The sequence below is a fragment of the Fundulus heteroclitus genome, unplaced genomic scaffold (assembly GCF_011125445.2).
Source record: "Fundulus heteroclitus isolate FHET01 unplaced genomic scaffold, MU-UCD_Fhet_4.1 scaffold_153, whole genome shotgun sequence".
Classification (NCBI taxonomy): domain Eukaryota; kingdom Metazoa; phylum Chordata; class Actinopteri; order Cyprinodontiformes; family Fundulidae; genus Fundulus; species Fundulus heteroclitus.
The window spans coordinates 177,882-322,060 of NW_023396565.1; the positions used below are offsets into that span (position 1 = coordinate 177,882).

At 41.3% G+C, this 144,179-nt stretch overlaps 4 protein-coding genes across 8 annotated transcripts in view; all 4 read right to left on the minus strand.

Annotated features, from left to right (window-relative positions):
• LOC118558732 (type-2 ice-structuring protein-like) overlaps positions 1-1,362 on the minus strand; it is a 1,820-nt gene extending 458 nt beyond the window's left edge. The window contains exons 1-6 of one of the 2 annotated variants that reach the window (XM_036129283.1): positions 1,277-1,362; positions 1,096-1,188; positions 983-1,012; positions 477-580; positions 235-369; positions 39-150 (exon numbers count right to left, since the gene is read on the minus strand). In XM_036129283.1, the coding sequence (XP_035985176.1) occupies positions 39-150; positions 235-369; positions 477-580; positions 983-1,012; positions 1,096-1,156 (442 nt within the window). In that variant the 5' untranslated portion in view covers positions 1,157-1,188; positions 1,277-1,362. Of the gene's footprint in view, positions 1-38; positions 151-234; positions 370-476; positions 584-982; positions 1,013-1,095; positions 1,189-1,276 lie in introns of both variants that reach the window. The other variant, XM_036129282.1, reaches the window with a different exon arrangement.
• Positions 1,363-11,829: 10,467 nt separating this feature from the next.
• LOC118558733 (type-2 ice-structuring protein-like) lies at positions 11,830-95,330 on the minus strand. Its single transcript, XM_036129288.1, has 8 exons — positions 95,306-95,330; positions 95,199-95,216; positions 71,561-71,627; positions 41,526-41,555; positions 40,892-40,998; positions 12,326-12,460; positions 12,130-12,241; positions 11,830-11,910 (listed from the first exon to the last, which is right to left on the minus strand). Exons 3-8 carry the CDS (start codon positions 71,619-71,621, stop codon positions 11,843-11,845), a joined length of 513 nt encoding a protein of 170 aa, XP_035985181.1. The 5' UTR covers positions 71,622-71,627; positions 95,199-95,216; positions 95,306-95,330; the 3' UTR covers positions 11,830-11,842.
• Positions 82,824-115,655, minus strand: LOC118558731 (ladderlectin-like). Of its 4 annotated transcripts, none has more exons than XM_036129280.1 (8): positions 86,171-86,254; positions 86,002-86,087; positions 85,760-85,789; positions 85,623-85,664; positions 83,868-83,974; positions 83,620-83,754; positions 83,424-83,535; positions 82,824-83,162 (listed from the first exon to the last, which is right to left on the minus strand). In XM_036129280.1, the coding sequence occupies exons 3-8, from the start codon at positions 85,773-85,775 to the stop codon at positions 83,095-83,097; spliced, it is 480 nt and encodes a 159-aa protein (XP_035985173.1). In that variant the 5' UTR covers positions 85,776-85,789; positions 86,002-86,087; positions 86,171-86,254; the 3' UTR covers positions 82,824-83,094. The 4 variants fall into 4 exon arrangements, with proteins under 4 accessions (XP_035985173.1, XP_035985172.1, XP_035985171.1 ...); XM_036129279.1 differs by having other exon boundaries at positions 83,868-83,977; XM_036129278.1 differs by lacking the exons at positions 86,002-86,087; positions 86,171-86,254 and adding an exon at positions 115,574-115,655.
• Positions 115,656-134,916: 19,261 nt separating this feature from the next.
• On the minus strand, positions 134,917-136,362 carry LOC105925157 (ladderlectin-like). The gene is made up of 5 exons (XM_036129300.1): positions 136,323-136,362; positions 135,805-135,911; positions 135,569-135,703; positions 135,373-135,484; positions 134,917-135,142 (listed from the first exon to the last, which is right to left on the minus strand). Exons 1-5 carry the CDS (start codon positions 136,360-136,362, stop codon positions 135,075-135,077), a joined length of 462 nt encoding a protein of 153 aa, XP_035985193.1. The 3' UTR covers positions 134,917-135,074.
• Positions 136,363-144,179: the final 7,817 nt, after the last annotated feature.

Below are 144,179 nucleotides of genomic sequence, written 5' to 3' on the forward strand. Positions count from 1 at the left end.
CAATAAAAAAAACACAGTCATGTGTGATGTTTTTTTACCTGAATAGTTCATCTCCATACAGCGCTGACTGTTTCTCCAATTATCAGGCTGGTTATGACACCAGTTTGTGTAGTGCAGAGGGCTTCCATCGCTCCAAAACCAAATGCTCGTCTGAAAGAAAGAATTCAGTAGATGACATGTTTCATCTAATGTTTCACAAAATACTTGATATATAAACTTTACTGGTTAAAATACCTCCTGTGCGTTAGTGCCTCCAATCCATGTTGTTCCAGACCCGTAAGTTGCCGTTCTTATCACAGACTGAACCTGATGGTACTCGCTCGTGTCATGAACTGATGCCAGGTTTGCTCCCATGGACAGACAGTGTCTCTACAGACAAACACACCATGATGAGGTGAATTAGTAGCTGAGTGTTGTTAATAAAGAACTTTGAAAAAAGGGAGAGTGAAAGAAAAGAAAATGTTGATAGAAATCACCTCAGCTCTAGCCCAGGTCATGGGTTTGGCAACATAGCGAAAGCAGCGATTCTTGATTGGAGACCAGCCGGGAGGACAAGAAGATCTCTGGACCAAGTCAACTTCTTCTGATGATAAAAAGATGGAGAGTCTTGGTTAAAAACAATTTATGTTCCATTAGACTTGTATTGACTTTATTTTGTGACAGGTTATGACCTCCTGTCACAAAAGAAAAATCTAATGTATTAAAAAAGATTACATAGTAATAATAATAATAAAGTTGAATTCCTAGTTAGTCACAAACAATAATAAGACAACCTGATTTATTTTGTTTAAAATGGTCTCTTAATTAAAGCAAAGATCCGCTGATGGTGATATGCTGGACTGCTAACTAGAAACTTATAATAGGGGTAAAAGGTTTGCTCACATAATCACAAAAAATAACCCAGAGACACAGTAGTTTGCACGTCGTCTGCAAGCATCAGAGAATACAGGAAATAAAACAATGACAAAACAGACCCACTGACCTGGATCGGTGGAGCCATCTTCTGGTTCAGCTGTGGACATTTTAAACAGGAGTTAGTGAGATTATTTGTGTCTTAGTCTCGCCACATAAATTGAATACTTAAGAAATGCTCACGGTCAGCTCTGGTCTGAGCCATCACAGAGAAAACCAGGACACACACAGCCAGCAGCTTCATGATGAGGTGATGAGATGATGCAGATCTGAAAACTGAAATCAAGTCAAAATAAAGCAAACATGTTAAGAACATTCAATCTCATAATGTTAAAAAAGATCAGCAGAAATGTTATCAGTCAACCTGATGCAGAAGGATCTGTTTCCTGAATCAGCCAGCAACAGCTTGCCTTCACTATGGAATCACAGGCTACTTATAGAGCTTCTAAACATGCCATCATCCACAAAATGAGGAAATGACACAACGTAATTCTACAGAATTTCCCTCCTTTATCAGATCTGGTTCTGAACTTGTTTCATAATTCAACATAGACCAAAATACACACCTTAGATTTTGTGCCATTCATGGCTGTGGAGGTTGTTGCAAGAAGGGTTTTAGCAATGCTGTTACAAGAAGAGGAACTAAATGTGTGGGAAAGAAGAGTGATCTTCACCAGTAAAAGGTCAGCTGGCACTGAAGACGATTGTTTCAGAGCTGTGCATGGGAACAGATGTTCAGGAACAATGTAAACACCATAAGGGAGAAACAAGAATGTTGCAGATTATTTGTTTTACCCTTTTCAAACTATTTAAATCCTTAAGGAAGGACAAACCTGGTGAACAGATACTATTACATGTGCACCACTGTTTTTCTTTTTGCTTTGTATTCCTTTTGTGTTTTTCTCCAAAACCTTTCCTTAAGTTCTTACCAGGCTTTTCAGCATCCCTCCAATTAGTCTTGCCTAGTTAGCAAGTCACTCAGCTGTTTAGATTTTTGAGTACTTTTGGGAAGCAGAAAAAAGGATGTGTTGCACAGAAGACTGCAGAGACACACTCCTAGCCCGCTCCTTGCATCCTGCAAAGGCTTTTGGTGGTTGAGCCAAATCTGGCTGAGCTGTCAGTGGCTGAGCCAGAGTCCATGTACAACTTCTGCTCTGGTGGGTCTAACCAGTGTCCTCTCCTCCAGCTCATTCACTGTGGTAATGGGACAGCCTGGTAAAGTTTCCATTCAATTATGATCCCTACACACGTTATGTTCTAGTGACCATTTTAAACACCTCTTTTGGTTACTTACTAATAGAATTGTTTATATCCCAAAATTGGTCTGCATGTGGATTTCCAAAAAGAACAAAAACTTTTGAGTGCTTACATTTATTATTGGCTGCTTTTAATTTGTTATTTTATTGCAGTTTGCTGATATGCCTTCCCCTGTGGGCTTCACATGAGAAACTGTTCTTTTTCATTGGAGTTTTCCCCATCTTTACTCTGAGCCTGAGCAGTCCAAAGCCCCCCCTGATTAGTGTATCATATTTCTTCTGGTTGGTATATGAGTAGAAAAGAAACACAATATTATTGTTGCTGATAAGATTGATGGAAAAAAACAGGCCTTTAATAAAAAATGAAACCTCTTCAGTGGAATGTTCATTTTGAATAGTGTTCTGTCAGAAACAGAATAATTTGGCATACTTCCCCATTTGGGTTTTGGATTCTGGAAATGTCGACTGAAAAATACAAGGTAACTTGTTAAATTATGTTAGGAAATAACAGAGGTTAAGCAAATATTAATTCAGAACTGTCATTTATGTTTGTTTCCCTGACAGTTTTCCAAATTGCTAAATCATCCTTACTAATCTCTACGTGCGGTATCAAAGTATACACATATAATACATTTATCAAGGTCTTAAAATTTCATTAAGTTTTGCAAATATTCATAAAAGTTTGATCTGCAAAACAAAACAACCATTATGAAGCTAATTATATTTCTAACTGCTAACTGTTGTGGTACCAACTCTCAGTTTTGGTCTGAGGGGCAGACACCCTGTCTACTTTTAAGACTAGACTTAAAACTTTCCTTTTCTTACAAAGCTTATAGTTCAAGTGGCTTAGATAACTCTGAGCTATCTTTGTTCATTTTGAAAAGTGTCCTGTCAGAAACAGAATAATTTGGAACAATTTCCCTTTGGGTTTTGCATTCTGGGATGCAGACTGAAAAATACTAGGTAACCTTTTGTTAAATTCTCTATATGTTTATCTACAGTTGGTTCCTTCCTGTTTTGGTGTAAGGTTGAGAAAATATTTATTCAAAACTGTCATTTTGTGTTTGTTCATCTGATGGTTTTCCAAATCGCTAAATCATCCTTACTAAGGTCTACATGGTGTGGCATATGAGTGTGCATATTTAATACATTTATCATGCTCTTGCAAAAACTTCATATTTAAAGTTTCAGTAATTTTTTGCAAGCATTCAAAAAATGTTAACCTGCAAAATTAAACAGCCAGTTTGAAGCTAACTTTATATCATTACTAATTAAAAGATTGGTTCATTTGTATAATTCTGTTTTAGGGTTACTTAATTTAAGCCTTTAATTTAAAAAACTCCTCTTGAATAAGACCCACACCCATTACAGATCTATGGATAATTGGTGTATTAAGAAAATGCTGGAAAAAAGTTAGTATTAGCAGTATTAGCATTGACCTGTTTGAAGAGTTGAAGTCAGTTTCAGAGTTCATCTGTCCAACCAACTCCCAGTTTTGGTCCGTGGGGCAGACACCCTGTATCCTTTTAAGACAAGACCTAAAACTTTCCCTTTTGACAAAGCTTTTAGTCAGAGTGGCTCAGGTTACCCTGAGCTACCTCTATAGTTATGCTGCTATAGGCTTAGGCTACTGGAGGACATCAGGGTCTATTTTTCTCACTCTGCTGAGTTCTCCTGCTGTTCTCCGATTTACATTGTTTGTTGTTACTTCAACCTTTAAATTTATGTTGTGTCTGTTTTTTTCCTCCTTGTAGTAGGTACACCTGGTCTGGCATTCTGTTAGCTGTGACATCATCCGGGGGAAGCAGGTCCTCTGCCATCACTATACAACCTAGTGCACAGCAAAAATTAAAGAGTACAGGGTTGATGTCATGGTGCCGCTTTGCCTGCTCCACCATGGACATGTCATGGCACTCTCCACCTCCCATACAGTGCCAGTTCCACACCTGAGTAATCAATTACACCTGTTAGCCTTAATCAAGCCAGGACTCTATTCACCTGCCATCCTCCCTATTTAAGCTGCCTTCATTCAGCTCTTCTCCGTTGGATCGTCTGCTCATTACTGTCTACTACTGCTCATGAGCACCCTCTCCTTGTACTGCTGGAGTTCCCATTAGCTACGCCTAGTGATGGTGAGATGAAGCCTCATGAGGCATTGAACCACTTGAGCCAACTGGTTCGAGAAAGGGTTCATTTCTTGGAGCTTCATGTGCACACGAAACCCCCTACTGGCCAGATGTATAATCACAGCCAGCTGTATCTTAATATGTGTGATGCATTGATTTTTTTGTCTATTATAGCTCTTGGGAATGACTTCACAAAATGTGTAAGACGAAATCATTAGTCTACACAAATTTTGTATACACTTGTGGAACTAGAGAGGGGGTAGTGAATAGGCTAATGCTTGTGTCACTTGGCTGATTTCATGCATTTTTATTAAGAAACAACTATTTCTCCGCAGTTTTTGTTTTCAAACAATTTCTCTTTTTTGACACTACTTCTCCAGCCTTTAAAAAGACACGCTCACATGGCACAGATGATGCCGGGGTGCATAAATAAATAAGTGCAAGTTAGTACAGATTGGGGTACAGTGACCGATGATTAGCCCAGGTTCTCCAGCCTGCTTGTGTTTGCCTCTGACAGGTTGTGTTAGTAAGTGTTTTAATAGGAATAAGTAATCTGAAAATGTAATATAAAAGATTACCTCCACTGAATTCTTGAGAGGTGGAAGCCTGGGGAATCTTGTGAGTGTTCTCTTCTAGGTTCCGTCGGATGACAGTGGCACACTCTGAAGTCAAGCGCTTCACTGCTTCAGCAGCTTTTGTGTTGCTGAAAAATGCTATAAGTTTAAATTGTGGGTCCAGAAGTGTAGCCAGTGTATATATATATATATATATATATATATATATATATATTAGGGCTGGGCAGCGATTAAAATATTTAATCGCGATTAATCGCATAATTTGCCTGATTAATCGCGATTAATCGCATTGTATTTACAAAGTCCAAGAATGAATTCAAAAGTAGTGTAAAGAGCACTTTTATTTTAATGTTCTGCTGCCATATGAACAAAAGTGTTGTAACATTTGTAGCACTTATCAGTAACACATATTTAGTGTAAAGCTCAACTTAAACATGTAAAACAAAAAATAGCAATAATAATAAATTAAAGCTTATTGCCACTGACAGGGAATTCTCTTTATGAGGAAAAACTCTACCAAAAACAGGCAATTTCTGAGGTAACCGCAGGGAGCAGCATTACCATTTTATGTTCAATACCAAAGTTTAACTTGGCAGTGGTTACAACAAACTTGTTTCTGTCATATTCGTTGCTGGAAGAACTTTAAACTGAAATGCTTGCTAACTCGATATGCTTGCGTTGCTTGCGTTTATTTGACGTTAACACGCGGTTTTTTGTTGTTGCTTTCTCGCGTGCATATAGTGAATGGCAGGGAAAAACAGGCAAAAACACATGGATGCTTTGAAACGAGAAGCGACTTCACCGACGGCGTCGATGCAGACCCCGCTCCGCTCCGCACAAAACTTGTTCCGTTCGCCAACTCACCCCCTCGCCTAAGCAAATTCCTGCGGGAAACACCGCCTTCCCCATGTCAGCTTTGTTTTTTTACGGCCAGCACCTTTGTTCCTCTTTGAATCCGAGGCTGGGCTGACAGCGAGGTTATTGGCGCATTATCGCCACCTACTGTTCTGATTCAAATCCCTACACCGCAGCAACAGACCTTCACAAAATAAAAGCATGTGAGCAACATGCGTTAATGCGCGTTAAAGAAAATATCGCCGTTAATAGTCGAATGAGTTAACGCAAAATTAACGCCCAGCCCTAATATATATATATATATATATATATATATATATATATATATATATATATATATATATAAAACGTTTTTGACACTGGAACTGATCTAATTACTACTCAGCACACCTATTCAGTCTTCACCCCACTGCAATTAACTCTCAATGGTTTCACCTGTTCTCATATCCATTTAAACTCTGTTCTGATCAGTCTCCAGTGCCAGAATGTCTCTACTCGCAAGCTCGTGGTAAGAGCATTCCAGCCTCAGTTTTTTCGTTAAATTACCTGTCTGTTGCCTGACCTGATCTGACCTGTTTTTGAGTCTGCCCAGCTTTTGTTTTTACCTGAATGTTTGCTCTGTACCTCTGTGGATCTGTGCATCAGCTCCGTGTCAGGCTTATATTGGGTTCAATCTAAGCAAAGCATCACATATATATATATATATGCACATCTATGTCTAAATACAATAGTCTGTACTGTATGCAAGCTAAAAACCTTGAAAAAGGTGCAGCCTTAGTTTATAGAAGGTAGATACAAGTAGTGAAATCAGCCCGGATACATTTCCATGCAGCACAGGAATGAGGCGTCTTCTCTGATCCTCGTTCACTACAACAGAACTTAACTTTTTCTGTCACATACGATATGGCGGTGAAGTTGACATGCGAACCTGAGCCCAATGACGAGTCTACATATATAATGTCTATGTCTATCCCAATCAAGTATTTAGCAGCTACTTCCTACAGGCTTGAGCTCAGCCAAGAGACAACAAGCTGAAGCGGTGACGCTGTTCCAAACACCGCCCCCTCTGTTTTTATATCTACAGCTGCACAGTCGTGCATGTAGGATGGAGTATAAAAAGACAAAGTGGGAAAAGTCCAAGAGGAAAAAGAGGGGACAGTAATAAAAGGGCTGGAAGAAATCTATTGGGGAAGAAAATGACCCAGGGATATATTGGATGTGCAAATATGTCAGTGTGTTAATTTTAAAAGGACAATAAAATTTATTTTAGATATATTTGGTTTCAAAAAAAAATAAACAGAGTGGAGGAAAAGTAACATGTAGCAAATATACTAAGAGTGAATAACGACTCAAGAAAGACTGATGACTGAAAATAAGTGGTTTAAATTAAAAAGGGGAGGGGGAAAATACACTTCTCATAATTACAGTAGAAGAAAATAAATTGTTGACAAAAAATTAATGATTGAAAATGGGTTGGTTATTTAAAAAGGTGTAAAGAAAAAAATTACTTGTTATAAATGCACAAAGTGTTCAAGAAAAACAGATGAATAAAAACGAGTGGCTTAAATAAACGACATGTACTAAAGTTAAAAAGACAAAATAGGGCGGTAAATATTGAAATAGAAATGTTAATTGGTAACTTATTAATTGATCAACTATTGAATAAATGTGTTCTATTTATGATTTTTTTTTTATTGAGTCATTTTCTTTATTTGTGTATGTTTTCTGAATTATGGCAGGATTGGTCCTCCATATCGCACCTCATCTGGAAACAACCTTGGACAACCTCCTTGCTTTCCCTGACCAGGGGCCCGTTCTTCGTACGTCGCTTAAAACATCCGGGATCAAATGACACATCCAAGATGACTTCATCCGGCTAATCATGATCCGGCTAATTGGGTTCTTCCAACACACCTGTTGTTTATGATTAGTATGGCTGGATTGAGTTATATGAGATAACTTTGCGTTCATGCGTCACTTTAAAAGGGGAAATGTATCGATAGTAGAAACAATGATCAGCAACGCTGCTGTTGGCTGTTCAGCATGGCCAAAGAATTCAATTCAATTCAATTCAATTTTATTTATATAGCGCCAAATCATGAAACATGTCATCTCAAGGCACTTTACAAAGTCAAGTTCAATCATATTATACAGATTGGGTCAGATTATACAGATTAATCAAAAATGTCCTATATAAGGAAACCAGTTGATTGCATCAAAGTCCCGACAAGCAGCATTCACTCCTGGGGAAGCGTAGAGCCACAGGAAGAGTCATCTGCAATGTACATGGCTTTGCTGCAATCCCTCATACTGAGCACGCATGAAGCGACAGTGGGAAGAAAAACCACCCATTAACGGGAAGGAAAAACCTCCGGCAGAACCGGGCTCAGTATGAACGGTCATCTGCCTCGACCGACTGGGGTTACAGAAGACAGAACAGAGACACAACAAGAGAAACAAAAAAGCACAGAAGCACACATTGATCTAGTAATCTGTTCTACATTAGATGGTAGTAGCGGGTGAGCCGTCTTCTCTGGATGATGTCACAGTTAATAGAACGCCAGACCAGGTGTACCTACTATGAAGAAAAAGAGAGAGAGCAAAAAGTTAAAAGCTGAAATGACGACAGTCATTTCAATGTAATACAACGCAAAACTGGAGAACAGTAGACTGAAGAACAGTAGAAATCAGTAGAGTGAGAAAATTAGACCCTGATGTCCTCCAGAGGCCTAGGCCTATCACAGCACAACAATAGAGATAGCTCAGAGTATGAGCCACTCTAACTATAAGCTTTGTCAAAAAGGAAACATTTTAACATTAGTCTTAAAAATAGATAGGGTGTCTGCCTCACGGACCAAAACTGGGAGTTGGTTCCACAGGAGAGGAGCCTGATAGCTAAAGGATCTGCCTCCCATTCTACTTTTAGAGACTCTAGGAACCACCAGCAGACCTGCAGTCTGAGAGCGAAGTGCTCTGTTAGGAACATACGGGGTAATCAGAGCTCTGATATATGATGGAGCTTGATTATTAAGGGCTTTATACGTTAGAAGGAGAATTTTAAATTCTATTCTTGATTTAACAGGAAGCCAATGAAGGGAAGCTAAAATTGGAGACATATGATCCCTCTTGTTGATTTTCATCAGAACTCTTGCCGCAGCATTTTGAATCAGCTGAAGACTTCGAACTGCATTTTGTGGACTTCCTGATAGTAAAGAATTACAATAGTCCAGCCTTGAAGTAACAAATGCATGGACTAGTTTTTCAGCATCACTCCTGGACAGAATGTTTCTAATTTTGGCGATATTCCGGAGGTGAAAAAAGGAAACTCTGGAAACCTGTTTAATATGGGATTTAAATGACATTTCTTGGTCGAAAACAACACCAAGATTTTTAACTTTATTACCAGAGGCCAAGTTAATGCCATCCAGGTTAAGTGATTGATTAAGAACTTTATTTTTTGAAGACTCTGGCCCAAAGATTACAACTTCTGTCTTGTCAGAATTTAAATGCAGGAAATTTAAAGTCATCCAGCTTTTGATGTCATCAAGACATGACTGCAGTCGAAGTAACTGATTGGATTCATCAGGATTTATGGATAAATATAGCTGAGTGTCATCAGCATAACAGTGGAAATTAATCCCATGCTGTCTGATAATTTTGCCAATCGGAAGCATATATATAGTAAATAGAATTGGTCCAAGGACTGAACCCTGTGGTACTCCACAAGTGGCCCTAGAGTTTGAGGAAGATTTATTATTAACATGAACAAACTGGAATCTGTCCGACAGATAAGATTTAAACCAGCCTAATGCTTTTCCCTTAATCCCTACAGTATGCTCAAGTCTTTGTAGGAGAATATTGTGGTCAACTGTATCAAATGCAGCACTGAGATCTAACAGGACAAGTATAGACACAAGTCCATTATCTGAGGCCATGAGAATATCATTGGTGACCTTCACCAGAGCTGTTTCAGTGCTATGATGAGCTCTGAAGCCTGGCTGAAACTCCTCAAGTAGGTAATTACTTTGTAAATGTTCGCATAGTTGATTAGCAACTACTTTCTCAAGAATTTTAGATAAGCGGGTGTGTCGCTGAGTGGGGAAAATTTGTTTGAAACGCAGACGGGTTGGTGGTGAACTGGGGGCTGAAATCTAGAGCTATGCTTCCTACGAACTGTCACCCAGCCGGCCTGCTTACCCGGCTGCTCGGGTGCTTCTGGAGGACCACTAAGTGAACTAACGCTATGTCTATGTGGCTCCGCGCTGACACCCTCGCCTCCAAAGCTACAAAAACACTACATTTATTACAAGTACCATTATTACTAAAGGAGGCAGAGGAATAGCTAAACATCTGACACAGAGAGCAGGAGATAAGGGGAGACTTAGTCAGAGACGGAGAAGCTGAAGTAATAGTAGGAGAGGAAGCCATTGTGGAGCTAAAGCTAGGCTAGGCTAAAGCTAGGCTAGCGCCCTTCTACCACGCCAAGAGAGCAAATAGTCAAAAATTTTTCTCCCTAGCAGAACAAGAGCTTTTAATGGAAGGTTATGCCGAATTTGAGTCATTAATTAAAATGACAGGTAACACCTCAAAGTCTGCTAAAGCCAGGAGAGAGGGTTGGCAAAAAGTAGCAGACAAATTAATGCATAAATACTGTCTATGATATATGTTTCTATCACTTTCTACAGTATGAATTTTAGCATTTTAATAATTTCATATTTACTTTGTTCTTTTATATCAGAGCCTCCACAAAAAGGCACTTGTTATGTCAAGAGATCAAGATTTCAGTGTCATTCTTTAGACGTGGGAAGTAAAGGACACGTGCAAACTGGGAATTTTACCAAAAAAATTCTTTATCTATAAAAAATGAAGTTCTTCCTTTTCCAAGTCATACACAGTTTACGCGGTAAAACTGTATTGCTCCGTGTCTAGATAATCCGTCCATAGTTTTTTTCTAATACAATATACGGCTGGACAGGAAGCAAGCCTTTCAAAGTAAAACTAAACTTCACAATAAAATAGCCTGAACAAATCTTCTTACTGAATACGATAAAAATAAAAAGCAAACCATCATACAAATAACAAATATTTTAGATTTATGGCTCCAACACAACTTTTTCCTCTTTAAAAGCCACTGTTAAATTATGTGTTTGTCTGTTTATAACAGCCACCAAGAAAAAATCTCTCTGTCACAAAATCACACTGTCGCGCTGCGCTAAAGGATCCTGTCTATTGCGCAATACTCGATTAATTCATAAAGCTCTGAAATTATTCTTGCACCTTCCGCAACAGGTTGCTGTCGTAAAAATGGACAAGACATGGCTACGGCAGACTTGCCTATCTCCTCCGCTTATAAAGTAGGGATCTAATCCTGTTTACATGAAATAAGCCTGCTCTCGAGCAGGCTTAAACTGGCGCACATGTTGCTATGACAACAAGTGCAGGATGTCTTTCGAAGAACCAAACGATCCAAGATCATGCCAAATCGTCAACAATGAAATCCAGCTAACTGAGTTAGCGACGTACGAAGAATGGACCCCTGGCCCCTGTATTACACGTGAGAACAGTGAACCCTTCAATTAATCCAATATTGTAAAACAGGCTTTTGAAACTAGTAGATATTTTCTAATAGTTTAAACTAAAAGGAGATATTGTGATTTTTTTCTTTTCTTTTTTGGTTACTGAAAGGGATAAAAAAAAGGTTAAGTCAGTGGCGTTTACCCACACAGGTGCAAAATATTTGTGTAAATGTTTTGTTTGTGTGCAAAGGTGAAATAATAATATAGGTAAAAAAATCATAAATCAAAGGGGGAAATAAACCACACACAATCATTTTCATGCTTCAAAGGTTTATTTTTGCAAGGCCAAAGAAAACAAGAAAGTTTGTTTTAAGTGATAATTTTTATACCCAGTCTGCTCTAATTAGAAAGAAGAAAACCACCTGCTGTTTATTTGTGGCTGTATTCACTGGGTAACATTAATGAGAAATTATATTAAGTCAAAGAAGCAGAAAGAGCTTTTAGGATAGCAATGAAGCTGTAAAAAGGCAGGTTAACAGAAACATGTAACAATGATCTTCGACCGGATTCTGTTTTAAGCATCTTTTTTAACATCAGACTGATCAGACTTCCTTAGCGCAGACAGAAGGAAGACGGGTGGAACAGCCCAGGTCATCCCAGCACTTTTCACCTTTCATCAAGAGAACAAATCAGTCAACATCACAGAAAAAAAACCCTGAAGGGTTCTACAGACTATCATAATTATGGGAAAGGTTGATATTTTGATCTTTTTATGTCCCCCCAAAAAGCCCTGAATTGAGTCTAGTAAATTTATGTGTATAGTATGTAAAAAGTTTACTTAAAAACTAAACCAATAAAAAAAACACAGTCATGTGTGATGTTTTTTTACCTGAATAGTTCATCTCCATACAGCGCTGACTGTTTCTCCAATTATCAGGCTGGTTATGACACCAGTTTGTGTAGTGCAGAGGGCTTCCATCGCTCCAAAACCAAATGCTCGTCTGAAAGAAAGAATTCAGTAGATGACATGTTTCATCTAATGTTTCACAAAATACTTAATATATAAACTTTACTGGTTAAAATACCTCCTGTGCGTTAGTGCCTCCAATCCATGCTCTTCCAGACCCGTAAGTTGCCATTTTTATCACAGACTGAACCTGATGGTACTCGCTCGTGTCATGAACTGATGCCAGGTTTGCTCCCATGGACACACAGTGTCTCTACAGACAAACACAGAATGATGTGGTGAATTAGTAGCTGAGTGTTGTTAGTAAAGAACTTTGAAAAAAGGGAGAGTAAAAGAAAAGAAAATGTTGATAGAAATCACCTCAGCTCTAGCCCAGGTCATGGGTTTGGAAACATAGCGAAAGCAGCGATTCTTGATTGGAGACCAGCCGTGAGGACAAGAAGATCTCTGGACCAAGTCAACTTCTTCTGATGATAAAAAGATGGAGAGTCTTGGTTAAAAACTATTTATGTTCCATTAGACTTGTATTGACTTTATTTTGTGACAGGTTATGACCTCCTGTCACAAAAGAAAAATCTAATGTATTAAAAAAGATTACATAGTAATAATAATAATAAAGTTAAATTCCTAGTTAGTCATAAACAATAATAAGACAACCTGATTTATTTTGTTTAAAATGGTCTCTTAATTAAAGCAAAGAGCCGCTGATGGTGATATGCTGGACTGCTAACTAGAAACTTATAATAGGGGTAAAAGGTTTGCTCACATAATCACAAAAAATAACCCAGAGACACAGTAGTTTGCACGTCGTCTGCAAGCATCAGAGAATACAGGAAATAAAACAATGACAAAACAGACCCACTGACCTGGATCGGTGGAGCCATCTTCTGGTTCAGCTGTGGACATTATAAACAGGAGTTAGTGAGATTCTTTGTGTCTTAGTCTCGCTACATGTGATGAATACTTAAGAAATGCTCACGGTCAGCTCTGGTCTGAGCCATCACAGAGAAAACCAGGACACACACAGCCAGCAGCTTCATGACGAGGTGATGAGATGATGCAGATCTGAAAACTGAAATCAAGTCAAAATAAAGAAAACATGTTAAGAACATTCAATCTCATAATGTTAAAAAAGATCAGCAGAAATGTTATCAGCCAACCTGATGCAGAAGGATCTGTTTCCTGAATCAGCCAGCACCAGCTTGCCTTCACTATGGAATCACAGGCTACTTATAGAGCTTCTAAACATAACATCATCCACAAAATGGGGAAATGACACAACGTAATTCTATAGAATTTCCCTCGTTGATCAGATCTGGTTCTGAACTTGTTTCGCAATTCAGCATAGACCAAAATCCATACCATATATTTTGTGCCATTCATGGCTGTGGAGGTTGCCACAAGAAGGGTTTCAGCAATGCTGTTACAAGAAGAGGAACTAAATGTGTGGGAAAGAAGAGTGATCTTCACCAGTAAAAGGTCAGCTGCCACGGAAGACGATTGTTTCAGAGCTGTGGATGGTAACAGATGTTCAGGAACAATGTAAACACCATAAGGGAGAAACAAGAATGTTGCAGATTATCTGTTTTACCCTTTTCAAACTATTTAAATCCTTAAGGAAGGACAAACCTGGTGAACAGATACTATTACATGTGCACCACTGTTTTTCTTTTTGCTTTGTATTCCTTTTGTGTTTTTCTCCAAAACCTTTCCTTAAGTTCTTACCAGGCTTTTCAGCATCCCTCCAATTAGTCTTGCCTAGTTAGCAAGTCACTCAGCTGTTTAGATTTTTGAGTACTTTTGGGAAGCAGAAAAAAGGATGTGTTGCACAGAAGACTGCAGAGACACACTCCTAGCCCGCTCCTTGCATCCTGCAAAGGCTTTTGGTGGTTGAGCCAAATCTGGCTGAGCTGTCAGTGGCTGAGCCAGAGTCCATGTACAACTTCTGCTCTGGTGGGTCTAACCAGTGTCCTCTCCTCCAGCTCATTCACTGTGGTAATGGGACAGCCTGGTAAAGTTTCCATTCAATCATGGACCCTACACACGTTATGTTCTAGTGACCATTTTAAACACCTCTTTTGGTTACTTACTAATAGAATTGTTTATATCCCAAAATTGGTCTGCATGTGGATTTCCAAAAAGAACAAATACTTTTGAGTGCTTACATTTATTATTGGCTGCTTTTAATTTGTTATTTTATTGCAATTTGCTGATATGCCTTCCCCTGTGGGCTTCACATGAGAAACTGTTCTTTTTCATTGGAGTTTTCCCCATCTTTACTCTGAGCCTGAGCAGTCCAAAGCCCCCCTGATTAGTGTATCATATTTCTTCTGGTTGGTATATGAGTAGAAAAGAAACACAATATTATTGTTGCTGATAAGATTGACGGAAAAAAACAGGCCTTTAATAAAAAATTAAACCTCTTCAGTGGAATGTTCATTTTGAATAGTGTTCTGTCAGAAACAGAATAATTTGGCATACTTCCCCATTTGGGTTTTGGATTCTGGAAATGTCGACTGAAAAATACAAGGTAACTTGTTAAATTATGTTAGGAAATAACAGAGGTTAAGCAAATGTTAATTCAGAACTGTCATTTAGTGTTTGTTAACCTGATGGTTTTCCAAATCGCTAAATCATCCTTACTAAGGTCTACATGGTGTGGCATCTGAGTGTGCATATTTAATACATGTATCATTCTCTTGCAAAAACCTCATATTTGAAGTTTCAGTAATGTTTTGCAAGCATTCAAAAAATGTTAACCTGCAAAATGAAACAACCTGTTTGAAGCTAACTTTATATCATTACTTATTTAACGATTGGTTCATTTGAATAATGCTGTTTTAGGGTTACTTAATTTAGTAATAGTAATAGTAATATCATCTTTATTGTCATTGAAACATACATTACAACAAAATGTGTTCTCTGCTTTTAACCCATCACCCTCGGGGAGCAGTGGGCTGCCATGTGCGGCTTCCGGGGAGCAATGTGGGGTTGAGGGTCTTCCTCAGGGACCCAGAGTGCCGGCGCAGGGGATCAAACCGGGTACTTGCATCCTTCTCTGAGTGAAAGCGCGCTGCTCTAATCACTAGGCCAGCACTCCCCCAGCCCCTCCCATTTAAGCCTTTACTTAAAAAAACTCCTCTTTAACAAAAAACACACCCATTACAGATCTATGGATAATCGGTGTATTTGAAAAATGCTGGAAAAATGTAGTATTAGCAGTTACAGAACATTGACCTGTTTGAAGAGTTGAAGTCAGTTTCAGAGTTCATCTGTCCAACCAACTCCCAGTTTTGGTCCGTGGGGCAGACACCCCGTCTACTTTTAAGACAAGACTTAAAACTTTCCTTTTTGACGAAGCTTCTAGTCAGAGTGGCTCAGGTTACCCTGAGCTACCTCTATAGTTATGCTGCTATAGGCTTAGGCTACTGGAGGACATCAGGGTCTATTTTTCTCACTCTGCTGAGTTCTCCTGCTGTTCTCCGATTTGCATTGTTTGTTGTTATTTCAACCTTTAAATTTATGATCTGTCTGTTTTTTTTTTCCTCCTTGTAGTAGGTACACCTGGTCTGGCATTCTGTTAGCTGTGACATCATCCAGGAGAAGCAGGTCCTCTGCCATTACCATACAACCTAGTGCACAGGAAAAATTGAAGAGAACTTTGTTCAGAGTTGATGTCATGGTGCAGCTTTGCCTGCTCCACCATGGACATTTCATGGCACTCTCCGCCTCCCATACAGTGCCAGTTCCACACCTCAGTATCACTTACACCTGTTAGCCTTAATCAAGCCAGGACTCTATTCACCTGCCATCCTCCCTATTTAGGCTCCCTTCATTCAGCTCTTCTCCGTTGGATCATCTGCTCATTACTGTGTACCACTGCTCTTCTCTGCTAACGAGCACTCTCTCCTTGTCCTGCCAGAGATCCCTTCATTTACGCCTGCCTTCCCGCCTGCAAGTATTCTCTCTGCCTTGCTGCTGGTTCTCCTGCTACCCCAGTGCTCCAGCTATTCTCTCTCCAGTCCTCCAGCTCTTGCCCGTCCACCTGGTCTTTCTATCTTGCCAGTTCCTACCATCACCATCCTCCTGCTCCAGCCCGGTAGAGATTGTTGATTTTTCATCCTCCACTATCTACTACCTTCGATAAACTCTCTAAACTAAGCTCTGTGTGTGGTTATGTTCGGGTTCATCTGCAAAACATGACAGTTACAATTTCAATTCAGTTTTATTTATATAGCTTCAATTCATGAAACATGTCATCTCCTGGGTGGGGAGTGGTGGCCTAGTGGTTGGAGCACAGAGCTTCGGTCCCAGAGGCTCTGAGTTCAACTCCCACAAGCTGCCATTCTAGGTCCCCGAGCAAGACCCTTGACCCCCAATTGCTCCCCAGGCACCGCACAGTGGCAGCCCACTGCTCCCCAAGGGGATGGGTTAAGATGCAGAAGTGAATTTCTCCATTGTGAGATCAATAAAGTTTAATTATTATTATGTCAAGGCACTTTCCAAAGTCAAAATCAATCAAACAGATTTGGTCAGATTATACAGATTGGTCAAAAAATGTCCTATATAAGGGAAACCAGTTGATTTTATCAAAGTCCTGACAAGCAGCATTCACTCCTCCTGAAGAAGTGTAGAGCCACTGGGAGAGTTGTCTGCATTGTCCATGGCTTTGCAGCAATCCCTCATACCGAGCATGCATCATGAAGTGACAATGGAAAGAATAACTCCCTGTTAACGGGAAGGAAAACCTCCAACAGAACCGGGCTCAGTATGAACGGTCATCTGCCTCGACTGACTGGGGGTTAGAGAAGACAGAGCAGAGACACAACAAGACAGACAAAAAAGCACAGAAGCACACATTGATCCAGTAATCTGTTCTACATTATATGGTAATAGCCGGTGATCTGTCTTCCCTGGATGATGTCACAGCTAACATAACTCCAGACCAGGTGTACCTACTATGAAGAAAAAAAAGATATAGAACAAAAAGTTTAAAGCTAAAATGACGACAAGCAATGCAAATTGGAGAACAGAAGAACTAAGTAGGGTGAGGAAAATAGACTCTGATGTCCTCCAGTAGCCTAAGCCTACAGCAGCATAACTACAGAGATAGCTCAGGGTAACACAAGCCACTCTAACTATAAGTTTTGTCAAACAGGAAAGTTTTAATCTTAGTCTTATCACTACTCTGTATAGAGTAAAATACAACTCAATTAATAGTAGAATTGGACCTCTATTTTGAGGCAGTTACTACTCTGCAGAGTAAAATACAAATCTGTATTGAGTGAAATGGTGTTGGAGTTGTTCTCACTTTATGCTAAATTGAGTACATTTTAATCTTTTGGAGTAAAACATTAACCCTAAAGAGAGTGGAAATAACTGAAAATGTAACTCTATGATGGGAGTAACTTTCTCTCTTTTTGGAGTGGACCAAATACTAGCTTTTTGGGAGTAAAATTTTACTCAAATTGTGTAAATTTTACTCTTCAAAATGTTCTGTGTGGGGGATTCCTGGATCAATGTGTGCTTCTGGGCTTTTTTGAGTCTCTGCTCCTTTTAACAATGTAAACGTATAGTATAGTAGTGGACTAGAAAGTGCAGTATTTGCCTCTGAGATACAACGGAGCAGACAAAATTGAAGTTACATGAAATCCTAAAATTTCTACATTAGCAATTGAGTAAATATCCCTACATGTCCCATATGGGTCAGAGCCTTGCTTTGTATTTTCTGTGTATCTGTTATCGGAATGAGACAGGGATGGGATATGATAATGAAAGGTCCAAAATTATCCAGCCAGGCTTTGATGATGATGATGAGGATGATGATGATGATGATGATGATGATGATGATGATGATGATGATGATGATGATGATGGTATTTCCTTGAGCTAATTCAACTCCTGGGTCATTTTCACCCAAGAGCTAAGTGACAATTACTTAAGCAAACACATTCAAAATAAACTCGTCTACCTTGTGGTAAAGTGCACAATGGATACAACTGTGGAGAAAGTAAAGAAAGCTAGATATTATGCTGTTATCATGGACAGCACCACAGACCTCAGTCACAATGAGCAGTTTTAGTGGTGCTACAGATTTTGAATTGTGAAAACTGAAAAGCATCTCCATTCATGAGCACTTTGCTGCTTTTGTATTTCAGTTTGACCTTCTCTGTTTATGGTGGTCTTTAAAATTAAAGTTGCATGGGGGGTGGGGTTTGGGGTGACTCGTGCGGGCTGGCTGGCCAGGGTCCCCCCTCTTATTTATTTATTTGTTTTTCTTATTTATTTATTTACTTATTTATTTATTTCTATTTTTTTGGCGGACCCCGGGCCTCTCCCTGGCCCCCGGGCTATGGTGGTGCCGCCGGCAGGGCCCCTTTCTCCGGGTGGGGCTTTCGGGGAGCGGGGGTGCTTATTGGAGTCAGTAGGGGAGCTGGATCCCTGCGTTGGCTCCCCAGTCCTTTGCTCCCCATCCCCGGACTCCTCCCTCTGCCTGCTCATCATGCCACCACACATGTAGGTCCTTGGGGAGGGGGGCGTTACTTTTGGTTGCCACTTTCTGGTGACATCCCTCTCCCCAATTTTATCATGCATTCACAACGCACATTCATGTAGGCCACGGTATGTGGGTGGGGGGGGGGGGGGGGGGGTGGCGGCTTATTTTGTGTGAGCCTCGCCTCGGACGGCTCCCTTCACCCCCTCTTGCATTTAGACATCTGGGCAGTTGCTTGGAGGGGGGGCGCTGGCACCAGCTTCCTTCGGGAGGGGGGGTGGGCTGTGCCGTGCACCCTCTTCAGCGCTCCCAGTTTTAAACACACTTGAGATAAACATGCAACAACACAACATCTGAGCGGGCGTAGGGAGGATCGGGGTCTTTTGCACACCCCCGATCTCCGATCGCGGCAAGGAGTCTGGGGCCTGGAGGAAGTGCGGGCAAGGGGCTGCTGTGGGTAGCCAGCGGCTTGCTGGGTCTGGGGCTGACACCTCTGCTCTCCCTAGAAAGGGGTGTGGGGCAGGGGTGGCTATGGTAAGGTGGGCTAGTGAGGGGGTTTATTAGGTATTTAGGGGGTGAGGGGGGTTCTGGTTGGGTGGCACGTACGGGTCGTGTTGGCCCCCCCTCTTTGGGGGGCCTGGTCCGGGGGTGTCTGGTCCGGGGGTCGGGCACAGGCAGTCGTATAGTTGAATTGTGGTGACCCCCCCCCCCCCCACTTGGGATTTTTGGATGTGAGTTTTATGTGGTAATGTGTGTACAGCGTCCTTTTTTTTGTAAGTCTCTGTGTGGTGAGTGGGGCACTAGGGAGGGATGGTGTGAATGATTTTTTTTTTCCAGGTATGGGTCCGGTCCGCTCCCTCTCCCAAGAACATCTCAAGTCTCCGCTAGGTGCGGAGCCCATACCTCCATGTCCTGCCCTCCTCCGCTGCGCTGGCAGGCGCCTTGGCCCTCAGGCGCATTGGGTTTGGGGTGGGTTCCCGGGTGGGCGCTGGCCCATTCCCGGTGGTGGCCCCCCGGTGGTCTGCCGGGGCCCATGCCGCGGGGGTTTTTAGGAAAAGTAACTGGTATTGCACTTTAAGAATACTTTTGCACTGTAAACTTGCACCTTAATTAGCACTTTGTTTTGCACAGCACTTTAAGCATGACTTTGCACAGAAATAACCATTTGCACACAAGAAGTTTTAAATATTTATTGAATATTTATTGGATATTTTAATAATTAGCATGTAGTAGTGATGTTACGTGATGTGCCGAGGCTTCGAGGCGTGTGTCGAGTAATGGAGGGGGCGTTTCCGTGAAGCGCGTATCGAGGCTTGCTTCATTTAGGGGAGGAGCCGAAAACGATGACGTCCGAAGCCTCACTGGCCGGCTGTACCACGTGACTGCTTCGGGAAGTGGTTCAGATGTTGGCGCGGCTTCGACAGCTTTAGAATCCCCACAGGCTTCATTCAAAATGTGGGTTGTTGTAGGCGAGTTGCGGTCAGTTGAGAGAGTGGATAGAGTTTTGATAGTTTGGATAGCAGAGTTTGGATAGTGGTTATTTAGTTTGAGACAGTTAGTTTGGTGTTTGGAGAGTTTAGGAGAGAGATAGATAGATAGGAGATCAGTGCTCTCAACTATCACGCATTGACCGTCACTGACTTCACACAGTCACACGCAAACATGGCATTTTTCACGCATAAAAATCCCAACGCCCATCTGGGCAGCGGACGATAAAAACTCCGCCTTCTGCTTAGATGTTTCAGCTTCTTTCACAGCTTGTGGCCCTCATTCCTGCTGCAGTTCATGTTAACAGAGCAGCAGGAGGAGCGATCAGAGTTATGAATAATTTTAGTCTTAACAGTGGTGAAAGTAAGCCGGTAAGGTCCTGTACTACGTACGCAGGAGGGGAGGGGGCGGGGGAAGAGAGCTGCTGCCAGATATTGCCTTCATTCAGAACCAGTGATGGCTGCACTCTGGATCATAAAACAGTTCTGCTCACCAGATGCAGTTTAAAAACGCTACGTCTGGTTATAAGTTGTTTTTATCAATTCTGCATTTTTTTAACTACATGCACCGTATTTCTGTGCCTCAGCGCTTCGGTGTGCTGCTGCCGTGCGCTTTTTTCAGGTGCGCAAAATTACGTTACTTGTAATTTGGGTGCGCGCTTTCATTTTAAAGAACTTGTAACATCAGGAGGCTGATCTCAGACCGGTCAGCTCCTATGATCACTGTATAGGAGCCATTTACAGTTTTTATTTATGCATTTCCCCCCTGTTTATCCCTTGCACGCAGCGCACCATCGGGTAAAATCCTCCCACCTCACCGCCCAGAGCGCACTGAGGAGAGCAATAGAGATTTGTCTGGTCGACTGAGATGAGAAACCTGTTGCTGTGAAAGGTGATATAGGTTATAAACTGTTACTGTCTAGAATTGCATTGAGCTGAAAAGAGAGGAGACATCAGCAGCTGGATCGTGCGTAAAGACGCAGCGGGAACCTCTGTGTGCTTCAGTGTTGCTGCTGAGGGGAAACTGTGGGACCGTATAGTACTGGGCTAATCATCGGTCACAGTACCCCAATCTGTACATACTTGCACTTATTTATTTATGCACCCCGGCATCATCTGTGCCATGTGAGCGTGTCTTTTCAAAGGTTGGAGAAGTAGTATCAAAAAAGAGAAATCATTTGAAACCAAAAACTGTGGAGAAATTGTTGTTTCTTAATAAAAATGCATGAAATCATCCAAGTTACACAAGCATTAGCCTATTCACTACCCCCTGTCTAGTTCCACAAGCACTTTGATTGTCCTCTGCCTGATTAAGCCCATGCCATTTTTTTAGAGTCACAGAAAAACATTATTACACAACATGCCATATCATGTCACTACTATTTTGGGAATAATTACACACAGACAATACATTGAAACAATGTTTTATTATACACAAATGTGTTTACAAAATTTATGTAGAGAAATGATTTCGTCCTACACCTTTTGTGAAGTCATTCCCAAGAGTCATAATAGACAAAAATTAAATGCATCACACGTGTTAAGATACAGCTGGCTGTGATTATACAACTTGCCAGTAGGTGGTGCTGTGTGCACATGAACCGTCAAGAAATGAACCTTTTCTCGAACCAGTTGGCTGAGTGGTTCAATGCCTCATGAGGCTTCATCTCGCCATCACTAGCATGTAGCCTTTTGTTCAGGCTCTGCACAGCTGCTCCTCATTGGGAAATGGTGTGGGCTCTGTGATAAGAAGAATTGTTTACTGGAGCTAAGGTCTACTGTCTGGAAACTTAAGCAAATGGTATAGAATCTGTGAGAAGTGAGATGAGACAGAGTGTTAGCATGTGGTGACTTACCTGTTTTCTATGTCCTCTCCAGGGTGTTTGGACAAATGCTTCCCCGGGGGTCCAGACACCATTTATAGGTTCCGGGAGAGACCATGGGAAAAGCAGGGGGGAACTTTTGCACGTTTGTTTTAAGGGTTTTTTAGGTGTGGGTTTAAAAGATAAAATATTTATAAAAAATAGGTGGGAATGTGTATATGTGTAGTTGTATTATGTAAATATTTTATAGGTAAAGTTAGTAGTAAATTGTTTAGTGCAGAATGGTTTAACCCTTAATCAGCAGAGGGTATTTAAGGCAGTGATTGTGTCTGTAAACCAAGTTGGTTGTTGGTTGGTTGGTTATTGGTTGGTTGTTAGAGTGAATGCTGCTACCAACAAATAAATGTATTACTACTTCCACATGCTGCGGCTTCATCATCATTCCTGCTGAAACTCCAGCCTCAAAAGGCCACGAACCGACAATCATTCTCTCCCTTTTATCTTTTTCTTTCACCTCTTCTCTTTCTTTTTTTTCTCTTCTTGTTCTTCCTTTACTCTCCTACTTTATTATTGTAGTGTCCATATAATTTGAAATTCTCCCTGCAGGAATTACAATAAAGCTATTTACATGCATAAATCAAGCCGAGCACGATGGCGAAAGCTGTTTGCTCTACTTGTGAAAGCAAAATCTGTTGAGCTCTAATTGGCATTAAGATATCAATTCATATTGCCACATTGCTAGACAGGACACTGGGGGGAAAAAAATAAAAAATAAAAATAAAAATATTAAAGTCGTCACCGTTGAGCTTTTCTTGACTTTCTCAGAGAAAACCTAACTTCTCCTTGCCCCTGGGCCAATCACTAAAAAGAGGGGCGTTCACTCCCCTGATTCAGCACAGAGAGATCCTGGTCTTCTGCAGAGCCACAGGAACAGGACTGGCTCTGAAAAAAGTGCTCTTGAAACACTCATAAGTGAGCGGAGCCATCCGCTGCACGGCCATTACGAGCCAGTGAAAGTGGGCCTAGAGACAAAAGGGAGAGAAATTCAAAGAAAAAGTAAAAGGCAGGAAGAGAACATGTAGAAAGGAAAAAAAGAAGACAATGAGTAAAATGGACAGAGGTAAAAGGGAGAGAGTCAACATGATCAAGGGACAAACAAAACACAACCAAACTTCCATATCAACATAGACCATCAGAGAGATTTTAAATTTCTTGTGAATTCAGCACCAGTGACCCACTCAGTGATAGGATGGAAGGAAAACTTCCCCCTCTTTGCTGTGTTGTCATATACAACGACAGAGAGCATGTGGGGAAAAGTCACCGCTGCAAATGTACCCTCATACCTTATCTATGAACTTTAATCATAAAATTCCATATGAAATTTGTATAAGAAACTAAGCTCTATTGGCTATCAGGGCAGAAATCATTCTTGGATGATATCATTAATTTGCTACATACCTATTTACAAAGTGTTATGCCATAATAACACCATGATGAATAATTGATCTCAGATAGGATTCTGAACAGTAGGGAAGAGGTGACAAAAATAATTCTATCCTGCTGCAAACATAAGGAGACACAGCCGCAAAGGAGAGGGAGTCAGCTGGGACTGCCCTTCTCTCAGCAGGAGGCCAGCTGTGACCACTCCCCACAGATAAAGTGACAGCACACTTCTGAGACTCTTTAACTTCTGCAGCTTCAGACCTTCTCAGAGCCCCTCTCTCACTTCTGCAGATCTCTTCAGCTCTTCTCTTCTGCGACCCGCGACCCTCTCCAAGCTGCTCAGACTATGGGCCCTGCACAGGCCCATGAACTGTACACAAGCCATGCTTGACCCAGAGTCTGCTGAACTCATCGGCTGTTTCAATGGAATGATCAAGGGGAAGCAGAGGACCTGACTCAATCTGGATAAATAACACACTGTAACAGAGCTAAGTTTCACTCTGACCGCTGAGCAAACCAGCCACAAAGTACAGATTGCCGAAACAGCCTTGTTTTATTTTGTCAGCTGTTGCAGGAGAGCAGACGCGAGATGGTGGATGCCTCCCCTCACCAGACTAGCTGAGCGATCAGACTATTGAATGGACATCGGTTCCGACCACACATGCGTGTTTCTGCTAGACCGCAGAAACTCCAAGCATTCCCTCCACACGCTGTTGGTTAGCTCAGAGCTGGAGAGCTAAGCGCTCGCCTGCAAAGAAGAAACCAACAATTCTCCCTGCTTTAACGTCCTTCCTGGAACGGCCAAAGTGGACAAAACTCACACATGAGGCATCAACAGGTTGGGCAGCGAGCTGAGGGTGAAGTTAAAAGGTTTATTGGGAATTGTCTTGTAAACCCTTGTACACATGGTGCTTTAGAACAAAGCACCATGTGTACAAGGGTTTAGAACTTTAGAACAAAGTTAGCGTGAGCTAACAGGTAGCTCACGCTAGCCTTAATGCTATTAGTCTCGCTAACGTCCGGTCCCGGACATTACAAAAGGAGTCGTTTTAAAGCACAAAGCTTAATCGTTGGGCTCCGCCATCCTTCGATGGTGCTATGAGCCTTATCATTAATATTGAATATTAATGTTGGTATAAAGGCAGTTTTCATAACTTTATGCTGTAACCTTGTAGCCACTGATTTGTTACAGCGACCCCAGACGCCCGGAGGGAGAATCGCATTAAAAAACTCGGTCATAAGGGTTTAAATGATTTTACTGGCTAAATCAGTAACCAGAATGTTATTTTCTCAAAATAATGTTCTGGTTAACTTGTGCTTTGCATTGTAAATTGGGTTGAAACATGTCAAATGTTGTTCTGAATTAGTTAAGCTAATTTAACCACGATTCACATTCTTTAAGGTGAACTTTGGTTCTTTAACGGTGTGACGGAGGAGCCGTCACGAGCCATCACGTAGTTATAAGTCCACATCAGCATGCGAGCATGTCTGCACACACATACACAGGCACATACACCATCTCTAACTTACTTTTTGTTGCAGCTAAACTGATGTGGTTCATTGTGGGTGCACAATGGGTGCACAATTTTTTTTTGTTGTTGTTGTTTGCTTGTTTGAACTTCCTGTGGGCGGAGCCTGTGGCTTTAAAAGCAGGGCTCTGCTCCACATGGAGGCAGTCTGTGGTTAGACTCTGGAGATGTCACACTGAGGGTGAATGCCTGTAACATGGAAGGTACTGTTTTTTTTTTGTCTCTTTTTTAACCTACCTGGACATCCTTGTATATATTCTGCACCTGCCATCTTTGGCTCACCTGAAAGAAAAACTGAATAAATTCCACTAAAGCGATCTCTGGCCTTGGCCAGTCATTTATGTTTGACCAAGCATAGAAGAACCCCGTCACATATGGTGTCAGGAGTGGGACTATGGCGAGCCGGAGAAGAGGATCGCATCGGTTGAAGCAAAGAACTGGCCTTCGATCACAATCAAAGATGGAGGAACAGGTGGATGACACAGCATGGGAGAGCATGCCAACGACGGATGGATCAGATGAGGAAGGTGAACCAAAGCCTGTCCCCAGTGGATCAAGTGCATCTGGCAGTGAGTTTCTCACTTTGATGAAGGACTTTATGGCAGGTCAGCAAAAGCGAGAGAAAGGGCTGCTGAAGGAATTACGAAATCTTAGGATGTCTCTGCAGCAACCACAGCAGGTACCACGCCCTCACCTTCAGTCAGGAGTTTGTGCAGAGCAAAGTGGCGACAATGATGGTGGTGATGATGATGACAGTGATCCAAGCCATCAACTTCAGTCAGTAAGTTACACCACTGATCCAAAGATTCCACCTTATCAATTAGGAGAAGACCTGTAAAACTATCTGCTGCGGTTTGAGCGCATTGCCAAGACCTGGAGGTGGCCAGAGAGTGAATGGGCGTGCCGTCTCATTCCACTCCTTTCTGGGAAAGCGCTGGAGGCCTATGCTGCCATGGATTACTCAACTTGTTCTTTGGCCTGTGATTACCCGTTCTCAGGCCAAATAACAAGTTGAGTCCCTACCTGAATTTGATGAGAGTTTGTTTGAGGTTTCAACAAGATCTAGAAAATCCAGAAGGCAAAGAAAATTTGAGAAAAAGTTAATGCTGAGTGGAAATGTGTCAGCAGATTTAATAGTGGAAGACATGTGGAAAATACCTGAAAATATTGCTACTCTACAGAAACAGGATGTGTCTTTACAACCTCTGTTTGACCGAGTGGAAGTGGAGAGGAAGAGAAACCTTTGTGTTAAAAGATGGAGTGTTGTATGCTTGTAATGAAAAACAAAGGTTGGTAGTTCCAACTAGCTGTAGGGCACTTGTCATGCATTTGGCACACACCATTCCATGGGCAGGGCACTTGAGGCGTCACAAAACATTTATGCGCGTCAGCTCACGTTTTTTCTGGCTATCAATGTATAATGACATTAATGCATTATGTGCTTCTTGTCCCATATGCCAGAAGACTCCTCCTACTCGGAAATCAGATCGGGCGCCCCTCCAGCCACTACCTGTTGTCTCCACTCCTTTTCGTAAGGTTGCAATGGACATTGTTGGACCCCTAGTGAAGAGTGGGCGTGGTCATCAGTACATCCTGGTAGTATGTGACTATGCCACCAGATTTCCAGAGGCTTTTCCACTACATACCATTACTGCTCCTGTGGTAGTTCAAGCTCTGGTCCAGCTGTTTTCAAGAGTTGGAATCCCAGATCAGATTTTGACAGACCAGGAAACAAATTTCACCTCTAATCTCCTAAAACTCTTTCATAAACAGCTTGAGATCTCAGCCATCAGGACGACTCCTTACCATCCGCAAACTGATGGATTGGTTGAAAGGTTCAACAAGACGCTGAAGAGGATGCTGCAGAAGTTTGTGAATGACACTGGAATGGGACCGCTGGTTACCATTCCTTCTCTTCGCCTATCGTGAGGTGCTGCAAGCATCAGCTGGGTTGTCCCCATTTGAACTTCTGTATGGATGGGATGTTCAAGGGCCACTTGACCTGCTGAGGAAAAGCTGGGTTGCATCAGAGACCTCATCCATTGCCAAAGGTGTGGTCCAGTATGTGCTGCAGATGAGAGGTCGGCTTGCTGACTACCAGAAGGAAGCTGAAAACAACCTGCTGCAGGCCCAGCAGAAGCAAAAGAGGTGGTATGACCAGCAGGCACGTCAAAGGGTCTTAAGCCCTGGACAGAAAGTGTTGCTTCTCCTGCCTTCATCCACCAGCAAGCTTTTGGCAAAATGGCAAGGGCCCTATACCATCAGCCGACAGCTAGGACCCACCACATGAACTCTACCATCCTGACAAAAAGAAAGCTACACAGGCTTATCATGTGAACTTGTGAACCCCGTCACAAACTTAAACAAAATATTATTTCATCAAATAATGTTTTGTTTAACTTGGGCTTTGCATTGTGAATGGATTGAAACACATGCCAAATGTTTTTAAATTCACTCCATGTTTTTCTTTTATCAGATCTGCAGTGAACAAGGATTCACCGGATTATTCTGATTATGACCAACCACTTTTGTTTTGTCTTTGGTTTGTTTTTGCATGTAAATAGTTCCTTAGCTTAACTTCTTTTTATCATCACCAGACAATACCTAACAGACACAGGGTTATTTAATAAACATTAAGTAACTTTAAACAGTGTATAATTGAACAACAAAGGGTTTAAGCTGATAATTAAAATAATGTTTTGTCTGATTAGATGTGAAGAATAGTCTGTCTCTAACCCTATGCTTTTATTTTGAAAGCTACTCGAAGCCTCCGTGATAATCCGTGCTCCTGTAGACTCAAGCTTTCTCTCAGTTAGTCAACCTGATGCTGTAAAATATTCTGACCAACTGTACTATCTGCTGCTAACTGTGCTACTCTACTGCCAAATCCAACACTTCTAAATTCATTAACAATCGTGAGAGATGTTACCCACTACAGCTAGCTCCTTTGTACCCCAACCAGGCACTCAGCAGCTACTTCCTACAGGCTTGAGCTCAGCCAATAGGCAACAAGCTGAAGCGGTGACACTTTTCCAAACACCACCCCATCTGTTTTTACATCTACAACTGCACAGTCATACCACGTGGAAAAAAGACGAAGTATAAAAAGACCATTGGGAAAAGTCCAAGTGGAAAAAGAGGGGACATAAATAAAAGGGCTGGAAGAAATCTATTGACCCAGGGATATATTAGAGGTGCAAATATGTCAGTGTTTAAGAATTAAAAGGATAATAAAATTTATTTTAAATATATATGGTTTTAAATAAATATGAAAAAAATAAAAGGAGTGGAGGAAAAATCACATGTAATAAATATACAAAGAGTAAATAACGACTGAAAATGAGTGTTAAATAAAAAGGTGAGGGAAAAATCACGTGCAATAAATGCAAAAGGAGAAAATAAAATGGCAAAATGTGTGATTGAAAATAAGTGGTTTGAATTAAAAAGGGGTGGGGGAAAATACACTTCTCATAATTACACAAGGAGAAAATAAATTGTTTACAAAAAATTCTTGAAAATGGGTTGTTTATTTAAAAAGGGGTAAGGAGAAAAAAATCACTTGTAATAAATGGACAAAGATTAAATAAAGAGTTCAAGAAAAACAGATGACTGAAAATGAGTGGCTTAAATATACGACATGTACTAAAGTTAAAAAGATAAAATACGGCAGTAAATATTGAAATAGAGATATTCATTTGTAACTTATTAATTAGATCAACTATTGAATAAATGTCTTCCATTTATACATTTTTGCCTTTAATTGCACACAATTTTATATTTTAGCTACTTGTTGGCATTGTATTTATTTTTATTGAGTCATTTTCTTTATTTCTGTATGTGTTCTGAATTATGGCAGGATTGGTCCTCCATATCGCACCTCATCTGGAAACAACCTTGGTCCTCCTTTTTCCTTTTCCTGGCCAGTATTACAACTGGAACAGTGAACCCTTCAATTCATCCAATATTGTATATCCACCTTCAACCGCAGCTCTGCTCCTCACCTCTCCTCTCTCTTTCACAGACACATCCTTGAGCAAATGAGATACCAAGGGTGATATACCTTATGTCAGAACTTCAGTTTCAAGCCTTTCCTCCTGTTACTGTTTCACCGTGCCGTGACTACGGTGAAGCACCCTCGGTGGACCCAGTTCGTTTTACCCAGTCAGGCGACTCCCACTTACTTTTTACCTTGAATGTAGGACGCATAAAACAGACAAGTATGCTTTTAGTTATATTTTATCTAAGTAAAGACAGAGAAATAGTTACAGTCACACCAGCGCTGATGGGCCCCTGATCGGCAGGAGGCCTCGAGTGCTCATCACGCAAACATTATAAAGGGATCTCGGGACACACCCATACAAGGGCGGTACACATCCAAACTGTGACATCAGCAGGGAAGCTGCGTCACCTCCAGGGTGGTATCTGATAGATATGTGCCAATCTTTTGGGTCAGTGCCATCTAAGTGTGCCATGCAGTTCTGGGATAAACAGCTCGTTCCACTTGACCTTGTTGATATCCTAACAGACCCCCTGATGATGTGTCATTATGGCACATCACCAAAGATGATCAACCAGTGGAACGACAACTCTCAGTCTGTCCCTCTCCCAGAACAGTCGGTCATTCCGTCCAGTCCAAGCAATCCACGCACGTCAGCTTCCGGCTTCCAGAGTCCATCCATCTGTGATCTCCATGGCAGTCGATAGTGCGGTTCAGTCTCTGGGGTCACACAATCTCTGCTGGTGTGACTGAAAAGCACTTTGTAAAAACAGTCCAGTTGTCCGTTAGCCCCCCCTGTTGGTGTGCCCCAAAGGCACATCACAACGAAAACAGTTCCAAGAAAAGGGCCGGACAAACCACAATGGAAACATCTTAGCATCAATCAGCATGAATACTTCATAATTCAGCCTTTTTTACTCAAGCCCACAGTTCAAGCATTTTATCTACAATTTAGGGTTCAACTATTCAAGCTAGGCCTGTTTTAGGTTCCTATGCGCACATTATTTTAAGTTTACTTTAGACTATATAAGCTAAAGGTGTACCTTAATCAAGGCCAAATTCGTCTACTCTACCCCCACCCCAAGAAACCTCCTACTTGGTCCTCCCCTCTCCATTCCTATGGACAATCATCCAACACCTTCAGTCCTCACAAATCCAAGAGTACCAGTAGGGGGCATCAGAGGGCAGGCTGAGTCTTCATCACAAAAAACCATCTCTAAGAAATGGCAAAAAAGTGATGGAGCCCAGTCTAGGGGAATCCCACTCTGGGCCAATCTGAGCGAGAAGACACCCTGTATTGAATCTAAAAATTAGCCTTACCGAGTAATTTATGGATCTGTGATAGCCATCAGATCCTGGTTCTCTATATAACAAAGCAAAAAGATTGCAAGAACTGTAGGTCTTGGTGTGTGTGTCTGTAACAGAGAGTTTTCATTTTTAGTCATAAAGCCATAATGATCAACATATTGCAACATCACAGTATAAACATCATAACACATAAAATCAAACATGGTGATGGAAGTCAGTGGAGAAGAGAAAGTAAAAAATCAGGTTTGTGATATAAAAAGAGTCTGTACGTCAATAACGCAAAGTTAATGAAGCCTTCAGGCCATTCAGGCACAAGGCAGAAAATAATCTAATCGCGCTTAGGGTCTCTTCAGGCAACTCCTCCCGTTGAAGAATAAGGAATCAGAGTTCACTGGCTTCTTCATCCCCAGTCCTCTTCTTGGTTCCTCCGCATGGACAAAAACGATTTAGTTGGATGGTAATGAGTGTCCTGTCCTTTTTCAGGCAATAAGCATTTTATCCCCAGGAAAATGCTCTGTTGAGATGGTTGGCAGACACCAAGCCTTGTTTACTGTTGGATAACAGAAACAAGGTGTAATTAGTGTTCTTATCAAGACTCCCAATCCTTTTTCATTTACCTTCTTCAAACACTTTCACATCCAGATATTTCCGTTCACAATTATTATGCTCTTAGCTTAACCTCCTTTACTGTAATCATTAGATCTTGCATTACCCTTATATAAAAGAAAAATCTGAAAGTTCAACATTATCTGCAGCAGCATTTCTCTATAATCCTTTCCCATGTGTGTCTCACCTTACAATTGTCCAACAGTTGAAAAGATCTCTGCAATAGAAATTTATCATCATATGTTTCATGGCTACTGTGACACGGTTCATCTCAATTTATCTAGCACACAAGGAATTGTATTAAAACCTTTCAGAAACTTCTTACTGAACCAGCTGCAAAATACTTCACATTTTTCTAAAAAGTCCAACAGAAAAACCCTTAAGTTTGTAAAAGAAAGTTCCACTATATATATTTGCAGAATAATGTTGTGATATTAATAAGAAGCAGCCCTATGTACTTCTTGTCTTATTTTGAAAAGCTCAGCTAAGAGAAAGGAAGTGTGTGCATGCCCCTCGCCCACACGGAGTTGTGATTGGTTGCTATTCAGGAAGTGGGTGTAGCCCAGGGCGGAGACAGGAAGTAGTTCTGTGAATCACTTTCAGCTTGACGTGCATCAACCCAAAAGACTTGTAATTGAATGCGCCCTCCACCTAGAGCGAAGAGCAATTCTACCCCCATTAATTCTTGATTTTTTAATCACTTCTGCTTGTTTTAACAGACAGCTTTTGTAAGCGACCCTGGTTTTATCTTATGTCCCCCTGTATGAATCTTGTTTGAAACAAACCTTTAAACTGTAGTATGCTGTCAGCAGTAAGTCATTGTTGCTTATTAGACACATCGCCCCCTGACCATGTAAGAAGCTCCATACTGCTCTAGGTCTTTAAACCTTTTTCAGTCATTCAACATTAGTTTAATTGATAATACATCCAAGCATAATTATATCCCCAAGTAAATCAACCCTTTAACAAGTATCTAGTTCTTGTTCTCATGTGTTTAGTTTATCCTTGAAAAACTTTAAGCAGACATTACTCCGAGTGATTTTCTTACATTCTCATACATTTATTATTATTACCTTTGTGATCTTATATCACCCAGTGATCTATAAATCCTTATTTTATATTTACACCGTCTTGTCCCAGCAGATTAAAAATTCCCATTCTAGAATTTGCTTTTTTGTTTCATCAACCACTGTCTGTTGTAATTATTGAAGAAATTGTGCAGTTCCTTTAAACCCTCTTAAATATTGACCACCCGTTGGTAAATGATCAGCTTTAAGTTCTGCCCTTCTTCTAATTCTTTGTTTAGCCTTAGTATCTGCACCTTAAATTGACGAATAGTGGAATTCTTTGTATAAACACTTCTCTATGTCCGTATTTGTTTTGGCCTCTATAATTTTGTTCTTTGCATTTTAAGTGTGAACCTGGTCAGGATAGAGAAAGTCATCTCCGATGCTCCTTTTGGCAACCCCAGCAAACCCAAAAACAAAAATGTTCACTGTCAGTGTTAGGTTATAGGTAATCCCTGTGGGAACACGACGTCGTCTCCTTTGTTCCAAGCGCCTGGGTCATCGAAACACTCCACCACCTGCGACAAATTTCTGACATTTTCAAACCACAGCAGCAATTCCTGGGTGTCCACACCCCCTGTCTGAAATGTCTCTCGTCGTAAGCCCAGGCTTTCAGTTTCTCTCCTGTTAAGTGTCCCCCTTTAGAGCCCATTTACCCCAAAGAGTCCAAAAGTGTGTTCTAGGTACGTTTCCTGAACGCCAACCTCTCCATGTCATGTTCGTGAAACCTTGTAGTTGAATTCCATCACCTGTGAAGCAAAGCAGTCATGCATAGTCTTGTTAGCACAGCAGGAGCTTCACTGTCCGGTGCCATTGCAGCTCTGATGTTCCTCAGAGCCAACCTTCATGCATCGATATCATGTTGAAGCTGTTATCCTTCCTCATCATCTTGTGTCCAGGAGTCGCTTCTGCTGTCCTGACCAGATTCCAAATGTCCAACTAATCTAATTGACCTCATTACTTTTCTGCATGTACAAGAGGACGATCGTTAGATTATCCTGGTCTAAAAGACCACTAGGTTAATAGATGACTAAACTATATTTATGTGGGTTTATTTCTTCTGGATGTTTTAACATTTAGTTAAAGAACAATTATTGTGCTATTTTGTGTTCAAACAGATAGTTGTTAAGTCTCCTCACACCTTTTAGGTAACTGCGTACAATTCCAAACTATTTACACTGGTGCTTTAATCCTAATTTACCCAAGGTATTTACTAGAATAAGGCATTATTCTAAACTTGCAGTTTTACCCATTCAAGTCCTTAACCTTTGTGTTGCTTTACATCCTAATAATTAATTTCTTAGTTGCGCCTCTGCTTACTTTAAGATACCCAGTAAATGTTGTGCTCACAATTTCCCCTTCGCTTGAACAAGGTTAAAAGGTTTAGAGTTCATTCTGCTCATATTGAAAAATTAGCTTGCTCACTCGTTCGTTCATTCGTTTATGCTATTAACTGTTGCTGTAATGCCTACTTTAACTTTTTCGCCCACTAGTTTTTTCATGATCCTAATTATCGCCCATTGATGTTATAGCATACATTGTTCTTATCCACTTTCCTTTTACGTTTGGACGGCCCCTCTATGTAATTCCCTTACTGTAATCCCCAATATAAGTTGTCAAACCTTTTAGGTTTAGCATAATTACTTAAGCTGCTCTATGCTCTCATCCCGTAACTTAATATTTTGGTGCAAAATGGATGTCTTTTAGTGGTTCCCCCTATTTCTTCTCATGCATGATGTATTTTATGAAGCTTATTGTATCTTAAAGGTGCCTCTTTGAATCTACTTCAAAACCCCTTGTGGGGTTAATAAAATTCCAAAACATATCTATGTGTGTTTAAATGATTTAAATAAAAACTTTGTTAGAAAAGTAAAAGAAAATCCTTCTTATCAGCGGCCCAAAATCTCTACCAGCTTTGTTTCCAGACCAGTACCACTTGTCCGAATGCGTTTGACCCTCTTATCGCTCGCTAATAACAGCTCTCACTTAAAACAATTAACATCCTAGGGGTTTAATAATAATCTTGATTGCTTTTAATCTGAAAGTTTTTTCCTAATCGCATCCGCCAATGTGTATGTTTCTAATGTGTGTTTTGTGTTTTAATTATGTGCAGGAAAATCTGATGTGAAATGCAGAAGGGGTGTCTGCCAACTCATCTTTGTTTCGTGTTGCGGTCCACTGAAGGTTATCCGATGCGTCTGTCTTTTCCCCCGCAATTAGTTGTCCATTTTCAGTCCTCATGTCTCAGTTCAACAGCACAACATCGTTCCAGGACAAGCGCTGTCCATGAATATTCTTTCTTCAATCGTTGTGTCTGAAACCACAAGGAATTCTGCCAGCATTTTGCCAATATGGATTTTGTCCAAAATCAAATTTTCCAATACAAGAATTGTCTATCTTCATCCGTAGTGTAGTGTAAATAAGTTGAAAAGAAAAAATCAAAACAAAAATTACAAGAAAACTGTCTCAAAACAAAATCAACCACATCGTTCCCTCTGAAACAAAATTATTCTTGAAGTTTTTCACCTTTACCCCAGATCTTGATCCCTTAAGAATTTATCCAAGCAAAATATTTTACAGACAGTTCAACCTCTTTGTATAAGTTCATTAATAAAAGACATTTCTCTTAACTTTGTAGCATCACATTCCCCATTAAACCTCTATGCAGCTTCTGCAAAAATTACTGATTTTTTTTTTTTTTTTTTTTTTTTTTTTTTTGATTAAAAACTGGATTAGGCAGGAGTCAAGTACATCACCTTTTTCTCCTTGTCCCAAGGATCAGCCCCCATGGCACTGCGGCACTGTTTCTGTATTCTCTCGCATCTGAGAATGTCTAAAATGAGACTAAATCTCTATGTTAGCACATCCCTATCATATTGACCAGGTTTCTTTGCAAAGAAAAAGAAGCAGAAAGATAGAGCTGTTAATAGCAGAAAGCAACAAACAATTTTAAGACACCACCTTTCCTGCCGGAAGATCTCCTCAGTCAAAACTAAGTATAATTTAGTGTCCAAATCTGATTATAACTCCTTACCGCACTGTCTCCTCAGAGCCCCCCGTTGGCAGAAAGGTGGCGTCTCCTTTATTCTGAAAGCAATAACTCAGAGAAAAACAAGAGTGTTAATAGCATGTAGTTAAAACCCTGGTCCCCTTAGTGTCACTTTAACGTGATGTTGTTCTGCTGATCCTGGGAAATTAGATCTATTCCTCACCTTTCCCCTGAACTCCGTTCAGAACCCCTCCAACAGAAAGAAAACAAAAAACAAAAGAAATTAACAAACAAAAACAAACAAAATTGTCTTCCAAGGAGCACAATTATGTCTATTACAATATGACATAGGTTTTTTACGTACTTTTTGATATCCTTCTGGTCCTTTGACCATGTGTATTTGCTGTTAGTAATACTTTTATTCATATATAACTTTTCAATCTTAATTGGTCAAGGGTGAAACTTTAAAGCAATGATTTTTTCCTTTTAGTTTTTTTTTTTTTTTTTTTTTTTTTTTTTTTTTTTTTTCTGAGCTTCTAGTGTTTTTCTGTAAATAAGTGTTTTCTCGTAAGCATATTGAGAAGGCTACCCAAAAACAAAGAGATTAGAAGTAGAATCCCTTCAAAAGCTGGCTTTATTTTATTTTTTCCCTCTGACATAGTTTTCGTGCCCCCAGGCTAGAACACACAGACCCAGCCTTGCCATAACATTCAGATGTTTACATCATGGTCAGATTTGTTTATCATATCTTTTGTCCTGCTTCAGGTTAAACTGACCCTCTGAGGCTTGCCTCAGCTCAGCATAACTAATAACATCAGATGCTTTTGTAACCGATGACATGCTTAATGTGGCCTTGTGATACTTCTCAAAATTTCTCATTAGCTGCATTCAAATCCCCAGTAAAAAGAAATAAAATAAATTAATACAGAACCCTTAGAAAAACAACCATATTTAGTCCCATACAGTCTGTTTAAAGCAGTTTGTCTCATCTATTTAAATCAAAAATCATGTATATCTTAGTGCTCTTAAATTCTTCTTTTTAGGCAGCTGTAAAATCCTTTTCTCCCAAACATTCTCCCATATGCTCCCCATATGCTGTTTGCCATTTTATTAATGTTCTAAAATTACAATATAAAAGCTTTTACTCTGTTATTATTTCAGCTGTCATGAATTCATTGACAAACACAAGCCAAACGCAATCTAATAGCATAACTGAATACAGCCCTAACGCCTCTGGTTGCTGTACTGCATATTTAAGCTCCAAACAACAAAAACTTTTATCCCCAGTCCCAAGTATTTCTTACAGCCCTGGGATATTTTCTGTTTAAGACACGTTAGCATATCTCAGTGTAACAATTTAATTTGCCCAGATATTTAATGTTAAAAAAACAAACTTTGTTATTTAAATCTCTCTTACTTTTACCTTTTTGTTAACCTAGTCCATGCTCAAAATGTCATTTGAATTACGGAGCTGCAGTTCTCCCAAAACAAATGATCATTTTGAAACCATGAACAATAATTTTTAACCGAATTAATTAATTCACACAGAAGAACGTTTAGTTACAAACGACACATACATACGTACAGTTACATACAGTTACATACATACAGATACATAGAAACTGACGACATTCAGACAAACAAACACACGCAGGCCTTTACTTCTGACAGGGAGGAAGGGCTGGTCAGATCCTAACGACGGTTAGGGCAGCTTCTTTCAAAATGCCCTGGGTAACCACACGTCCAGCACAAGGGCACATCATAACCTTTGGTTGGTCCCTTTCTATGATTTCTGTACTGCTGTGTATCTCTGCTGGGAATTTGTCCCCATGGAGGACTCTGATACATCTGAAATGGTACTTCTGGAGGGAGGGATCCCACAAACTGGTCTGAACCAAACACAGGTGTCGGGGCCATAACCATCTGAGCTTTTGCAACATTCTTCTTCCTCCTCCTCCTTTTACTTTGATTGTCTCTCAGCTGTTGTAGCTGTTCAGCTACGAGTTGTTGTTTTAGGTTCTGTATATCACTGCTAAGTTGCTCCATGTTTTTATCATCTATATCCAGCTGATGAACCAAAGCTGCCATCCATTGATCTAAAGGCATATCATAACTCGCAACCATTCTATACATGTTCTGCTTAACATCCTGTACCTGGCCCTTTAACATTGCTTGTTTAAAGAGTTGCTGCAGCGTGACTGATAACGGGCAAGAGCCTGTGTGGTTTTCCCAAATTTTCAACATTCTGTTCACATATGCTGAAGCCGACTCCCCTGCACAACGTGTAGTGTCATTTAAAAGGGCAGAATCCGTACTTACCGGATAAAACGCCCTCAGTGTGCTCCAAAGTTGCTGTGCCACCGGGGCCAGAGGGGCAGCTGTTCCTAGTACGTCCGTTCCAGCAGAGACTTCAACCGCATGTACCTCTTGTGGTTCCAGGTATGCTGATAAGCCAGTCCTCACATCACCAATAGCCAATACATACCCGCTTAAAGTCTCCACGAATGCTTTGATCCAAAGGTGCGCCCCTTTTCTGGGATCAGGGAACATGTGCCTCAGATGAACGTTGTCAGCACATGAAAGAGGGCTGTAAACAGCTGCATTCACCTGTCCTGTAGCACTATGAGTCTGAAACAATGGCAGTTGCACACTTTGTTTTGTTGCAGGTAAAGAAAGATCAGTTTCGCTAGAATGCAGGTTACATCTGGGTCTTACGTCACAGCTTATCTGTCCCCCACATAACACCATACCAGGCACCTGCACCGAAGGGTCTGATGAAGTCACCACACTCCTGGCCTTGGATAACAGTTCTCCCTTATCACCATGCAGATTGTTTTGCATAGTTGTGTACTTACCTTCTTGTTTGAAAGAAGATGATTCCCTTACCCCCTGCAGATTTTCACTCTCTTGTTGTTTGTCGAGGCCTGAGAAGCACATGCTGAAATACAGTTCAGTTAGTTTTATCAAGCCTGCTATTTTGATTTCCTCTTTTTGGTATTTTTCTCGAGCAAACTCACCTGCATCACCCGTTTCTACTTGTGCTAGGGCTAATCTATTTTTTAACATCTGTAAATAGTAAGTGCACATTTTGGCCTCTGGTGGTGACCCTTCTGTATCCCCAAAAACCCCGTCTCTCCTCATTTTTTCACACCACTCCTCAAATTGTTTTAAATGGTTTTCAGCATCTTTGTGTGGGAAGTTTGCCATTATGCTCCTTTTTCCTGTCTCCAGCAGTGTTCCTAAAGAACCCCCCTGGAGCTCATTTTCTGCCTGATTCTCAGCCATTCCAGCACTCGCACGTCTTGGCCAACCTGCTGGGACAGCGTCCTGACCCCGGTCCAATGAGAGCTTATTTTTTATCTCTCAGACACCAAAACTTATTATGTTCCTATATGCCTTATTATTGTGTTTTTACACGGCAGTTTCAATGAGCCAGTGTACTCAGGATGAGAAGGCCCTTACCCTTCACTTCACTTCCACGGCTCAATGACAATAACGTGTCTCACACACACACACACACACACACACACACACACACACACATACACACTCACACTCTCTCTGGCCAATCTTTAGTTAACTCTGTAGGTACCTCCGGTCTCAATCTCATACGCGCTCGTTTTTCGAAAAAGGCTGCTTTTATATTACCGCAAAAACGAAGATTTTTATATTCGTCCTCGCGGAAAATAAGGGAGCTCTAAACCCACAATTTCTAGGCTACACGATGTTTTAGAAGCCACGCGTGTTCTCAGTCTCATACGCGCTCGTTTTTCGAAAAAGGCTGCTTTTATATTACCGCAAAGACGAAGATTTTTATGTTCGTCCTCGCGGAAAATAAGGGAGCTCTAAACCCACATTTTCTAGGCTACACGATGTTTAAGAAGCCACGCGTACAGGCGTGTCTGTCAGAATGGCCGCTTTTATGCTACGCACAGAGGAACACGTATTTTCCTCTGTGCCTAACAAGGGGACCTTTTAAACCCTAAATTCTCAAGGTGCACAGTATTTTCGGAACCCTGGCCAAGGATTCCCGGACTCTCACCTCTGTGACCGCACGCAAATCCCAAATTCTTATCGACACGTTTGCAAACAATTATCCTCAAACCTTTCTCTGCCTTTAGAAATACAAAAGTCGGCCCTCCAGGAAGAAAAAGACACTAGGAGATGAATGAAATCTCCTTACCTTTTTTGTGCGGCCGCACGTTGTGTTTTTCTTCCGGAATGGCGTCCTGACCGAAAAAACGGAAGTTGGTACGTCGTCCTTTGGGTCCGGGTGGAAACACCAATTTGTTACTGTTTCACCGTGCCGTGACTACGGTGAAGCACCCTCGGTGGACCCAGTTCGTTTTACCCAGTCAGGCGACTCCCACTTACTTTTTACCTTGAATGTAGGACGCATAAAACAGACAAGTATGCTTTTAGTTATATTTTATCTAAGTAAAGACAGAGAAATAGTTACAGTCACACCAGCGCTGATGGGCCCCTGATCGGCAGGAGGCCTCGAGTGCTCATCACGCAAACATTATAAAGGGATCTCGGGACACACCCATACAAGGGCGGTACACATCCAAACTGTGACATCAGCAGGGAAGCTGCGTCACCTCCAGGGTGGTATCTGATAGATATGTGCCAATCTTTTGGGTCAGTGCCATCTAAGTGTGCCATGCAGTTCTGGGATAAACAGCTCGTTCCACTTGACCTTGTTGATATCCTAACACTCCTATTTCCACAGAGTTTAACTACAGAAAAAGGGTTTTGAAACTACTAGATGGTTTCTAATAGTTTAAAAGATGAACTAAGAAGAAATATTGTGATTTTTGTTTTTCTTTTCTTTTCTTTTTTGGTTACTGAAAGGGATAAAAAAAAAGGTTAAGTCAGTGGCGTTTACCCATGCAGGTGCAAAATATTACTGTAAATGTTTTGTTTGTGTGCAAAGGTGAAATAAAACAATAGTTAAAAATTCATAAATCAAAGGTGGAAAATAAACCACACACAATCTTTTTTATGCTTAAAATGTTTATTTTGGCAAGGCCAAAGAAAACAAGAAAGTTTGTCTTAAATGAAAATTTTTATACCCAGTCTGCTCTAATTAGAAAGAAGAAAACCACCTGCTGTTTATTTGTGGCTTTATTCACTGGGTACCATCAATGAGAAATTATATCAAGCAAAGAAGAAAGAGCTTTTAGGATAGCCACCAGGCTGTAAAAAGGCAGGTTAACAGAAACACGTAACAAGGATCTTCGACTGGATTCTGTTTTAAGCATCTTTGTGAACCTCAGACTGATCAGACTTCCTTGGCGCAGACAGAAGGACGACGGACAGAACAGCTCTGGTCATCCCAGCACTTTTCACCTTTGATTAAGATAACAAATCAGTCAACATCACAGAAACAAAACCCTGAAGGGTTCTACACATTATCATAATTATGGGAAAGGTTGATATTCTGAAACTTTTTATGTCCCCCCAAAAATCAACACTCATGTGAGATGTTTTTTACCTGAATCGTTCATCACCAAACAGTGCTGCATGTTTCTCCCATTATTAGGCTCTCCGTGACACCAGTTTGTATAGCGGAGAGGGCTTCCATCGCTCCAAAACCAAATTCTCGTCTGAAAGAAAGAATTCAATAGATGACATGTTTCATCCAATGTTTCACAAGATACTTAATAAATAAACTTTACTGGTTAAAATACCTCCTGTGCATTGGTGCCTCCAATCCATGTCAGTTCGGACTTGTAAGTTGCCATTTTTATCACAGACTGAACCTGATGGTACCCGTTCGTGTCATGAACTGATGCCAGGTTTGCTCCCATGGACAGACAGTGTCTCTACAGACAAACACAGCATAATGTGGAGAATTAGTAGCTGGGTGTTGTTGATAAAGAACTTTGAAACAGGAGAGAGTGAAATAAAAAGGAAAGCACAATGTTGATAGAAATCACCTCAGCTCTAGCCCAGGTCATGGGTTTGGCAACATAGCGAAAGCAGCGATTCTTGATTGGAGACCAGCCAGGAGGACAAGAAGATCTCTGGACCAAGTCAACTTCTTCTGATGACAAAAAGATGGAGAGTCTCGGTTAAAAACAATTTATGTTCCAGTAGTCTTGTATTGACTTTATTTTGTGACAGGTTATGACATTCTGTCACAAAATAAAATCTAATGTATTAAAAGAGATAACATAGTAATAATAACAAAGTTAAATTCCTAGTTAGTGACAATCAATAATAAGACAACTTGATTCGATTTGTTTAAAATGGTCTCTCAATTAAAGCAAAGAGCCGTTGATGGTGATATGCTGAACTGCTAACTAGAAGCTTATAATAGGGGTAAATGGTTTAACTGTTTTTGTGATCACATAATCACAAAAACATAACCCAGAAATACATAGCAGTTTGCATGTCGTTTGCAAGAATCAGAGAATACATTTTAATATGTCAACTGCATAATCTGAAGAAAAAGTATTTTTTATTTTTGATACTACAAAGAGATATAAATATTTTATTTATTATGGATTAGTTAGGGCTCCTAAACCTGACGCTGAGGAAATAAAACAATGAGAAAAAAGACCCACTGACCTGGATCAGTGGAGCCATCATCTGGTTCAGCTGTGGACATTATAAACAGGAGTTAGTGAGACTGTTGATGTCTTAGTCTCGCCACATAAATTGAATACTTAAGAAATGCTCACGGTCAGCTCTGGTCCGAGCCATCACAGAGAAAACCAGGACACACACAGCCAGCAGCTTCATGATGAGGTGATGAGATGATGCAGATCTGAAAACTGAAATCAAGTCAAAATAAAGCAAACATTCAATCTCATAATGTTGAAAAAGATCAGCAGAAATGTTATCAGCCAACCTGATGCAGAAGGATCTGTTTCCTGAATCAGCCAGCAACAGTTTGCCTTCACCACGGAATCACAGGCTACTTATAGAGCTTCTAAACATGCCATCATCCACAAAATGAGGAAATGACACAAAGCAATTCTGTAGTATTACACTCCTTGATCAGATCTGGTTCTGAACTTGTGTCATAATCCAACATAGACCAAAATCCAAACCTTATATTTTGTGCCTGTCATGGCTGTGAAGGTTGTTGCAAGAAAGGGTTGGCAATGATGTTACAAGAACAGGAACTTAATGTGTGGAAAAGAACATTTATCTTCACCAGTAAAAGGTCAGCTGGCAATGAAGACGATTGTTTCAGAGCTGTGGATGGTAAGAGATGTTCAGGAAACTGTAAACACCATAAGGAAAAAACAAGAATGTTGCAGATTATTTGTTTTACCCGTTTCAATTTATTTAAAACCTTAAGACATATATGTTGTATAAACGTTTTTGTAAAATTCTTCCTCTAAAGATACATTGAAGGAAAATTTAAATCCTTAAGTAACAACAACTTTATTTTGCACACTAGATACTACTACGTGTCCACCAGGGTTTTTTATCCTTGGTTTGTATTCCTTTTGTGTTTTTCTCCAAAACCTTCCATGTTCCTCTGTGTTTATGCATTGTCATCGCTCTGTTCTTTCCTTAAGTTCTTCCTAGGCTGATCTGCATCCCTCCAATTAGTCTTGCTAGCTACCAAGTCACTGACCCGTTTGTTTAGATGTTTATGTACTTTTGGGAAGTAGAAACAAGGATGTATTGCACTGAGAACTGCAGAGACTCACTCAGAGTTTAGCTCCTTAGCTCTTTTGGGCTCCTGCATGTTGAGCCAAATCTTGTGGCTGAGCTGTCAGTGGCTGAACCACAGTCCTTGTTCAACTTCTGCTCTGGGGGGTCTGGTCAGTGTCCCCCCTCCAGCTCCTTAAACTTGGAAATGTGGGTAAATTCCACGATGTATCTTCTGTGTCCTGTGACTTTCACTCACAGTTGTAACGGTAAAGTTTCCATTCAATCATTATTCCTACACAGGTTATGTTCTAGTGACTATTCTAAACATCACTGCCCATGCATTACTAATAAAAAGGTTTATTTCTCAAACATTAATCTACATGTAAATTTTTTGACCAATCTGTATAATCTGATTGAATTTGACTTTGGAAAGTGCCTTGAAATGTCATGTATCATGAATTGCCGCTATATAAATAAAATTGAATTGAAAGTGGATTTCCAAAAAAGACAATTCCATTTGGGTACCTAAATTTATTCTTCACTTTTTTTTATTAATTATGTTATATGCCTTCAACTGTGGGCTTCACTTGAGAAACTGGCATGTTTCATTGAATATTTCCCCATCTTTATTCTGACCCTAAACAGTCCAAAGCCCCTCTGATTTATGTATCATATTCCTTCTGGTTGTTACACGAGCAAATTAGAAACTTTGCATAAAACCAATAAGTATTTCATTCAAATCATACCATATAGACAGTAACACATGGTGCTGGTAGTGGGGAGGGTTTGGGGAAGTTTTGCTTCTTCAGGACCAGGTTGACTCACCATAACTGACCACCTAGACTTAGACTTAGACAACTTTATTGTCATTTTGTATGCACAGAGTGCATACAGAACAAAATTCGTTGCATACAGTTTACGACAGAGTAATGAGAATGCAGGTGGAATAAGGCAACATTACAATATAAAGTGCAGCTGTGATCAGAATGTAACAGTGAAGGAGAAAAACAGTGTGCAAAAACAGTGTGCAGAGAATGTTCAACCATTGTTCTATCAAAAATAATTGTGCAAAAAGGCATTGGTATGGAAAAGTATGGTGCAGTGCAAAATATGTGCAAAAATGCAGTAAACGTTGAGTTGTGTGCTATTCAAATGGATAATAAGTTTGAGAATGTTGGTAGTGCCAAAATAATGATGCAAATGTGGTGCAGAGTCCAGTATAGAGTTCAACAGTCTGATGGCAACAGGGAAACAGGGAACAACACTTTTCATTTTGAAAAGTGTGAAAGCTGATCGAAACTTTAGCTCAGTCCACCATTTTTTCACACTTTAGACATACGATAAACCTTAAAATTCCCAAATAGACTCTGTTTTGTATTGGTGTCACTTTTTAAAGTTATACTACAGATTTTTGCTCTGCACAGATATTTCTTCACATAAACATTTTGGATCTGTTTGAGTACAAACAGTGCTGTGTTTGTTTGCTAAGTGTGCATAGCAAAATGGCAGTGTTGAACTGGAATTCTTTAGGACATGTATTGTTACACCCTTAGATAAGGGCTCCACAAGTCTGAAGTGAAAAAAGGGAGTGTCGAAAAGCAGAACAAAGGTGGCGAAAGACTGGACTCCAGGTTCACTATTACACTTATAAAGAATGAAATCACGAGTATGGCTTGGCTTTATTTACTGAATAATCTAATATAATATGCGCCGTGTCTGAATTCACCAGATAATTCAAAGAGGTTTTGAGTTTGGTGAGTTTGACCATCTACTGCAGGAGCTGCATGCTGGTGAGGATAATTTTCACCACTGACCTGAGCCTAATTTTACAACCTGCTGGACGGCATCGGAGCCCGCATCTCCTGCCAAGACACCAACTACAGGCGCCCCATTTCAGCTGAAGAGCATCTGTCCATATGTCTCAGGTTAGTGGGCATCATTCAGGAGGCCCGATGTTAACGTGTATCAGAAAACCGAAGTAAAAATAGTTTTCCGGTTTGAAAGTCCTCCACTATGTCACATCTATCTGATTGGTTGACGATTCACGTCTAACTACAAAGTAAGTTTGTAAGTTGTAGTTTTGAAAACAACAGTGAGAGTGGAGGTGAAATAGGCTTCACATGAGAAAACAACTTCCCAATCAAGGAAACAGGCATGATCGCTGTTACCATCAGAAAATATTAGGTAGAATATTTAAATTCAGTATTTACTGTTCTTCACTATTTTCATCAAGCTCTCCCACATTGTCTATACCTTTGTATCTATGCAGAGTCTTGGAGACTGGTATCCATCTCCAATAGCCATTGGAAGGAACACCCTAGAAAGGTTGCAAGTCAATCATAGAGCAACAAAGAGATCACCAGGACAAACAATCAGGCAAACAAATACTCACATCTAGGGACAATAATTAATAATATTGCTGTTAGTGGTCAGAGGGCCCAATGCTGCGATGTATGACAGCCTCTCGTCTGTCAGTCTGCCCTAGTGCAGCTGTGGCTACTAACGAAGCTCACCAACATCAGGTTGTGTATCTGTGTGCGAATGGGTGAGTGACTGATTCTAGTGTAAAGCGGTTTGGGGTCGTCAAACTTGATAAAGCGCTATATAAGTTCAAGCCATTTACCATTTACTAATAATTATTATGTCAGAGTGACCAATTAATATTTTGAACCGTGGGAGAAAGCCAGAGTCCCGAGAAAGAATGCATGGATACATGCAGAAAACATGACCACTCCATGCACGAAGGGCCTTCCTGTTGCAACACAACAGTGCCCACAACTACTGTCTTAAGTAGTCTGAAGTTGAAAAACTATAATAGTATTGTTCCTAATGAGACGGACTAAAAAAACAAGCATTTCATAAAACCTTTAAAACTTTTGATATTCGAATGGTGTCTTGTCTGAAACAGAATAATTTGGAAAAATAGCACTTTGGTTTTTGTAATCTCAGATGCTGACTGAAAAATACCAGGTAACTTTTGGTTTAATTCTCTATATGTTCACCTTAAGTTACCTCCTTCCCGTTTTGGTGGAACGTTAAGAAAATATTCTGAACCGTCATGTGTTTGTTCCTCCTGTGATGGTTTTCAAAATTGCTAAGTCATTCTTACTAAGGTCTACATTATGTGGTATCTAACTATACATATTCAATACTTTTATCAAGCTCTTGCAAAAGCTTAAACTTTTACATTTCAGTAATTTTTTCGCAAGCATACAAAACATGTTAACCTCCAAAATGAAATAGCCAGTATGAAGCTAACTGTATTTGCTGCTCAATTAAAGTTTGATTCATTTCATCAACACACTTTTAGGGTTGCTTTATTTTAGCCTTTACTTCAAAAAAGCTCGTATTGAACAAGACCCAAACTGATCACACATCTATTGCTAATCTTCCCCTCCTGTTTGAAAAATGTTTAAGCTTAAGCAGTTACACAGGACTGATCTGTTCAAAGAGTTTCAGCTCTGTGTCCCAATGTTTAGGCACCGTACAGCCGTGGGGAAACTGCTGTGTGTAGTTTTGGCTCAGCTTTCCTGCAACAGCTGAGAAATGTTAAAAGCAGACCGTTTCTAGGGCAGTTGGCTGTTGAAGTTACGAAGTTGGTTTTACAAAAAACAGACATTACATAGCATTGCCAGCACTGCAAATGTCCGCGGGCATCCAAGCTCCATTCGGACCCAGGTGGCTGTCCCTCAAATGTTGCTGTTGAAGATCAACATGCCAAAGAGAGTGTTTGTCCATTGCCAGGGGTTTTTATACAATGGCTTAATCAAGTCAAAGTGGACATCTGGCAAAAAAAAATTTATTTACATTTTTTAAATTTTAACTTATTTTATTCTATTTTATTTTCATTCTGTTTTATTGCTTTGTTTTTATGTTTTCTTTTTAGCTTTTTACCTTATTTCCTGCAACTGTGACATCTGTACAGCACTTTGGTCAACCCCGGTTGTTTTAAATGTGCTTTATAAATAAAGTTTGAGTTGAGTTGAGTTGAGTGGCACCCCCTGCTGTGAGAACAAGCCCCTGATGCCTATAAAAGTATCATGTTTCATGTCGCTCTGAACTTACAGTCTGATTTATCCCCCATGGCTGATTGCACAACAGGGTGGAGAACTCAGTGAAATTGAACTCAAAGGTTATTAAAAATGTTCAAGCTTGAATGAGCCAAGTTTGACATATTTCTAACCTGCCTGTTTCCTACCTTGTCCAGTTCCTCTGCCTGCCTAAACCTGCTTCCTCTGTCTGACCCTGATTACAAGGATTGCCCTGACCACTGACTGAACTTGCAGATCTGACCACTGCCTGTCTGACCAAGAGAACCATAAAATCAATTCAACTTAATCTTGCCAACTGATCAGTCTCTGCGTCCATCCACTCCTGAAGCATGTCAGGACAATCTCACCAGAGCAGTATGGACCCAGCTGAGCAGGGGCCTGCTCCCACCTCAGATGTCCAATCCCTGGGGGACCGCATCAAGAAAGAGCATTGGGGCAAAGTGAACACAGGCTCACTGGGCTGGAGACGGCCAGCCAGACCACTCACATCGAACGTGCACAGCTGACGGCACAGGTAGCTCACTTCACATCTTTGCTTCCCTCTGTTGCAGTGTCACAATCTGCTCAAGTTCCCCAGGCTCACGCTTCTGAAGCCCGACTCCCGCAGCCAGCTCCATCTTCTGCTACCCCTCAACCCGCAGCTCCACCGGTGGTCCCACATGGTGCATATGTTCCATATCCACCCCCAATCTCTAGTGAGCTCTCTAAATGGCGAGGTTTTCTGTTAGAATGTCAGATGGTGTTTAGCCAGCAACCCTCGGCTTTTGCTTCAAGAATAAATAAATTATGTCATGGGTTTGCTGCAGGACCAAGCTCTAGCATGGGCACTAGCATTCAACTATGCCAACCTTCTGAACTCCCTCACCTTTGCACAGTTCTCCTCCAAAATAAGCAGTGTTTGATCATCTGGACTATGCTGGAGGTGCTTCCAAACGTCTGCTAAAACTTCGCCAAGGCTCCTGTAGTGCTGCAGAGTTTTAAATGGAGTTCTGCACTGTGGCCACCAAATCCGGATGGAACGAGTCTCTCAGAGGAGTGTATTACAATGCCTTAAATGATGTTTTGAAAGATGAACTCTGTCATAGATAAAGCTAATGATTTAAACACTTTGATCACTTTGTGTATCCGTCTTGACAACAGGCTGTGTGAGCGATGCTGGGAGTGGGGCAGCCAACCTCCTGTTTCCCGGTCACTCCTGCCTGTCAAACACAGTGCAAACGCATTAAGTAACCTTCTAAATAACCCGTTTAACTTTCCCTGTTTAATTCTCTGCCAAACCTGTCAGTGCCTCTGTGTGAGTTCCGTTCACATTGGGCATCCAAGTGGAAGCAGTACTCCAAGGAAACGTTGGTTATTTCAGCAGCGGGCAGCATGCGGCTCTGAGCTAGCCGAAACGCGGTCGGAGCAGGCCGGGGGTCGTAGTCGAGTCCCCGCACGCAGCAGGTGATTTCAGCCCAGATTTTGCTCTCCGCTTGAGAAAATGGGACCTCTGCTGGCTGCTCCGGCTCCGGCTCCATCTGGAGTCTGTTTTCTGCAACAGCTGAGGAAGCAAAACAAAGTTGGTTTTGGTATGGATGGATTCTTTACTCTGGCGTCTGATGCAGAAGTTAAGACTGCAGACTTAACTCTGATTTTGCCGGCAGGTATCCGATGCCAGTCAGGTCTTTCGCTCCGCAGAGGACAATGAGAATTTCCTCCTTTGTCGCTCCATTGAAGCGACAAGAAATTAGTTTCACGGAAAGCACATTTTACTCAGCTTGTGAGCCTTTGAGTCCCATATGAGGCCCGCATGGCTGGCTGGTCCCCCAGGGCGGACCTTCTCCTTCAGAGTCCCAGGCAAGAAGATAAAGAGGGTGAGGTGAAGTCTGGCTTCATAGCAGGCACCCTGCTGAGAGAGGCTGTCTCTGCATGGAAGTGTGAAATTCCTTTGCTTATAACCCATTTTGATTTGTCCTCAGGTTACATGTTGTTCCCAGTTCAACCTGAATTCTGCCCATGGCCTGATGGCACAACGCCAACAAGCGCAGAGGTGCCTGCTGTTGCTGTTGAGAGAGCAGGGGGGAAATACTCGTCCCAAAATTATGTGCTGCACAGCGCTGCGGCCCCATCCTCCATATGCTCTCTATGTTGAGACATCAGCTGAGACATAAGTCAATAGGAACAAGTGTTTAGATGGACGCTGGTTGGATTATGGTTTATAAACCAGCCCTCTAGATCAGAATACAATTTAATTCTGATGGTACTAATTTGTTGATTAAGCTTTAAGTTTTAATTTGCTGACAAAGTCTGAGTGAAGTTGCTGTATGGTAGTGAGGAGCAGAGCTCTGAACTAAACTTCAATTTTGGAAAAAATAAATTAAAATAAAACTTTTTTGTTTCATTCGATTCATCGATTAATTGTAAAAATAATCGACCGATTAATCGATTATTAAAATAATCATTAGTTGCAGCCCTAGATTGAACCCACTAATGTTAGTTTGTCTGTTTGCATTCTCAAGAACTGTAAAACATTTGATCAATCACATTGATTCAGAGCCAACAAGGCACAAAGAAACAGCAGCCCAGTAAAGACAGTCTCAGTTTAGTAATGAAGTCATAGAAGTTAGACATAAAGCTTTTAACAACCCCACAGCAGAATTACCTCCTTTCCTTTACTTCAGCATCAGACTACAGCCTCAGCTTTCTGGTCTGGATGTGCTGGACGAGTCAAAGACCTGCTGTTATATACTGTTCCTGACCAGGAACTGGGGACGGACCTGTAGTAAAAAAACATATAAAACACATCTTCCAGTTCCAGTGAAATCATATCAAAGCTCATTAGATGTTTGACCTGTAATTTATGACCTTAAGTCTTTGCGATTCTTATCTTTTATGATGCTTGTTAAGAGAGACTGAGTTTTTTTTTCCAGGCTCCATTTGACATTTTTATTCTAACTGGGTCAGTTGTTCAGTGAATACTTGTTGTATTGCTACACTTTTATTAATTATAATATGTTAGAAAAGTCTAAATGAGTATCTGATTTTAAGTTTCCTCTGATAACATTTGTTTTCTTTTCTCAAGTATTTAATATTAACATTGACAAAGAGGCAGTTCTGTAGGTTAGATTTAGTAAGAACTAACAACAACAAAAACACACCAGAACTGTGCTTTATTGCTGCATCCAATCCTAATGATGTTAATATAAAGCAGTGTGATGACCAAAAAAAAAGCGCCATCTGGTGGATATATCTAAAATTGGAGATCATATTTCTCCAATTTTAGCTTCCCTTCATTAACCTGACAACAGCCAGCTGCATGTATCGCTCCGCCTAGCTCCACTCACATACATCTGGGACACGGCTCATTCAAAGTGATTTCCCCAACCAAATTTTTGGTCTGGCCAATCAGGACGCAGGGCGGGTGTTTCATGGATGTGACGTAGTGGAGAAGCCACCGTGAGATTCCAACAACAATGGCGGCTCGCATCGAGGAAGCAAGCGTTAGCATTGATGCTGCTATTTCTTCCGTGTTGTCCAATCTATCTGATATTGTTTCATTAAAAGAACATCAGAGAACGGCTCTGAAGGCTTTTGTTGGTGGAAACCATGTTTTCACCCTTCTCCCGACCGGATTTGGCAAGTTTAGTTTTCCGGGGCGCGTACGCGGACGCGCCCCGGAGCGGTTAGCACGAACCATATTGGGAGGCCTATTAGTCCTCAACGCGGTCAGCCCGGGATCGACTCCGACCCGCGGCGCTTTGCCGCCTGTCTTCCCCCCTCTTCCTGTCAGCTCACTGTCAATAAAACGCTTGCCACTACAGTGTTTCCCGCAGGAAGTTGCTTATGCGAGGCGGACCGAGGGGGGGGGGATGACTTTTTCTCCGCGGACCGGCTCGCGGAGCGGAGGGGGGGGGTGGACGACACGTTTTCCGCGGCCGCCTCGCCAAGATAGCGCTGCGGGAAACCCTGCACTAGAGCCGCAAACACATTAAAAAAAAAAAAAAAAAAAAAAAGGTTTTTTTTTCCGGCGTCGGTCTCATCAGCGTCACGGGTTAGCTTCGGTGTGACTGGTTGAAATAGCACGTCGATAAAGATGACAGACAAGTGGCTTATCCAATCATATGCAAGGAGTTTTGATAAGGCCCAGCCTTCAGTAAAGGCAATGCCTATGGCGGTGTCCCAGATGTATGTGAGTGGAGCTAGGCGGAGCGATACATGCAGCTGGCTGTTGTCAGGTTATCCCTTCATTGGCTTCCTGTTAAATCAAGAATAGAATTTAAAATTCTTCTTCTAATGTATAAAGCCCTTAATAATCAAGCTCAATCATACATCAGAGCTCTGATTACCCCGTATGTTCCTAACAGAGCACTTCGCACTCAGACTGCAGGTCTGCTGGTGGTTCCTAGAGTCTCTAAAAGTAGAATGGGAGGCAGATCCTTTAGCCATCAGGCTCCTCTCCTGTGGAACCAACTCCCAGTTTTGGTCCGTGAGGCAGACACCCTATCTATTTTTAAGACTAATCTTAAAACCTTCCTTTTTGACAAAGCTTATAACTAGAGTGGCTCATGTTACCCTGACCTACCTTTATAGTTATGCTGCTATAGGCTTAGGCTACTGGAGGACATCAGGGTCTACTGAGTTCTACTGTTCTCCAGTTTTGCATTGCACTGCATTGAAATGACTGTTGTCATTTCAGCTTTTAACTTTTTGTTCTCTCTCTTTTTTCTTCATAGTAGGTACACCTGGTCTGGCGTTCTGTTAGCTGTGACATCATCCAGGGAAGACAGATCACCCGCTATTACCATCTAATGTAGAACAGATTACTAGATCAATGTGTGCTTCTGTGCTTTTTTGTCTGTCTTGTTGTGTCTCTGCTCTGTCTTCTGTAACCCCAGTCGGTCGAGGCAGATGACCGTTCATACTGAGCCCGGTTCTGCCGGAGGTCTTCCTTCCCGTTAATGGGGAGTTTTTCTTCCCACTGTCGCTTCATGCTTGCTCAGTATGAGGGATTGCAGCAAAGCCATGTTCAATGCAGATGACTCTCCCTGTAGCTCTACGCTTCTCCAGGAGTGAATGCTGCTTGTCGGGACTTTGAAGCAATCAACTGGTTCCCTTATATAGGAAATTTATGACCAATCTGTATAATATGATTGATTTTGACTTTGTAAAGTGCCTTGAGATGACATGTTTCATGAATTAGCGCTATATAAATAAAATTGAATTGAATTTAATAAAAAAAAAAAACTCTAGACTCCATAACAAGTAATCCAACATGAAACATTAACAGAAAAAATGTGTTTAGTTTACATTAAGACAAGTGAGATGAAACATGGCATTTACAGCAGATTCAATTAAATTTTTTCTGTCGTTAACAAATGTCTCTTTTTGGTTTAATTTTCTAGCTCAGCAATTTTTGATTAGTTGAGAACTGAAACGGCAACTCTATTCTTTTAATATCCTCTGGCAAGTCTGACGTTTATTCCTTCAACTCAGCTAAACTGGCTTTACCAAACTAGATGAAAAAAATCTGCTAAGGATCTCTCGGATTTAACAAATGAAATATTGTTTTAAAGGGATGCAGTTGGGACCAAAATTTGCTTTGAGCCACAAGAACATCAACACCTGCCTGCGCGCTCATAAAGTTAAGCTGTGTTGTCAATTGTCTAACTGTGTTCCCTAAAGACTACATCAGAGCCAGGGGTCCTGAAGTTTAGCGTGAAATTCAGTTTTTCTGGCACTCAAACAGTAGCAGTGACCTCAACGTCCACATCAACCTAAAGGGGTTAATAAATGGGACATTTCCACTCCACTCCGTCCGCTTCAAGAGTTTTTTCCCTACCCGGCTGGGTTGTCTCACCCCTACTCAGAAGGAATATGGTGGTGGTTGAGTGGAGGATTGCTCTTGCATGAGCAGACTGCTCGTCGGTGATTGGTCATGAATGTGGCCAGCAAACCAACCAAAGTTCACCAGTGGAGCAAGGGAGGGGGGGGAGCTGGGATCAACATTAATTTGCTGACTCAATACTACCAAGAGGCCGAAACTGGAATCTACACTGTAAGCTGTGAAGTTGTCTCTAAAGCAGGAGTCACCAACCTTTTTGAAACTGAGAGCTTTGAAAAGGACGAGCAACTGAATACAATATTTTAAATGCAGCTCACTGGAGGGTTGTGGTATTTCTTTGAATAGGCCTGAGGGCATCACCAATGGCCATGGGGGGAGGAGAGAGGGGTTACCTGCAGGAGAGAGAATGCTCCAGCGGTGGTGTGGACCAAAGCCCAGCCTGAGCTTCACACAGATAGCGGATCCTTCTCTCTTGGCAGCTGCTGCGGTGTGGAGTAAACCCCTGGCAGTGTGGAGGCTACTGAACGTCAGAGTAGCAGCGGCTGACAAGACAAGAAGCTGTCACGGTCGCTGTGGAGAATTCTGAACCTTTGCTCTGCCACAGCCGGCGGATGCAATCCAAAGAAACCTCCACCAAATCAGTGCAGCATAGTGTGAATACTCTATATTCAGCCTGTAAAAATAAAAAGCCCTAAATTTCAACTCTGAGAGGCAGCTGGGAACATATCTTCTGCCCTCTGTGCTTCTCTCTCTTACAAACACATCAAAAATTCTCTAGAGCAGGCAGAAAGACACTGTGCTTTAATACAGTAGTTCAGCCTGATCTGTGATCCAGATGTTTATCCCAGTGGATTATTTTATACTTAAAAATTATTGAAGACATTCTTGCTGTCATGATTTGTTTTCTGAACCCGAACACAACCACAACTGAGTAAGTTTATCAGTTTATTAAAGTTTGTGGATAGTGGAGGAAGGAACCAAGAGTCAGTACTGAGCTGAAGCAGGAGGATGGTGAAGGCAGGAACTGGCAAGCAGGACGGAACCAGGGCACGGAGACAGCAGAACCAGAAGCACAGCAGAATGGAGACTTGGAACCAGACTTGACCAGCAGCACGACAGAATGAAGACTTGGAAACCAAAACTTGACCAGCAGCACGGCTAGGTGAATACTTGCAGGGCCGAAGTGAGATCAGAACCACAACAGGCGGGCGGAGATGAAAGGACTTCGTGCTGGATGAGAACTGGATAAGGTAAGGGGAGAATCTGTAGTAGGCAGAAGTGAACAGGAATAGCAGGACGAACCGACAATGAAGGACTGAATACAAGGAGCTTAAATAGTGAGGCTAACGGGTGTGCTGAATGCTGGCTGATTGGTGGCTGACAGGTGTGGATGATTACTGAATGTATGTTTTTGGCTAAAATATTTTTAGTGTCTGACTTCATTGAATAAAGGTGAGGAGAATGCTGACCCTTTCATTTTTCATGATTCTGTGTGTTCAACAGGACACTGGGGATTTATTTAAATCTCTCTGGCAAGTTCTTCTCACCTCAATAACTTTTAGTATTCCAGTTTTTGATAATCCTGTGGGCTTCCTAATTATACAGTCATGGTGTTTGAAATGTACAGTAAAACAGGTTGTTTTCAATGACTTGGAAACTGTGTTTCAATATTATGGTGAAATGATGTAATGTGGGGACTCACTGGGAAAGATAGATTATTGCTTCTCCATGTCTGATTCTGGTTCTGGTTCTGCAGAGCAGGCTGGAGTCAGAAGACCTGAGTGGTCTGGAGGGTTGATGCACTGATAACAAGTCTGTGATGTATTTAGGTGCTAAGCTATTCAATGATTTATAGACTAACATAAGTATTTTAAAGTATATTCTCTGAGATACAGGGAGCCAGTGGAAGGACTTTAGAACTGGGGTTATGTGCTCTACTTTCTTAGTCTTAGTGAGGACACAGGCAGCAGCGTTCTGGATCAGCTGCAGCTGTCTGACCCACTTTTTAGGCTGACCTGTGAAAACACTGTTGCAGTAATCAGTTCTTCTAAAAATGAATGCATGTATTAGTTTTTCCAGATTCAGAGACATTAGTCCTTCAAAGTATTTAAATCCTTAAGGAAAAAAAAAACATCTATTTTTTGCACACTAGATACTATCTCATTTGGTTTGTATTCTTTTTGTGTTTTTCTCCAAAACCTTCCATGTTTCTTCCATGTTTAAACATCATCATCGCTTTGTTCTTTCCTTAACTTCTTCCCAGGCCTTTCTGCCTACTTCAAATTAGTCTTGCATAGTTTACCAAGTCACTTTTTTGTCATAGTCTTGGCACGGATACTTAGCCTTCTCCCCACTCACCTTGCAGCTCCGCCCTAGTCTCATTTTCGCTCATCTGACCCACCTGCTCTCATCACTATATAACCAGCTTTCAGAGCTAAGGAGAGCGACAAATTGTCTCGTGCTTACCCCTTGACTAATCCAGCGTTTTTCCCGTTTGCCTGCCTGTTTACGACCTGTTTTTGCCTTAGGACCTTCGAGCCAGCCTTGCCCCTGTTTTTGCCTTGGCCTGCCTTTCTGGACCCGACCTGCTACGCCCCTGGACCCCGACTTATCTCGACCCCTGCCGGACATTGGACTGCCTATCTCGGATAAACGAACCTGGAATGCACATTGACCAAGCCTTTGGATTTGCCCCTGGGATTCTCATCGGAGCTCTGACCACTCGTTTCCGACCTGGACCGCCTCTGGAACAACGATTCTTGAATGCCCCCTCTAACCTTTACAACGGCTCATCGGCAGCACGAACCAAAACTCCTCTGAGGTTAGTGATCTCGTCCTTTTCGAAAACAAGCTGGACCGTGGAGCAACCCGGATCACTAACCTGTTGTCTCTGCCTCCAGGAGTTCCAGTTCCAGTCACGGACGGCTGCTCCGTTGAGCGTCCGAGTTTCTTTGTGTTAAATAAATCCATGTTCAAACGCCACTAACATTGTTTTGGCTGTCTTCTGGGTCCTCCGTTTACTGAACATAACATTTTTAGATGTTTGAGTACTTATGGCAAGTAGAAAAAAGGATGTGTTGCACTGCGGAGACACACTCCTAGCCTATTCCTTGGCTCCTGTTTGGGCTCCTGCATGTTGAGCCAAATCTTGTGGCTGAGCTGTCAGGGGCTGATACACAGTCCTTGTCTAACTTCTGCTCTAGGGGGGGTCTAGCCAGTGTCTCCCCTTCAACTGAATAAACCTGAAAATTTGGCCAAATTCATCCCAGCCACAATATATCTTCTGTGTCCTGTGACTTTTACTCAATATTATAATGGGACTCCCTAGTAAAGTTGCCATTAAATCAGTATCCCCACACACGTTATGTTTTAGTGACCATTCTAAACATTGCTGCTTGTTCCTTGATAATACATTTTTTTATTTCCCAAACAAAGGACAGTGTTATTTAGGTGACTAAATTTATTCTTGACTGTTTTTTAATCAATTGTTATTGCTTCACATTAGTAACTGGCATTTTTCACTGTAATTTCCCCCATCTTTACTTTGAGCCTGAATAGTCCAAGGTCACTGTGATTCATGTATCATATTCCTGCTAGTTGGTAGGACTCTACGCTTACTAACATGTCGTCAGTAAAATAATGCGTCACCACTTGGGTGTTATCTGATGACCTTGTGTCCCAGCCTTGTGCCCCAGACTGTCTAGGTGTGCATGTCCCTCCCAGGACATTCCACTCATTCATCCCATTTTTACATTCTACTCATACGCCGCATTTCTAATAGTACAGAGAGAACCACAACAGGTTAAGGATCTTTCCAAGAAATGAAGATGGATGCATATTTGCAAACAGCAATCACTACATGCAGATGGAAAATGGAGAACAGATTAGCAGATCATGGGTTGACTACAGTGAAAAGACTTACTGTAATTTGTTTTTATTGCTGCTTTTTTTGGAAACAGAGTAAGGCGCAATCAGCTGAGTGAGAATGAGCTTAATGATTAGAAAATCTTTCAGCCCTCCTGAGACAGCATGAAAAGTTAGCTGAGCACATTGCACATATGGATACTTGCCGCAACCTATCACAGAAACTCCAGACACACATGGCTATAGATCAGGTGAATCAAAATCTGGGCCAATCACTGAAAAGAGGGGTGTTCAATTCCCCCCGAGTCAGCACAGTTAGATCCTGGTCTTCAGGAGAGCCACAGGAATTGAGCTGGCCCTGAAAAAAAAAGTGCTCTTGAAACACTCATAAGTGAGCGGAGCCGTCCGCTAGGGGGCCATTACGAGCCAGTGGAACTGGGCCTAAGGACAAAAGGGAGAGAGATTCAAAGACAGAAAAAGACAGGAAGAGAATACGTAGAAAGGAGAAAAAGGAGAAGAAAACAATGCATAAAAGGGAAAGAGCCAACATGATCAAGGGACATACAACACTCAACCAAACTTTCACATCAATGTAGACCATGACAGAGATTCTGAATTTGTGTATTCAGCACTGGTGACCCACACAGTGATAGGGATGGAAGGAAAACATCCCCCTCTCTTTGCTGTGTTTTGATTTACAACCACTAAGAGCATTGACTCCTGTGCATGGCCTAACACCTAACTGTTATCCACAGAGCAGGGAAAGAGATTCTTGTTTGATGGCTTTTTGGGAATCCAGACAAAAAATCTAATTTGAAAATTCCAAGGGAGTTGGTTAATTCCTGAAATCTTAGTACTGGAAACAACATCTAAGAGAAATGGAGAAAAGTACGCTGTGGAAAGGAAGTCCAGGGTCAGAGGTCAGCCCCCAGTCTGCTATGTTTGTGCTCACCAGTGCAAAGGGCCGAGAGGAACCAACATATGACGTAATAGACTGGCTTGGATCCATCCCTGCAACATAAAGTGACTCTGCAAGTACCAGAGGTAATTCACGTTGGGAAGTAGAGCAGCAGGCTGGAATTAGAAGGCTGACTACAGCCTGATTCCACGAGGGCCATGGAAGTAAATGCCATACCAGGGGAAGAGGAAAAGAAAACCAATAAGGTCTGCCAACAGCAGGACACTAGCTACTGGCTTCATGATGTTAAAGAATTTTCTTTCCTTTACTCAAGATGATATCATATGTATTAGTTCCCTCCTCATATGTTAATCATTATTATTAACTCAGATATAAATATGCTTAGAGCTGGTTTTCAAATAGCTTTTTAGCCTTTTTTATCTCTGCTTTTTAGAAGCATCCACGGACGAAGCTTTTGAAATGTCTGTTTTTATTAGCCTTCCTGATTTTTATATATATGCAGGGCAGTCAAACATTTTACAGTAGCAGGCCACACACTATCAGGTAGGAGGGTGCACTTAGGCCGGTGCCCGAGCCCCAGAGGGGAGAATTTTGAAAAATAGTCTCCCTGATGTATTTTGGAAGCTTTCAAGACAGGTGATTATTTAAAGAATAGAGCCAGAGTGCATGTTTTAAATTGAATAAAAAGCAAAAAAAGTGAATGATCAATTCTTCAAAAACAACCTTTGTTTTTTTATTATTATTCTTAAAACACCTTTTTCACACGTTATCATCATGTTTTAACAAGGTTTTGAACACATTTGCATAAAATGAGTTGAATTTGAATCACTAGCACCATATAAAACAGATCAGATTAGGTGAATATATGACAATTTACTAACTTCTGAGCACGCAGTGAGACAACACGCACACGCTCAGTTCCTTCTCTGCTTGCGCGCTAGACCTGCTCTTTCCATGCTCAACACCAGCTGTGCTGTGCGCTTGCTTGGCTGTTTCTCCGCGAGCGTTGCGCGAAAAGAGTTTGTCAGAGTTGAGCTCGGATTGGTTCCTCCGCGCCAGACCCGGCTGTAGAAACAAATTACAGGGGGGGCATTCCATCTTTTTAAGGGGGCACACTTAAAAAAAAATAAAAAATAAAAAAATATATATATATATATGCTTCAGGCTGAACAGTGACTCTGTGACTACTGTAACGAACAAACAAATAGCAATAGTGTAGTTGGTGTTTTTGGCAAATTAGGTAGGTTTCCATCCAATTAGGCTTTTGAACAAAAAAATAGCTTATGGACAGATTGTAAAAGATCTCAGAAGCTTTTCATAACATTTGTTGGGCTGTTAGGAAGAATTACTAACAAAATAATCACGCAATGGATTTGTTTGTAATTTTGTAATCGTTTGTAAAGTAAAATTTTTGACTCAAAGCAGCAGATTTGTGCAGTTGTACTCGTTGATTTGTATTTGTGTTAAGGAAAAAAAATATCAAAAATGTTTTTTTTTTTAAGATTTTAATACACGTGTATGAATTTGTTTTGCACCATTTATTTTAGATCAACTGTAGCAGAACTGAATGACAGACATTTATGATGTGCAACTCACGGAACACAATTTGTGTACTTGTACTCAAGAATTTGAAGGGGTGTGACTTTATTTTGTACTTGTGACAGATTTAAAAAAAAATCTACAATTACAAAACACCAAAGTTACAATGCACAAATGGTTTTGCAACAATAGTTCTGGACCATTTGGAGCAAAACTGAGAATGTAAGAGGTTTTTGATGTGCAACTCACAGAACACAATTTCTGTACTTGTACTTTTGTACTTTTGTACTTAATTTGAACAGGTGTAAAAAAAATTGTACTTGTAATTTTTTTTTTATTCTACAAATACAAAACTTGCAAAAATGGTATTGGAACAGGAATACCTTCATATTAATGTCAGGTTTCAGAGTTCATCTGTGGATGACTACAAGTCTACTGGTGGTTCCCAGAGTCTCTAAAAGTAGAATGGAAGAAAGATCCTTAAGTTATCAGGCTTTTCTTACTAAGCTTATAGTTCGAGTGACTTAGGTAACTCTGAGCTACCTCTGTTAATCTTTGAAAAGTGTCCTGTCAGAAACAGAATCATATGGAATAATTTCCCTTTGGGTTTTGCATTCTGGGATGCAGACTGAAAAATGCTAGGTAACTTTTTGTTAAATTATTTATATGTTTATCTACAGTTGGTTTCTTTCCATTTTGGTGTGAAGTTAAGAAAATATTAATTCAGAGCTGTCATTTAGTGTTTGTTCATATGATGGTTTTCCAAACCACTAAATCCATCATTATTAAGGTCTACATGGTGTGGCATCTGAGTGTGCATATTTAATACATGTATCAAGCTCTTGCAAAAGTGTCATACTTGAAGTTTCAGTAATTTTTTGCAAGCATTCAAAAAATGTTAACCTGCAAAGTCAAGCAGCCAGTTTGAAGCTAACTGTATATCATTAATAATTTAATGATTTGTTAATTTGAATAATTATGTTTTAGGGTTATTGAATTTAAGCCTTTACTTAAAAAAAATTCCTCTTGAACAAGACACACACCCATTACAGATCTATGGATAATCAATGTATTTAGAAAATGCTGGAAAAAGTTAGTGTTAGCAGTTACAGCACATTGACCTGTTTAAAGAGTTGAAGGCAGTTTCAGAGTTCAATTCAATTCAATTTTATTTTTATATCCGTCCGTCCATCTTCTTCCGATTATCCGGGATCGGGTCGCGGGGGTAGCAGCTTCAGTAGGGAGGCCCAGACGTCCCTCTCCCCAGCCACTTGGGCCAGCTCCTCAGGAGGAATCCCAAGGCGTTCCCAGGCCAGCCGGGAGACATAGTCCCTCCAGCGTGTCCTGGGTCTTCCCCTGGGCCTCCTCCCGGTGGGACGTGCCCGGAACACCTCACCAGGGAGGCGTCCAGGAGGCATCCTGACCAGATGCCAGAGCCACCTCAACTGGCTCCTCTCGACGTGGAGGAGCAGCGGCTCTACTCTGAGTCCTCCCCGGATGACTGAGCTCCTCACCCTATCTCTAAGGGAGAGCCCAGACACACTACGGAGAAAACTCATTTCAGCCGCTTGTATCCGGGATCTCGTTCTTTCGGTCACGACCCAAAGCTCGTGACCATAGATGAGGGTAGGAACGTAGATCGACTGGTAAATCGAGAGCTTTGCCTTTTGGCTCAGCTCTCTCTTCACCACAACGGATCGGTACAGCGCCTGCTTCACAGCAGACGCTGCACCAATCCGCCTGTCGATCTCCCGCTCCATCCTCCCCTCATTCGTGAACAAGATCCCAAGATACTTGAACTCCTCCACTAGGGGCAGCACATCCTCCCCAACCCGGAGAAGGCACTCTACCCTTTTCCGGTTCAAGACCATGGTCTCGGATTTGGAGGCACTGATTTTCATCCCGGCCGCTTCGCACTCGGCTGCGAACCGCTCCAGTGAGAGCTGTAGATCACCCCCTGATGAAGCCAATAGGACCACGTCGTCCGCGAATAGCAGAGACACAATCCTAAGGCCACCAAAACGGATCCCCTCAACACCTTGGCTGCGCCTAGAAATTCTGTCCATAAAAGTTATGAACAGAATCGGTGACAAAGGGCAGCCTTGGCGGAGTCCAACTCTCACCGGAAACGAGTCCGACTTACTGCCGGCAATGCGGACCAAACTCTGACACCGGTCGTACAGAGACCTGACAGCCCTTATTAAAGGGCCCGGTACTCCATACTCCCAGAGTACCCCCCACAGGATCCCTCGGGGGACACGGTCGAATGCCTTCTCCAGATCCACAAAGCACATGTAGACTGGTTGGGCAAACTCCCATGCCCCTTCCAGAATCCTGCTGAGGGTATAGAGCTGATCCAGTGTTCCACGGCCAGGACGAAAACCACACTGCTCTTCCTGAATCCGAGATTCGACTATCCGACGGACCCTCCTTTCCAGAACCCCTGAATAGACCTTACCAGGGAGGCTTAAGAGTGTGATTCCCCTGTAGTTGGAACACACTCTCCGGTCCCCCTTTTTAAATAGGGGGACCACCACCCCAGTCTGCCAATCCAGGGGAACTGCCCCCGATGTCCACGCAATGCTGCAGAGCCGCATTAACCAACACAGCCCCACAACATCCAGAGCCTTAAGGTACTCTGGGCGAATCTCATCCACCCCCGGCGCCTTGCCACCGAGGAGCTTTTTAACAACCTCGGCAACCTCAGCACCAGAGATGGGAGAACCCGACTCAGAGTCCTCAGGCTCTGCTTCCGCAATGGAAGACGTGTTGGTGGGATTAAGGAGGTCTTCGAAGTATTCCGCCCACGGAAACACAACGTCCCGAGACGAGGTCAGCAGCACACCACCCCCACTGTAAACAGTGTTGGTACTGCACTGCTTCCCCCTCCTGAGACGCCGGATAGTGGACCAGAATCGCTTCGAAGCCGTACGGAAGTCTTTCTCCATGGCCTCTCCGAACTCTTCCAACGCCCGAGTTTTTGCCTCGGCGACCAGCCGAGCCGCCTGCCGCTTCGACTGCCGGTACACATCAGCTGCTTCCGGAGTCCCACAGGCCAAAAAAGCTCGATAGGACTTGACGGCTTCCCTCACCGCTGGTGTCCACCAGCGGGTTCGAGGGTTGCCGCCGCAACATGCACCGACAACCTTGCGGCCACAGCTCCGACTAGCCGCCTTAACAATAGAGGCGCGGAACATGGTCCATTCAGACTCATTGTCCCCCGCCTCCCTCGGGATGTGTTTAAAGTTCTCCCGGAGGTGGGAGTTAAAGCTCCGCCTCACAGGGGACTCCGCCAGACGTTCCCAGCAAACCCTCACAGTACGTTTGGGCCTGCCCGGTCGGACCGGCTTCCTCCCCCGCCATCGGAGCCAACTCACCACCAGGTAGTGGTCGGTGGAGAGCTCCGCCCCTCCCTTCACCCGAGTGTCCAAGACATGCGGCCGCAGATCAGATGAAACGACAACAAAGTCGATCATTGAACTGCGACCTAGGGTGTCCTGGTGCCAAGAGCACATATGGACACCCTTATGCTTGAACATGGTGTTTGTGATGGACAATCCATGACGAGCACAGAAGTCCAACAACAAAACACCACTCAAGTTCAGATCAGGTGGGCCATTCCTCCCAACCACGCCCCTCCAGGTCCCACTGTCATTGCCCACGTGAGCGTTGAAGTCCCCAAGCAAAACGAGGGAGTCCCCAGGAGGGGCACTCTCCAGTACACCTTCCAAGGACTCCAAAAAGGGTGGGTAATCTGAACTGCTGTTTGGTGCATAAGCGCAAACAACAGTCAGAACCCATCCCCCCACACGAATGCGGAGGGAGGCCACCCTCTCGTTCACCGGGGAAAACCCCAACGTGCAGGCACCGAGATGGGGGGCAACAAGTATGCCAACCCCAGCTCGGCGCCTCTCACCATGGGCAACCCCAGAGTGGAAGAATGTCCAGCCCCTCTCAAGGAGACTGGTTCCGGAGCCAGAGCGGTGCGTCGAGGTGAGTCCGACTATCTCTAGTCGGAACCTCTCAACCTCGCGCACAAGCTCAGGCTCCTTCCCCACCAGAGAGGTGACATTCCACGTCCCAAGAGCCAGCTTCTGCAGCCGAGGATCGGAACGCCAAGGTCCCCGCCCTCTACTGCTACCCGTTACACAATGCACCCGACCCCTTTGGCCCCTCCGACAGGTGGTGAGCCCGTCGGAAGGGGGACCCATGTCACCTCTTCGGGCTGAGCCCGGCCGGGCTCCATGGGCAAAAGCCCGGCCACCAGACGCTCGCCAACGTGCCCCACCTCCAGGCCTGGCTCCAGAGTGGGGCCCCGGTGACCCGCGTCCGGGCGAGGGAACACGAGGTCCAACAATCGTACTCATCATAAGGGCGTTTTGGGCTGCGCTTTGTCTGGTCCCTCACCTAGGACCTGTCTGCCTTGGGTGACCCTACTAGGGGCTTAAAGCCCCTGACAGCATAGCTCCTAGGATCATTGGGACACTCAAACCCCTCCACCCCGGTAAGGTGGCAGCCCAGGGAGGGGTTATTTTTATATTTTATTTTCAATTCATGAAACATGTCATCTCAAGGCACATCTCAAGTTCAATCATATATACAGATTGGGTCATATTCTACAGATTGGTCAAAAAATAATAATTCCTATATAAGGAAACCAGTTGATTGCATCAAAGTCCCGACAAGCAGCATTCACTCCTGGAGAAGCGTAGAGCCACAGGGAGAGTTGTCTGCATTGTACATGGCTTTGCAGCAATCCCTCATACTGAGCAAGCATGAAGCAACAGTGGGAAGAAAAACTCCCCATTAACGGGAAGAAAAACCTCCAGCAGAACCAGGTTCAGTGTGAACGGTCATCTGCCTCGACCGACTGGGGGTTACAGAAGACAGAGCAGAGACACAACAAGAGAGACAAAAAGGCACAGAAGCACGCATTGATCCAGGAATCTGTTCTACATTGGATGGTAATAGCGTTCATCTGTGGAACCAACTCCCAGTTTTGGTCCGTGAGGCAGACACCCTGTCTACTTTTAAGACTAATCTTAAAACTTTCCTTTTTGACAAAGCTTATAGTTAGAGTGGCTCATGTTACACTGAGCTATCTCTATAGTTATGCTGCCATAGGCTGTAACGCCAGTTCGGGTCGTGACAGACTGCATTTTGCATGATGCAAGGTGGTCAAAATGGCCACCGACCATAGTACCGAGATAACGTTACTACGGAAAGGTATAAAACCCGATCGCACACGGTGATCTTTTTTCTTACTTGCCGCCCCGGCAGATTGGGAAGACACCACAGCTTTTTCACTCCGTGGGTTTCCACCCCACGCACCACATGCTTGATTCTCTCGCTGGAAAGAGGATTTTCAGAGCACAACCATACCTGTGTTGAACAGGAGGTTGACTTAAAAAGTACTTTTGAACACCCTCTGATCAACGAGGTGACTGAGAGCCGTTTATCTCCCAGTGATCGTAAAGGGACCACGCTTTCGTTTTGGCCGAACAAAGCGTCTGAAAAGCCCAGAAGGAGAGAGAGACGAAGGGACTTTTCCTCCCGTTCCCCTGCTGTCCGACGCACGTTCACCGAACGGAACCAGATCTGCGGATTCAGAGAGCCCCCGGACCCCAGCCGGGACAACGTCAGAGTAAAGAAAGATTCCCCTTTTTTTTATTTCTCTTTCACCCTTAAATTGATTTAGGTGTACCTGGGCAGATTTAGGGTTTAGTTTAATGCTTGTTTACTCCAAGACGGAGTTTGTTTGCTTTGCACACATGTGTTTTTTATTGAATTTATTTTTTATTCATTTAAAGTTATTTATTGTCTTAAGTTACATTTTTGATGTAGCATGGCCATAGCTGCATGTTCATTAGATGGTTTTGGAAGTTTATAAAAGCCATACATTTACACTAAGTACAAGTAACCTGAATCAGTTACACACAAAAAGTACATCTAAAGATGTAAAGTCACTGACAGAAATAGTAACTTTATAGATTTAAAATATGTTTTGAAAAGAAGGGCCAAATTTTTTTTATTATGTATATCTACATACTGTATATCTCTATTTCTCTCTATCTGGAGTGTTACCAAGACACACACACACACACACACACACACTTCCAGTACTTTAAACCCAATTTGATTCTCCCTACAGCAGAAAAAAATATCCTTTTTGAAATCCTTCCTGTTCCAAGGAAGAACATCCCTGAAGAATGGAAAGAAATATGGAGAATGGCATCAGAGTGGATCATGTCAAGAACAAGAACAATAACAAGGACAAAAGTGAAAAGGATGGTGGGAAGAAGGAAGGGAGAAAGGAAGTAATAAAGGATGGGTAAAGACAATAGATTGGGTCCAGTATGGAAGAAGAAATGATGTAGGGAAAGGAGGTAAGAAAGAAAAACGAAAGAAACAACAGAATGGGTCTAGGAAGGAAAAAGGAAGGGAAATGGTGGAATGGATGGTGTGAAGAAAAGGAGAAGCGGGGAAGGGAGGGAGGACAAATACATAATGTCTACATTGACCGCAGGTCTTTTTGAAAGAAAGCAGAAAAGGTTTCAGGGGTGAACCATCATCCAACCCCATGGGAACCTTCTGAATGAAGGTGAAGGTGCCAACAAGCTTTTTTGGGTAGTCCAGATGTAAAGCATTAACCTCCCCCAAACAGTAACACCTTTGCATCCGCAAACGTGGTAATGTCCCTCATGAGAAATTCATCTCCAATCTCAATAGCTGTGGATACAGGACTGAAGTAGAGATGCACTTCTTCCTCTTAACTCCATGACAGTACCAATGGGTGTGGTCCCGATGTCCGGCCGCTCTGATTCCACACTCTGCAAAATGCAAAAGTACACAGTAACTATTTATGAATACTTATACAGCTGCCCTTTCAACAAGTAAGTATACAGCAAAGTATTACAAAATAACAAGTTAACTACCTCTACTACCCCTCTCACCCTTCAATCATCCCGCACTCTAGATGCAAATAACATTAGTTCTGTAGGGTGTAACTAGTCGGTTATATGTTAGCATTGCTCTTTATTGAATGGCCGATGGTCCCGCATATGAACAGGGTCCACTGACGTCTTCACAGCCAATAGATGCACATTTCTCCGATTCCATGGGAGTCTTTAGTGCACCAGAAATTGGGGCAATTTACAAAACACAGATAAATGTATAAAAGGCAGGAAAAATATGTTGTTACTCTGAGCTCTCTCTCTCCTGGCAGGAATGTGAGTTTACCTGCATGTGAATACAGCTGACTCAGCTCGATTCAGCTTAGAAGAAGAAAAACTAAAGACACCTGCACACTTAATGGTAGTGCACACAGAGTTCACAGCTGGACTCTGCATGGACATTTTAAACTGTGGGCAACTGTGAATTGATGAGTTGAGTAGTCGTCTGGCAATCACAAGGTTGTAGGTTTGATTCCAGCTTCTGTTTGCAAAGGGTCGATGTGCCCCTGGGCAAGGCACTTAACCCCAAGTTCCCTACCGAGCTGCGTTTAGTGTAATAAGTAATGTAATATCATCTTTATTGTCATTGAAACATACATTACAACAAAATTTGTTCTCTGCTTTTAACCCATTACCCTTGGGAGCAGTGGGCTGCCATGTGCGGCACCCGGGGAGCAATCTGTGATTAAGGGACTTGCTCAGGGACCCAGAGTGAAGGCGCTGGGGGATCGAACCGGGTACTTGCATCCTTCTCTGAATGCAAGCGCACTGCTCTAACCACTAGGCCAACACTCCCGTATAAATGCGTGTGCATTAGTGAGTCCCATTGGATGAATATATCTATAGTGTAAAGCGCTCTGGGTGGTCAACTATATAAGTTCATTCCATTTGCCATTTATATTTCCCAGAACAGCGCCCACCAGCTGAGAGGCGGATGCCGGACTGCTTGAGACTGGCTTGGAGTGGCAGAGGCCACAATGGCTGCTCTGGGAGCAGCTCCATGTGAAGACTCCTCCCCGCTGAGCAGTTTACAATGCAATCGCTTGTAAAACTGAGCTAAGCATCTTATTATGAAGGAGCCTAAAGAGAGAAATGGCTTGGGATGCGATCTGCCACTATTTAGTAAGGCTAATTTTTTGAAAAGTAACCGCGAATACATCTGTGTGTATTCATGCAGCGAAGCGTAGCAGGTGACCCCTCTTACAGCACCAAAGCACTTCAAAATATGTCCAACAGTAAAAGGTGATTAATGATGAGGTCTTTTAGAAAAATATACTAAGACTTACTGTACATTCCAAGTCTTGTGTCCTGTTCCTGCGAGTATACTTGAGAGACAACTAAGCTACACAGTGCATTTCATGTTGATATCGTGCACATCCTGGCTGGATAAAGAAAGACATATGAGAAAAAGAACAGGGACCCTCTGCTGGCAAAATATCACTTAATCTACTAAATGGATGAAAGTGAAGGATTGTGGGATGCTGTCTGTAGGACCTGGACTGAATTTATGCAGTACGAGTCCAAAGAAGAGCCTGATGCATCTACACTGATCCCACCAAACCGGGCAATACACTGTTTGCCCCTCTCTCATCACTTCAGAAACATCAAATCAAAAAAACTCAATCAAAAAAAAAAAAAAAATCAAAGAAACTGCTTCTTTGCAAGTGCTATAAGTGCTATCATCCCCTGATGGACGACAGCGGTCCATATAGATCTTTAACGCTATTTTGTTACCTTCTATATAATTTGTTAAAAAAACACTGTAATCTTTGTTCAATGCATTTTTAAAGTAAGTACTCCCAGCCAGTGTCTCATAGAAGTTTGATGACAGTAACATGCAGTGACAATGAAGCATCTTTGTGTCTTAAATTGAATATAGGAAAGATGGTGGTAGTAAATGCTGACGAACCTGGGAGCCAGCTGTTCCATGTGGATAAAATTTAGATATGGGACTTGAACTTTTTTTCCCACTTATCTCAGTTTCATAATACTGTAGGATGTCCCGCAGTGCTCCTACCACTCTTCGAGTAGGAGCTGCCTTCCTACTGTAAAGTTCTATAATCTGTAGAATGTGCCGAACCATTTCTGCAAAAAACTGGTCCCTTAAATTTACGCTGGCGATGCAGTCGAACTGAACACAGATCTACAAAAAAAATTTAAAAAAATACGAACACAAAGTATGTGAAAGACTGAGTAAAATACCACAGGGAAACACATCATGGTCATATCTGATTGGTGCACCATCCTATTAAAATGAACAGCCATTACAATTAAGATAGATGAAAAAATGAGCAGAAAACACTGTTTTATCGCTATTATTATTTTTACCTGTGACTGGATCTAAAGGGCGGGCCATCTCTCCAGAAAGTCCTTCACCAATTGCTGTCCCTGAACAATTTCCTGGCAACGAAGTGCGAAGGTTGTATGCATGAGTTTCTCTATTGAGGTTATTATAACATGTATATGCATCAGTCCTGATTGATAACTGCATTATCTGGCTCAATAAAAACACATTCAAAAGCAATCACCTAAATTCCTGGAAAAAAATTTGATTTAATGGATACATTCTACAAGAGTGATTTATCTTAATCATTACCTTATTTGCCAAGGACGCCTTGTATGGGTACCAACTTCAGCCTACAGGAAAGAAAATTAATTATTAATCAGTATGTCTGGTTTTCTGAAGGAAACTACTCATTTGGTTTATCAGGCATGATCTGGAAACATGGAAAGAAATAAACTGAACAGCTTAACATTTGTCCTCTCAAATTACACAAAACCAAGCACAATTATTAGAATGATAATATAGCGACTTGTGAGTGCCGACCTTAAAGGCAAAAGGAACGCGTCATAGTTCCCTCCCTTATCAGACACCATCTTCCTCCAGCTAGGGGAACGGCTCGGCCATATCGTACCAGTTTAATTTCAAACCAAATGTTGACTTTACTAAACAGAAACATATTTAAAAGGAATAAAAATATCATCCACTATTTTTTTTATGATAATTGCACTCCATGTAACACCTCCTAGGGCAAGGAGGTGTTGCATGGACCGCGTGTATCTGTGTGTTACTCTGAATGTGTAAAATAAAGTGCTGACAAACAGCAAAACCGACTTCGTTGTGGCATTTATACAACTGAACAACATACAGATGTGTTTGGGAAAACTCAACCATCATACTCACACGTTTTCGTGACTTCAGCAACCGCTCGCTTCCCGACCGCCGTGTTTGTTTGAATTTTCCTTGGTGGTTCCTGCCGATGTTGTGACGCTGTCACGTCATTACGTTGCACACCTCAGCGCATTTAAAGCTTTTGAGTAAGGCAATGATGATCACTCAGTTAAAGTAGCGTGAAATTATAACTGCATTCCTCGTTCATAACGCTTAGTAACTTAAAGTTGGGTTGACTTGATAGTGGATTTTGATTGTTTTCTTCACAATTCTTTTGAGTCAGTAGTAATGTTCGGGTTTACAGTGTACCGCACGTCACTGAATAGAGATGTTCATTGGTAACTTATTAATTGATCAACTATTGAATAAATGTGTTCTGTTTATTATTTGTACTGCCTTCAATGGCACACAATTTTATATTTTAGCTACTTGTTGGCATTGTATTTATTTTTATTAAGTCGTTTTCTTTATTTCTGTATGTGTTCTGAATTATGGCAGGATTGGTCCTCCATATGATACCTTATCTGGATACATACTTGGACCTCCTTCTTCCTTTCCCTGACTAGTATTACACGTCAGAACAGTGAACCCTTCAATTCATCCAATGTTGTATACCCATCTTCAACCACAGCTCTGGTCCTCACCTCTCCTCTCTCTTTCACAGACACATCCTTGAGCAAATGAGATACCAGGGGTGATATACCTTATCCCCAGAACTTCAGTTTCATGCCTTTCCTCCTATTTCACAGAGTTTAACTGCAAAACAGTTAAACATCTAGTAGTTTTAAAACAGGCTTTTGAAACTACTAGATAGTTTCTAATAGTTTAAAAGATGAACTAAAAGGAGATATTGTGATTTTTTTTCTTTTCTTTTTTGGTTTCTGAAAGGGATAAAAAAATATTAAGTCAGTGGTGTTTACTCACGCAGGTGCATAATAGTACTGTAAATGTTTTGTTTGTGTAAAAAGGTGAGATAAAAATATAGATAAAAATTCATAAATCACAGGTGGGAAATGAACTACACACAATCATTTTTATGCTTCAAAGGTTTATTTTTGCAAAGCCAAAGAAAACAAGAAAGTTTGTCTTAAATGATAATTTTTATACCCAGTCTGCTCTAATTAGAAAGAAGAAAACCACCTGCTGTTTATTTGTGGCTGTATTCACTGGGTACCATCAATGAGAAATTATATTAAGTCAAAGAAGCAGAAAGAGCTTTTAGGATAGCAATGAAGCTGTAAAAAGGCAGGTTAACAGAAACATGTAACAATGATCTTCGACCAGATTCTGTTTTAAGCATCTTTGTGAACCTCAGACTGATCAGACTTTCTTGGCACAGACAGAAGGAAGACAGACGGAACAGGTCTGGTCATCCCAGCACTTTCCACCTTTGATCAAGAGAAGAAATCAGTCAACATCACAGAAACAAAACCCTGAAGGGTTCTACACACTATCATAATTATGGGAAAGGTTGATATACTGAAACATTTTATGTCCCCCCAAAAATCAATATATGCCCATGAGTTTAATCTAGTAAATGTATGTGTATAGTATCTAAAACGTTTACTTAAAAACTAAACCAATAAAAAAAACATAGTCATGTGTGATGTTTTTTACCTGAATAGTTCATCTGCAAACAGTGCTGATTGTTTCTCCAATTATTAGGCTCTCCTCGACACCAGTTTGTATAGTGCAGAGGGCTTCCATCGCTCCACAACCAAACGCTCGTCTGAAAGAAAGAATTCAGTAGATGACGTGTTTCATCAAATGTTTCCCAAAATACTTAATATATAAATTTTACTGGTTAAAATACCTTCTGTGCGTTAGAGCCTCCAATCCAGGTTCTTCCACACCGGCGAGTTGCCCTTCTTATCAGAGACTGAACCTGACGGTACTCGCTCCTGTCATGAACTGATGCAAGGTTTGCTCCCATGGACAGACAGTTTTTCTACAGACAAATATAGCATAATGTGGAGAATTAGTAGCTGGGTGTTGTTAATAAAGAACTTGGAAACAAGAGAGAGTGAAAGAAAATGAAATCACAATCACCTCAGCTGTAGTCCAAGACATGGGTCTGGAAACATAGCGAAAGCAGCGATTCTTGATTGGAGACCAGCCGGGAGGGCAACAAGATCTCTGGACCAAGTCAACTTCTTCTGATGACAAACAGATAAAGATTATTGCTTAAAGAAAATTTATGTTCCATTATTCTTGTATTGACTTTATTTTGTGACAGGTTATGACATTCTGTCACAAAATAAAATCTAATGTATTAAAAGAGATTACATCGTAATAATAATAATACAGTTAAATTAGTTAGTCACAATCAATAATAAGACAACTTCATTTGTTTTGTTGGTCTCTCAGTTAAAGCAAAGAACCCAGAGACACAGTAGTTTGCATGTCGTTTGCAAGCATCAGAGAATACATTTTAAGATAAATCTACTGCATAATCTGAAGATGACACAAGGAGACATAAATGTTCTATTTACTATGGATTAGTTAGGGTTCCTAATCCTCACTCTGAGGAAATAAAACAATGACAGAAAAGACCCACTGACCTGGTTCAGTGGAGCCATCATCTGGTTCAGCTGTGGACATCATAAACAGGAGTTAGTGAGATTATTTGTGTCTTAGTCTCGCTACATGAGATGAATACTTCAGAAATGCTCACGGTCAGCTCTGGTCTGAGCCATCACAGAGAAAACCAGGACACACACAGCCAGCAGCTTCATGATGAGGTGATGAGATGATGCAGATCTGAAATACTGAAATCAAGTCAAAATAAAGCAAACATGTTAAGAACATTCAATCTCATAATGGAATGAAAAAGATCAGCAGAAATGTTATCAGCCAACCTGATGCAGAAGGATCTGTTTCCTGAATCAGCCAGCACCAGCTTGCCTTCACCATGGAATCACAGGTTACTTATAGAGCTTCTAAACATGCCATCATCCACAAAATGAGGAAATGACACAAAGCAATTCTATGGAATTTCACTCCTTGATCAGATCTAGTTCTTAACTTGTGTCGTAATTCAGCATAGACCAAAATCTACACCTTAGATTTTGTGCCATTCATGGCTGTGGAGGTTGTTGCAAGAAGGGTTTTAGCAATGCTGTTACAAGAACAGGAACTTACTGTGTGGGAAAGAACAGTGATCTTCACCAGTAAAAGGTACGATTGCAATGAAGACGATTATTTCAGAGCTGTGGATGGTAACAGATGTTCAGGAACAATGTAAATACCATAAGGGAGAAACAAGAATGTTGCTGATTGTTTGTATTACCCTTTTCAAACAATTTAAATAATTTATTGTCATTCCCTGCAGGAATGACAATAAAGCTATTTACATGCATAAATCAAGCGGAGCACAATGGCGAAAGCTGATTGCTCCACTTGTGAAAGCAAAATCTGTCGAGCTCTATTTGTCATTAAGACATCAATTATTTTTGCCACATTGCTAGACAGGACACTGGGAAAAAAATACAAAATAGAGATAAGGCAGAGAATATCTTATGTACATTCACAGTGCTTTATATACATGTGTATTGACATATATTCAGGTGTAATAGCAGCAGAAGTCACTTCTTTCAGGATTATTGCACAGAGTATTAAATGGAATTGCACATTAGTTATTACAGTTGTAGTTACAGTTATGGTTACAATTATAGTGCAGCATTGTATAATCTGGTAGCAGCCGGAATGAATGACCTGCGGTAACGCTCCTTTTTACAAACAGGATGTCTAAGCCTGTCACTAAAGGAGCTGCTCAGCTCCTCTACAGTCTGGTGCAGGGGGTGGAAGGTGTTGTCCATGATGGATGTGAACTTGAACAACAAACTCCTCTCAGCCACTTCCTCCACTGAGTCCAGAGTGCAGCCCAGGACAGAAGTGGCCTTCCTCACCAGTTTATTCAGCTTCTTTCTGTCCCACTCTGAGTTACCAGGGTCCCAGCAGACGACAACATAGAGGAGGGATGAGGCCACCACGGAGTCATAGAAGGTTTTAAGCAGGGGCCTGCTCACTCCAAAGGACCTCAGCCTCCTCAGGAGGTGGAGGCGGCTCTGGCCCTTCTTATACAGAGCATCTGTGTTATGAGTCCAGTCTAGTTTATTGTTGACGTGAGCACCCAGGTATTCTATGTCCTGCCCCTGGATGTTCACAGGTGAGTGAGGTGGGGGACTTCTCCTGAAGTCAATCACCATCTCTTTGGTCTTACTGGTGTTTAAGCACAGGTGGTTTTTCTCACACCAGTCCACAAAGTCCATGATGACTGACCGGTACTCCAGCTCTTTCCCCTCAGACACACAGCCCACAATGGCCGAGTCATCAGAGAACTTCTGAAGGTGGCAGATGTCCGTGTTGTAAGTAAAGTCCGAGATGTAAAGAGTGAAAAGAAACGGAGACAGAACGGTGCCCTGGGGGGGCCCGGTGCAGCAGAGTGCCACCTCTGACTGACAGCCGTGCAGCCGCACATACTGAGGGCGGTCAGTGAGGTAGTCCATGGTCCAGTCAGCCAGATGTTTTTCCACTCCAGCGTCCTCCAGCTTCTCCCTCAGCAGCACCGGTCTGATGGTGTTGAAAGTGCTGGAGAAGTCAAAGAACATGACTCTCACAGCGCTCCAGGTGGTCTCCAGGTGGGTGAGCGCCCGCTGCAGCAGGTAGATGATGGCGTGCTCTACTCCGATGTCGGGCCGGTACGATGGCGTGCCCTACTCCGATGTAGGCAAACTGCAGCGGGTTCAGGGTGGTACGCAGGTGAGCTAGGATGAGGCGCTGCTCCATGGTCTTCATTAGGTGGGAGGTCAGGGTGACTGGTCTGAAGTGGGCCAGTTTCCTGGCGTGTGGTGTTTTCCAGGAGGTCTTCCACAGGGTGGGCACCACCCCCAGGCTGAGGCTCAGGTTGTAGATGTAGATGAGAACCTCACAGAGCTCATCTGCACAGGTCCTCAGCAGCCTGGGGGGGATGCTGTCCGGTCCTGAGGCTTTCCTCTGTTTCAGCCTCATCAGCTGCCCTCTCACCTGCATTGGTGGGACTGTGAGGGGGGAGGAAGGTAGGACCGAAGGTGTGGATGGGTCGGGGGTTGATGAGAGTGGCGGCACAGGGGATGATAGGTCTCTGGAGGGCTGGTGGTTGGAGACGTGTGGAGGGTTGACGGCAGGGAGGGGGCGAGCGTGGGGGGAGTCAAAACAGGTGAAGAATGTGTTCAAGTCATCTGCAAACTTGGTGTCACCGTCTGCGGCCCTGCTGGTCCTCTGCCCGAAGCCGGACATGTTCTTCAGACCTCTCCACACATCTCTGATGTTGTTCTGCACAAGCTGCTCATCCATCTTCTTCCCATAATCCTTTTTTGCCACCCTGATCCTCCACTGGAGTTCCCGCTGGACTCTACGCTGGTCCTCTCTGTCCCCTGAGTAGAAAGCCCTCTTCTTCTGGTTCAGGAGGACTTTCAGCTCAGGGGTGGTTGTTCGCAAAGCATCGTAGCCGTTGTGTTTGCACAATGCTCTCCGCACAGAAGTTCATGTAGCCATTGATGCATTCAGTCAGGCTCATCCCCGTAGCTCCCGGGGGCTTTGGCTTGTGGCTGTTGTGGGGTTTCCTGGGGCCCATCTCTCCTTTTCCCTGAGATGGGGGGGGGGGGGGGGGGGGCAGTTTCTCTGTATTGGCCCTTCTTGGGCACCTTTTCTCTGGGGGTCTCTTCTGGCATCCCCTGGCGTCTGACACACTGCTCTGGGGGGCAGGTCTTTGGCTTCTCACAGCCACTATTGAGCATTTTTCTCATGGATAAACCTGGCATACACAAGTGGACTTTCACAAACACCTGCAGGTGCTTGGGTCCAGGTACTTACAGATGCACATCTAAACATCAGGCTGCATATAGAGCTTCTAAACATGCCATCATCCACAAAATGAGGAAATGACAAAAAGCAATTCTACAAAATTTCACTCCTTGATCAGATCTGGTTCTGAACTTGTGTCATAATCCAACATAGACCAACATCCAAACCTTATCATTTGTGCCTGTCATGGCTGTGAAGGTTGTTGCAAGAAGGGGTTGGCAATGACGTTACAAGAACAGGAACTAAATGTGTGGGAAAGAAGAGTGATCTTCACCAGTAAAAGGTTAGCTGGCAATGAAGACGATTGTTTCAGAGCTGTGGATGGTAACAGATGTTCAGAAACTGTAAATGCCATAAGGGAGAAACAAGAATGTTGCAGATTACTTTTTCTACTCTTTTCAAACTATTCAAAACCTTAAGACATATTTGTTGTATAAACATTTATGTAAAATTCTTCCTCTACAGATACATTTGTAGCCCTCACTTAAGGTATATAATAGATAAGTGAGGTTTGGGTTCTTAAATCTCCATATACCCTCTTACTATTTAGTTTAAATATCTCTAAACCTTTTGGATTAAGCAGCATTGAACACTACTAAAGTAAATTACACTACACACCCTGTAAATAGACCATAGTAACCCTCCTTTAATTAGACACAATTAATAATATAAAAAGATGGCAGGTTTTTGGAAATGCAAACAAAACAGTAAAAACATAATATTGTCACCCGTACCATGAATCAATGAATGCACATACAGTGTAAACACCAATCATATAATCAGTATGGTACACCTAAACCTAATGCCGGCAGAAACTACCTCTACGTTGCAGGCCTGATCAGCTACTCAAAAAAAATGGAAGAGTCCCACCAACTCCACAGTCCTGATCCTCTTCACTCAAAGAGCAAAAATATTAAAGCAACTCAGTACCTGTGTCCTGTACCCAAATGGACCTCCAAAGCGATCAGATGAAACAGCAGCTCAGGAATGATGCAGTTGGGATTCCAGGTGCTCTCTACGGGCTCCACATCTCCTGGTCCTCAGTTCCCACGGTGCCAGAGGTACTCTGAGCGACGTGGGCACTCAAAGTGACTATCTGGAGTCCGTCTTGTGTTATCCAAGCCGGTAACAGTCCTCTGCAGCCCTTTTGTTCCACTTTAGCAGCGAAACACCAGCTTACAGCAGTCCAAGTTAGCGAACAGCTAGGTTAGCTTCGCTCTTACTCTCAGGTAAGTACAGCAACCAAGAAAAAACAGGCACACCCCACCACAGCTTCTTGTTGAAACTCTACAGGGTCCTGCTACCTTGCATGCTGTTTATTAAAACTTCTCCTGTCGACAAGTTCTGAGCTTACTCACTTTTTATCTCCACTAACTGCTTCTCCGTGGCTATTTCCTCAATTGCTTCCTCCTCCACCCTCTGCTCTCACCTGTGTTTTTCCCGCCCTCTCCTCTGGTTCTTTTCTCCTCCCCTGTGCTACCTTCACTGACCGTACTCCTGTAGGAAAATACAATTTTCACTGGCAATTCACCACAAAATACAGAACTTATATTAAACAATGCAAACATATTTGATAACTTTGTATGACCTTTGAAATGTTAATTGAAATAAAAGGATATAATAAACAAACTTATCCTTGCCATCTCTTATATTATTACTATCCGGGTTACACATTAAAGGAAAATTTAAATCCTTAAGTAACAAAAATGTTATTTTGCACACTAGATACTATTACGTGTGAGCCAAGGTTTTTTGCCCTTGGTTTTAATTCCTTTTGTGTTTTTCTCCAAAACCTTCTCTGTTCCTTCTGTGTTTATGCATTGTCATCGCTCTGTTCTTTCCTTAAGTTTTTCCCAGGCTGTTCTGCATCCCTCCAATTAGTCTTGCTAGCTACCAAGTCACTTACCCGTTTGTTTAGATGTTTATGTACTTTTGGGAAGTAGAAACAAGGATGTATGGCACTGAGAACTGCAGAGACTCACTCAGAGTTTAGCTCCTTAGCTCTTTTGGGCTCCTGCATGTTGAGCCAAATCTTGTGGCTGAGCTGTCAGTGGCTGAACCACAGTCCTTGTTCAACTTCTGCTCTGGGGGGTCTGGTCAGTGTCCCCCCTCCAGCTCCTTAAACTTGGAAATGTGGGTAAATTTCACGATGTATCTTCTTTGTCCTGTGACTTTCACTCGCTGTTGTAACGGTAAAGTTTCCATTGAATCAATATCCCTACACAGGTTATGTTCTAGTGACCATTCTAAACATCACTGCCCATGCATTACTAATAAAAACGTTTATTTCTCAAACATTAATCTGCATGTACATGTTTACCAATCTGTATAATCTGATTGAATTTAACTTTGGAAAGTGCCTTGAAATGACATGTATCATGAATTGCCACTATATGAAATATAAATAGATAAATTCCAAAAAGGACAATTCCATTTGGGTGGCTAAATTTATTCTTGACTTTTGTTTTTATTAATTATGTCATATGCCTTCAACTGTGGACTTCACATGAGAAACTGGGAAGTTTCATTGGAGACTTCCCCATCTTTATTCTGAGCCTAAACAGTCCAAAGCCCCTCTGATTTATGTATCACATTCCTTTTGGTTGTTACACAAGCAAATTAGAAACTTTGCATACAACCAGTAAGTATTTCATACAAATAATACCATATAGAGAGTAACACTTGGTGCTGGAAGGGGGGGGGGGGGTGGTTGGGGAGGTTTTGCTTCTTCAGGACCAAGTTGACTCATCATATCTGACCACTTAGACTTAGACAACTTTATTGCCATTTTGAATGTACAAACTGCATACAGAACAAAATTACGTTGCATACAGTTTACGACAGAGTGATGAGATTGGAGGTGGAATAAGGAAACATTAAAATATAAAGTGCAGCAGTGATCAGAATGTAACAATGCAGGAGAAAAACAGTGTGCAAAAACAGTGTGCAGAGAATGTTCAGCCGTTGTTTTATCAAAAATAATTGTGCAAAAAGGCATTGGTATGGAAAAGTATGGTGCAGTGCAAAATAATATGTGCAGAAATGCTGTAAACGCTGAGTTATGTGCTATTCAAATGGATAATAAATGTTCGGCAACGTACATAAACATTCTAGATGTGTTTGAGTACAAACAGGGCTCTGTTTGTTTGCTAAATGTGCATAGCAAAATGGCAGTGTTGAACTGGAATTCTTCAGGACATGTATTGTTACACCCTTAGATAAACGCTCCACAAGTCTGAAGTGAAAAAAGGGAGTGTCGAAAAGCAGAACAAAAGTGGCGAAAGACTGGACTCCAGGTTCACTATTACACTTATAAAGAAATATTTTACAGACATAAAGGAGCTACCATGTTCTTTTCCTCCGCCGAAGTCTTTGTAAAATTGCGGATGAAATTAAGAGTGTGGCTTGGCTTTATTTACTGAATACTATAATATATTTGTCATGTCTGAATTCACCACACAATTCAAATAGGTTTTAAGTTTGGTGAGTTTCACCATCTAATGCAGGAGCTGCATGTTGGTGCGGATAATTTTCAACACTATTTACATCTGACCTGAGATCTGTTTTACAACCTGCTGGACGGCACCGGAGCGCGCATCTCCTGCCAAGACACCAACTACAGGCCCCCATTTCAGCTGAAGAGCCTCTGTCCATATGTCTCAAGTTAGTGACCATCATTCAGGAGGATCGATGTTAACATGTATCAGTAATCCAGAGTAAAAATAGTTTTCCGGTTTGAAAATCCTCCACTATGTCACATAGCGGAGTCTATCTGATTGGTTGACGATTGGCATCTAAATACAAAGCAAGTTTGTAAGTTGTAGTTTTGAAAACAACAGTGATAGTGGAGGTGAAATAGGCTTCACATGAGAAAACAACTTCCCAATCAAGGAAACAGGCATGATCGCTGTTACCATCAGAAAATACTAGGTAGACATTTAAATTCAGTATTTACTGTTCTTCACTATTTTCATCAAGCTCTCCCACATTGTGTATACCTTTGTATCTATGCAGAGTCTTGGAGACTGGTATCCATCTCCAATAGCATTGGGGGAGAGGAAGGAACACCCTAGAAAGGTTGCAAGTCAATCACAGAGCAACAAAGAAATCACCAGGACAAACAATCATGCAAACAAATACTCACATCTAGGGACAATAATTAATAATATTGCTGCTAGTGGTCAGAGGGCCCCAGTGTTGTAGTACTCGAGTCCGAGACTCGAACTCGAGTCCGAGTCATTAGCTAAATTTAGAGACTCGTGACTTGACTTGGACTTGAGCACTGATGACTCGAACTTGGACTCGGACTCCTACATTCAGATCATTCTGACTCGGAAATTGAGAAAAAGACTCGACTTTTTTTTTATATCATTTGGCTATAATTTTAATATGTCATTAGAATATTATTTGGTGTATGATTTTAATATCTAAATGTCGTACCGCGCACGTGACGTCACCATCTCATGAGCAACGCCCCTTGCCGCTAAGGTTGGGCAAACAGTGTGAGAGCGCACGTAGCAACCAGCCATTACACGTGCAACAGATACAACTATATGACCGACTTTTCAGCTGTTAAACTTTCACAAGAGGATGTCCAGGCGCCCATTTTACTGGTAGAACTGTGGAACAACATACCAACGTTCAGCTCAAACGATGGCTTGAGTGTCGAGGGCTCGGAAAGACTGGAAAACTGGCCGAGTTGATAGGAAGGTAAGTCGTTGTTTTTCTCCTGCTTGGTGTTCATGCCGTCATCGGCCGTTTTTTTTTTTTCTGTTTGTAGTCACCGTCCAGGAATCGGTATAAATTTTCCGGCCCGCCGAACAATTTAGTCCGGTCCGGTGGCCAAATGCATTATCATTATCCAACGGCTATATCTCCTCGCTGCATCGACCGATCCACACCAGATTTGTTGTGAGTCATGGGGGAACACTGCCGAACGCGTTTGTGGGAATCGCCCGGTGGACGAGCGAGGAAAATGCGTAACAGCGTCTGCGGTGGCGGGCGGTCAGCGGTGTGCGAACCCCGCCAGCCGGCCGGCACCGCGGCGGTGTGCGAACCCCGCCCGCCGGCCGGCACCGCGGCGGTGGCCAATAGGCCGGAGTGCGCTTGGCTGCGAGGGCCGATCGACGCCGCTTGCGGCTTTAACATCCTTCACATGCGGCCTATCAGCATACCTCGAGTCGCTGTTGCGCGTTCCATAACAACAATGTTTAAAAAACATGGTTAGGAGACGTCTTAGACTTGGAAAAAGCGGTAGTTTTACCGAGTAAAACCAAGGGTAACTACAGCGAAAGAGTTATTAGTGCAATGGAATGTTACTGCTTCATGTCATACGTCACACGTCAATAGTGACTCGACTCGGACTTGACTCGGATGAGTAGTGGACTCGACTCGGACTCGACTCGGATTTTTTTTTTAATGACTTGGACTTGACTCGGACTTGAACACTGGTGACTCGAACCTGGACTCGGACTCGAGGCATAGTGACTTGACTACAACACTGGAGGGCCCAATGCTGCGATGTATGACAGCCTCTCGTCTGTCAGTCTGCCCTAGTGCAGCTGTGGCTACTAACGAAGCTCACCAACATCAGGTTGTGTATCTGTGTGCGAATGAGTGAATGACTGATTGTCGTGTAAAGCGATTATGGGTCGTCAAACTCGATAAAGTGCCATATAAGTTCAAGCCATTTACCATTTACCAAAAATTGTAATGGCAGAGTGACCAATCAACCTAACAGTTATATTTTGAACCGTGGGAGAAAGCCAGAGTCCCGAGAAAAGATGCATGGATACATGCAGAGAACATGACCAGTCCATGCACGAAGAGCCCTTCTGTTGCAAGACAACAGTGCCCACAACTACTGTCTTAATTAGTCTGAAGTTGAAAAACCATAATAGCATTGTTGCTAATGAGACAGACCAAAAAAACAAGTATTTCATCCATCTTCTGACCCACTTAATCCCTCATGGGGTTGCTGGTGCTTATCTCCAGCGTTCACTGGGCAAGAGGCGGGGTACACCTTGAACAGGTCGCCAGTCTGTCGCAGGGCAGCACAGAGACAAACAGGACAAACAACCATTCACGCACACACTCACACCTAAGGACAATTTAGAGAAGCCAATTAACCTAACAGTCATGTTTTTGGACTGTAAGAGGAAGCCAGAGTACCCAGAGAGAACCCATGCATGCACAGGGAGAACATGCAAACTCCATGCAGAAAGACCCAGAGTTTACATTTGAACCCAGAACCCTTCTTGCTGCAAGGAAACAGTGCTTCCTTGCATGTCTTGTCTGAAACAGACAAGACAGACATGTCTTGTCTGTTTCAGACAAGACATGAACGATGTCTTGTCTGAAACAGAATAATTTGGAAACACTTTAGTTTTTGTCATCTCAGATGCTGACTGAAAAATACCTGGTAACTTTTGGTTTAATTCTCTATAAGTTCACCTTAAGTTACCTTCTTCCAGTTTTGGTGGAACAGAAAATAATCTGAACCGTCATTTTGTGTTTGTTCCTCCTGTGATGGTTTTCCAAATTGCTAAATCATTCTTACTAAGGTCTACATTATGTGGTATCTAACTATACATATTCAATACTTTTATCAAGCTCTTGCAAAAGCTTAAACTTTTACATTTCAGTAATTTTTTCGCAAGCATACAAAACATGTTAACCTCCAAAATGAAATAGCCAGTATGAAGCTAACTGTATTTGCTGCTCAATTAAAGTTTGATTCATTTCATTAATGCACTTTTAGGGTTGCTTTATTTTGGCCTTTACTTCAAAAAAGCTGGTATTGAACAAGACCCAAACTGATCACACATCAATTGCTAATCTTCCCCTCAGGTTTGAAAAATGTTGAAAAATATTTCAGGTTTAGCAGTTACACAGGACTGATCTGTTCAAAGAGTTTCAGCTCCACATAAGCGCCAAGTCGGTTTTCCTTGGCCAAACATAAAAAAAAAGAAACAGTGAAACACAATAAAAACAAACCATTTCAAAGTTTATCTGCTTAAATCTGCCAAACCTGCGTCTTTGAGTCTGCTTGGTAGACTTTGGGTGGTCCGTTTGGAAGGATTTGCTTCAGATCAAAGCTGGCTCGGGGCAGCAAGCAAGCACTAGCTCAGGGGAAACTCCTTGTGCATACCATCCTGGTATGTGCTTTACACGGTCTCCAACGGACTGCGCTCGGTCTGTCAAGTGTTCGGGAACCCTGCATGGCAGAAGTGTTTCCTTAGGGTTCGTGTGAGCTGTGGCCGCTGGTGAGGAGGGAGTGTACCAATGTTTAGGCACCATACAGCCGTCAGGAAACTGCCATGTGTAGTTTTGGCTCATCTTTCCTGCAACAGCTGAGAAAGGTTAAAAGCAGACCGTTTCCAGAGCAGTTGGCTGTTTAAGTTCTGAAGTTGGTTTTGCAGGGAACAGACATTACATAGCATTGCCAGCACTGCAAATGTTCGCAGGCATCCAAGCTCCATTCGGACCCAGGTGGCTGTCCCTCAAATGTTGCTGTTGAAGATCAGCATGCCAAAGAGAGTGTTTGCCCGTGGCCTGGGGGTTTTTTATACAGTGGCACCCCCTGCTGTGAGAACAGGCCCCTGATGCCTAAAAAAGTATCATGTTTCATGTCGCTCTCAACTTACAGTCTGATTTATCCCCCTTGGCTTATTGCACACCAGGGTGGAGAACTCAGTGAAATTGAACTCAAAGGTTATTAAAAATGTTCAAGCTTGAATGAGCCGAGTTTGACATATTTCTAACCTGCCTGTTTCCTACCTTGTCCAGTTCCTCTGCCTGCCTAAACCTGCTTCCTCTGTCTAACCCTGATTAAAAGGATTGCCCTGACCACTGACTGAACTTGCAGATCTGACCACTGCCTGTCTGACCAAGAGAACCACAAAATCAATTCAACCTAATCTTGCCAACTACTCAGTCTCTGCGTCCATCTGCTCCTGGTGAGATGTCAGGACAATCTCACCAGAACAGTATGGACCCAGCTGAGCAAGGGCCTGCTCCCACCTCAGATGTTCAATCCCTGGGGATCAAAGTCGAGGAACAAACCACACAAAATCTTGTTTTTATGCTTCAAATGTTTATTTTTGAAAGGCTGAAGAAAACAAGAAAGTTTAGATTAAACTGTAATTTTTTTTTATTACACATTCTGCTCAAATTAAAGAGAGAAAATCCACCCACTGTTTATTTGTGACTTCATTTTCCAAGGTTGCAATAAAGAGAAATTATGTGAAGGAAAGAAGCAGAAATTAGTTTTAGGACATCTGAGGCTTCAAAAAGGCAGGTTAACAGAAACACGTAACACCAAATCATCCTCTGGATCCTGCATCTTTGTGAACCTCTGACTCATCAGATTTTCTTGGCGCAGACAGAAGGAAGTTGGACATAACAGTAGTTGTCATCCCAGCACTTTTCACCTTTGAGCAAGAGAACATATTATTCAACATCACAAAAACCCTGAACAGGTCCACAGTATAATTATGGAAAAGGTTGTGTTGATTTTTTTTTTCATTTTGAGGGGGATCAAAGGTTTTAGAATATCAACCTTTCCCATAATTATAAATTATTGGAATGGTTTACATTTAATCCAGTAAATGTAAATGTATGGAAGCTAAATCGCTTACTTACAGTCCTTTTACCGTTTAAGAAAATACAATCATGTGTGATATTTTTTTTACCTGAATAGTTTATCTGCAAACAGCGCTGACTGTTTCCCCCATTATTAGGCTCTCCGTGACACCAGTTTGTGTAGTGCAGAGGGCTTCCATCGCTCCACAACCATACGCTCGTCTGAAAGAAGGAATTCAGCAGATGGCACGTTTCATCCAATGTTTCACAAAGTACTTAATAATTAGACTTTACAGGTGAAAATACCTCCTGTGCATTAGTGCCTCCAATCCATGTTTGTTTGGATCCGTAAGTCGCCATAGTTATCACAGACTGAACCTGATGGTACTCGTCCAAGTCATGAACTGATGCCAGGTTTGCCCCCATGGACAGACAGTTTTTCTACAGACAATCACAGAATGATGTGCTGAAGTAATAGCTGGGCTTTTTCAATTAAGTATTTTGAAATAAGTCTGAGTAACAGAAAATAAGAGCACAATGTTGTTGGAAATCACCTCAGCTCTAGCCCAAGACAAGGCTTTGGCAACATAGCGGAAGCAGCGACTCTTAATCAGAGACCAGCCAGGAGGACAAGAATTGGATCTCTTGACCATGTCAACTTCTTCTGATGACAAAGAGATGGAGAGTCTCAGCTAAAGACACTGTATGTGCAGTCTAATTAATTATATTTACTTTATTTAACGATGGGTTATTACATCAAGTTGACACAAAATCAAATTAGTTAAAAAAGATGCCACATGAGCTGTAAGTTAATTTCCCAGTTGGTCACAACCATTAAGACAACTTAATTTGTTTTATGTAAATTGTCTCCCAATTTAAATAAACATAACTGAATCTTTTTTGTGTTTTTTTATTAAACAGTAAATAAGAGTTCATTTTCAGTTGAACTTGGAAATAAATAAGACATGACCGTTTCTTAATGCCCCTGAGCTGGATAAGGAGCCATATTTACCTGACCACCAGGCACAGTTGGGAATAACATAAGAGAGTTAAACAGAAAGATCTGTAAAGCTCTCCATTAAGAGTGCTAATAGTGGCATCCTGGTAACACCAAGTCTCCATAACAACCTTTACAAGCCAGCCACTCGCTCGTTTAGGAGGAACCACCCCAAACAAAAATATGTAGGTTTTGCTGCCACAAAATGTTGTAAGAATCTACTTCTATTATTTTGTTATTTGAATTTTATTAAACTGCTTTGAGATTCTGCTGTAAAATGGTAACGCTGATAATATTTCATTATAGATTTATTTTCTCAAATTGAGATTTTTATTGTAATACACCCTATTGGTTTCTGTTAAAGCTCTTCTCACTCTTAAGTACAATTTTATTTTAAATAGCTCCTTTCAGGTAAAAATACAATATGCTTCACAGACAAAAGGTAAAATAAAATACTTGTGACAAAACTGAACAGAAGCCTTTAAAGGAAACCACTGAGTCTGAGGAAGGGGGTTCCAGGGTCTTGGAGCCACAGAAGAGGATTATCTGTCTCCTTTAGTTCTCAATTTTGTGCAGGGAACAAAAGTTTTAAGATCTAGTCAGGGGCCTTGCTGCAGCATTTTGGACAGACTGAAACTGGTTTAGAGAGGTTTTTGGATGAAATACATTGCAGTAATCCAGAATTTAATTCAGAATTAGGTTTATTTGCCAGTTATGTATATATCTACAAGGAATGTAATTCAGGGTTCTACAATGGTCATGATGCAGATGGCATTCATCTCAGGACGAGAGACAATAGGGCTATGTTTGGCAATGTTTCATAAATAGTAGAAACAGCAACGAACCAGAGATCTGACAAGGTTTTTACATGTAAAGCCAAATTACAGATTATCCCAAAGTTTCTAAGAGATGATTTTGTCAATTAGCCGAGAGGCCCGAGAATCTGCTTTTTCTTTAGTTATTTTTTTTCTGGTGCAATGATGATTACTTCAGTTTTTTTCTTCACTTACTTGAAGACGACTTTCAGCCTTCCAACTTTTAATTGAATCCAGGGATTCAATTTCTGCACAACAAAGCATTTTGTCTAAGAGAGTCAGCAATGCTTGATGGTTACATAGCATTCTCTGTGTTTAAAATGCTGTAAAATAAAATAGGGACTTGTTTTATGAACATTAAAGCCTCCTCCATAGAGGTATAGTGAGATCAGGCCCAATGGGCTTCAAAAGGAAAGTAGTATCTGTATGGATCCCTGCTACAGATGGTAGTTATTCCATGAGAGCGATCTAATAATTATATGGAAACGTAACCTCACCGTCTACAACAGCCTCCTTAGCTGCAAGTTCAATTTCCACACCTTGAAAAGACAAATGGAAAAACATGTTAAATTCTTTGTTTAGCAATGCAGATTATGATCAATCTGTCCTAAAACGAGGTGAAAGGGTCACTAACCTGCTGGATCTCCCATGTTTCCAGCTACAGCTATAGAAAAAAAAAACTCAGTTTAACAAAAATCAGAATTTTAACTTCTAACTAAAATGTCCTTCATTCCAGGTCAACCTGACATGGATACAACCATCAGAGTAAATTTTATTATAATATATATTGGGTTAGATTAGATCAGTCTGTCTGCAGAAATAAAGAACCGTTGTCAGGAATAGTCTCTCTAACAGACCAAAGTCAGAGAAACTCACCAGCAGCTTAACTCAGAGCCAACAAGGCAGAAAGAAACAGCAGCCCAGTCAGAATCTTCATGATGCAGATTGAAGACGATAATCACCTTCAATAAAGACAGTCTCAGTTTAATAATGAAGTCGTAGAAGTTAGACATAAAGCTTTTTAACAACGCCACAGCAGAATTACCTCCTTTCCTTTACTTCAGCGTCAGACTACTGTCATGATGCAGCCTTGCCTGCTGCACCATGGACATTTCATGGCACTCTCCACCTTCCATACAGCTCCTGATTCCATGCTCAGTAATCATCTACACCTGTCAGTCACTAATCAGCCAGCACTCAGCACACCTGTCAGCCTCCCTATTTAAGCTCCCTGCATTCAGTCCTCCCCTGTCGGTTCGTTCTGTTGGTTTCTGTTTACTCTTGTGGATTTTGCTCTTTGCTGCTCACCTCATCTTGTTCTCATCCAGCCTGAGTTGTCCGCCCGTCTGTTGTGACTCTGGTCCTGCTCTCACTCCAGTCATGCAAGTATTCATCCAGTCGTGCTGTTGATCAAGTTCCGGTTCTCAAGTCTCCATGCTGCTGTGCTGCTGGTCCAGCTATCTTCATGCTCCGGCTCCGTTCTGCTCGCCAGCTCCAGCCCTTTACAGCTCCAGCCTGGTCTGAACTCTGGTCATCTTCCTCCACAATTCATCATCTTCAATAAACTCTCTTTTTAACTGTACTCTGTGTGGTTACGTTCAGGTTCATCTGAAAACATGACAACTACAGCCTCAGCTTTCAGGTCTGGATGTGCTGGACGAGTCAAAGAGCTGCTGTTATATAGTGTTCCTGTCCAGGAACTGGGGACGGACCTGGTAGTAAAAAAACACGTTCCAGTTCCAGTGAAATCATATCAAAGCTCATTAGATGTTTGACCTGTAATTTATGACTTTAACTCTTTGCGATTCTTATCTTTTATGATGCTTGTTAAGAGAGACTGAGTTTTTTTTCTAGGCTGCATTAGACATTTGCTGTTTTATTCTAACTGGGTCAGTTGTTCAGTGAATACTTGTATTCCTACACTTTTATTAATTATAATATGTTAGAAAAGTCTAAATGAGTATCTGATACTTGTATGCCAGGTTTGGGGCAAACCTGGCATCAGAAGTTTCCCTCTGATAACAGTTGTTTTCATTTCTCAGGTGTTTAATATTAACATTGACAAAGAGGCAGTTCTGTATGTTAGATTTATTAAGAACTAAAAACAACAAAAACACAACAGAATTGTGCTTTATTGCTGCATCCAATCCTAATGATGTTAATATAAAGCAGTGTGATGACCAATAAAAAGCGCCATCTGGTGGATATATTTATAATTGGAGATCATATTTCTCCAATTTTAGCTTCCCTTCATTGGCTTCCTGTTAAATCAAGAATAGAATTTAAAATTCTTCTTCTAACGTATAAAGCCCTTAATAATCAAGTTCCATCATATATCAGAGCTCTGATTACCCCGTATGTTCCTAACAGAGCACTTCGCTCTCAGACTGCAGGTCTGCTGGTGGTTCCTAGAGTCTCTAAAAGTAGAATGGGAGGCAGATCCTTTAGCTATCAGGCTCCTCTCCTGTGGAACCAACTCCCAGTTTTGGTCCGTGAGGCAGACACCCTGTCTACTTTTAAGACTAATCTTAAAACCTTCCTTTTTGACAAAGCTTCTAGTTAGAGTGGCTCATGTTACCCTGAGCTATCTCTATAGTTATGCTGCTATAGGCTTAGCAGAGTGAGAAAAATAGACCCTGATGTCCTCCAGTAGCCTGAGTTCTACTGTTCTCCAGTTTTGCATTGTATTACATTGAAATGACTGTTGTCATTTCAGCTTTTAACTTTTAGTTCTCTCTCTTTTTTCTTCATAGTAGGTACACCTGGTCTGGCGTTCTGTTAGCTGTGACATCATCCAGGGAAGACAGATCACCCGCTACTACCATCTAATGTAGAACAGATTACTAGATCAATGTGTGCTTCTGTGCTTTTTTGTCTCTCTTGTTGTGTCTCTGCTCTGTCTTCTGTAACCCCCAGTGGGTCGAGGCAGATGACCGTTCATACTGAGCCCGGTTCTGCTGGAGGTTTTTCCTTTCCACTAATAAGTGGTTTATCTTTCCACTGTCGCTTCATGCTTGCTCAGTATGAGGGATTGCTGCAAAGCCATGGACAATGCAGATGACTCTCCCTGTGGCTCTACGCTTCTCCAGGAGTGAATTCTGCTTGTCGGGACTTTGAAGCAATCAACTGGTTCCCTTATATAGGAAAGTTTTGACCAATCTGTATAATATGATTGAATTTGACTTTATAAAGTGCCTTAAGATGCCATGTTTCATGAATTAGCGCTATATAAATAAAATTTAATTGAATTTAATTTAAAAAAACCTCTAGACTCCATAACGAGTAATCCAACATGGAACAACAGAAAAAATGTGTTTAGTTTACATTAAGACAAGTTAGATCAAACATGGCATTTACAGCAGATTCAATTGAATTTTTTTCTGTCGTTAACAAATGTCTCTTATTGGTTTAATTTTGAGAACTGAAACGGCAACTCTATTCTTCAAATATCCTCTGGCAAGTCTGACGTTTTTTTCCTTCAACTCAGCTAAACTGGCTTTACCAAACTAGATGAAAAAAATCTGCTAAGGATCTGTCGGATTTAACAAATGAAATATTGTTTTAAAGGGATGCAGTTGGGACCAAAATTTGCTTTGAGCCCAAAGAACATCAACACCTGCCTGCGCGCTCATAAAGTTAAGTTGTGTTGTCAATTGTCTAACTGTGTTCCCTAAAGATTATATCACAGAGCCAGGGGTCCTGAAGTTTAGCGTGATATTCAGTTTTTCCTGGCACTCAAACAGTAGCAGTGACCTCAACGTCCACATCAACCTAAAGGGGTTAATAAATGGGACATTTACACTCTACTCCGCACGCTTTGAGAGTTTTTTCCCTACCCGGCTGGGTTGTCTCAACCCTACTCAGAAGGAATATGGTGGTGGTTGAGTGGAGGATTGCTCTTGCATGAGCAGACTGCTCGTCGGTGATTGGTCATGAATGTGGCCAGCAAACCAGCCAAAGTTCACCGGTGGAGCAAGGGGGGGATCAATATTCATTTGCTGACTCAATACTACCAAGAGGCCAAAACTGGAATTTACACTGTAAGCTGTGAAGTTGTCTCTAAAGCAGGAGTCACCAACCTTTTTGAAACTGAGAGCTTTGAAAAGGAAGAGCAACTGAATACAATATTTTAAATGCAGCTCACTGGAGAGTTGTGCTATTTCTTTGAATAGGCCTGAGGGCATCACCAATGGCCATGGGGGGAGGGGGGGGGGGGGGGGGGGTTACCTGCAGGAGAGAGAATGCTCCAGCAGTGGCGTGGACCGAAGCCCAGCCTGAGCTTCACACAGATAGCGGATCCTTCTCTCTTGGCAGCTGCTGCGGTGTGGAGGCTACTGAACGTCAGAGTTGCAGCGGCTGACAAGACAAGAAGCTGTCACTGTCACTGTGGAGAATTCTGAACCTTTGCTCTGCCACAGCCGGCGGATGCGATCCAAAGAAACCTCCACCAAATCAGTGCAGCATAGTGTGAATACTCTATATTCAGCCTGTAAAAATAAAAAAGCCCTAAATTTGAACTCTGTGAGGAAGCTGGGAACATATATTCTGCCCTCTGTGCTTCTGTCTCTCTCACACACACATCAATAATTGTCTAGGGCAGGCAGAAAGAAACTGTGCATTATTACTTCAGCCTGATCTGTGATCCAGATATTTATCCCAGTGGATTATTATATCCTTAAAATTATTAAAGACTGTCACGATTTGTCTTTGGATGAACCTGGACACAGCACGCACACGCAGAGCTAGTTCTTAAAGTGAGTTTATTGAACAGGATGGAAGATTGATGACGAGAGGAACCAGAGTCTTTTACGGACGGAGATGAAGGGTGCAGAAGCTGGCTGACAGGAGGAGTGTGGTGTGACTGACCAGGAGGTAACTCTGGAGCGGAGGACTTGAGACCGTGGAAGAGCTGCGGAACTTGAGACCGTGGAACAGTTGCAGAACTTGAGACCGTGGAACAGTTGCAGAACTTGAGACCGTGGAAAAGTTGCAGAACTTGAGACCGTGGAACAGCACAGGAACTTGAGACCATGGAACAGCACAGGAACTTGAGACCATGGAACAGCACAGGAACTTGAGACCATGGAACAGCACAGGAACTTGAGCAGAACGGAACCCAGGAGACGTGAACAGGAGAAGAGAACTTGAGTTGGAACCGAAGCGTGTCTAGGGTTGAGGCTGGCTGGAATAAAACTGTAGTGAAGTGTTCTGACGGACCAAAACAGGAAAACTGAGCTGAAACAGGGTTCTGGCAGAGATAAATAGGGGTGGAAACAGGTGGGAACAGCTGGAGGTCGATTGCAGCCTGACAGGTGGAATCAATCAATCTGCGCATGGAAGGGAGAGAGGCAGCGAGGCTCAGACTGCACCCTACAAGCTGCATCGTGACAAAGACATTCTTGAATATACAATATTACAAACATATGTATTTTTTAAATCAGATGATTTACATTCACTTTACTGCACAGTAATCTATATTGTCTATAAAGGGACTGCTATCTGACTTTTATACTCAAAAATGAGTCTATTAGCTGCTAGGGACTATTTGCCCACGTTAAGCTTCTTAGGAAGTGTTTGTCAGTGCAATCAACTGATTTCAAGAAAAAAGGGAAAAACAATGTTTGGAAAGGTTATGTCTTATTGCATGTTATGTGTAATCTGTGTGCATTTACTTTTAAAAAATGTCATTCCGGTAACAGATGACGACGACAAAGATTTTAGATTCTCAATTCTCAAGTCTCTCTTTCACAGGGGATAAAAACAATCCATGAGGTTTGGTGACTTTTAGTTCACAGGTTGTATTTGTTGCCACTTGGTTATCATATCTCTGTATGCTGACAGAGGATATCAAGGCTGAGCAGTTACTGATCATTTGAGATAGACCCATCTCCAGCTGTCTCTAAGTAAAAACAAACATTCTCCATAAGGGTGATTGTTTGCTCTGTTTTATGCATGTCTGAGATGTTCTTAATTTACACTTCAGAAGCACTTTCAGTGGAACTGAATCAGGATGTCACATTTAAAGAATGCCCACACCTTTCCCAAACACCTCACGGGCAATTAAGTATTTATTATTTTTATGCATGTATGCAGTCAACTTCTGTATTTGAGATTTGTGCAGGGTAATCTTCTACAGTAGGTTGGCTTTGATGTTGTGGAGATTTCCCACCAGACTAGGATAGACTGACATGGTGTTGCTACTTCACTTCTTCAGTTGACTGTCTGTTGGAAAGTGGTTAATCAGACAAAAACATTCTGAAAAATAGAAAATGTAATAACGTTAGGGCACGAAATATAGAAAACAAAAATTGAGAACATAGATATGTGATCAAAATGCAGAAAAGCAGGAGAAGAAGGCAGAATATCTAAGGAGCTTCCCTAAAAGCACCAGCACACAGCTGAAGTAGGTGGCAGAACTGAACCAAGTGTTTAGATTTAGGGTTCTGAACTTGACCCAGAGCGAGGAAGCAGGAACAATGATACAAACATAATCCACTAGAGGGTACTGTATGAACACATGGAAACATTGGAAAATGTTTTTTTTAATATAACTGCCTGTTTATTTTGAGAACTGTGTCACTGAAAATAATATATCAGAAACATTTCAAATAATTGCATGCCCTTTTTTGTATGTTATCTATTATAGGTTATTATTACAAGCATTAGAAAATGCTAAAGTCAGATGGAACCCACTAATGCTAGTTTGTCTGTTTGAATTCTCCACAAATGTAAAACATTTGGTGGAAACTTGAGATCCTAGAGAAGTTTTAAGACAAAACACTAAATAAAATCAAACATATATAAACTAATGTTCGTATGTGTAGCACAGTAAAGATTAACTGAAATTAAGTCCTTGATATTTTGTCACTGAAAGAGTCGATAGGCATAAGTCAAGTCAGTGATGTTTACCCGTGAAAGTTATACATACCACTGTAAGTTTTGCAAACACAGCCATATTAAACATATTTTAAACAAATTGAGAGTGTACAGGTGGAAGAGAATGGTGAGAGACTGGTTAGACTGAAGTTTAGATTGAAGTCCAAAGCTGAAATAATACAGAAGGTAAACATTCATAAATCAAAGGCTGGGAACAAACCACACAAAAACTTGATTTTATGCTTCAAATGTTTATTTTTGAAAGGCTGAAGAAAACAAGAAAGTTTAGCTTAAATTGTAAAAAAAAAAATATTACACGTTATGCGCGAATTAAAGAGAGAAAATCCACCCACTGTTTATTTTTGGCTTCATTTTAGTAGGTTGCAATAAAGAGAAATGATGTGAAAGAAAGAAGCAGAAATGAGTTTTAGGACATCTGAGGCTTCAAAAAGGCAGGTTAACAGAAACACGTAACACTAATCCTCCTCTGGATCCTGCATCTTTGTGAACCTCTGACTCATCAGATTTTCTTGGCGCAGACAGAGGGAAGACGGACAGAACAGCCCACGTCATCCCAGCACTTTTCACCTTTGAGCAAGAGAACAAATCAGTCAACATCATTAAAACAAAAATCCTGAACAGGTCCACAGTATCATAATCATGGGAAAGGTTTATATTCTAAAACTTTTGAAAACCCCTACCTTTAATCCAGTAAATGTAAATGTATGGCAGCTAAAACACTTACAAAGTAAACCAGCTAATCACCAATGAGTCCCTTTACCATCTAAGAAAACACAATCATGTGTGATATTTTTTTTACCAGAATGGTTCATCTGCAAACAGGGCTGCCTGCCCTTAACATTATTAGGCTCTCCGTGACACCAGTTTGTGTAGCGGAGAGGGCTTCCATCGCTCCAAAACCAAATGCTCGTCTGAAAGAAAGAATTCAGCAGATGGCACGTTTCATCCAATGTTTCACAAAATACTTAATAATTATACTTTACAGGTGAAAATACCTCCTGTGCGTTAGTGCCTCCAATCCATGTTTGTTTAGACCCGCGAGATGCCGTAGTTATCAGAGACTGAACCTGACGGTACTCGTTCAAGCAATGAACTGATGCAAGGTTTGCCCCCATGGACAGACAGTTTCTCTACAGACAAACACAGAATTATCTAATAGTAGCTGGGGTTTGTTCATTAAGAACTTTGAAATTAGAGAGAATAAAAGAAAATAGGAGCTCAGTGTTGAAAATCACCTCAGCTCTAGCCCAGGTCATGGGTTTGGGAACATAGCGAAAGCAGCGATTCTTGATTGGAGACCAGCCGGGAGGACAAGAAGATCTCTGGACCAAGTCAACTTCTTCTGATGACAAACAGATGGAGAGTCTCAGGTAAAGACATTTTATATGCCATTAGTCTTATATGAAAGGTGCATTGCGTATGTTGCACAAGTTTTGAAGTTATTATTTTTCTTTCCCATTCATGCCCTTACAATTGCCCAACATGTAAAAATAGTTATATTTTATTTATCACAGTTGCCTCTATAGGCCCCAGTAGGCAGTTTCTAAGAGAGGGATTTGGGCTGAACCCTCTGGGCCAGCGCATGCCTGATGTTTAACTGTTACTTTGTCGAAAGTCTCCGCTGCCATTGAGGCCTTAGCGAGAGATCACCATGACTGTTTTAGAAGAAAACCATCAACAAAATTCCATCAACAAGCTCATACCAGACCTGATTACAGACTCCACGTAGGTCTAAGAAAAATATCTCTAAGAGGGCAAAATTGGAGTCTGATCGGTGAGAGAGCAAAACAAGAGTAAATAACGGGACAGTTTTCAAGCAATTGCGCCGTTGTGCCCTGGGAATGAAAAGGGACCAGGAGCTGGCCCTCTTTTTCTTTAACTTCTTTTTCTTCTGACAAAATTTGTATCAGCTGCTTCGGGAGCGAAAAGGCGAATCTAGTCAACTCCGCCTCATTTCCAACCAACTACTTGATAAACGATCCATGGCGTTCATTCACTGGCTTGCTCGTCTTTTTCCTGTGTTGTTGGTGACTCGTTGGATTCCCTTTCCACTTCAGTCTCACAGACAGCTGCTGCTTCCTGGTTCTGGCTGCAAACCCCGCTATGAAGCTTTTACCTGCCTGCAGTCATAGCGGGGTGTACACGCAGGACAAGGCCGCTGTCTGTGAGAAGTGGAAAGGCAATCACGGCTCCCTCACCTAACTGGAGAACAAATGGTGCTTTCATGGTGAAGTTGTCTATAAAGCAGAAGAAAAGATGAGAAGTTGCTTTTTTGAAAATTAACAAATCGATGGAGCAGATGCCAGACCACTCAATTATTGATGAACTAAAAATGACGAATGAAGAATATAACATAACTGTTTTTTTTTACCTCAGAGGACATTACGCCCAAACAAACCGTGAAGTTATAACGGTGACATTTTATTTTGCTCTTCTCCCATGAAACTGGTGTTATTTCAACTTGTCGACAGAGGGGGCTGACGGCAGCAAAATTCCTGGAACTTAAGCAACGCACCTTTAACTTTATTTTGTGACAGGTTATTACATCAAGATGACACAAGATTAAATGCATTTAAAACATAACTTGGTTAGTACCAATGCAACAGCTGTATGTTTAAATGTTTGATGCCCAGTTTGTCACGATCATTAATCAGACAACTTGATTTACTTTGTTTAAAATTGTCTCTCGATTAAAGCAAAGAACTCGCTGATGGTGATATGCTGGACTGCTAACTACGAGCTTTTAACAGGGGTGAAAGCTTTGGTCACAATCACAAAAAATAACCGAGAGAGATATAGTAGTTTGAATGTAATTGCAAGAATCAGAGAATATTTTTAATATAAGTCTACTGGATAAACTGAAGAATAATAACTTGTTTATGTTTTGATTCTACGAGGAGACATGAATGTCCTATTTACTAAGGATTAATTACAGTTCTTAACCCTCACACTGAGGCATAAAACAATGACAAAAAACAGACCCACTTACCCTGATCAGTGGAACCATCATCTTGGATAGCTGTGGACATTATAAATAGGAGTTAATGAGACTGTGAGTGTCTTAGTCATGTCGCAAAAGTGAGTACTTAACAAATGCTCACGATCAGCTCTGGTCCGAGCCATCACAGAAAAAACCAGGACACACACAGCCAGCAGCTTCATGATGAGGTGATGAGATGATGCAGATTTGAAAACTGAAATCAAGTGAAATTAAACAAACATGATAAGAACATTCAATCTCATAATGGAGTAAAAAAGATAAGCCAAAATGTTATCAGCCAACCTGATGCAGAATGATCTGTTTCCTGAATCAGTCAGCAACTTCTTGCCTTCACCACGGAATCACAGGCTACTTATACAGCTTCTAAACATGCTATCATCCACAAAATGGGGAAATGACACAAAGTAATTATGCAGAGTTACAGTCCTTGATCAGATCTGGTTCATAACTTCTGTCATAACTCAGCAAAAACCAAAACCTACATCTGTTGCAGCTGTGATGCTTATGGAACTTGCAGTAAGTTGTCATGGTCCTGGTTTGAGTGTGTTTGTGTGAGCACTGTTTTCAATAGAGGATCTCTGCTGGGAGGCAGGGCTGTTTTGTGTTTGTTTGCTGAGGATTTAAGGAGCTGCAGGTGGTCGAGTCAAGACCTCTGGGTTTTCTGAGAATGTTTGCAGAAGTTAATTTTCCTAGAAATAAAATCTTTTAGAGATGGTGAGATGAGACATTGAACCAACTGAGATTATAATTAATAAGTAATAAATATTCATTTCTCTAATTATTATCACATGTATACAAAAATATTTGTTGAAAATGTTCTGTGTGTAATTATTCTAAGAAAAGCTCTCATAGTTTAAGACAAAACACTCTTAATGAGAACAATTACAGAGGCAGACTGGTTAAAGAGTTTATTGTTAAGTTGTGGTTTGAACAGGGAAGGGTGTTGGCAGGTTGACGGTTTTCCGGGCTCTGCTGGGAAAAATGAAGAGACTGGTGAATAAGTTGGACTGGACTGGTGGAGATATTTTGTGAGGAAGAACTCACTGAAGAAGAGGCTTGGATTTGGTCTTGGGGGAGTGATGTCCAGGTTTTCGGTACAGATCCAGTTAGTTCTCTCCAGTTGGTTTGTTGGAGGATGGACAGGCAGGTGAGCTCAGGCAGGAGGGCTGAGCAGATGAATGGTCCGAGGTCCTTCATGGGTTCTCGGCAGGTTTGCTGAGAGTGTCTTTGATATGGGTCCAGAGTCTGTGGTTCTTGGCAAGGCAACTCTTTGGTAAGATGCAGGGTACTAGGAAGAAAAAAGACACAGGACTAGGTTAGGTTCACAAGGTAGGGTTTAAACAAGGAGTTGGTCTGTACCACGCTGAAGCGTAAACGAACTGACACTCTCCTCCTGGTTCCAGCTCCTTATTAAGGACTGTAATTAGTCCTGATGGAATGCCTCTGCCCGTCACGCCCTGCTGTGGAGAGAGAGGGAGGAAACCAGACCTGTACCTAGACCTGAGAGTATGACAAAGCAGGATCTTATATGTCAGGGTGTGTATTGTTTTTCTGTCACTTTAATGAAAAGGCATGGGTTTAAGTACACAGACAGTGAAAGTGCTTGTGGAACTAGGAACAGAGTAAATGGCAGACAGCCGCTTCAGAACGCCTGTCTGCCCTTTCAGTCTGTCCAAACGTTTCCCAGTTTGTTCACATTTAGGATAAATCTTCTTAAAGGAGAAGTCCGGTCAAAATCAGAATTCAAACTGCTGAAAGTACTTTAAATATAAAACTACTACATACTGTGCAAAAAATTATACGTTTTTTTAATTATGAATAATTTTCATTTAATCATGTTTATGTGGAGGAATCCATCTTGGTCAAGAATATTACTGTCACCTCCCATTTTTTTACGTCACTCGGCGGACCCGCAGTTGATCAAGTTTCAACGCTCTGTTTGTCACGGCGCACTATTTTCCAACATGGCGACGACTGGTGCTCTGTACAAAGCAGAGAGTGATGAAGTACTTAGTGGCAGTGATGAGAGTTCTGTGGAGCTTTCATCATCTGATAGCGATATGGATTTTTTTAGAAGAGTTTCTTGACAGAAACCGGACTTTTGACGGAATCCAGCGTACCTATTTCCAGTGCAAACTCAGTCGGTCCTACAGTATATATGTATACACGCCTGTGTGTGTGTGTGTGTGTGTGTGCGCTCCGCCGCAGCACGCCGGCGCTGCAGCGGAGCGCACACAACCACACACACACAGCGGAGGAGAGATCGCGCTGAAGTGACTTAAGTTATATATTTGCCCTCTAGTAAAAAGGGCAGGTGGTCATTATTGTATAAATATTAAAATATAAGAGCGTTCCAGCACATGCTGGGGCGGAGGGATACCACATCACATGTGGTATCCCTCCGCCCCTCTGCTCGGTGACCATCCCCGCAAATTCTAAATAAAAAATTCTAAAATAAAAAATAACTTACCGAAAATCCTCGCTCTCATGTCATGTTCAAAACATTCTTCTTCAAAATGGTCGCTGCATATGACGTGTTTTCTCTCTGGCCAGGAGTTAGATGGCAAATCCGCTCTCTTCAAGTTGGCAATCCAGCACCGAGCCCGGTGGCTCATGAATCAGGAAGTTGAAATAAGCAATGTTTTTTCCACTTTTACCAGTTGTGTTGGAACATCCGATGGCCATGCACGTGGGCATTGTTGCTTCAGCAAAAGCTCTTGGGAATGTCAGCGGTGAAATCCTCTGGAAATCCAAAAAAATTATTGATGATCGCAGCTGTGTAGAACGGCTCCTATTGACTTTGCATGGAAAGCGGAGAGAAATGCTGTTGCCGCTTCCGCTTTTCCACGCCCCAGGATGTGATGTCAAACGCCCCTTACTGCCCAAATATGGGCAGTAATGTCAGCCCCCATACACAGTGTTTCAGACGACAATTTATGTTTTTATTTTCTTATTGATTAAAGATAAGTTCATTAAATAACCACAAACGTATTAGTTTTAGTTATAGCTAATGATACCCTGATTTTTCCTTGTTGACCGGACTTCCCCTTTAAAACTCCAGGTTTACTGTTCAGATACCACATGCTACAGTGTTACAGAGAATAATCAGCTCCTGTAAAGGTCAACTGTAAATTCAAAATTAAATGGAGAACCCAAAAAATAGGAGGAACTAATTAATAATAAGAATCTGCAGCAAACTTACTGAATCAGTTTCTTGCTTTAAGCTCAGAATCAGCCTGGAAGCATCAGGTTTGACTAAAGAACAACATATCAGCTTTTATGCAGACTGTTATCTTGGAATCTCGAATTAAAGGTATACTATGCAACCGGGGTTGATTTTTCAGCGAGGCTCCCCCCAGAGGGCGAAAGTAAAAGTGCATAAAGATGCTCAGCTGTTCTGGTTTCTCCGTCAAGCCAGGCGCGGTTGTTTTGAGTTTAGCAGACAGGCGAACGCAACAAAAAGTTGAAAAAACGGCAGTACAAACAATGACTAACACAGTGAAAGTATGAACATCAGGGTTTCCCGCAGCGCTATTTTGGCGAGGCGGCCGCCTCGCCAAACTCACGATGCCGCCTCGCCAACATTAAAAAAAAAAAATTAATAATAATAATAATTATAAAAACTTGATATGCTTGCATGTTTATTTGACGTTAACACGCGGTTCTTTGTTGCTTTTGCGCATGCATATAGTAAATGGCAGGGCAAAAACACATGGAGTTCTCGCCGTAAAGCAAGACCGACTCTCGCGGTCTTGCACAAGACTTCTGAGCCTGTGGGTGCGGGCCGAGGGCTCTTGCAATGCGGTACCGCGCGCGAGCTATTTTTAGAAACACAACGTCACGATGACGTCACATCACGTGGTACGCAGTAGGGCAACCTTGCATAGTCCGCCGCTGTTTCGCTGTAAAAGAGACGTGCGTTACCCTTGGTTTTACTCGGTAAACGACTGCTTTTTCCAAATCTAAGACCATGGTTTTTAAACATTGTTGCTATGGAACGTGCAACAGCGACTCGAGGTACGCTGATCGGCCGCATATGAAGGATGTTTTCTTCAAGACTGCCAAGGAGAAATGTGTTCGCTGGGACCGGGGCGGTCGGCCTACACAACAGTTCAACCCGGAAAAAGTTACCAAATTCAAGTACATATGTAGCAAGCATTTTGTCGGAGGAAAGGGCACAACCGAAGAACATCCTGACCCAATTCCAGCGACATCAAGTCAAGGTAAGAGTATTTTGGTGGCCGACATGTTAATAAAGTAGCGCCTGCTACCATGACAGCATATAGGCTATCATGGTAGCAGGCGCTAACATGATAGCCTGCTACCAGGATAGCTTACTCAAAAACATTTCAAATGAGACAAACATTAAACATATACCCATTCCTGGACGGTGATTGCAAACAACAACAACAAAAAAAACGGCCGACGCTGCCATGATCACCGCGCAGGAAAAGAAAACAAAGCTTACCGTTCATCAACTCGGCCAGTTTTCCAGTCTTTTTAAGCCATCGAACCTCAAGCCATCGTTTGAGATGAAGGTTGGTGTGTTCTTCCACAGTGCGACCAGTAATCCGTGTGCCTGGGACATCGTCTTGGGAAAGTTTAACGGCTGTAAAGTCGGTCATATCTGTTATCCGTGCGTTCTCTCCTGTATGCCCTACCTAAGCGGCAAAAGGGGCGTTGCTCTTGAGACGGTGACGTCACGTGCGCGGTACCGCATTGCAAGTACGGTATTTCCCCCACAGACCACCAGGGCGGCCGAGAAAACCTTTGTTCGACCTGAAATGACTGATTTAATCATCCAAAACGGTATGGAACACATTAATTAACTGAAAAACGTTGCATAGTATGCCTTTAAAAGAAGAAGACTTGATGTGAAAAGAGCAGTGGGTGAAAATGCAGACTTTGCATTCTGGGTCAATTTAAGATAATTTATTTGACATATTTAGATGTTTTTGAGCAGCCTTGGAAACATTACAGAGTATTTTATTTGTCCTTAAGAATGCAAATATATAACTTGTATAAGTTTTTATGTTATGGCTGAACTAAAACCAAGTTATTTTATTTTTTTAAATGGAAAAAAATAGAACAATATTAGTCTGCTTTTATTGTTGTTCCAGGTAAAAGTGAATCATGGAGGGTTTCTTGACTTAAAATAAGAGCTTCCAGAAAAAAAAAAGTTTCATAACTGACAAGATATGCTGCTTTTGACCTTTTACAATAATCGTAGCTGCTCTTAAAAATAACATATGCACAACTTAATCATTTATATTTTGCATGAAAGGTTTTACATAAAATTGTGGCTGTGTTCCCTTCCACACATGAGCTATCTTTCAACAAGAGCACTTCTAATTCCTCTGTTGTACATTTGGTAAAAACGTTTTGTCTTATATCTTACCGTTGTCCAGTTGTGTACCCTTGTTAAATGGAAATGTTTTATTTGATATGAAAGAGGAAACAATGAAGTAAGGAGAAGTGTTGCATGTGCATTGTGCAATACTTAATATTCAGTAATTAATAAGCCAAAAAGTTACCCAACAAGCTCAAAGGCACACAGTGTAGTTATTTGTGTTGTTGTTTTTTTGTGTGTGTTTTGAAATTTTCTTAGAAGGGCCAGACCGGGGCTTTCTTAAAAAAAGGTAAATTTTGATGGTTCTAAGAAAAAAAGTATGATGTTGGTTTTAAGTTCCACTACTCTTTAACTTATATGCTTCCTGTGCATTACTCAGCAATACTATATAGTTTAATACAGATCTTCTTTCATCTGGCGATGCAAGCAAAACAGCTAAGCCTTTAGTGCAAACTTTACTAATAGAATATTTACATTTTCACATTTTACCTGCTCTCTTGCTGTCATAGTTTATGCTGCAGTCTTCTAACTTGACCCTAGCCAGATGTATTTCGCTCCGCCTTGCTCCACTTACATTCATCTGGGACTGATCCATAGGAATGGCCTTTTTTGAAGCAGCTGCCAGGAATGAGCCGGCACCCGCCCGGGCACCCAGCCCCGGACACCAAGTACCACCAATGCACCACCAGGCCAAGGCGCCAGCCGGCGGAGGGGAGGTGTTAGCAGGTGTTTCTCATCTTCACATATCAAGATGGTGTCATGAACAGAACCAGAGGACCCAGAATTCTGCCAATCAAGACAGGTAGAGTTTAAAGACATTTTTTTATGGAAAACTGCTGCAGGTAGCAGGGAAATAGTAAAAAGGCAGTCAATGGGTAAGAACCAGAATGACAGAGGTAGGCAGGATGACCGAAGGGATAACCAGAGTCCGTAATCTGAGAGCACATCCACAGTCAGAACCGGGTAATCAGAAATCCACAAACAGTCCAAATCAGAATCCGAGGGCTGAGTCAGGGCACAGATACAGGTCCGGTAACTGGCAGGAAAACAGGTCTGACAAGGACAAGGCAGGCTCAGAGAATCCAAAGACAGAAAAAGAGTCAGGTAACAGGCAGGTAATCAGGTCCAGCAGAGATCAGGCAAGCTCAGAGAATCAGGAGAAAAAACCAGGTCAGATCACAGGCAACCAGGCAGACATAAAACGCTGGATTAGACTCACTGGAGGCTCGAAATAATCTGGCACTAGTGTCTGGTCTGAGGACTGCTTCTATAGTGAAACAGGTGGATCTGATGAGCATTGATTAGAACGGGGCGGAGCTTCACAGGTGTGTCAGGTGGTAATCAGACCAGCACTAGTGCCGAGATTATGACAGAAGGAATACCCAGGCGGCTGGACACAGTTGGAAGGCTTCAGAGCATTAGCTCACCTCAGTGGTACCAGACCACAACCTTTCTCCTTGTTTGCTCCGTTTCAGAGAAATTCCTTGACTAATTCCTCTTTCACTCTGCCATCTCACTCCGCCTCTCCGCCTCTCTGCCTGTTCGGACGCTTTTTTCTCTGCTCCCTGCTTGCTTGCATTTTCCTGCCTTTTACTTTTTATCTCCTTTTTATCTCTTAACCTAAACCAGAGAAAGTTGGATTTAGTTATTTTATTTATTTTCTTTTACTTATTTTTTGATTTTGATTTTGAAAAGATGCCTTCCTTCACCACAATGGACTTTGACAAGCTTTTACAGAAGATAGCTGTTATAGAACTGAAAATCTGTCGACTCGAAGTGAATTATGATGTAAGCGCCGCGCATGGAAATGAAACAACCCTGCCTGTGATTCCGAACGGTAACCACCAGCCCAGCGACTCAGCGAACAAACAGTTCCCTGAGGAAAATGAGAATCCCTGGACCACTCTGGGTGCAAGACCAAAGGATCAACGAACCCCACACTTAGACAAAGAAAATTGGCCGAGACTACAGAGAGATGTCCCAAGTCAAGTGAAACAACAGCGGGCTGTTCTCAAAACAAATGATAGGAGTAAACCTGCTGGAAATGTTGGAATTCCATAACTAAACAGATTCACTCCGCTCCAAAATGTGACCCAGGAGGACAAAAATCAGAGGTATGTCAACGATTTTCGTTCTAAGACATCAGAGAAAAGACATGCCACAGGGCCAAGGATCCTGATATTATGCAATGGATCTGTAAGGGGGATTAAACATTTCTGTAACAAGAAAAACACAGAGGTGTTGATTTATAACGACAAGAACTGTGGCCTGGTGTCTGATGTTTCAGACATCCTTCCAAGGGTCTTGAAAGAACGTCCGACCTTAGAAAAACTCATAATACAAGCTGAAGCCCTGAAGGACGTCACCCGTATAAGAAAATCAGAAGTATTGAAAGAGAATTACATTCGTCTGTTGAACTTAGTTGATGGCCTTGATGTCAAGGTGTTTCTCAGTGGCCCTCATGCGCCCATTAATTGTGGAGATGAGATTTTTTCCAGAATTCTGATGCTAAACAAATGGCTGGAAAAAAACATGCAAACAAACAACTGTAACCTTCATAGACAACTTTAACATCTTTTGGGAGAGGAGACATCTTCTCAGCGACAATGGTTTCTCTCTAAATAGGTCAGGTGCAAAACGGCTGATTTCAAACATCTTCTATTCTGTGAACCATGCATCATCAGCTTTGTTCCAAAACAAAGTACATCCAGTGCCAAAACAAATGATAAGCCCAGTGCAGCCCAAACAAGCCAAGATAAAGATGGCCAGAAAGATGACACAGAAAGAGGCGTCGTCAGAGCTACAGGAGGATTCATCCCAGATCTCAGCAGGACAAAGAGAGGACAAAGAACCTCCATCGTCACGAACACCGTTCCAGACTGGACCCGCCTCCCTTTCTTCTCCACAAAGCCCAGAAGTTCCTTTTGTGGAATTTTCTCACAACATGAACACAGTATTTAAGATTGACCTACAGATGGCATCCTCTCCATATAGCCATTCTGCTGTGAATAAACCAGGATTTTCCAAAGGCCTCAGAGCCTCAGATCGTCCTCCTCTACGTGTCACAGAACATTCTGGTACTGAGGAACTCCAAATTACTTTGCTGGGATACAGATTGGGCCCTTACCGCACGTTTATCAGACATGACAGTTTCCAGCATCAGCTTGGGCCTTTTGTCGGAGATTAAGGAATATCTGTGATAATACGTGGCAGAAATAAGAAAAACAAAAGGATAAACAGGAACAAATACTTAAAAGTCATAACCTGTCAGATGCAACCTGTCACAGAGACATCATCAACCACTAAGTCATATAAACTGGGTTTATTAAACATTAGATCTCTGTCAGGAAAATCCCTTTTAATTAATGACTTCATTATTGACAATCTTGATGTAATGTTTTTAACAGAAACATGGCTGCATGAATTTAGTGAAGCAGCTATTCTGATGGAGTCGACACCTCAAAACTACAATTTTCTTTGTGAGAGCAGACAGCAAAGGAAAGGTGGAGGAGTAGCAACATTGTTTAATGATTCACTAAAGTGTAAAAAGGTGTTTTTGGGAAAATTCGACTCTTTTGAACGTTTGGCTCTCCAGGTAAAGAGCCCGGTACAAACTTTGTTTCTGAATGTGTACAGGCCTCCTAAGTCCACATCAAACTTTTTTAAGGATTTTAGTGACCTCCTGTCTGTGATATGTGTTGATTATGACTGTTTAATTATTGTGGGAGATTTCAACTTTCATGTTGACAACCCTGAAGACAGAAGTGCAAAAGAACTCTGTGACACACTTTGAAACTTTGGTTTAACTCAACATGTTAAACAGCCAACACACAAACAGGGACACACATTAGACTTAATCATCACTAAAGGTCTAAAGATTTCTAGGGTCAATGTAACTGATGTTGCCCTATCTGATCACTTTTCTGTTACCTTTGAAAGCATCATTTCCAGTGACTCATTTAGCCAAAGGGACATCGTAAGAAAACGCACCTTTAAGGACAATGCCACGGAAACTTTTATTCAAGCTTACTCTGCTTCTTCAACCATGGGCTGCAACTCAGTAGATGAGCTAGTAGATAACTTTCATTCTAAAGTCTCAGACATCATTGACTGCATTGCTCCAGTTAAAGTGAAAGTTCTTTCCGGGAAGAAAAAATCTCCTTGGAGAAATGCTCCAGCAGTTAGAGGTGAAAAAAGGGAGTGTCGAAAAGCTGAACGCAGAAGGAGAAAGAACAGACTCCAGGTTCACTATGACATCTATAAAGAGAGACTTTACAGATATAACTCACAACTGAAAAATGCAAGAGAATCTTTCTTCTCAGAGATCATCAAGATCGACAGGTTAACAAATCCTCCTGTGTCCGTGGCTTCCGAACTCCACTCCACCAGGGCCTGCAATGAATTTGCTAAATTCCTTACTGAGAAAATCCTAAAAATTAGAGGATCAGTCTATACTTCCATATCAACTCCAGAACCAATGCTGTATTCAAACTTATCAATAAATTGTTACATTTTTTCTCATACACTTTTGTGTTGGCTTTTTATGTTACCTCCCCTGTACCCCTAGACCTTTGGGGTCGTAACAGTGTGGCTGCTGTTATTTGATGGAATAACCTCCCTATTCAGATCACATGTGCCCCTTCTGTGACGTTCTGTTCTGGTTTATGTTTATCATTTGGTTAAGTAGCTCTTTCCGCCTTTGGGTTTATTTCCGTTTTTGGATTCTAGTTTAGCCCCTTTATTGTGTTAGTTATCTGGTCCCTGTTTTTGCTCTGTTTTTAGTTCCATGCTTGATTTGTTCGGTTTTGTCCTTGATTAGTTTCCTTCCGCTCACCTGTCTATCCGCCTATTTAAACCTCCCTCAGTCCTCTGCTACCTGTCAGGTCGTCACCTATTATTCCATGTGTGCATCCCTTGTTTGTGGTCCCTACCTGGTAAGAGCTCCCAGCATCTTGATCCTGTTTTGTAATCTGTTCTGTATTTTTCTGCCCAGTTCTGTTTACCTGTCAAGTCTCACTTGGATGTCTGCCTTACCCCTTTTTTGGATCCTGTTCTGTTTGCCCGTTTGATTCCCTCTCCTCACCTTCCCTCAAATAAATCACAGTTAAAAGCATTGCAACTGTGTTTGGCTGAATTCCGGATTCTTCACCACACCGATCATAACACCTTCAATGTCCAGTTTTAAAACTTTTCTGAAAATTGAAACTTTCTGTTTTCATTTTTTTACTTCTGTTTTTATATTTTTACTGATTTTGTTCACTGTTCTTATTATATGCCCTTTGCAATGTTTCTTGATTTTACATGTTGCAGCTGCATTTGTTTTACAGTTCCCTATAATTAATAAAGTAGTAGTAGTCGCCCATTGAAATGCTGGAGATGGGATGGGATGGGGTTGCAAGGGGTGCACTAGCACCCCTCGCAACCCCATGAGGGATAAAGCGAGTACGAAAATGTATGGATGGATAGTAGTAGTAGGAGTATTAGTAGTAGTACTTAAAGATTAGAGGAATTTAAAACCGGCATCATACTTTTTTCTTTTATCCATCAAAATTTACTTTTTTTTAAGATACCCCAGCTAAAAGCATTTAAAAAAGGGTTCCAGCAAAACCACAGAGAACTATTGGGTAACTTTTTCGCTTATTAATTATTGCATATTTAGACATAGCCATTCACACAATGAACATGCAACATTTCTGTCTATTTCAAAAGTTCCTCTTTCATTTCAAATAAAACATTTCCATTTATGGGGGCTACACAAATGGACAATGATAAGACATAAGAAAAAAATGTGGCCGAGTAGTTAAAAATGCTAGTGGTTTTGTTGAAAGCTATCATGTGCAGGGACAAATATAGTGGGGTGGCATAGGGTGGCAACCGCCTGCAGCTCTAAATTCAAGCTACAGTTAACAGCATGTCGTGTGGTATGATTGTGAAACTTCTTATGTTCGACAACATTGAATGCAGCATTAGGTAACCCTACAAGTCTCAAGGCAGCACTGAGTGGAGGGAAGCGAGAGGAGAGCAGCACATGTCCTGCAAAGTTATGCACTTGCTGCAGTGAAAATGCACATCGCTCAGTAAAATAGCACATCCATGATGAACAGTAATTAAAATATGACCAACAGAGCTACTTTTAATTATATTCTGCATGTCATTAAGGCCTGGGTCATCCTGTACCACACAGAGAACAGGTGGATGCGGGATTAACCAGGCTGAAGTTACCGGTAAAAACTGAATGCTAGCTCAGAAGGAGCTAATTGTAAGTTAGAGCTGATTACTAATTCATCCAGCAAAAAGGGAGGTGGAGGTTTACTCTGATGAGCATCACCAAGGTCCTCATAAGAGACAGAGAGCAGAGGGACATTCACATGAGCTACAGTTAAACTTGTTTGTGCTCAGTCATCATTGTGCCCTGTCCTTGCTTATCATCTTACCCATCTGGAGAAGTTTTCTGGGCACTCTGAGTTTCTGACACAATGTAGCCTCTTTTTTGAGCTGCAGTGCCAGCAGAAGCGGTTCGGATGCAGCAGAGGTGTAGCATTGCCCAAATTAGTCCTTTTTTATTAAAACGTATTCAACAAACATTCTAACTGTTATTGTTTAATGCTATGTCAACTAGGAAAGTGTTTTTATCTTGGACTGATGGCACGCTCATTGACATTTTCAAACTGGTGAGGTTAGTAGCAGAGGTGCTGCTTCTTACATGTCATGCAAATAATAAAAAAAATGTTGCTTTAAAGTTTTATTTGCTTTGAAAGTATTGCACCTGAAGTGCAATACTTTCCAACATAAATCCTGTCTGAGTACTGATGTTACCTTTGAACAGCCACAGGTTTTGCTGGTGTAAAACAGTTTTATGTATTTCCAAAAAAGCTGGACTGATGACAAGTGCAGGATCCACCTACCGTTTGTCAGGCTAAGCCTCAGACATGAAGAAGCTTCCTTCTTTTACTTCCCTTTTCTCTATAGCTATGAAGCAACGCAACACATCAACCACACCCTTTTATTTTGTTACGCTCAAGATATAATCTAATGTATTGTAAAACAGTTGCTTTATACACTTTTTTTGTAGATTAACCCCTCCTTTCTTGTTCTTTGCTAGTTTAAACAGCAAGCATTAAAATATGTTTTTCTGGTTGTGTTTTTCCTCTGTGGTCTTTTGTTTTTCCTATACAACATTCAGCAGTAGAAGCTAAAGTCTAAATAATCAATTTTCCGGAAATCATATGAGTTTGCATGCATACATAAAACATAGTTTAGCAAATTGAGCCTTTTTACTTCAGACTGTACATTCAAATATGGAGTTTATAAATTTCATTTATCTTGCCCAAAAATACAAAATAACTCCAATCTTGGTGGATTTTAATTATAAATCAGATCAGATAAACTATGTTTGAATAAAAATAAAAGTTCTACAAGTTACAATCTGTTTTACTGAAAAACAAAGAGGATGAGAGCATAAAACATATTCTCCAGTTTGTACTTAAAAAGTTTTTACTTGATATCTTTTCAGGTAAAATAAAGTAATAGCTATAAAACTATCAGACATGTAAGCCAATGTGAAGTCACCTTTTGAAACCACTTTCCTTCAAGTGGAAGCTTTTCAGTCAGAGGTGGAAGAGGGGCTATTCAGAAACAAGGTTGGGAAGAAGCATTTCTTAGATTCTGTGTTTAAGTCTTTGTAGAGATCTTTTTCTATATTTCAAAGACGAGATATTCAAACATAAATTGTGTTAGATTGTGTGCTGAAAAAGAGCATGAAAAACATCTCAGGATACACACTCAGGTTATGTGCAGGGGCCAGGCCTAAACCACTCTACTTTACATGTGCTGTGGGTTTTCAACGATTTGGATTTAATTATTCTGGAGTAATTAAGACATTTTTAATACATAATACAGGAATTGTGAAACTTTACACATAATCCACAAAATGCAAAAACCAACAGACAAACTTCATTGTCATCTAGTGGTACATTCACAATGAACATTTGAGCCTTTAAAGGAGAAATAAGTAAGATGTTCACTGCAAGATCAACATAGGATGGAAGTAACATTAACAAAAACGATTTAAATGTGAAAAAGGAAGGATTTAAAAGCAAAATATGTTCCCTTTTAAGAGGTAATGCTGTGAGTTATTATGTTAGAGCCCCCTATATCCATATGTCAGACAAATAAAATACAGACTGGGATATAAGGCACAAAAAATCTAAAACAATGCTTTACGTTTGGATCCACACTAGTAAATTGGTTTGAATCTGTGTATATGAATGTTTAGCATTTTATTATAAATTACAATTTGGATCCAAGTAAATCAAATACTGTGTTTTTTTAGTAACTTTTGGATCCTTTATACTCAATCGCCCCTTAACAGCATTAAAGCAACACATCTTTTTCTTTAAACATGAGAAAATTTGAGAATCGTTGGTGAATACTATAAATTCAAAGTAGCAAGAACAGAAAATAAGACAATACAGAAAACATTTTGAAACACTTACATTTAGGCTCAAAACAACTGAAATTATTGTTGTATTTTACTCAATATATCAGTTTAATGAAACAAGCATTGAAATTCTTATGAGAAGTAAATTAACAGGTCAATGTTGAAGGTTAAAATAGAAAGCACCAAACCCTGCCCAAACTTATTTGAAAATTCACCAAATTTTGAATAAAATTGCCCTCAATGGAAACTTAAGGATTTAAATGGAATCAATTGCCAAATAGTGTTTTGTGTGCAACCTGTGGCTCCAGAGCCGCATGTGGCTCGTAAAAACTTAGACCAAAAATGCGGGGGGTGGGGGGGGGATTGGTCAATATTTCTGAATGTAAAGGTCATTTAAAATTGCTAGCTTTAGGATGCATTTAGTTCTTCAATATTTGCATAATATTTGCAGAAAGAAAGAAACTAATGGTGTGTATAATATTTTACTATAGATAAATGAAGTATCTTTTTGTCAATAGCTAGCAAATGACTTGCTTTGCTGTAAAAATTAAATGTCTAATTCAAGAAAATGTATTAAGCCTAAACATAAAAATACTGTTGGTGAAATAATAACTGTTGATCTTTAATTAAAAAAATGTAAACAAATTTCCTATAGTATACCATAAAAAGAAGCTCTTGTTTCAAAGAGATTATTAACTTTTGTGGCTCTAAACAAAATTTGTTTAGCTGGGCCGAGGGCAAAAATGGCTCTTCGGGTTGTAAAGGTTGCTGACCCCTGCCCTAGGCCATAGTTTAATGATCGACTTTGTTGTCGTTTCATCTAACCATGCGGCCACATGGGTTGGACAATCGGGTGAAGAGGCAGGCAGTTCGGCTGGTCGCCAGAGCAAAAAGTCGGTCTTGGGAAGAGTTTGGAGAGGCCATGAAGAAAGACTTCCGTACGGCTTCGACGCAATTCTGGTCCACTATCCGGCGTCTCAGGAGGGGGAAGCAGTGCAGTACCAACACTGTTTTTAGTGGGGGTGATGTGCTGCTGACCTCGACCTGGGACGTCATGCGTCAGTGGGCGGAATACTTCGAAGACCTCCTCAATCCCACCAACAGGTCTTCTATTGCAGAAGCAGAGTTCTCCCATCTCTGGTGCTGAGGTCGCTGAGGTTGTTAAAAAGCTCCTCGGTGGCAAGGCCCCGGGGGTGGATGAGATTCGCCCGGAGTACCTTAAGGCTCTGGATGTTGTGGGGCTGTGTTGGTTAACGCAGCTCTGCAACATTGCGTGGACATCGGGGGCAGTTCCCCTGGATTGGCAGACTGGGGTGGTGGTCCTCCTATTAAAAAGGGGGACCGGAGGGTGTGTTCCAACTACAGAGGAGTCACATTCTTAAGCCTTCCTTAACAGTGGAACACTGAATAAGCTCTGCACCCTCAGCAGGATTCTGTAGGGGGCATGGGAGTTTGCCCAACCAGTCTACATGTGCTTTGTGGATCTGAAGAAGGCATTCGACCGTGTCCCTCGAGGGATCATGTGGGGAGTTCTCCGGGAGTATGGAGTACCGGGCCCTTTAATAAGGGCTGTCAGGTCTCTGTATGACCGGTGTCAGAGTCTGGTTCTCATTGCCGGCAGTAAGTCGGACTCGTTTCCGGTGAGAGTTGGAGTCCGCCAAGGTTGCCCTTTGTCACAGATTCTGTTCATAATTTTTAGGGAAAGAATTTCTGGGTGTAGCCAAGGTGTTGAGGGGATCCGATTTGGTGGCTTTAGGATTGCGTCTCTGCTATTCGCGGATGACGTGGTCCTATTGGCTTCATCAGGGCGTGATCTACAGCTCTCACTGGAGCGGTTCGCAGCCGAGTGCGAAGCGGCTGGGATGAGAATCAGTGCCTCCAAATCCGAGACCATGGTCTTGAACCGGAAAAGGGTAGAGTGCCTTCTCCGTGTTGGGGAGGATGTGCTGCACCCAGTGGAGGAGTTTAAATATCTTGGGGTCTTGTTCAGGAATGAGGGGAAGATGGAGCATGAGATCGACAGGCAGATTGGTGCGGCATCTGCTGTGAAGCGGGCGCTGTACCGATCCGCCAAAAGGCGAATCTCTCAATATACCGGTTGATCTACGTTCCTACCCTCATCTATGGTCATGAGCTTTGGGTCGTGACTGAAAAGAACGAGATCCCGGATACAAGCATCCGAAATGAGTTTTCTCTGTAGTGTGTCTGGGCTCTTCATTTGAGATAGGGTGAGGAGCTCAGTCATCCGGGGAGGACTCAAAGTAGAGCCGCTGCTCCTCCACATCAAGAGGAGCCAGTTAATGTGGCTCGGGCATCTGGTTAGGATGCCTCCTGGACGCCTCCCTGGTGAGATGTTCCGGGCACGTCCCACCGGGAGGAGGCCCAGACAGAGACCCAAAACCATAGTTTAAAGACGTTTACGTAAAACAAGTCCAGTTGCTTTGTTTTTTGCTCATTTTGAAATACATGTCCAGTTCTTTTATTTTTTAACCTTTTTTATTGAGCTAGTAGCTTTGTTGTTAGCTACAGTGAAAAGGATTAGCTTTCATTAACTTCCTGTTGGTCAAATGTGCGGCTTTTAAAGGTTTCCCTCTGTCGTCTTATCAGTTCAAATATATTATTTTCAGATACATAATCATATAAGAATAAGAAACCAACATCCTTAAGGTGAGTGATTTTTCATTTGACAAAAAAACATTTTTAAAATGTTATTTTATCAGGCCCAATGGGCTTCAAAAGAAAAGCAGTATCTGTATGGATCACTGCTGCACATAGTAGTTATTCCATGAGAGCGATCTAATAATTTTATGGAAACGTAACCTCACCGTCTTCAACAGCCTCCTCAGCTGCAAGTTTAATTTCCACACCTTGGAAAGGTAAGTGAAAAAATATGTTAAATTCTTTATATAGCAAAGCAGATTATGATAAATCAGTCCTAAAACAAAGTGAAAGGTCAATAACCTGCTGGATCTCTCCCGTTTCCAGCTCAGTTTAACAAAAATCAGAATTTTATCTTCTAACTATAATGTTCTTAATTCCAGGTCATCCTAATATGAGACAACTATCAGACTTGTTTTTTCAGGGAAAACCAGGGAGAAGAAGGCAGAATATCTAAGGAGCTCCCCTAAAAGCACCAGCACACAGCTGAAGAAAGAGGCAGAACCAGGGCCGGATTATCCATAAGGGCCAGTGGGCCAGTGCCCAGGGGCACCAACCATGGGGGGGGGGGGCACCACATGACACATGCTTTAAAAATATATTTTTCATAAATGTGTTATATTATTTACTTGAAATTGTTGAAAGGCCATGCATGTATTTACTAACTTAGTAAATAGTAAATTACATTACAGAGATCCCCTTGATTATGTCTGATGTTTTTGACCGGAGGACAGCACAGGTAAGGGGGGGGGGGGGGTTGAGGTATAGTGCCCAGGGGCACCACATTGTCTTAATACGGGCCTGAGCAGAACTGAACCAAGTGTTTAGTTTTAGGGATCTAAACTTGACCCTGAGCTGGGAAGCAGGACAAATTATGCAAACATAATCCACCAGAGGGCACTGTGTGTACACATGGAAACATTGGTAAAAGTTATTTTTTTCATTTAACTGCCAGTTTATTTTGAGAGCTGTGTCAGTGAAAATAATATATCAGAGACATTTCAAATAATTGCATGCCCTTTTTTTGTATGTTATCTATTTTAGGCTATTTTTTACAAGCATTGCAAAATGCTAAAGACAGATTGAACCCACTAATGCAAGTTTGTCTGTTTGCATTCTCCACAAATGTAAAAAATTTAGTGGAAACTTGAGATCCTAGAGAAGTTTTAAGACAAAACACTAAGTAAAATTAAAACATATATAAACTAATGTTCATATGTGTAACACAGTAAATATTAACTGAATTTAAGTCGCTGATATTTTGTCACTGAAAGAGTCGATAGGAATAAGTCAAGTCAGCAGTGTTTACCCGTGAAAATTGTACATATGACTATAAATTTTGCAAACACAGCCATATTAAACATATTTTAAACAAATGGAGAGTGTACTGGTGGAAGAGAATGGCGAGAGACTGGTTAGACTGAAGTTTAGATTGAAGTCCAAAGCTGAAGTAATACAGAAGGTAAACATTCATAAATCAAAGGCAGGGAACAAACCACACAAAATCTTGTTCCTATGCTTCAAAGGTTTATTTTTGAAAGGCCGAAGATTAAACAAGAAAGTTTAGGTTAAATTATATATTTTTTATTTTTATTTTTAACACATTCAGCTCAATTTAAAGAGAGAAAATCCACCCTCTGTTTATTTTTGGCTTCATTTTAGTAGGTTGCAATAAAGAGAAATTATGTGAAGGAAAGAAGCAGAAATGAGTTTTAGGATATCTGAGGCTTCAAAAAGGCAGGTTAACAGAAACACGTAACACTAATCCTCCTCTGGATTCTGCATCTTTGTGAACCTCTGACTCATCAGATTTTCTTGGCGCAGACAGAAGGAAGTTGGACATAACAGTAGCAGTCATCCCAGCACTTTTCACCTTTGAGCAAGAGAACAAATCAGTCAACATCATTAAAACAAAAACCCTGAAAGCATCCACAGTATCATAATTATGGGAAAGGTTGATATTAAAATCTTTTGATCCCCCTTAAATAAAATAAAAAAATGAAGATAAACGATCTTTAATCCAGTAAATGTAAATGTATGGCAACTAAAACTCCAGCAGGGCCTGTCTCTCTAAAACTCTTGCTTACAGAGTAAACCAGCTAATCACCAATGAGTCCCTTTACCTTCTAAGAAAACACAATCATGTGTGATATTTTTTTTTACTAGAATAGTTCATCTGCAAACAGCGCTGCCCTCCCTTATAATTATTAGGCTCTCCGTTACACCAGTTTGTGTAGTGCAGAGGGCTTCCATCGCTCCACAGCCAAACGCTCATCTGAAAGAAGGAATTCAACAGAAGTCATGTTTCATCCAATGTTTCACAAAATACTTAATAGTTAGACTTTACAGGTGAAAATACCTCCTGTGCATCAGTGCCTCCAATCCATGTTTCTTTAGACCCATGAGATGCCGTAGTTATCACAGACTGAACCTGATGATACTCATCCAAGTCATGAACTGATGCCAGGTTTGCCCCCATGGACAGACAGTTTTTCTACAGACAAACACAGAATGATGTTCTGAAGTAATAGCTGAGCTTTTTCAATTAAGTATTTTGAAATAAGTCTGAGTAACAGAAAATAAGAGCAAAATGTTGTTGGAACTCACCTCAGCTCTAGCCCAAGACAAGGCTTTGGCAACATAGCGGAAGCAGCGACTCTTAATCAGAGACCAGCCAGGAGGACAAGAATTGGATCTCTTGACCATGTCAATTTCTTCTGATGACAAAGAGATGGAGAGTCTCAGCTAAATACATTGTATGTGCAGTCTAAATAATTATATTTACTTTATTTAATCATGGGTTATTACATCAAGTTGACACAAAATCAAAAAATATGCCACATGAGCTGTAAGTGAAATAAATAAGGCATGACCGTTTCTCTATGCCACTGAGATGGACAAGGAGCCATATTTACCTGACCACCAGGCACAGTTGGGAATAACATAAGAGAGTTAAACAAAAAGATCTGTAAAGCTCTCCATGAAGAGTGCTAATAGTGGCATCCTGGGAACACCAAGTCTCCATAACAACCTTTACAAGCCAGCCACTCGCCCGTTTAGGAGGAACCGCCCCAAACAAAAATATGTAGGTTTTGCTGCCACAAAGTGTTGTCAGAATCTACTTTTATTATTTTGTTATTTGAATTTTATTAAACTGCTTCGAGGTTCTGCTGTAAAATGGTAATGCTGATAATATTTCATCATAGATTTATTTTCTCAAATTGAGATTTTTATTGTGATACACCCTATTGGTTTCTGTTAAAGCTCTTCTCACTCTTAAGTACAATTTTATTTTAAATAGCTCCTTTAAGGTAAAAATACAATGTGCCTCACAGACAAAATGTCTCCTTTATGCTGGTGAAGATTCTCAGTCATCCAGGTCATGGTCATTCCAAAAAAAGGTAGAAAACAAAGCAACTTACTTGAAGACGACTTTCAGTCATCCAACTTTTAATTAAATCCAGGGATTCAAGTTCTGCGCAACAAAGCATTTTTTTCTAAGAGAATCAGCAATGTTTGATGGTTACATAGCATTCTGTGTGTTTAAAATACTGTAAAATAAAATAGGGACTTGTTTTATGAACATTAAAGCCTCCTCCATAGAGGTATAGTGAGATCAGGCCCAATGGGCTTTAAAAGGAAAGTAGTATCTGTATGGATCCCTGCTACAGATGGTAGTTATTCCATGAGAGCGATCTAATAATTATATGGAAACGTAACCTCACCGTCTACAACAGCCTCCTCAGCTGCAAGTTCAATTTCCACACCTTGAAAAGACAAATGGAAAAACATGTTAAATTCTTTGTTTAGCAAAGCAAATTATGATCAATCTGTCCTAAAACGAAGTGAAAGGGTCACTAACCTGCTGGATCTCCCATGTTTCAAGCTACAGCTATAGAAAAAAGAGCTCAGTTTAACAAAAATCTGAATTTTAACTTCTAACTAAAATGTTCTTCATTCCAGGTATACCCTACAGGGATACAACTATCAGAGTCGTTTTTTATTATAATATATGTGGTTAGATTAGATCAGTCTGTCTGCAGAAATAAAGAACCGTTGTCAGGATTATTCTCTCTAACAGACCAAAGTCAGAGAAACTCACCAGCAGCTTGACTCAGAGCCAACAAGGCAGAAAGAAACAGCAGCCCAGTCAGAACCTTCATGATGCAGATTGAAGACGATAATCACCTTCAATAAAGACAGTCTCAGTTTAATAATGAAGTCGTAGAAGTTAAACATAAAGCTTTTTAACAATGCCACAGCAGAATTACTGTAAATCCATACAGTCTCCCTGATGGGTTTTGGAAGCTTTCAAGACAGCTGATTATTTAAAGAATAGAGCCAGAGTGCATGTTTTAAATTGAATAAAAAAAAAAGTGAACCTTTGTTGTTGTTTTTTTATTATTCTTAAAACATTTTTTCACATGTTATCATCATGTTTTAACAAGGTTTTGAACAAATTTGCATAAAATGAGTTGAATTTAAATCACTAGCACCATACAAAACAGATCAGATTAGGTGAATATATGACAATTTACTAACTTCTGAGCGCGCAGTGAGACAACACGCACGCGCTCAGTTCCTTCTTTGCTCGCGCGCTAGACCTGGTCTTTCCATGCTCAACACCAGCTGTGCTGTGCGCTTGCTTGGCTGTTTCTCCGCGAGCGTTGCGCGAAAAGAGTTTGTTAGAGTTGAGCTCGGCTTGGTTCCTCCGCGCCAGACCCGGCTGTAGAAACAAATTACAGGGGGGGCATTCCATCTTTTTAAGGGGGCACACTTAAAAAAAAAAATAAATAAAAATAAAAAAAAAAATATATATATATATATATATATATATATATATATATATATATATGCTTCAGGCTGAACAGTGACTCTGTGACTACTGTAACGAACAAACAAATAGCAATAGTGTAGTTGGTGTTTTTGGCAAATTAGGCAGGTTTCCAACTAATTAGGCTTTTGAACAAAAACAAGACCTGGTCTTTCCATGCTCAACACCAGCTGTGCTGTGCGCTTGCTTGGCTGTTTCTCCGCGAGCGTTGCGCGAAAAGAGTTTGTCAGAGTTGAGCTCGGCTTGGTTCCTCCGCGCCAGACCCGGCTGTAGAAACAAATTACAGGGGGGGCATTCCATCTTTTTAAGGGGGCACACTTAAAAAAAAAAAAAAAAAAAAATATATATATATATATATATATATATATATATATATATATATATATATATATATATATATATATATATATATATATATATATATATATATATATATATGCTTCAGGCTGAACAGTGACTCTGTGACTACTGTAACGAACAAACAAATAGCAATAGTGTAGTTGGTGTTTTTGGCAAATTAGGCAGGTTTCCAACTAATTAGGCTTTTGAACAAAAAAATAGCTTATGGACAGATTGTAAAAGATTTCGGAAGCTTTTCATAACATTTGTTGGGCTTTTAGGAAGAATTACTAACAAAATAATCACGCAATGGATTTGTTTGTAATTTTGTAATCGTTTGTAAAGTTGAATTTTTCACTCAAAGCAGCAGATTCGTGCAGTTGTACTCGTTGATTTGTATTTGTGTTAAGGAAAAAAAATATCAAAAATGTTTTTTTTTTTTTAAGATTTTAATACACGTGTATGAATTTGTTTTGCACCATTTATTTTAGATCAACTGTAGCAGAACTGAATGACAGACTTTTATGATGTGCAACTCACAGAACACAATTTGTGTACTTGTACTCAAGAATTTGAAGGGGTGTGACTTTATTTTGTACTTGTGACAGATTTTAAAACATCTACAATTACAAAACACCAAAGTTACAATGCACAAATGGTTTTGCAACAATAGTTCTGGACCATTTGGAGCAAAACTGAGAATGTAAGAGGTTTTTGATGTGCAACTCACAGAACACAATTTCTGTACTTGTACTTAAAATTTGAACAGGTGTAAAAAAAATTGTACTTGTATTTTTTTTTTTATTCTACAAATACAAAACTTAGAATTTAACTCCCTCTACAACTTCAAATTCACGCTTACAATGCACAAATCTTATTGGAACAAGAATACCTTCATATTAATGTCAGGTTTCAGAGTTCATCTGTGGATGACTTACAAGTCTACTGGTGGTTCCCAGAGTCTCTAAAAGTAGAATGGAAGAAAGATCCTTAAGTTATCAGGCTTTTCTTACTAAGCTTATAGTTCGAGTGACTTAGGTAACTCTGAGCTACCTCTGTTAATCTTTGAAAAGTGTCTTGTCAGAAACAGAATCATATGGAATAATTTCCCTTTGGGTTTTGCATTCTAGGATGCAGACTGAGAAATGCTAGGTAACTTTTTGTTAAATTCCCAAATGTTTATCTACAGTTGGTTTCTTTCCATTTTGGTGTGAAGTTAAGAAAATGTTAATTCAGAGATGTCATTTAGTGTTTATTCATATGATGGTTTTCCAAACCACTAAATCCATCCTTACTAAGATTTACATGGTGTGGAATCTGAGTGTGCATATTTAATACATGTATCAGGCTCTTGCAAAAATGTCATATTTGAAGTTTCAGTAATTTTTTGCAAGCACTCAAAAAATGTTAACCTGCAAAATCAAACAGCCAGTTTGAAGCTAACTGTATATCATTAATAATTTAAAGATTTGTTAATTTGAATAATTCTGTTGTAGGGTTACTTAATTTATGCCTTTACTTAAAAAAATTCCTCTTGATCAAGACACACACCCATTACAGATCTATGGATAATCGATGTATTTGGAAAATGCTGGAAAAAGTTAGTGTTAGCAATTACAGCACATTGACCTGTTTAAAGAGTTGAAGGCAGTTTCAGAGTTCAATTCAATTCAATTTTATTTTATTTTTATAGTGCCAATTCAAGAAACATGTCATCTCAAGGCACTTTACAAAGTCAAGTTCAATCATATATACAGATTGGGTCAGATTATACAGAATGGTCAAAAAATAATAATTCCTATATAAGGAAACCAGTTGATTGCATTAAAGTCCCGACAAGCAGCATTCACTACTGGAGAAGCGTAGAGCCACAGGGAGAGTCGTCTGCATTGTTCATGGCTTTGCAGCAATCCCTCATACTGAGCAAGCATGAAGCAACAGTGGGAAGAAAAACCACCCATTAACGGGAAGGAAAACCTCCGGCAGAATCGGGCTCAGTATGAACGGTCATCTGCCCCGACCGACTGGGGTTACAGAAGCCAGAGCAGAGACACAACAAGAGAGACAAAAAAGCACAGAAGCACAAATTGATCCAGTAATCTGTTCTACATTAGATGGTAATAGCGTTCATCTGTGGAACAAACTCCCAGTTTTGGTCCGTGAGGCAGACACCCCGTCTACTTTTAGGATTAATCTTTCCTTTTTGACAAAGCTTATAGTTAGAGTGGCTCATGTTACACTGAGCTATCTCTATAGTTATGCTGCCATAGGCTGTAACGCCAGTTCGGGACATGACAGCCTACATTTTCCATGATGCAAGGTGGTCACAATGGCCACCGACCGTAGTAACGAGATAATGTTACTACGGAAAGGTATAAAACCCGATCGCACACGGCGATCTTTTTTCTTACTTGGCGCCCCGCCAGATTGGGAAGACACCACAGCTTTTTCACTCCGTGGGTTTCCACCCCACGCACCACATGCTTGATTCTCTCGCTGGAAAGAGGATTTTCAGAGCACAACCATCCCTGTGTTGAACAGGAGGTTGACTTAAAAAGTACTTTTGAACTCCCTCTGATCAACGAGGTGACTGAGAGCCGTTTATCTCACAGTGATCGTAAAGGGACCACGCTTTCGTTTTGGCCGAACAAAGCGTCTGAAAAGCCCAGAAGGAGAGAGAGAGGAAGGGACTTTTCCTCCCGTTCCCCTGCTGTCCGACGCACGTCCACCGAACGGAACCAGATCTGTGGATTCAGAGAGCCCCCGGACCCCAGCCGGGACAATGTCAGAGTAAAGAAAGATTCCCCCCTTTTTTTATTTCTCTTTCACCCTTAAATTGATTTAGGTGTACCTGGGCAGATTTAGGGTTTAGTTTAATGCTTCTTTACTCCAAGACGGAGTTTGTTTGCTTTGCACACATGTGTAACTGATACAGGGTACTTGTACTTAGTGTAAATGTATGGCTTTTATAAACTTCCAAAACCATCTGATGAACATACAGCTATGGCCATGTTACATCAAAAATGTAACTTAAGACAATAAATAACTTTAAATGAATAAAAAATAAATTAAATAAAAAACACAAAAAGTACATCTAAAGATGTAAAGTCACTGACAGAAATAGTAACTTTACAGATTTAAAATATGTTTTGAAAAGAAGGGCCAATTTTTTTTTTATTATGTATATCTACATACTGTATATCTCTATTTCTCTCTATCTGGAGTGTTACCAAGACACACACACACACACACACACACATGCACACACACACACACACACACACACACACACACACACACACACACACACACACACACACACACACACACACACACACACACACTTCCAGTACTTTAAACCCATTTTGACTCTCCCTACAACAGAAAAAAATATCCTTTTTGAAATCCTTCCTGTTCCAAGGAAGAACATCCCTGAAGAATGGAAAGAAATATGGAGAATGGCATCAGATTGGATCATGTCAAGAACAAGAACAATAACAAGGACAAAAGTGAAAAGGATGGTGGGAAGAAGGAAGGGAGAAAGGAAGTAATAAAGGATGGGTAAAGACAATAGATTGGGTCCAGTATGGAAGAAGAAATGATGTAGGGAAAGGAGGTAAGAAAGAAAAATGAAAGAAACAACAGAATGGGTCTAGGAAGGAAAAAGGAAGGGAAATGGTGGAATGGATGGTGTGAAGAAAAGGAGAAGCGGGGAAGGGAGGGAGGACAAATACATAATGTCTACATTGACCGCAGGTCTTTTTGAAAGAAAGCAGAAAAGATTTTGTGGGAGATTTTTAACTATTAAACTATATAAAAGAATGATGACAGGGAAACGAGGTCTTTCTGCTTGCCAACTGGAGAACCCTTTATTTCAGGCTTTACCTCTCAGCACGTACGAACGGGTGTGAGCTAGAGTTCTTACAACATAGTGTACATGCATTTTATATCCCACAGATGGGTGTGTGTTACAAATAAGATTCTCTGTGCATCCATTGGTCCGCGCTGTGACCCAGCAGTGTCCACGTGCTTCCAGCCTCCTTTGGCAGACATTGGTCATATTTCTGGGAACAGCTCCACAAACGTTGAAAAACAGACAACCTTATCTTGTCAGTTGACCTCTGTTTGGGTCACACAGGATGTCATGTCCTGGTCATATTCGGGACTTGTGCTCCCTTCGCCTCGCTTTCACGACAAACAGACTTCAGATGTTTTTCAACCCCCTGCATATCCTCCCTTGTTACGTTACTTACGTAACACTTCTAAGGAACCCTCTATATACTAAAGTACATAGACTAAACATTGCATAAAGATAAAATCTGACTCCACACTAATCAAGCTTAGCTGTAATAATAACAACATCTAAAAATGTAATTGCTTACACAACCAATGGATAATATACTAATGTGATCACGGTGTCCACATAATTGTTGATCAACACTGACTTGTAATAAGTGCAAATTACAATCAATAACACATTTCAACGAGAGAGAGAGAGAGAGAGAGAGAGAGAGAGAGAGAGAGAGAGATGCAAAATAGTCATTGCTTTCACATTGGCATCAATCCAGCTGATATGGAAGCGAAAAACCCCGTTGTTGGCACTTATTCATGTACTGTTCTCAGGGGAAAAAACTCTCCCATGGATCTCGGTTCTCCATCGAGCATCTGCCAGCCAGGTCGACCGGCATCAATTGGAAATCAGCCATGCTACTTGCAATGAAATCCAGCACTTATCTTTCAAAAAGAGTACCTAATAAAATGTAACATATACAACCATCAATAAACAACATATGAAATACATGGATTATATATATATGCAAATTATCTTGCTAATAAAACTGATACGGAGGGTTAAACAGAAACGAATGTTAAAATATAATGTTATGACAGATTAAACTAACCGGCCGCCTGTGCTACCTTATCTACTAATGCTTTATTGTATTATATTTTATTCATTTAATCTTAAATTGAGTAACTTAAACAAGGTTAATAGGGTTAGTCAGTCTTCAGTTCGTGTGCTTGGTTTGAATGAGTCCATGGACACGTAGCAAAACAAGAAAGTCCGTCTCGATCACGGGTACTCCTTTCCATTTGGAATGAGTCTGTAGCATACGTGTGAGTCCATAGACGTGTCCAGGCGGCCGGGATGTCAGCCTTTTCGATGGCTGCTGCCTGATGTCATCCATCTATACATCGTTACCACAATCCACCTTTTCAAAATAGGCACAACACAACACAGAAACAATAAGATTACAATCAGTGTTATTACCAAAGTTAGTCCTGTTTTAGCGGCTAAAACACCCCATTCTCCTAAAATTTCTTCCAGACTTTTCCACGACCAGTTGTTTCTACCAGCATTCTCTTTTACTTCTTCTTTAAGTTTCATAAGTTTAACCATTACTGCCCTAAACGAACCTTTAGGAGCTGTGTTCATGGGAATGTATGTACAGCACTGATTACCGAACATGTGACAAACACCTCCCTCACTTGTTAAAGGCCAATCTAAGGCTTGTCTGTTTTGTATTACCATTCTACTTGTTTCATGTACTTGGTCTCCCAGTGCCATAAATCCTTCAACCGTGAAATTTATCATCCTTTGCTGATTATAGTAAATGTAATTTATCCATTCAACATTTTTATTAATAGTAATTTGAGGTAAAATAGACTCAAAACCTGCTTTAACTTCATGTTGTGCTTTAAATTCATCTGGAATTCCTCTTGGTTGACCAATAAGATTTAAATAAACTCCTTCATTTAGTCCGTAATCGTCTAGACTCCGACGAGACCTAGTTTTACCTGTTTCAATCTGAGCTAATTCTTTTACCTCTTCATACACTAAAGTTATCGGTACTTTCATTCGTACTAATGCACAGAGCCCTACCCACTTAAGTGGTAAGGTGTTCATTAGCATGTCATCACCACACATCCAGTAACTGTCTGCCACTGGATACGTTTGATCTCCTACAAAGAAAAGTTTGGGAATCGTCATAGTTATATTTTTACAGTCCTCTTCTATAAAATTTGGGTTTTCAAACCAAACAGGCTTTGTAGCAAACACTGGTGTTACATTTGCATGCTTAAACCAAGATAATACCCAGGTTACATTACATTTTACAGTGGTGTTTCCTACATTAGTTCCTTCATTGTCCTCAAAACCTCCACTGACGAAACATTCGTAGTCTGCATCATAATCTATTTCATAATCAGTGGGTGGAACATTATCTGTAGTACTAATGTTAAATTCTGCACACAATGATTCTAATTTATACCCTTTCCATTTTTCTAAGTATTGATGAGAATTTCTTGAGCCATGTAAGAGTCTGCAACTCAAACCACACATAGGTAATTTAAAGAATGACACTACGTCTTCTCTTGAAGTGAACTCACCATTCCTACATTTTTGACGTTGTACAACTGCACATTCTTTTGACGTGTATTTTTCTGGAATAACCATCGGAACTGCTCCCGGAGCAGCAGTACAGATTAAGCAATCATTTTTAGTTAACTCTCTTGCTGTATACCATGACCAGCTATACCATGTATTACGTATGGCTCTTTGCCATAAAGGATCACCCCTTGGTCTGATTCCATGCCATTTAATATCCTGTAATTTATTTATTGCTCTTGGTGTAGCTACTTTTGGATTTTGTTTTTCATAAAATTTATCCAAACCTTCAGAGAAATCTTCACATCCTTCCTTTTCAGAGCATCCATACTGTTTTGGATCTGCAAATTCTAATATTAGGTTGTTGTCCTGATCTGATGTTACCTCAACCGGAGGAGGTGCCGTTGCAATTAATCTTATTAGTGAGGGTTTAGTAGTATTTAACACTTCCTTTGTGGTTTTAATTGTATTTGAAACTATTGGCTGTATATTTGTTTTAGTTATAACAGTTGTTGGAGGTTCAGTTATTATGTTCTCAGGTCGAATCACGGTAGGTTTTGCGTTGTCCAAGTCCCTAGCAACCTCTGTAGGTTGCACTTCCATTTTACTTGTATTTACCTTTGTAATATCACTATTATTTGTTGAATTATTTGTATTGTGCTATTTAAAATTGTAGACGCTGATGTGACCGTTAATGTCTTTTCCGTTAAAGTTGTCGACTTATTTAGTCCTGATTTAGTGACTGAAGTAGGTAAAGTCACATTTCCACAAGGGTCAGTCATTTTCTTCACTTCTACTGTAGTTCTAGTAGCCATAGTTGTTGGGGGAAAACAATTTACATCTTCTGGTAAAGTCTCTTTACGTGGTATGGTCCATAATATAGTTGAATCTACTTTTCCACTCGAGGTGACGTCTTCGAATTTCAACTCGTATGTTTTGTTAATCCGGAAAGCTATTACATTTGCTTCAATAATCCATCCACAATCTGCATTCCAAACAGTCATATTACAATTAATGTTTTCTTGATTTTGACTTGATAATTGATGACTTACATTAGTATGAGAATTACACATCCTTCGTCTGTCACCTTTTTGCAGTAATCTAGAGATAATCACGTTTCTTTCAACCAAGTCATATTTATCACTGTCTGGCTCCACATGTATCCTAATTCGGTCATTAAACATTTGGACTGTAGCGTTTAACTCCTTATTTCCTATTCGTTCTAAATCACCACTTCCTGATACTACATTGTGGTTTTGTAGATACTTCAATGTTAAGTTATATTTGTAATTGTCCTCGGGATCCCTGTGGGATTCTATTTCTATTTCTACCTCAAAACCATCATCCTTTATGTACAGAATAAGTGAGCACTGATTTATCCCATATTCTGTATATACCTTTTTGACACTTTTCCCACACAATTTTGATCATTGTAATAAATGTTCATCTCAAACTCCGTATCTAATTTTGTACGAAATCCTGTATCGGTTACCGTTGCTTTCCATTTTAATTCAGCATGGGTCTCTCTTTTCTTTCGCAACCTTTTTGTTTTTTCTCTTAACTGTTCTTTAAGACCTAGATGAGTCATTAACTTCAGTTCAGCTGGCAAAAACACTGGTGTGTACTTTGTCAAACCCATTAACGTTGTGTTGTACTTATCTTGTTCTGCAAAGGTGGATTTCCCTTTATAGACTGAAGTCCCACATTTCATGGTTGCATGTCGATCGTCTCGACCCTCATTACTCGTTGCTCGTTTCACTCGTGGTTGAGCTGACGTTGGCTGATGCTGTGGTGCCGTCTGCAGGCTGTGAGAGTTCATCTCCGGCCTCGCTGTTGTTAGGCTCACCACCTCTGCCAACATCCACAGGTGAAATGTCATTAATACCAGTTTCATTGCTGCAAACTTTCTGTTCACAGTCTTTTCCATTGTCTGGCTTCACAATGTCTGGCTTCACAGTGTCTCTGGCGTGTACTTTAGTACAATGAGTCAAATGATACCACGTATCACTCCCCTGAACTTGGACGGCGGTTGCGGTCGTCGTTTGACCTCAAATGGTCCGTCCCATCTCGAGCTGTTCCATTTACGTCTGAACACCTTCACGTACACCAGGTCTCCTGGTCCGACTGGTCTCTTCACCACCAACTCTGGACAAGAACTTCTGGCTTTTTCCTGCAGATAGATAGCTCTATGGATAGCAGTTAGTTGTTCCATATATGCTTTCAACTCTGTTTGTAGCTGTTCAAGTGCCGGGCCTTTGAATGGAAGCCTCCATTCGGGCACTGGCATTGTTCTGCCTGTTAGCATTTCATGCGGGGTTAAATGTGTGCTGCGGTGCAACTGCATGCGATAGCTCATTAGCGCAAGCGGCAAAGCATCAGCCCAGTTTAGGTTAGTAGAAGCACAGATTTTATTCAGCTTAGCGTTCAAAGTCCCATTGATTCTTTCTACAATACCCTGACTCTGCGGGTGATAGACTGCTCCAAAGCGTTGTTTAATTCCTAGCTTTGACAAAACACCTTTTAACACCTTTTGGATAAACGCTGAACCATTATCTGAACTGATTTCTGATGGGATGCCAAATCTCGGAATCACCTCTCTTGTCAGAAACTTAATCACTGTCTCAGCTCCCAATGTCTTTGATGGGACTGCTTCAACCCATCGGCTGAACCGATCGATCACCACCAACATGTACCTTTTTCCTTGCACTGGCTTTATCATGTCAACATAATCTATCACAAGATGTTTAAAGGGTCCCTCAGGGACCGGAATGTGTCCAATCGGTGATTTTATGCCTTTTCGTACATTGTTTTCTGCACATATTTCACATTGGCTCAAGATTTCATCCACCATTGCTTGCATGTAAGGCGACCAATATCCTTGCTTTTTCAACTTCTCCATCACTTTACCTCTACCACAGCGATCCAAACCATGTGCTTCTGAGACCAACATTGTCAACAATGCTACTGGTGCAACTAAATGTCCACTTTGTGATCTCCACAAACCACTTTCACTCATTGTCGCACCTCTCTGCGCCCAGACAGCGTGCTCACTCGCACCTGCTTCCTGCTGCATCAAAATGATGTCTTCTGGTGTCACCATTGGTTCCAATGTGACCACTGGTGCCAAGATAGCCATCTGGCACTTTGATGCTAGTTTTGCTGCCTCATCTGCGGCGTTTTTCCCTTTAATGACTAAATCATTACCTTTACAATGGGCGTTGCATTTGATCACTGCCAGTCTTGATGGCAGCATCATCGATGCAATCAGCTCTTTTAGCTGTTCTTGATGTAATACTGGACTGCCGTCTGCTCGTTTGAAACCTCTTTGTTTCCAAACAGCAGCAAACAGATAGCACACCCCATGGGCATAAGCCGAGTCTGTGAATATGTTTGCTACTTTTCCCTTTGCTAGTTTGCACGCTTCTGTCAATGCTTTTAGTTCTGCCTTTTGGACAGAACATGGTTGCTCACATTTTTCTGCTTTGACTGTTACAAAATTGTCTCCTACTTGTTTAACCACAGCATAACCTGCGTGGTTTCCAAGATGATCTCTGAAACATGACCCGTCAACAAAATAAGTGACTTCCGCGTTCATTATCGGAGTTGACTCTAAATCGGGTCTTAGTCTTGTGAATTTCATTGTTTCCACACTTGTGTGGTTCCCTTTCACAGTCCAGAGGTACCATGTCAGCAGGGTTATTCGTTGTACACCTTTGTACTGTTACATCTGGATATGTTAAAAGTGGCATGTACTGTAAACATCTTGCCTGAGTCATCACAAACTTTCCTTGATTTATCAGTTCTGTGATTTTGTGGTGGGTCTGTATTGTTACCGGGTAACCCATTGTTATGGTTGATGCTTTTTCATAAGCGTAGTAGACTGATGCTAGACCTTGATAACATGGTGGCCAGCCTTGGGCCACATTGTCTAGTTTAGTGCTGTAATAAGCAATGGCTTGCTTTCGTCGTCCTACACAGGTTTCTTGCATTAGTACTGCTGATACGTGCATGTTTTTTCTGTTGGCTACATACAGGTAAAATTGTTTGTCATAATTTGGCAATGCCAAAGTTGGTGCCACTTGCATTTCCTGTTTTAGTGTTTCAAAAGCTATTTTAGCTTCTGTTGTCCATTTTAACATTGCTTTTAATGACTGGTTTCCTGTTTCTTTTATTAGCTCTCTAAGTGGTGCTGATTGGTTTTGCTCAAAATGTGCATAAACCGACGCACTCTCGGCTCCATACTTTAGACCTTGTGCTGACATATGGCATTGATTGTGAAGAATTAACAGTATTTCCTCACAACCCTGTCCTATCTGATCATTTTTTAATAACATTTGAGTTTAATCTAACTGAGTTCTCCACCCCCAAAAGAGGGTTCCATTATAGTAGATCTTTATCGGATAATGCTGTATCAAAACTTAAAGAGTCTGTCCCCTTTTTAATATCGTCCGTATTGCAGAAATGCCCTGTAGATGGCAGCAATGTTGTTTCTTCCAATTCACAAATAGATGTCTTTGTAAACGGTATGACTTCGTCATTGCATTCTGCATTAGACAATGTAGCTCCCTTGAAAAAGAAGGTGATTATTCACAGGAAGCTGGCTCCTTGGTTTAATTCAGAGCTGCGTTCCTTGAAGCACAATGTTAGGAAATTGGAGAGAAAATGGCGCTCTACACACCAAGAGAAATCCTACCTAATCTGGAAGAACAGTCTATTGTTGTATAACAAGACCCTTCGCAGAGTTAGAGCAGCATATTTTTCATCATTAATTGAGGAGAATAAGAATAATCCTAGATTTCTCTTCAGTACAGTTGCCAAACTTACCCAGAGCCACAGCTCTGTTGATCCATCCATTCCCTTAGCTCTTAGCAGTAATGATTTTATGGGATTCTTCATAAATAAAATTGATTCCATTAAAAATGAAATAATTGGCATCCTCCCAAACATGATTACCTCGTCCTCAGTAAGCGAGGCAGCATTGGAGGAATCCTTAGAACCTGCGCAGTGTCTGAACTGTTTAAAAGCAGTAGAGCTTTCTGAGCTATCTAAAATTTTAGCTTCATCTAAACCTTCTACCTGTATGTTAGACCCAATCCCAACCAAGTTGTTTAAGGAGGTATTCCCTCTGATCAGTGGTCCTATTTTAGACATGATTAATCTATCCTTGGTAAATGGATATGTACCACAGGCTTTTAAAGTAGCTGTTATTAAACCTTTACTTAAGAAACCATCTCTTGATCAAGATGAGTTAGTAAATTACAGACCTATATCTAATCTTCTTTTCTTATCTAAAATTCTTGAGAAAGTAGTTGCTAATCAACTATGTGAACATTTACAAAGTAGTGACCTACTTGAGGAGTTTCAGTCAGGCTTCAGAGCTCATCATAGCACTGAAACAGCTCTGGTGAAGGTCACCAATGATATTCTCGTGGCCTCAGATAATGGACTTGTGTCTATACTTGTCCTGTTAGATCTCAGTGCTGCATTTGATACAGTTGATCACAATATTCTCCTACAAAGACTTGAGCATACTGTAGGGATTAAGGGAAAAGCATTAGGCTGGTTTAAATCTTATCTGTCAGACAGATTCCAGTTTGTTCATGTTAATAATAAATCTTCCTCAAACTCTAGGGTCACTTGTGGAGTACCACAGGGTTCAGTCCTTGGACCAATTCTATTTACTATATATATGCTTCCGATTGGCAAAATTATCAGACAGCATGGGATTAATTTCCACTGTTATGCTGATGACACTCAGCTATATTTATCCATAAATCAGTTACTTCGACTGCAGTCATGTCTTGATGACATCAAAAGCTGGATGACTTTAAATTTCCTGCATTTAAATTCTGACAAGACAGAAGTTGTAATCTTTGGGCCAGAGTCTTCAAAAAATAAAGTTCTTAATCAATCACTTAATCTGGATGGCATTAACTTGGCCTCTGGTAATAAAGTTAAAAATCTTGGTGTTGTTTTCGACCAAGACATGTCATTTAAATCCCATATTAAACAGATTTCCAGAGTTTCCTTTTTTCACCTCCGGAATATCGCCAAAATTAGAAACATTCTGTCCAGGAGTGATGCTGAAAAACTAGTCCATGCATTTGTTACTTCAAGGCTGGACTATTGTAATTCTTTACTATCAGGAAGTCCACAAAATGCAGTTCGAAGTCTTCAGCTGATTCAAAATGCTGCGGCAAGAGTTCTGATGAAAATCAACAAGAGGGATCATATTTCTCCAATTTTAGCTTCCCTTCATTGGCTTCCTGTTAAATCAAGAATAGAATTTAAAATTCTCCTTCTAACGTATAAAGCCCTTAACAATCAAGCTCCATCATATATCAGAGCTCTGATTACCCCGTATGTTCCTAACAGAGCACTTCGCTCTCAGACTGCAGGTCTGCTGGTGGTTCCTAGAGTCTCTAAAAGTAGAATGGGAGGCAGATCCTTTAGCTATCAGGCTCCTCTCCTGTAGAACCAACTCCCAGTTTTGGTCCGTGAGGCAGACACCCTATCTATTTTTAAGACTAATGTTAAAACTTTCCTTTTTGACAAAGCTTATAGTTAGAGTGGCTCATACCCTGAGCTATCTCTATAGTTGTGCTGTGATAGGCCTAGGCTGCTGGAGGACATCAGGGTCTAATTTTCTCACTCTACTGATTTCTACTGTTCTTCAGTCTACTGTTCTCCAGTTTTGCATTGTATTACATTGAAATGACTGTCGTCATTTCAGCTTTTAACTTTTTGCTCTCTCTCTTTTTCTTCATAGTAGGTACACCTGGTCTGGCGTTCTGTTAACTGTGACATCATCCAGAGAAGACGGCTCACCCGCTACTACCATCTAATGTAGAACAGATTACTAGATCAATGTGTGCTTCTGTGCTTTTTTGTCTCTCTTGTTGTGTCTCTGCTCTGTCTTCCGTAACCCTAGTCGGTCGAGGCAGATGACCGTTCATACTGAGCCCGGTTCTGCCGGAGGTTTTCCTTCCCGTTAATGGGGAGTTTTTCTTCCCACTGTCGCTTCATGCTTGCTCAGCATGAGGGATTGCAGCAAAGCCATGTACAATGCAGATGACTCTCCCTGTGGCTCTACGGTTCTCCAGGAGTGAATGCTGCTTGTCGGGACTTTGATGCAATCAACTGGTTTCCTTATATAGGACATTTTTTGACCAATCTGTATAATCTTACCCAATCTGTATAATATGATTGAACTTGATTTTGTAAAGTGCCTTGAGATGACATGTTTCATGATTTGGCGCTATATAATTAAAATTGAATTGAAATTGAATTGAATTGAATTTTTCCGCATAGTTTTCAATCCAGTCTGCATTGAAACCTGTCATTCCCAAAAATGTCATCATTTCGCCGACTGTCCTTGGACTTGGAGCTTTGCTGACACCTTCCAGTTGAGAAGGTGAAATGCCAACTGTTCCTTGTGATATTTGTCTTCCTAGGTAATCTACCTGTGGTTGACAATACTGTAGTTTTTGTTTGGAGACCTTGTGTCCTCCCTCTGCTAATCTTTGTAGAACTTTGGTTGAGTCCTGATGACAGTCATTTAGTGTGTTTCCACAGATTAACAAATCATCCACATACTGTAACACAGTTCCAGTTAAATTGAGTCCTTCCAAATCATTTTTTAGCACCTGATTAAATATGTGCGGGCTAAGTTTAAACCCTTGAGACATTCGGGTATAACTGAGCTTTTTACCTCTGTAGGTAAATGCGAATAAATGTTGTGACTCTTCCGCTAGCGGAATGCTGAAAAACGCTGAACAGAGATCAATAACGGTGAAAAAACGTGCTTCTGATGGTATTGAATTTAAATTAGTTTTTGGATTTGACACATCCGATTCTGCGTCTACTATTATCTTGTTTATTTCTCTTAAGTCATGAACAAGACGGTATTTGTTTTTGTCTGCTTTCAGAACTGGAAAAATTGGAGTATTACATTGACTTTCTACTTCCACCAGCACACCTGCTTGCATCAATCCATCAATGGTTTTCTTAATGCCTTGTTCTGCTTCTGGTTTTAATGGGTATTGCTGGCGAAAAGGAAACCGTGCATTTGGTTTTATTTGAACTGAGACTGGTTCTGCAGATTTTACTAAACCCACATCTGTATCATGTTTGGACCATAAGTGCTCAGGGAAATTTTTTAGCATGTCCTGCATTAATGGTTGATCTTTAGAGGAACCATTTTCCTCAGACTGATCTTTTAGATCAACAGGCACTGTCACAACTTGTGGTTTTGCTGTCATTGTTGTTTCACATAGGATCTTGATCATTGTTCCATCACTTGATTGAAAAATGAATGGGTTTTCTGTGTCTTCCCATGTTGCTTCTGTTGCAAGTTTCATCATTGGTCCCAGATCTTTCGCATGGAATCCTTTATTTACAAACAATGTTATGTGTGGTACTGAGTCTGAAACATTGTACCACTCTAAAATGAAATCATTTTGCTTCACATTTAAAGCTGCACCTTGGTTCCCAATAACAATACATTGTGTTTCAAGATTAACAGTTCTGTCTTTTGTAGAACTGTCCCATTTTTCTTCAAACTCCTTGCTCTTTGAAATGTCATAAAACATGGTGCAGTGGTAATCTAGAAAAGGTTTTCTGGCTTCTGGAATTTGAGCTTTAATGTACCGGCCCCAGTTAGTGACTACATCTTCAACTGGGCCTGAAATGTCTCCTAGCCAATAAACATTAGCTTCATGTGTTTGCATGTACATTTGGCCTCGGCAGTTTTATTATTATTATTATTATTATTATTATTATTATTATTTTTATTTTTATTTTTTTATGTTGGCGAGACGCTACCGCCACCGCCTCGCCAAGCCGCAGCCGCCGCGGTAGCGTCTCGCCAACATTAAAAAAAAATAAAAAATTAATAATAATAATAATAATAAAACTCGATATGCTTGCATGTTTATTTGACGTTAACACGCGGTTCTTTGTTGTTGCTTTCGCGCGTGCATATAGTGAATGGCAGGGCAAAAACACATGGAGTTCTCGCCGTAAAGCAAGACCGACTCTCGCGATGCACAAGACTTCTGAACCTGTGTGTGCGGGCAATGTGGTACCGCGCACGTGACGTCACCGTCTCAAGAGCAACGCCCCTTTTGCCGCTTAGGTAGGGCATACAGGAGAGAACGCATACAGGAGAGAACGCACGGATAACAGATATGACCGACTTTACAGCCGTTAAACTTTCCCAAGACGATGTCCCAGGCACACGGATTACTGGTCGCACTGTCGAAGAACACACCAACCTTCAGCTCAAACGATGGCTTGAGGTTCGATGGCTTAAAAAGACTGGAAAACTGGCCGAGTTGATGAACGGTAAGCTTTGTTTTTTTTTTCCTGCGCTGCGATCATGGCAGCGTCGGCCGTTTTTTTTTTTTTGTTGTTGTTGTTTGCAATCACCGTCCAGGAATGGGTATATGTTTAATGTTTGTCTCATTTGAAATGTTTTTGAGTAAGCCTGGTAGCAGGCTATCATGTTAGCGCCTGCTACCATGATAGCCTATATGCTGTCATGGTAGCAGGCGCTACTTTATTAACATGTCGGCCACCAAAATACTCTTACCTTGACTTGATGTCGCTGGAATTGGGTCAGGATGTTCTTCGGTTGTGCCCTTTCCTCCGACAAAATGCTTGCTACATATGTACTTGAATTTGGTAACTTTTTCCGGGTTGAACTGTTGTGTAGGCCGACCGCCCCGGTGTCACACATTTCTCCTTGGCAGTCTTGAAGAAAACATCCTTCATATGCGGCCGATCAGCGTAACTCGAGTCGCTGTTGCACGTTCCATAGCAACAATGTTTAAAAACCATGGTCTTAGATTTGGAAAAAGCAGTCGTTTACCGAGTAAAACCTAGGCTAACGCACGTCTCTTACAGCGAAACAACGGCGGCTTTCCGGAGTTTGTCCCACTGCGTACCACGTGATGTGACGTCATCGTGACGTTGTGTTTCTAAAAATAGCTCGCGCGCGGTACCGCATTGCAAGTGCGGTATTTCCCTCACAGACCACCAGGACGGCCGAGAAAACCTTTGTTCGACCTTAAATGACTCATTTAATCATCTAAAACGGTATGGAACACATTAATTAACTGAAAAATGTTGCATAGTATGCCTTTAATGGATACATTCTACAAGAGTGATTTATCTTAATCATTAACTTATTTGCCAAGGACGCCTTGTATGGGTACCAACTTCAGCCTACAGGAAAGAAAATTAATTATTAATCAGTATGTCTGGTTTTTTGAAGGAAACATCTCATTTGGTTTATCAGGCATTATCTGGAAAAATGGAAATAAATAAACTGAACTGCTTAACATTCGTCCTCTCAAATTACACAAAAACAAGCGCAATTATTAGAATGATAATATAGCGACTTGTGAGTGCCAACCTTAAAGGCAAAAGGAACGCATCATAGTTCCCTCCCTTATCAGACACCATCTTCCTCCAGCTAGGGGAAGGGCTCGGCCATATTTTACCAGTTTAATTTCAAACCAAATATCGACTTTACTAAACAGAAACACATTTAAAAGGAATAAAAATATCATCCACTATTTTTTTTATGATAATTGCACTCCATGCATGGACCGCATGTATCCGTGTGTTACACTGAATGTGTAAAATAAAGTGCTGACAAACAGCAAAACCAACTTCGTTGTGGCATTTATACAACTGAACAACACACAGATGTGTTTGGGAAAACTCAACCATCATACTCACACGTTTTCGTGACTTCAGCAGCCGCTTGCTTCCCGACCGCCGTGTTTGTTTGAATTTGCCTTGGTGGTTCCTGCCGATGTTGTGACGCTGTGACGTCATTACGTTGCACGCCTCAGCGCATTTAAAGCTTTTGAGTAAGGCAATGATGATCACTCAGATAGTTAAAGAAGCGTGAAATTATAACTGCATTCCTCGTTCATAACGCTTAGTAACTTAAAGTTGGGTTGACTTGATAGTGGATTTTGATTGTTTTCTTCACAATTCTTTTGAGTCAGTAGTAATGTTCGGGTTTACAGTGTACCGCACGTCACTGAATAGAGATGTTCATTGGTAACTTATTAATTGATCAACTATTGAATAAATGTGTTCTATTTATTATTTTTACTGCCTTTAATGGCACACAATTTTATATTTTAGCTACTTGTTGGCATTGTATTTATTTTTATTAAGTCGTTTTCTTTATTTCTGTATGTGTTCTGAATTATGGCAGAATTGGTCCTCCATGTAATACCTTATCTGGATACATACTTGGACCTCCTTCTTCCTTTCCCTGACTAGTATTACACGTCAGAACAGTAAACCCTTCAATTCATCCAATATTGTATACCCATCTTCAACCACAGCTCTGGTCCTCACCTCTCCTCTCTCTTTCACAGACACATCCTTGAGCAAATGAGATACCAGGAGTGATATACCTTATCCCCAGAACTTCAGTATCAAGCCTTTCCTCCTATTACCACAGAGTTTAACTGCAAAACAGTAGTTTTAAAAAAGGGTTTTGAAACTACTAGTTTCTAATAGTTTAAAAGATGAACTAAAAGGAGATATTGTGATTTTTTTTCTTTTCTTTTTTGGTTACTGAAAGGGATAAAAAAAAAGGTTAAGTAAGTGGCGTTTACCCACACAGGTGCATAATATTACTGTAAATGTTTTGTTTGTGTGCAAAGGTGAGATAAAAAAATAGATAAAAATTCATAAATCACAGGTGGGAAGTAAACCACACACAATCATTTTTATGCTTCAAAGGTTTATTTTTGCAAAGCCAAAGAAAACAATAAAGTTTGTCTTAAATGATAATTTTTATACCCAGTCTGCTCTAATTAGAAAGAAGAAAACCACCCGCTGTTTATTTGTGGCTGTATTCACTGGGTACCATCAATGAGAAATTATATTAAGTCAAAGAAGCAGAAAGAGCTTTTAGGATAGCCACAAGGCTGTAAAAAGGCAGGTTAACAGAAACGCGTAACAAGGATCTTCGACCAGATTCTGTTTTAAGCATCTTTGTGAACCTCAGACTGATCAGACTTCCTTAGCGCAGACAGATGGAAGACGGACAGAACAGTCCAGGTCATCCCAGCACTTTCCACCTTTGATCAAGAGAAGAAATCAGTCAACATCACAGAAACAAAACCCTGAAGGGTTCTACACACTATCATAATTATGGGAAAGGTTTATATACTGAAACGTTTTATGTCCCCCCAGAAATCAATATAAGCCCATGAGTTTAATCTAGTAAATTTATGTGTATAGTATCTAAAAAGTTTACCTAAAAACTAAACCAATAAAAAAAACACAGTCATGTGTGATGTTTTTTTACCTGAATGGTTCATCTGCAAACAGTGCTGATTGTTTCTCCAATTATTAGGCTCTCTGGGACACCAGTTTGTATAGCGGAGAGGGCTTCCATCGCTCCACAACCAAACGCTCGTCTGAAAGAAAGAATTCCGTAGATGACATGTTTCATCAAATGTTTCACAAAATACTTAATATATAAACATTACTGGTTAAAATACCTCCTGTGCGTTAGAGCCTCCTATCCATGCTCTTCCAGACCGGCGAGTTGCCCTTCTTATCAGAGACTGAACCTGACGGTACTCGCTCCTGTCATGAACTGATGCAAGGTTTGCTCCCATGGACAGACAGCGTCTCTACAGCCAAACACAGCATGATGAGGTGAATTAGTAGCTGGGTGTTGTTAATAAAGAACTTGGAAACAAGAGAGAGTGAAAGAAAATGAAAGCACAATCACCTCAGCTGTAGTCCAAGACATGGGTCTGGAAACATAGCGAAAGCAGCGATTGTTGATTGCAAACCAGCCGTGAGGACAAGTAGATCTCTGGACCAAGTCAACTTCTTCTGATGACAAAAAGATGGAGAGTCTCAGTTAAAGACAATTTATGTTCCATTAATCTTGTATTGACTTTATTTTGTGACAGGTTATGACATTCTGTCACAAAATAAAATCTAATGTATTAAAAGAGATTACATAGTAATAATAATAATAAAGTTAAATTAGTTTGTCACAATCAATATTAAGACAACTTGATTTGTTTTGTTTAAAATGGTCTCTCAGTCAAAGCAAAGAACCCAGAGACACAGTAGTTTGCATGTCGTTTGCAAGCATCAGAGAATACATTTTAAGATAAATCTACTGCATAATCTGAACATGACACAAGGAGACATAAATGTTCTATTTACTATGGATTAGTTAGGGTTCCTAATCCTCACTCTGAGGAAATAAAACAATGACAGAAAAGACCCACTGACCTGGATCAGTGGAACTGTCATCTGGTTCAGCTGTGGACATCATAAACAGGAGTTAGTGAGATTCTTTGTGTCTTAGTCTCGCTACATAAGTTTAAAACTTAAGAAATACTCACGGTCAGCTCTGGTCTGAGCCATCACAGAGAAGACCAGGACACACACAGCCAGCAGCTTCATGATGAGGTGATGAGATGATGAAGATTTTAATACTAAAATCAAGTAAAAATAAAGCAAACATGTTAAGAACCTTCAATCTCATAATGTTAAAAAAGATTAGCAGAAATGTTATCAGCCAACCTGATGCAGAAGGATCTGTTTCCTGAATCAGCCAGCACCAGCTTGCCTTCACCATTGAATCACAGCCTACTTATAGAGCTTCTAAACATGCCATCATCCACAAAATGAGGAAATGACACAAAGCAATTCTATAGAATTTCACTCCTTGATCAGATCTAGTTCCTCACTTGTGTCGTAATTCAGCATAGACCAAAACCTACACCTTAGATTTTGTGCCATTCATGGCTGTGGAGGTTGTTGCAAGAAGAGTTTTAGCAATGCTGGTACAAGAACAGGAACTAAATCAGCCTGAAAGAACAGTGATCTTCACCAGTAAAAGGTCCGCTGGCAATGAAGACGATTATTTCAGAGCTGTGGATGGTAACAGATGTTCAGGAACAATGTAAATACCATAAAAGAGAAACAAGAATTTTGCTGATTGTTTGTTTTACCCTTTTCAAACAATTTAAATCATTTATTGTGATTCCCTGCAGGAATCACAATAAAGCTATTTACATGCATAAATCAAGCGGAGCACTATGGCGAAAGCTGATTGCTCCACTTGTGAAAGCAAAATCTGCCGAGCTCTATTTGTCATTAAGACATGAATTCTTTTTGCCACATTGCTAGACAGGACACTGGGGAAAACGAATATACAAAATAGAGATAAGGCAGAGAATATCTTATGTACATTCACAGTGATTTATATACATGTGTATTGACATATATTCAGGTGTAATAGCAGCAGAAGTCCCTTCTTTCAGGATTATTGCACAGAGTATTAAATGGAATTGCACATTAGTTATTACAGTTGTAGTTACAGTTATGGTTACAATTATAGTGCAGCATTGTATAATCTGGTAGCAGCCGGAATGAATGACCTGCGGTAGCGCTTCTTTTTACAGACAGGATGTCTAAGTCTGTCACTAAAGGAGTTGCTCAGCTCCTCTACAATCTGGTGCAGGGGGTGGAAGGTGTTGTCCATGATGGATGTGAACTTGGACAACACCTTCCTTTCAGCCACTTCCTCCACAGAGTCCAGAGAGCAGCCCAGGACAGAAGTGGCCTTCCTCACCAGTTTATTCAGCTTCTTTCTGTCCCACACTGTACTGCCAGGGGCCCAGCAGACGACAGCGTAGAGGAGGGCTGAGGCCACCACAGAGTCATAAAACGTCTTAAGTGGACCAGTGAGGCTGTGGAGGATCTTCAGGCGTGTTTGGATTCTACTGACTGGAACCCTTTTAAGACTGCTTCCACCAGTCTGGATGAGTTAACAGAAGCTGTGACATCATATATCAGCTTCTGTGAGGACTGCTGTGTTCCATCACGAACCAGGGTGTGTTACAACAATGATAAACCCTGGTTCACAGCCAAACTCAGAAGGCTAAGGTTGGACAAAGAAGATGCCCTCAGAAGTGGGGACAAATGCAGATTCAGAGATGCAAAATACCAGTTTAGGAAGGCGGTGAAGGAGGCTAAACGACTGTACTCTGAGAAGCTGAAAAACCAGTTTTCAGCCAACGACTCTGCTTCTGTCTGGAAAGGGCTTAGGCAGATAACAAACTCCAGTACAAGCCTAAAGCCCCCCACTCCATGAACGACCGACAGTTAGCCAACGACCTGAACAACTTCTACTGTCGTTTCGACAGACAAAGGGACAGTCCTGCAACCACCCCCCACGACACCACCCAACAGATACGTTAACAAACTATTCAGAAGACAGAACCCAAGGAAAGCCGCTGGACCAGACTCCGTGTCTCCATCCACCCTGAAGCACTGTGCTGATCAGCTGTCTCCAGTGTTCACAGACATTTTTAACACCTCACTGGCAACATGTCACGTGCCAGTCTGCTTCAAATCCTCCACTATCATCCCTGTTCCCAAGAAGCCAAGGACCACAGGACTTAATGACTTTAGACCCGTCGCTCTGACCTCTGTGGTTATGAAGTCCTTTGAGCGCCTTGTGCTTTCACACCTTAAAGTAATCACTGACCCCCTCCTGGACCCCCTACAGTTTGCCTACAGAGCCAACAGGTCTGCAGACGATGCTGTCAACCTGGCCCTTCACCACATCCTCCAGCACCTGGATTCTGCAGGAACCTACGCCAGGATCCTGTTTGTGGATTTCAGCTCTGCCTTCAACACAATCATCCCAGCTCTGCTTCAGGAGAAGCTCTCCCAGCTGAATGTGCCCGACTCCACCTGCAGGTGGATCACAGACTTCCTGTCTGACAGGAAGCAGCGCGTGAAGCTGAGAAAACATGACTCTGACTCACAGTTCATCAGCACTGGTTCCCCCCAGGGCTGTGTTCTTTCTTCTCTGCCCTTCTCCCTGTACACCAACAGCTGCACCTCCAGTCATCAGTCTGTCAAGCTCCTGAAGTTCGTGGATGACACCACTCTCATCGGACTTATCTCTGATGGTGACGAGTCCGTCTACAGGTGGAAGGCTGACCATCTGGTGACCTGGTGCAGGGAGAACAACCTGGAGCTCAACGCTGTAAAAACAGTGGAGATGGTTGTGGACTTCAGGAAGAACTCAGCCCCAGCTACCCCCATCACCCTCTGTGACTCCACCATTGACACTGTGGAGTCTTTCCGCTTCCTGGGAACTATCATCTCCCAGGACCTAAAGTGGGAGCTGAACATCAACTCCCTCACCAAAAAAGCCCAGCAGAGGATGTACTTCCTGCGGCAGCTGAAGAAATTCAACCTGCCAAGGACAATGATGGAGCAGTTCTACTCCTCCATCATTGAGTCCATCCTCACCTCCTCCATCACCATCTGGTACGCTGGTGCCACCACTATGGACAAGGGCAGACTGCAGCGTGTCATCCGGTCTGCAGAGAAGGTGATTGGCTGCAATCTTCCATCTCTCCACCTGCACGCCTCCAGGACACTGAGGCGTGCAGGGAAGATTGTGGCTGATCCCTCGCACCCCAGTCACAGACGATTTCAGACACTTCCCTCTGGCAGGAGGCTGCGGTCCATCAGGACCAGAACCTCACGCCAAAAGAACAGCTTTTTCCCATCTGCTACCGGTCTTATGAACAAGGCCAAGAGCCGCCTGTGATACTGGACACTGCCTCTCTCCCCCGTTCAGGACTTAGAAGCTCTGCGTTACATTAATGCACAGTCTACTGAATGTATATTATTTCTGTATATATATTGATTTTATTAAATTTTACTTTATTTTATTGTATTCTTATTTCTGTCTGCACCATCATCACCAAGTCAAATTCCTTGTATGTGCAAACCTACGTGGCGATTAAACTTGATTCTGATTCTGATTGAGCAGAGGCCTGCTCACTCCAAAGGACCTCAGCCTCCTCAGGAGGTGGAGGCGGCTCTGGCCCTTCTTATACAGAGCATCTTTGTTATGAGTCCAGTCCAGTTTATTGTTGACGTGAACCCCCAGGTATTCTATGTCCTGCCCCTGGATGTTCACAGGTGAGTGAGGTGGGGGACTTCTCCTGAAGTCAATCACCATCCCTTTGGTCTTACTGGTGTTAAAGCACAGGTGGTTCTTCTCACAACAGTCCACAAAGTCCATAATGACTGACTGGTACTCCAGCTCGTTCCCCTCAGACACACAGCCCACAATGGCCGAGTCATCAGAGATCTTCTGAAGGTGGCAGCTGTCCGTGTTGTAAGTAAAGTCTGAGGTGTAAAGGGTGAAAAGAAACGGAGACAGAACGGTGCTCTGGGGGGACCCGGTGCTGCACAGTGCCACCTCTGACTGACAGCCGTGCAGCCGCACGTACTGAGGGCGGTCAGTGAGGTAGTCGATGGTCCAGTCAGCCAGATGTTTGTCCGCCCCAGCGTCCTCCAGCTTCTCCCTCAGCAGCACCGGTGTGATGGTATTGAAAGTGCTGGAGAAGTCAAAGAACATGACTCTCACAGCGCTCCCGGTGGTCTCCAGGTGGGTGAGCGCCCGCTGCAGCAGGTAGATGATGGCGTGCTCTACTCCGATGTTGGGCCGGTATGATGGCGTGCCCTACTCCGATGTAGGCAAACTGCAGCGGGTCCAGGGTGGGGCTCACCAAGGTGCGCAGGTGTGCTAGGATGAGCTCCGGGGGCTTTGGCTTGTGGCTGTTGTGGGGTTTCTTGGGGCCCATCTCTCCTTTTCTCTGAGATGGGGGGGGGGGGGGCAGTTTCTCTGTATTGGCCCTTCTTGGGCACCTTTTCTCTGGGGGTCTCTTCTGGCATCTGAGGTTCTGGCATCCCCTGGCGTCTGACACAGTGCTCTGGGGGGCAGGTCTTTGGCTCCTTACAACCACTATTGAGCATTTTTCTCATGGATAAACCTGACATACACAAGTGGACTTTCACAAACACCTGCAGGTGCTTGGGTCCAGGTACTTACAGATGCACTTCTATACATCAGGCCTCATATAGAGCTTCTAAACATGCCATCATCCACAAAATGAGGAAATAGCAGCATTTCTACAGAATTTTACTCCTTGATCAGATCTGGTTCTGAACTTGTGTCATAATCCAACATAGACCAACATCCAAACCTTATCATTTGTGCCTGTCATGGCTGTGAAGGTTGTTGCAAGAAGGGGTTGGCAATGACGTTACAAGAACAGGAACTAAATGTGTGGAAAATAACATTTATCTTCACCAGTAAAAGGTTGGCTGGCAATGAAGACGATTGTTTCAGAGCTGTGGATGGTTACAGATGTTCAGGAACACTGTAAATGCCATAAGGAAGAAACAAGAGTATTGCAGTTTGCTTTTTCTACTCTTTTCAAACTATTCAAAACCTTAAGACATATCTGTTTTATTTATGTAAAATTCTTCCTCTAAAGATACATTAAAAGAAAATTTAAATCCTTAAGTAACAAAAATGTTATTTTGCACACTAGATACTATTATGTGTGAGCCAAGGTTTTTTGCCCTTGGTTTTAATTCCTTTTGTGTTTTTCTCCAAAACCTTCTCTGTTCCTTCTGTGTTTATGCATTGTCATCGCTCTGTTCTTTCCTTAAGTTTTTCCTAGGCTGATCTGCATCCCTCCAATTAGTCTTGCTAGCTACCAAGTCACTGACCCGTTTGTTTAGATGTTTATGTACTTTTGGGAAGTAGAAACAAGGATGTATTGCACTGAGAACTGCAGAGACTCACTCAGAGTTTAGCTCCTTAGCTCTTTTGGGCTCCTGCATGTTGAGCCAAATCTTGTGGCTGAGCTGTCAGTGGCTGAACCACAGTCCTTGTTCAACTTCTGCTCTGGGGGGTCTGGTCAGTGTCCCCCCTCCAGCTCCTTAAACTTGGAAATGTGGGTAAATTTCACGATGTATCTTCTGTGTCCTGTGACTTTCACTCGCTGTTGTAACGGTAAAGTTTCCATTGAATCAATATCCCTACACAGGTTATGTTCTAGTGACCATTCTAAACATCACTGCCCATGCATTACTAATAAAAACGTTTATTTCTCAAACATTAATCTGCATGTACATGTTTACCAATCTGTATAATCTGATTGAATTTAACTTTGGAAAGTGCCTTGAAATGACATGTATCATGAATTGCCACTATATGAAATATAAATAGATAAATTCCAAAAAGGACAATTCCATTTGGGTGGCTAAATTTATTCTTGACTTTTGTTTTTATTAATTATGTCATATGCCTTCAACTGTGGCCTTTACATCAGACTTTTTTTTTAATTAATTATGTTATATGCTTTCAACTTTGGACTTCACATAAGAAACTGGCATGTTTCATTGGAGACTTCCCCATCTTTATTCTGAGCCTAAACAGTCCAAAGCCCCTTTGATTTATGTATCATATTCCTTTTGGTTGTTACACAAGCAAATTAGAAACTTTGCATACAACCAGTAAGTATTTCATACAAATAATACTATATAGAGAGTAACACTTGGTGCTGGAAGGGGGGGGCGGGGGGGTTGGGGAGGTTTTGCTTCTTCAGGACCAAGTTGACTCACCATAACTGACCACTTAGACTTAGACAACTTTATTGCCATTTTCAATGTACAAACTGCATACAGAACAAAATTAGGTTGCATACAGTTTACGACAGAGTGATGAGATTGGAGGTGGAATAAGGAAACATTACAATATAAAGTGCAGCAGTGATCAGAATGTAACAGTGAAGGAGAAAAACAGTGTGCAAAAACAGTGTGCAGAACAATGTTCAGCCGTTGTTTTATCAAAAATAATTGTGCAAAAAGGCATTGGTATGGAAAAGTATGGTGCAGTGCAAAATAATATGTGCAGAAATGCTGTAAACGCTGAGTTATGTGCTATTCAAATGGATAATAAATGTTTGGCAACATTGGTAGTGCCAAAATAATGATGCAAATGTGGTGCAGAGTCCAGTATAGAGTTAAACAGTCTGATGGCAACAGGGAAACAGGGAACAACACTTTTCATCTTAAAGTGTGAAAGCTGATTGAAACCTTAGTTCAGTCCACCATTTTTTCACACTTTAGACATACGATAAACCTTAAAATTCCCAAATAGACAAGTTTAATGATTGCTGGTTCTCTCTGTTTTGTATTGGTGTCACTTTTTAAAGTTATACTACAGATTTTTGCTCTGCACAGATATTTCTTCACATAAACATTTTGGATCTGTTTGAGTACAAACAGGGCTCTGTTTGTTTGCTAAATGTGCATAGCAAAATGGCAGTGTTGAACTGGAATTATTCAGGACATGTACTGTTACACCCTTAGATAAGGGCTCCACAAGTCTGAAGTGAAAAAAGGGAGTGTCGAAAAGCAGAACAAAGGTGGCGAAAGACTGGACTCCAGGTTCACTATTACACTTATAAAGAAATATTTTACAGACATAAAGGAGCTACCATGTTCTTTTCCTCCGCCGAAGTCTTTGTAAAATTGCGGATGAAATTAAGAGTGTGGCTTGGCTTTATTTACTGAATACTATAATATATTTGTCATGTCTGAATTCACCACACAATTCAAATAGGTTTTAAGTTTGGTGAGTTTCACCATCTACTGCAGGAGCTGCATGCTGGTGCGGATAATTTTCAACACTATTTACATCTGACCTGAGATCAGTTTTACAACCTGCTGGACGGCACCGGAGCGCGCATCTCCTGCCAAGACACCAACTACAGGCCCCCATTTCAGCTGAAGAGCATCTGTCCATATGTCTCAAGTTAGTGACCATCATTCAGGAGGATCGATGTTAACATGTATCAGTAATCCAGAGTAAAAATAGTTTTCCGGTTTGAAAATCCTCCACTATGTCACATAGCGGAGTCTATCTGATTGGTTGACGATTGGCAAATAAATACAAAGCAAGTTTGTAAGTTGTAGTTTTGAAAACAACAGTGATAGTGGAGGTGAAATAGGCTTCACATGAGAAAACAACTTCCCAATCAAGGAAACAGGCATGATCGCTGTTACCATCAGAAAATATTAGGTAGACATTTAAATTCAGTATTTACTGTTCTTTCATTATTTTTCACTATTTTCATCAAGCTCTCCCACATTGTGTATACCTTTGTATCTATGCAGAGTCTTGGAGACTGGTATCCATCTCCAATAGCATTGGGGGAGAGGAAGGAACACCCTAGAAAGGTTGCAAGTCAATCA

What these genes read in the sequence shown, in the direction of transcription:
- LOC118558733 (XM_036129288.1), bottom strand. Translation starts at nt 71,621, where the DNA reads ATGAAGCTGCTGGCTGTGTGTGTCCTGGTTTTCTCTGTGATGGCTCAG. An exon ending in GGCTCAGACCAGAGCTGACC is followed by an intron (nt 41,556 to 71,560) that starts GTGAGCATTTCT and finishes TAATGTCCACAG; the next exon opens with CTGAACCAGATGATGGCTCC. An exon ending in TGACCTGGGCTAGAGCTGAG is followed by an intron (nt 12,461 to 40,891) that starts GTGATTTCTATC and finishes GTTTGTCTGTAG; the next exon opens with AGACACTGTGTGTCCATGGG.
- LOC118558731 (XM_036129277.1), bottom strand. Translation starts at nt 115,634, where the DNA reads ATGAAGGTTCTGACTGGGCTGCTGTTTCTTTCTGCCTTGTTGGCTCTG. An exon ending in TAAGGAGGCTGTTGTAGACG is followed by an intron (nt 83,978 to 85,622) that starts GTGAGGTTACGT and finishes CTTTGTCATCAG; the next exon opens with AAGAAGTTGACATGGTCAAG. An exon ending in TTTGCAGATAAACTATTCAG is followed by an intron (nt 83,163 to 83,423) that starts GTAAAAAAAATA and finishes TCTTGCTCAAAG; the next exon opens with GTGAAAAGTGCTGGGATGAC.
- LOC105925157 (XM_036129300.1), bottom strand. Translation starts at nt 136,362, where the DNA reads ATGTCCACAGCTGAACCAGATGACAGTTCCACTGATCCAG. An exon ending in GAGGCTCTAACGCACAGGAG is followed by an intron (nt 135,485 to 135,568) that starts GTATTTTAACCA and finishes TCTTTCTTTCAG; the next exon opens with ACGAGCGTTTGGTTGTGGAG. An exon ending in TTTGCAGATGAACCATTCAG is followed by an intron (nt 135,143 to 135,372) that starts GTAAAAAAACAT and finishes TCTTGATCAAAG; the next exon opens with GTGGAAAGTGCTGGGATGAC.